General features: G+C 42.2%; 2 protein-coding genes across 5 annotated transcripts; both read right to left on the bottom strand.

Annotated features, from left to right (window-relative positions):
• Positions 1-11,287: 11,287 nt before the first annotated feature.
• Positions 11,288-18,598, bottom strand: LOC140915171 (tripartite motif-containing protein 54-like). The gene is made up of 4 exons (XM_073354748.1): positions 18,425-18,598; positions 17,076-17,234; positions 15,091-15,261; positions 11,288-11,929 (listed from the first exon to the last, which is right to left on the bottom strand). The coding sequence occupies exons 1-4, from the start codon at positions 18,596-18,598 to the stop codon at positions 11,288-11,290; spliced, it is 1,146 nt and encodes a 381-aa protein (XP_073210849.1).
• A 21,444-nt stretch (positions 18,599-40,042) lies between these two features.
• Positions 40,043-90,776, bottom strand: PTPDC1 (protein tyrosine phosphatase domain containing 1). Of its 4 annotated transcripts, XM_073352173.1 has the most exons (11): positions 90,674-90,776; positions 89,625-89,705; positions 62,203-62,295; positions 58,515-58,686; positions 57,622-57,702; positions 57,280-57,398; positions 56,366-56,503; positions 52,244-53,448; positions 49,666-49,851; positions 46,500-46,610; positions 40,043-40,498 (listed from the first exon to the last, which is right to left on the bottom strand). In XM_073352173.1, exons 3-11 carry the CDS (start codon positions 62,285-62,287, stop codon positions 40,382-40,384), a joined length of 2,214 nt encoding a protein of 737 aa, XP_073208274.1. In that variant the 5' UTR covers positions 62,288-62,295; positions 89,625-89,705; positions 90,674-90,776; the 3' UTR covers positions 40,043-40,381. The 4 variants fall into 4 exon arrangements, with proteins under 4 accessions (XP_073208274.1, XP_073208276.1, XP_073208273.1 ...); XM_073352175.1 differs by lacking the exons at positions 89,625-89,705; positions 90,674-90,776 and adding an exon at positions 59,277-59,386 and having other exon boundaries at positions 62,203-62,270; XM_073352172.1 differs by lacking the exons at positions 62,203-62,295; positions 89,625-89,705; positions 90,674-90,776 and adding an exon at positions 59,277-59,675.
• Positions 90,777-118,607: the final 27,831 nt, after the last annotated feature.

The raw sequence follows: 118,607 nt of genomic DNA, 5'->3' as shown, positions 1-118,607 counted from the left end.
TGTCTAGCATGAGTGTCCCGGGATCTACTGTTCTGTAAAAATCTGTGGCCCTGAATTCCTCCACCTTTGTACGTTCAGAACATGTGTTCATAACCAGAACGGCAGGATTTGTCCTTCGGAGGAAAAAGGAACATTAGTCCATTTCATCAGTCTTATGATCAGCCTTGGTCCAACCTACAGAGCTGGCTCCCAATAATCTAAGCCTTTAATCCAAAAATCAGTTTGAGAAACGGGAATGATTGTATTTTAAATTGGCTTGTGCGAAGAGTAAGTTGTATGCTGATGTGCAGCCCTGCCATTAAAGTAGTTCAAAACAGGAAGAGGAGCTGCCATCACAGGTCTCACTGCTATGTGGTGATGCTGTGTTGCATCATTCTGTATAATGGCAAGAAGGGGAAAATGGGGTCAGAGAAAAAATATATTCTGAGAGAAGTTAACGACTCCAGCAGCCTTGCAAACGTACATGTGCATGGGCACGTACACCCGTGGAGTGTACAGCGCTAGGTAGGGCCACACCCCTCATCCACCACAACTCTATTCTATATATGTAGGGCCCTACCAAATTCACAGCCATGAAAAACACATCATGAATCATGAAATCTGTTCTTTTGTGTGCTTTTACACTATACAATACATCAGAGGTCCCCAACCTTTCTGATGCAATAGCATATTCTTGTTCCCAGAAAAGTGTGGTGGGCACTGGACAACATGCTGCCGAAATGCTGCAGAGAAGCAGCCTCATCACGAAGTGTCGCTGCCGAGAAGCGGCAACGCCAAGAAGCTTCTCAGCGGCATTTCGGCGGCTGGTTGTCCGGCGGCCGTGCATCTCGGCAGCGGGTTGTCCGGTGGAAGCGCTCCCTTGTCAGTAGGCGGGCGCACATAAATGCCCTGGTGGGCACCATGGCGCCCGCGGGCACCGCGTTGGGGACCCCTGCTATACATATTTCACAGGGAAACCAGTGTTTCTCAAATTAGGGGCCCTGACCTAAAAGTAAGTTGCAGGGGGGTCACAAGGTTATTTTAGTTAAGATCGTGGTATTGCCACCCTTACTTCTGTGCTGTCTTCAGAGCTGGGTGGCCTGAGCACAGCAGCTGCTGGTCTAGGGCCCAACTCTGAAGGCAGCACCCTGTCAGCAGCAGCACAGAAGTAAGGGTGGAAATACCATACCATGCCACCCTTACTTCTGCGTTGCTGCTGGCGGCAGCTCTGCCTTCATACTTTCCCTCTCGGAAGCACAGAGTCCAAGTGTAGCAAAAACTTTTAATAAAAGGAGGGAAGTAACTAAGCATTAATTTGGGAAAACACCACAACTAGGGTTCATAAACATAAACCATGAGCAACAGACCCACCCCGAAGTAAGTTGGGCAATGTCCATTTCCCCTCAGGTTCTTAAGTCCAGCAACCCAAAAGTCCCTTTAACGTTCCCATCCCTTCTCTGTACCCCACTTGGCCAGTGCAGCCCCAGAGTTCAGAGGTTCATCTGCAAAGTTCACCTACCCCGTGCAGAGGAGGTGGTAAGAAGGCACCTTACACACAGGCAGTCGCTCATCACCCCAACAGCTGATTGTCACGCCTCTCAGCAGGGCTCTGCTCTGGTCCTCTTTGCTAGCCACTCACCAAGATGTCCCCACTTAACACAGCTCTCAGTGATTTCAGCTGTTAGTGGGAAAGCCTCACGGCTAGTGCACACTAGGCAATCTCTTGCAATAAACACACTGTCCCAAAGTAGGTCTAATCCTTAAACCTAGGTATCAGTGATTTCAGCTCCAAAGAGTACAATACTCTCAACTGAATCTAAATTAGCTCATTTATTATACCATGACAAATCAACTAACATCCCTAACTCTTCCCACTCATTAAGCTTTGGAATGTATGTTCCCTGTCTACCAAGTGCCATTCAGCTGAGGAAGAGTCCCTCCATCAGGGTATGCCAGGTACGGCTCTGCTGCCCTCGGTTCACACAACAAGGATAACAATGCTTTATTACTCCTGCCCCAATAACAAGCAGACTGGGGATCTAGCACCAGCCACAAGTGATCATTTGGGCAAGCAATCCCACCATGCTGAGCACCTAGGCAGGGTGGGTGTGTCCATGCAAACAAGATCAGCTCAAGTCTTTTTCCACAGCTCACCACTAGATGTCAAGGGAGAGCTCATTCAGACTCTGCTTACATTTGTATAAGCATGAATTTTGTTGAAGTTCGGATTTTAGGACACAAATGCTCATATAAATAAAATGACTTGGTGAGCATATTTTCCTTTCTCTGTCAAGGTTCATGTCTGACAGCCCTCATATTGGAATGTAGATAGTGATGAGAGGCAAGGGAGGAAGCTTAAAAAGAAGGGGATGCTGCATTTTTCACAAGAGTCTGCGGGGGAGGGGTTGTTTGTTTGTTTGTCATCCCAGCTTGGAGTTTCAAGGTAAAACTTTCAAAAGTGCCTATGTGGCTTAGACTCCTAAGTCCCACTGAAAGTCAACTACATTGAAAATGTTACTGATTGCCAAATAATTTCATGATATGTCATGGCTAATTTCTCAGTTGGAGCAGAAGCTCTGGATCTGGAACAGTTTGCCTCATTTCTTCATGTGACTGCAATATTCTGAATCACAAGCTTTTAAGGTGTGTGAATTGTATTAAACACAATTCACACACCTAACTATAAACCTCTGATATTTTGTTTCTCTCACTAATACAACTGGGCAGAATATTTTTCTCACAGATTTGCCCAGCTGTTTAGACCTGCATTAACCCCCTGAATTCCAGCATATGCCATGTCTTTTTTTGCATGTTTCTGGAACTGGAAGAAAATGAAGAATTATGTCCTGAGACCTGTGGAAAGTGGTATAACTCCCTCTGATGAGATTAAGATGATAGTATCTTGATGAAAGATAGGATTTGATCTTCAATAGAAAAGGCTGGTAATTCAGATACTTTTCTCACTGACATCATGGCTGTGAAGAGGGTAACTTTTAGTTTTGATAAATATAGTTATTAATTGAAATAGTTCAGATGTTGACTTTAACAGAGTTTGCAGAACTGTATTTAAGTTCCATGTTGAAAATCTGTGGCTGATGTGTGGATTCAGGAGAGTCATGCTTTGAGAAATTTGGAAACCCAGTGTTATGATGGCAAGGTATGATCTTGCTTTATGGGCTGTGAAAATATTGTACAATGAAGCTGCATGAACTAACCATGAACTAACTAACAAGGAACTCCTTGCCTGAGGAGGCTATGAAGGCTAGGACTATAACAGGGTTTAAAAGAGAACTGGATAAATTCATGGAGGCTAAGTCCATTAATGGCTATTAGCCAGGATGGGTAAGGAATGGTGTCCCTAGCCTCTGTTTGTCAGAGGGTGAAGATGGATGGCAGGCACTGATCATTACCTGTTAGGTTCACTCCCTCTGGGGCAGCTGGCATTGGCCACTGTTGGTAGACAGGATACTGGGCTGGATGGACCTTTGGTCTGACCCAGTATGGCCATTCTTATGTTCTTAAGCTTTACTTTGCTCTTGGAACTTTAGGGTATTGTGAATTTTGGCAGCATTTGTTTGCACACTGTTCTCTCTACACACACACACACACCCCATACTTGAATTTTATCCAAATTCTAGCATATAGTTTTAAACTAGATTGTTTCCTAGGTAACATGGATGTGTTGCTGACTTGATCAGAGTAGCTTTTCCACTGACTAGATGCCCAAAAAGCTACAATTGAAGACTAAAGCCATATTGGTTAAAAAACTGACCTTGTTTAGAGGAGAAGTGAAGGCAGCTATAAAATTAAAATTATAAAATTAAAAAATAATAAATAGCAAATGGAAGAAATTGGAAGTTGATAGTAATGAATATAAATCAGAAGATAGGAATAGTAGAAAACTAATAAGGGAAACAAAGGAACAGAAGGAGAAATTGATGTCTAGCAGTGTTAAGGACAACAAGAAGGTATTTTTAAAGTATATTTGGAACAAAATGAATCCTGACAACGGTGTTAGTCCATTGCTATAGGGAAATAGTACATTTATCAATAATAATGCAGAAAAGACAGAAGCGTTCAATAAATATTTCTGTTCTGTATTTGGGAAAAAAACAGATGGATGTAATCTCATCATATGATGATGGTAACATGCTTTCCATTTCACTAGTATCTCAGGAGTATGTTAAACAGCAGCTACTAAAGTTAGACATTTTTAAATCCCCAGATCCAGATAAACTTGCATCCAAGAGTTTAAAAGAGCTGGCTGAGGAGCTCACCGGACCATTAATGTTTATTTTTCAACAAGTCTTCTGGAACTTTCCTGGTGTTCTAAGACTGGAAGAAAGCTAAAGTTGTGATAATACTTTAAAAAGAGTAAAATAGGATGACCCAGGTAATTATAAGTCTGTCAGCCAGACATCAAGCCCAGGCCAGTGAATGGAGCAGCTGATATGGGACTTGATTAATAAAGAAGTAAAGAAGAGTAATATAATTAATGCCAATCAACATGAGTTTATGGAAAATGAATGCATTCAAACTAGATTTTTTATGAGATTACAAGTTTGGTTGATAAAGGTAATATTGTTGATGTAATATACTTGGACTTCTGCAAGGCATTTGACTTCATACCACCTAACATTTTTATTGAAAAACTAGAGCAATATAAAATGCATACAGCATACATTAAAGGGATTAAAAGCTTGCTAACTGATAGGTCTCAAAATATAATTGTTATATGGAGAATCATCATCAAGCAGTGTGTTTCTAGTGGGGTCCTCCAAAGATTGTTCTTGGCCCTATGCAATTTAAAATTTTTATCAGTGACCTGGAAGAACATAAAATCATCATTGTTCAAGTTTGCAAATGACATAAAAATTGGGAGAGTGGTAAATAAGGAAGACGAGAGGCCATTAATACAAAGCTATCTAGATTTCTTGGTAAACTAAGTGCAAACAAATAATATGTGTTTTAATACAGCTAAATTTATGCATCTAAGGATAAAAAATGTAGGCCATACTTACAGGATGGTGGACTCTATCCTGGTAAGCAGTGACTCTGAAAAGGATTTGGGAGTTAGGGTGGATAATCAGCGGAACATGAGCCCCCAGTGCAACACTGTGGCTTAAAGGGCTCATATGATCCATGGATGCATAAGAAGGGGAATCTCAACTAGGAGTTGAGAAGTTATTTGACTTCTGTATTTGGCACTGGTGCAACCACTGCTGGAGTACCGTGTCCACTTCTGCCATCCACATTTTAGGAAGGATGTTGAAAAATTGGGGATGGTTCAGAAAAGAATTATTAAAGGATTAGAAAGCATGCCTTATAGTGATAGACTCAAAGAGCTTAATCTATTTAGCTTAACACAGAGAAGGTTAAGGAGTGACTTGATTACAGTCTATAAGTACTTACATGAGGAACAAATATTTAATAATGGGCCGTTTAATCTAACAGAGAAAGGTATAACACGATCCAATGGCTGGAAGTTGAAGCTAGACACATTCAGATTAGAAATAAGGTGTACATTTTTAACTGTGAGAGTAATTCAGCCTTGGAACAATTACCAAGGGCTGTGGTGGATTCTCCATCATTGACAATTTTTAAATCAAGATGGGATGTTTTTCTAAAAGATCTGCTCTAGGAATTATTTTAGGGGAATTCTATGACCTGTATTATATAGGAAGTCAGTCTAGATTATCACATGGGTCCCTTCTGGCCTTGAAATCTATGACGTCCCATGTAGTCATCAGGAAGTTTTGGGAGTATGTTGAGAATAGAGCCCTGTGAAAGCAGATCTTCTCAGACTGGGAGCTTTTCTGGTTTTCTCACTCATAAGTGTATCTGAAAACAAGGGTCTCTCTTGGACCAGTCATGAAGGTAAATGCTATAATTATGTGTAATACATATTTTAAGCAGTGACATGGTATCTATGTTCTGTGCCCCTCAATTTTCTGTAAGATCATTAGGCTCAACAAAGGCAGTCCCTGGGAAAACGTGTAGATGAAGCTGGAGTCTCATGAATCTTTGTAAGTGCTTTTCCAGCTTTTAGAACTTTAGGAAAGAAATCAATGATCAATTTTTGGGAGATCAACTTAATCAGACTTGTTCCTAGGAATATTATAGTATTCCATATTCTGTGTGTTGCATCTCTTCTATTTAGCGAAGAAATCTCACTCTTTTTTGACTATACGCTGATTGAAAGAGGAGTGGAATGCTTACATTCAGTTTAACTGGTAGAGGGCAAATGTTTCCCTTTCTTTCTGGTTTTAGAGTACTTTTCATCGTTTGATCTTGTCCTTTGAGTTTTGTCTGGTCTTTATGACCTTTCTAACTCATTTAATACAATTTCCCTTGGAAACCGTGGCCTGGGTCTCATTATCTAACCTTTCTGATTCATCTTCTTTTCAGAGGAGAATGAGTCAGGAAGCATGGAGGTGGAAGAGCAGTGATAGTGTATCTTGGTTTGTCAGTTTTATCATTCTCTTTTATTAGGCTCTGTGCATGAGAGGAGAGAGGAGCTAGAACTGAGGTACCAGTAGGATTTTTTTGTGTCTGTCTCTTTGTTTGGGTACAAGTAGAGAAACTGACAATATATTTGTCAGCCACAGAAAGGGAAAAGAGGGTCTGTGCCTGGGTTTTAATGAGCAAAGCAATAATTCACCTAGGAAATTATTTGTATGATAAGTGGGAGAGGGCAGAGGCCTGTGGGGTTGCTGTCTTCGCCATGCGGATGGGAGGCATTGCTCTGCATGCAGCTGGAAGGCCGCTCCCAGTTCTGCCTTTCACTGAGCTTCAGCCCCAATGTCAGTGGGAACGGTATCCCCAACTCCACTCCTATCCCCAGGCTCCCAGCCTGATGGATTGCCTTGGGCCAAGTACGATAATGCCAGAGGCAGTGACAGTGGGATCTGGCCCCAGCTGGGGTGAGTGAGTGAGTTGCTCCCTGCAGTGTTGATGGTAGGCACCAAACCTGAGCGGTGCTGCCACTCTGTGTGCCAGGTTGCAATGCCACCCACTTAAATTTGGCCCAGCCACCCCACCATCATTTTGGTGCCCTCGCAAACAGGAGGCCTGGGGGAAACTGCCCCTGTCCCAGGCAGCTCTATGTTCAGTATGAGAAACAATAAGAACGTAAGAATGGCCATACGGGGTCAGACCAATGGTCCATCTAGCTCAGTATTTTGTCCTCCGACAGTGATCAGTGCCAGATGGTTCAGCAGGAATGAACAGAACAGGGCAGTTTGAGAGATCCATCCCCAGTCATCCAGTCCCAGGTTCTGGCAGTCAGAGCTTTAGGTACACCAGGAGCATGGGGTTCCATTTTGGCTAATAGCCAATACCAAGGGGAATCTTTTAAGGTTGCCCCTCCCCCCAGATGAAGGAAGCAGTTGAAAAATGATTAATCCATGAAGCTGAGTGTCTGTCAGGGCTGTCTTGGTGAGCAGTTTCAGGTGATTGTCCATCATCCCTTTGATATCGTTTTCACCAATCCCTGCTGCTTAGGGATGAGATAGCTTTCATTCTGGTGTCTGTCCTGCTGCCTGAGCGAGCCTTTTGGTTTAGCCTTAAATTAGGGATGCGTTCATGGTGTTTCTTAGGCTGACTTGACACCTCCCTGGGTGAGGCTGCCATCTTGGAAGTAGAACAAGTTAAGCTCTGATGCCTCTGTTGAGTGCCCAAAACCAAGCTAAAATTCAATCTCTCTCACACAGCAGGCAAAGCTGTGTCCCAAACAGACTGCCTGTTGCCAAGATACCTTTTGTCTTTACACTTGGTTGTAAATTGATACATTTTGCCCTGCATACAGAGGGAGTGGTTTTGCTGCAGTGCCAGAAACTTCGGTTTGGGTTGGATTAAGGCTCTGCTGTATGACTGACAGATCCTGCAGTTCTGCCTGTGGTCACAAGATGGAGTGTGAATACCCAGTAGAGAGACTTGCCAATAGTGGCATTCAATGGTGAAATACAGTCTCTCAGAACCAGTATCCTCACTTCTTGAGCTATGTGCCTTCCCCCTGGCCTACAATAACTCATTACTGGCTTGGAAACAAGAACTGACTCACCGAAGAAAAATAGTTGTTACATTTTATATTATTTTGCATGAGTCACAGTGAGCAAGAGTTCAGTTAAAAGTGATGTATCTCCCTCGAGGGGTTCCTAACCAAATTTCTGACAGCTAATGTGTCACACAGTCCAATGCCATATATTGGATATTTCTGGAGGGCCCTGTGGGATGTTTAATGTGCCATGCTGATGTCAATGGAACAAAATGCTCCTAAGGAAAAGGGTCTCCTTCTGCTAGATGAATGATGGAGTGGACCTATGATATTCCTCAAAAATGAAGAGTTCCATAGCTGAAGCGTTTCTTTCCAAAGCAGGAAATATTTATTCAGTGACTGTACTCTACTGAGGCTGTCACTTTGACTGATGGCCATGGCTTCATCACTGACAATTGCTCACTATGTCCTAATTAGAAAGTTTCATTTCTATTGTCTTAGGGAATAGAACTGGTCTGCACTTCATTCAGTCATAAACTACCCTGCTACTGAAGTGTTTGTTTTTTCCTCAGAGAGTGAATAATTTTTTTATCAATTTCTGGTTGGCTGAAGTTCTTGTTTGTTTGTTTTTAAAGAAGGGACAGCTGTTCATCAATCCTGTTGGTAGGCCTGAATTTAATTTTGAGTTGAGAAGTTTACTGTTTAGCACCAATATTTTTAAAATGGTATTGATGGAGGGACTAAGAAATTATAGTTTAAGTATAAAATATTAGGGAAGACTCCCTAGCATGGATTCTCAGCTTGGGAGTCACAATCCACAGGGAGGTTGCCAACAATTCTAAGGGTTTTTTTGACCACCCTCCCTTTCTTTATGGCGTGGGTGCCTAAAACTTTTTTCCTTTTCATACATACGGAGGTATGGAAAAGGTCGACTATACTAAAATTAGGCTGGGTACTGAGAAAATCAGCGAATTCATAGGGATGATGAAGAAAACGCAGAGTCTGATCCTCATCTGGTATAAATTGGCACACTGCCATTAACTGCTGTGGAGCTACATCAATTTATACCATCTGAGGATCTGGCTGACGATTTACTTACACAGTAGTATTAAAGAGTATGCAAGATTAGAAATTATTATTAAATCATTATTAAAAATTGACCTAATAACCATTGTTGGGGAGCAGTAGTAAGTGGACACAGATAGTGCTCTCAGTATTCTGAAATTCTCATCACCTATTGAATACAATTTCCAATAGGAATAAAGAGTGCTCAGCACCTTAGCAGCTCACATGTAAGAAAAAAAGTGACTGATGAAAGGACCACAGGAATGGATGTTAGTCCTAATCTTGTTCACTCTATACAACAATGGCCTGTAGGAGGAAGATGTATAACTTGTCGGTGATACAAAACTCAGAGCTTTGGTCAAACTGCCAAAGAGGAGGAAGAATGGTATCTAGGAGACCTCGACAGGGTAGACATGGGAGGCAAAGCATCTCAAACTAATGAATATGGAGAAGATGTAAATTGGTGACTTGGGAAATGGCTCTGCTGTCATTGGTGACACTCAAGATACTGATTGAGGAAAAAAGGTGGTAGTGTGTGTGAACTTGAAAGAATCTATGGCAGCAGTTAGGAAACCAAAAGCAATAACTTTGAGACAACTGTATGCAAAATAGGTTCATGTTCTTAAATCCCTCTCCTTAGAATTAATTCCACCTTTTTTTGGCACTCCCTCCCTTATGCCCATCCACTCATTTCACAAAGAGCTATAAAAGGGTAACAACTTTTAGACCCAGATCTTTCAAGCTGCTCTACATAGGTGACACACGTAGGCCCATATGAAGATCCGTGGGTTGCTTGTGGACACAGGGGTCTAACCATACAGAGCAGCATGCAGGATTGGAGCTTTGGTCATTACCAGTTCTGGGCCTGATTTGAAATGGCATGCTACAGGGGAAGCCTTTATATACTACTATCAATCCCCTGACTCCTCCAGTCCTCTGCCCACACCAAATAGTGTTGTTTGAGCTTATTCTTTACTTGTTACAATTCTGTACTGTCTTTCGTGAATATCAACTGGTATTCATGGGATGGCTCTCTACAACTCTTGAAACCTGTGGTAAAGATAATGAAGTCCCAAAGTGTGGGGAGGAGAGGGATTCTTACAAATTACCCATATGAAGTTCTGAGACTTGTAGCCATATTTCAAAAGCCTTCCTCTGTAGCATGGGGCACAGGTCACTTGCTGGAGGATTCTCTGCTCCTTGAAGTCTTTAAACCACAATTTGAGGACTTCAATAGCTCAGACATAGGTGAGAGGTTTTTCGCAGGAGTGGGTGGGTGAGATTCTGTGGCCTGCGTTGTGCAGGAGGTCAGACTAGACGATCATAATGGTCCCTTCTGACCTTAGTATCTATGAATCTGTAAGTGTCTGGGTATAAAATTCATGAGCCAATGGAAACCCAAGCTCATAAGCTCAATAATGTTTTGCTCACAGAAAACCCACGTAGACAGCAAGCAGGCATTACCTTCTCTATCAGGAATGCATATATTCTGATTTATTAATTAATATAAGGAAAAAAGGGGGGAATGGAAATTGTACTCAGCAAATAAAATGTAAAATCACACATGTTCAGAATAATATACTTGTGGCTCTTGTGTGCTCCAGCAGTGGAAAAGGACGATCAGAGAGAAATACACACTGCGGACTGCCATATATACAGTAGGCTGGTCCCTTTCTTTCTTTCCTGAGACATACATTTTAAATAGTGTTGACACTTCCTTCATGGACCACATTCATTTGCATTAATAGGTAAATTTATGAGCAATTCATTGTACTTGGCCAAATATGGCGAGTCAGAATAAGTTTCCAAGGGCTCCAACATAAGCATTAAACTTCTGATTTTTTTCCAGAGGTGCTGAGCACCTGCAGTTCCCATTGTCTGCAGTTCCCATTGTCTGCAGTTCCCATTGTTTGTGGTTGCTCAGCACTTACAAAAATGAGGCCACAGTGAGAAATGTTATACATACTACAGTTTGCTGCACAGAATCTGTTTCTTCTGCTTAATTTTTCTAAATTAACTTGTAACTTATTCCACCTTCTTTTAGGTTGCTTTCCTACCACAGCCTTCCAAACAATGTTATTCTGTGAAATAATAATGAAGCAATAAGGCACACAAGAGGGTATGTGTCAATTCAACCTGTTTACATTTACAACTATTTTATTTTTTGGTTTGTAGGAAACATAGGCAGCATATATGATTGGCAAATTCCAACAAGTAAACTGCAGGAGATTTTTTTTTTTTAGTATTTTACATTTTTGACTCATCTTTCAAGAGTGAAGAATCAATGCTAGTACCTGGTGTACTGCTACAGTCAGGGCAGGATGCTTTTGTGAAAAGATCTTGCTCCTTGCTACCTGATTTCTCAAATAAGCCTAATACTCTTTTGCAGAAGGACTGATCAGGACTTTCACCTGAAAAAGCAAAAGCAGGGCATTCTGGCCTGCATGCTTCATACAGGTCACTAGTACTTGCAAACATTTCATCTGATGTAGTAGAGATATACTCCTTGATGTTGATTCCTCTGATCAATTCTTCAAAATATCGTCTCACTGAAATTTTATACTTTGATGGATCCTGGTACAATGACCTTCCTTCGATAAGTTTTTCCATCTTGTTCCTGAGTTTTTTATCCTCTTGAAGAAACTGTACTGAATTTGAATGTTGTTCCAAAAGAGTTTTCATTTGCTGATAAAGCTGCCTGGGGGCTTCACTTTCACTCTCTAGTAGGTGCAGTTTTTCTAATTTTGTTGAATAGTCCTTGTGTAATTTTGTCTTCAGTTCTGCAATTCTGCACCTTATCCCTTTCAGTAAACTGATCCCAACTGTGTCAATCATTACCTTGGTGTCTGTAGTGCTGGATAGGAGTTCACTGATCAGCTTTTCTGTTTCCTGTTTAAAAAAAGTTTATGCAAGGTTTCTTAGTAATGTCCACAAGTAGTATTCAAAATAGTTAAAAGTGTGAGAAGTTATTTTAACTTTCAAACATAATTTCGGATCTAGATATACATTTTAGGCCTTAAATTTTAAAGTGGTTTCAACTTTGCCTCTCATTTATGCTCAAAAGCAGTTATAGTTGTAAATAATTGCGATTACATTTTATAGCACTTTGCTTTCAGAGTTTTGCTAAGGTCAGGCAGGCCCTTAGGCCTTTTCAAGGGCAAATAGTTTCCTGATTGTATTGTGTACAACTCACAGTCTTTAAGGCCACAAGGGACCATCATGATCACCTTCTCTAACCTCCTGCACATTGCAGGCCGCAATACCTCACCCATCCACTCCTACAGAAGGCCCTAACCTGGCTGAATTACTGAAGTCTCAAATCTTGATTTAAAGACTGCAAGTTTCAGAGCATCTAGTTCAAACCCGCAAGTGATATTTGCCCCATGCTGCAGAGGAAGGCAAAAGAAAAAATCCCAGAGTCTCTGCCAATCAGACCTGGGGGAAAAATTCTTCCTGACCCTATATGGCAATCCATACACCCTGAACATGTGGGCAAGACCTGCCAGTCAGACACCAGGGATAGAATTCTTTATAGTAACTCAGAGGCCTCCTCATCTAGAGTCCCACCTCTGGTCATCGGAGATATTTGCTAAAAGCAATCACCAATGGTTCATATGCCATCGTAGGTGACCTCATAAACTGCCCCCGCCCCCAAACTTATCAAGCTCAGTCTTGAAACAAGCTAGGTTTTTTGCCCCTAGTACTCCTTTTGGAAGCCAGTTCCAAAACTTTACTCCTCTGAGGGTTAGAAATCTTGGTTGAATTTCAAGCCTAAACTTGTTGATACCCAGTTTATATTCATTTGTTCTTATGCCAGCATTAGCCATTAACTTAAATAACTCATCTTCATCCCTAGTGCTTATCTCTGTGATGTATTTATAGAGAGTAATCATATCATATCTCCCCTCAGCCTTCAGTTTATTAGGCTAAACAAGTCAAGCTCTATACATTTCCTCTATAAGGCAGGTTCTCCATTCCTCTGATCATCCCAGTAGCCCTTCTCTGCACATATTACAGTTTGAATCCATCTTTCTTAAACATGGGAGACCAGAATTGCACACAGTATTCCGAATGAGGGCTCACCAGTGCCTTGTACAATGGTAATAATGCTTCCCTAGCTCTACTGGAATTATCTTGCCTAATGCATCCTAGGATTGCACAAGACTTTTTCACTGCTGCAGTGCACTGGTGGCTCATAGTCATCCTATGATCAATCAATACACCCAGTCTTTCTTTTCCTTTATCACTTCCAATTGGTAAGTTCCCAGCTTCTAGCAAAAACTCTTGTTGTTAGTCCTTAAGTGGATAACCGTGCACTTTGTACTATTTAATTTCATCCCATTTCTGTTACTCCAGCTTTCAAGGTCATCCAAATCTTCTTGTGTGACTCTCTATATCCCAGCCAAGTGGAGGTCAGGCATCCACAGAAGATTGAGAACCTGGGAAGGAATAGGGTTAGCAAGCTCACATGACCCCAAATAGCAAGGGACAAAGTAAAGTCACCAGGGAAGCCTTCCATACCATTAACTCTTGCAAAATTGTCATCAAATTTTGCCAAGCCACATACAATCTACATGCCTACCCTTCTGATGTTGACAATGAAAAATCTAAAGATATTTTAGGCACTCTTTCAGAGGGTCAGTTGGCCCTTCAAGAAGGTTGGGGATCAGCTGCACTGGTGTCAGATTTAGTGTCAGATGAGTGAAGTCACATGACAAATGGTCAGGTGACTAAGGGTAGTCTTTCTAGGAAAATAAGAGCAGCCTGCAGTTGTAAGAGGGAGCCAACTGTGAGGGACTCTAGGGAAAATAGCCTTTGGAGTTTGTGATTTATAAAAGACCAGGAGGGCTCGAGAGTATAGGAAGTGGCCCTGGGAAGAAGCCAGGTGGGTTGAGGCTACTTGGGGGCAGACAGACTAATTGTTTAGAGCTCCCAGGGCCAGGAACCCAAAAGCTTGCCTCCAGTCAAGCAAGCAAGTATAAATATAAAAGGCTGGATTGCTGTCAGTTGAATGTAGTGTTATCTTTGTTAAGCCAAAGGAGGGGCTGGCCAGGCAAACAAGAAGAGTTCCAGACTACTGGATCCTGGAGCCAGTGATTATATGCATCCTGCAAATAACTAGGCTCAGAAAACGAAAGCACACTCTACTGCGTGCACCAGCGAGGGCTGTATATTCTCTTGGATCTGCAAATAAATCCTTTGCTTCAAGGTGTAACAAGATTGCCACAAGGATCAGGTAGGATTCCCATTCCCTCCCCCCCCACCCCCACCCAATGTACAGCATTATACATTTGCCTTATAGCTTTTTTGCCTTTCTCTAAGACATCAGACACTGGTCATTGCTGAAGTCAGGATATTGGGCTCGATACTAGTGGTGTACAAACTGCAGGGTTAACGATGGGCCGCACAAACTGAACCCTGCAGGGTCCATTCAGAGAATTTCCAACCTTTCCCTCAGAGTGTGCTCTACCAACTCTCCAGAGCCACTCACTCCTTCCAGACCTGGGATCTATCCAACCTTGGATGATTTTGGGTAGGGGCCTGGCTCCAATTTGCTCCTCCCAAGGGCCTTCAGGTGTACTGGGTGGCCTCTCCCAAACCTGCCGCACCAGGTAAAGACCATGGCTTCTGCTACCCCACTGAGGTTATTCCGGAGGACACGGTTGCATGTACCTGCTTTGCAAATAGCATCAGCCAAGGTGTGTGACTGTTCATGACTCTGAGTTCTATGATAATACTTAAAACTTCATCATCAAAGTGTTTGATAGGCATTGATTAATTAATCTTCCTCACACTCCTGTGAGGTAAGCTTTATTAACTCCATTTTTCCTATGGGGGAACTAAAGGCAAAGCAGTTATGTGATTTGGCAACATCACAAAAGGAGTCAAGAGTCAGGAATACAACTTAGTCTCACGCTCACACCACTAAACCACATCATTTTATATAACTTAATCCTTTCCTAAGGGCTATCTACCTACACTTGTATTAAACATCAGGTCATGCCATTCTGTTAATAAACCCGAAAGAAAGTGAGTCACTTGTACTATACCTTCCTAGATTGTACTGTGTCTTCAGATTTCTGAAGCAACAAGTCTATATCTTTAATAAAAGTAATTTTTCTTGCTGTGTAAGCTTCAGACATTTTTGCAACACTGTGATGCTCATGGTTTCCAAAGAGCTTGCAGATTGCACAAATTGGTTCATCATCAGTCAGACACATCTGAGAAAAGAACACAGTCATTTTCTAGTACAGCCATGTATGCTTACATGTTGTTAGCTATGTAGCACACTGACCCAGGACATTAGGCTCGGTCTGCTAAGTAAATACTGGTGCAACTGTCGAAAACAAATGTTCAGAATGAAGCTGAGATGGTTGTCTTCAAAAGGGAGAAATTCATGCTACAGCAATCTTCAGTTCCATTGGCATTCTCCTGTGGAACCTTATTAATCCAAACTCCTCCAAGCGACACACATTAGATTTTCTACCCCAAAAGAAATACTCTCTCCCTACTTCTTAAAACGTTCTTAAGAACAGATCCTGTAAGGAGGTTAATTGTTACTCAAGCTATGTTGCACTTTACGTTCAACAGGCATTTTGCAAGTACTACATACATCACAGTAGTGCCCACCCATAATTAGGGATTGTAGTAAGTGTTGCACAAGCACATATGAAATCACAATCACTGCCCTGAAGACCTTATTGTCTTAGAAGACAAGTAATGTATAAAGTTTGGAGGGGGGAGACACAGATTTTATACACTTTAGATTTATAATTGTCAGGAAACAAAATTACGGAAGGAGGTGAAGTTGAACTGTTCTCATTGGTCCATCAAGTCTTTATTAATTGGTTGATTTCTTATATGCATCATGGCAAAAATAGGTCTTTCGGTTGGAAGAGAACAGTGATTTACAGATTTGTTCATGAAGGGTATTCTGTGCCTGGAGGAAGGCACAGAATTGTCTGTGCGAGAAGCGGCTGAACAGGTGGATATGAGTGGCTTCACTGGTGCAGTGACTTGGTAAGGGATAAAAGCAGACGAGCAGGGAGCGGCAAATTTATAAAGGGCTTGGAGTGTGAGGATAAGAAACTTGAACTAGATGCTGTGAAATAGGAAGCCAGTGGAAAGTTTCTAAGTGGTGGTGTGGCTCTCAAATTAAATGGGCAATGTACATCTTCTGAAGAGTTTTTCCTTGTTTTTTGGGTTCATTCAGTTACTAATTCTCAAACTACAGTAATTTTTAGTGGGTCTCCCAATTGTTGGAGTGAGTGAGGTTTTAGTGTCTCTTGAACTAAATAATTTAGTACTGTTTTGATGCCCTTTTCTCTAATGTTGTTGCAGGAGTGACAGTTGTTGCTTGTTGTTGGGCCATTGAGAAGGTGTGAGAGGTCCAGTGGCCTGACCACAGGAATGAGAGCTAGGAAATCCTGAGATATTGACTTCAGTGCGACTACTCATGTGCTTCTAGCTAGGCACATGTTTATGTAACATTCTGAGTTGTGGCCTCTGTGGGTAGCCCCACAGAAATCAATAGGACTGCTTGTGGAATAAAGCACTACTCAATGTGACTACAGGTAGCAAAACTCTGGCCCTAATTAGTAAATCACTTAATCTTTGTGCAGTGCTTTGAAAATGTAAAGCACTAATTAATAATGACCTCTTTTATATAATTATGTTTTGTTTTTGCAGGGTGAATTTCATTTCATGAATTTCATTAGGAGGCTGATAGTTCTTCCAACTGCAAACCACCAACTAGACTCCTCATCTAGATGGAAGTTATCCATTTGGGAAAGAAACAATTCAAATGGTAGGATTTGCCCTTTACTTGTGTTTTTATAGTCTAAAATTCAAATGATGTGGTTTATTCGTCACTGAACATGGTATAAAGGACTAGCTTGTTTAGAATATGACCATTCTGCTACAAGATCCAACCAATAGAATTTATTTTGATTAAGTGAATATTGAACATTTACAGGACAGATTTGGTGTGCAAATAACTAAATAAAGGAAAAATAAGAAATATGTAAATGTATACCAAATTCATATTTTCCCCATGTTCTTCACATATTTGGGACAGCTGGTTTTGCTCCTGGGCACGAATGTTTTCAAGTTCATCCTTAAATTTTTCCAATATACTTTCAACCAGAATATTTCTCGGTAATCCAATTATTCCTCTGCCCCTCAAATATATGACCTAAAAGTGAGGAAAAACTGTTACATACTATTTGAGAGATGCAGGAGACACTTTGCTTTTTTGATAGTTTCATAGCTGTGTAATGTAGAAACAGTGCATCAGCATTCTTCAGTTGTGGTTTATATTAATTTGATCTTGTACTGAAATACAGTACTGCAGCTAAATGATCTAGACAGCAATTTCCTCCTAATGTATACCTTATAAATCTAAGGCTCATGAACATCAGTGGTCCAAATTCTGCCTTTGAATAAGTGTGTGCAAAACCCACATTTGGAACCAAAAGGAACTGAATGTGCGCTCCCACATGCAGAATTAGCCCCTTGTACTTAAGCAGAGACCCTTGCATGGCTTCTGTTAATAGTTAAACAAAAACCCCTCATTCAGAGCTAAATCCTGAAGGCTTGACTGAGGTTCCAGTCCAGGAGCTCTTACTATTTAAATCAATGGGATCATTCATATGAATAAGAGCTGCAGGACAGACTCCTCCATTCTTACTTGGGCAAAACATCATTGAAGTCAATGGGAGTTTTGCTCCAGTAAGAGCTATGTAAAAACCTAGGACCAGATTTTGTCACCATTTTTCACACAGAGTAGCACCACTTGAGAAGTAAAGTATTGCTCCATGTGAATAATGGTAGCAGATTCTGACTCTAAAAGAGGGGCTTCAATTAACTTGCTAAAGTCTATAAAACCACAGGAGTATTATGCTAGCTACAGTCTAAATTAATGCAAGAGAAGGAATTAATTTACATATGATATAAGCACAAGTCCTGTAGATTTTGAAAAAACAATGTCAAGGAAACATGCTGTTTGACTAAAATCCATGGAAATGTTTAGTTTATGACTTACATTTTATAGCAAGTGTTCCAGCATATCCTTGTTCCATATCTTTCCTTTTAAAACATGTTTGCCAACAATTTAAGTAACATTTTCTGAAAGACTTTAAGAATTGTCCTGCCAGGTTCTTGTGATTGGATCAGGATAGAACATTACATGCTTGGACCTATAGTCTCCATGGGAAGTCACAACCATCTGCTCCATCTTATTAAATTAAATTAGGCATGGCCTAGGGCTTCTTGCAAGTTGGCAATGTGCCCCTTCAGTTGGGAACAGTTTGGGCAGACCCTTGTCTTGCAAATAAAGAGAAGAGCTCTGACTACAGAGAAGATTAAACGAGCGTCTCTACTTACTTTCCTGCACATAGGGCAGCAGAACTGTCCATTGACGTGACTGCAGTTCTGGCGGATGAGGATCTTTTCCAGGCATTGCTTGCAGAAGTTGTGAGCACAAGTTAGGACCAGCACTGGTGGAGTGAACAGCTCCAAGCACACTGGGCAGGAAAGCGCCTCTCCCAAAGCCTCCATGGTACTGCTGCACCTCATGAGTAAAGCCTTCTAAGAGACCAGGTGCTGCTACCCTTTTCTTCCAGTAGCTGGTCGCCATCCAGGTTCTAGAACAACTCGGAAACCTCTGTGACAGCAGCTCCATGACGACAAGCACCAACAATCTGTGCAGCCTTTGAAGGATCATGCTCCTCCATGTTTCTGTAACAGATGAGGGGGCAGACAACCAGTCCCAGATGTCTCCTTTGGGACAGTGATGTTTAGCTGAGACTCTCAGATTTTTGATTATCCCAAGCACACATATTGTCACGAAAGCACCCCTCATGTTCTCATTTCTCTTGGAATGCTCGAGTCTGTCTTGATTTAAGTCTATAGGTGGTGAAACAGGGTAGGGGTGGACAGCACACAATACTCCAAATTTAATAGATTTGCATCCAGATGCTTCTATTAAAACAAGTTCCTTTTGATTTTTAATTCAGATTTCTCTCCCCTTTCCTTTCTTTGATCCATCTCTGTTAAATTTTCCTTTAGCTCACATTAGAAGCTGCTTGGTCAGTCTCTTTCTTTTCACCTAGCTTTGTAATTTGTAATTGTGAACTTATTTAAAATGCATTCTTTTAGAAAATTGAGTAACTTATAATACTGAAAGCTAGCAACCTCTTTTTAAGGAACATTCAGATTACAATAGTTTCTGTTTTGTGGTCATATACTGGCAGATCTTGGACTTTAATTGAAGCCTTTATGGGCATAATCGTGTAGGATATAAACTGGTCTTTGGGAAGTTTAGACTTGAAATTAGATGAAGGTTTCTAACCATCAGAGGAGTGAAGTTTTGGAATAGCCTTCCAAAGGAAGCAGTGGGGGCAAAAGACCTATCTGGCTTTAAGATTAAACTCGATTAGTTTATGGAGGAGATGGTATGACGGGATAACTTGATTTTGGTAATTAATTGATCTTTAAATATTCATGGTAAATAGGCCCAATGGCCTGTGATGGGATGTTAGATGGGGTGGGATCTGAGTTACTATAGAAAATTCTTTTCTGGGTATCTGGCTGGTGAATCTTGCCCATATGCTCAGGGTTTAGCTGATCGCCATATTTGGGGTCAGGAAGGAATTTTCTTCCAGGGCAGACTGGAAGAGGCCCTGGAGGTTTTTCACCTTCCTCTGTAGCATGGGGCACGGGTCACTTGCTGGAGGATTCTCTGCTCCTTGAAATCTTTAAACCACGATTTGAGGACTTCAATAGCTCGGACATAGGCGAGAGGTTTTTCGCAGGAGTGGGTGGGTGAGATTCTGTGGCCTGCGTTGTGCAGGAGGTCAGACTAGATAATCATAATGATCCCTTCTGACTAAAACTCTTGCTACAGAAATCTTTCATATACAGTACCGTAGTTAGGAAATTAGAGTGAGATGAAAAATGACCAAAGGAAATTAAGGTAGTTGTACCATCCTCTTATTACGGTTTTATGTATCTGTGTATGTGCTGAGACTGCATGCATACAGCACTTTTGTTTCTAAACATAAAGTCAGTTAACCTGCCATAATATAAAATGTCTTAATATCTTATCAATGTTTTCTAGAAAATAGAGCAGGGGTCTGAAAGTCAGGACTTGGGTTCAATTCCTAACTGGAACTGACGTCCTGTAGGTCCCTAGGTAAATCACTTTCAATCACTCCACCACAGTTAAATTGGGGATAGTAGTAGTTCCTACTTCAGAAAGGTGTAGTGTGGCTTGTTTAATGTTTGGCACTCTGAGATCCTTGGATGAAGGGATCAGAAAGAGTTAACTACAAGTATTGATTTAATGTCTGACGTTTAGCGCTTTTCAGTTTTTGCTATATCAAAGACTTCAGATGTCTATATAGTTGGATAAGAAAGCTGTATAGGGCCAGATTTTTAATGGTATATAGGTTCCTAAAGATGCAGATAGGCAGCTAGGCACTTCTGAAAATCCCACTAGATGCCTAACTGCCTCTTTAGGTCCCTAAATGCTAAAAATCTGACCTATAATGCCTTTCTTCAGAGGGTGTCAAAGTGCTTCACCTACAAAGAACAGAGTATTTGGCTTAAAATATTATCCCCAGTCTATCACTGAGGCAGAGATTTTAAGTAACTTATACACATCGTAATCAATCAATGGCAGAACCACAAAAAGAACCTAATTCTCCTGACTCTCAATCTCCTTCTGTAACTGTCTCCTTAGTAGTACATATTATTCCTTACATGATAAGCCACCTCCATGGCTGAAAGCAGACAGACACAACAGAAACCAGGAGTCACTATGGTCTGAGAAGCAGAACTGAGAATCCTCAGTTTAAAAAAGGCTTCTGCCACTTGAGCTAAAGGAGAATTCCCTTCAGCTCTCTCTAATGTTTGGGCTTTTATTCTCTTTCTGAGCTAGTCCCTAGAGAGGGCAAAATAATCACAAACACTCGGGCAGACAGGGCCAGGCAGGGATGTACACATACATAACAGCCAGTGTATTGCCCCTTATGGGAGTTAACATGGCAAATGTTCCACATCTTTTATTATGACATTTCCTAGACCAAGCCCAGCTATTGGGACGCTGAGCTCAAGTCAGTGCTCAGACTGGCCTCAGAGAGAGCTGCCTGGTGCTATGCTGTATTGCAGGTATTCTGGAAATTCCTGCTTTCTTGGTCTTGAGATTTGGCTTTCAGGCTTTAGGGAGAAGTGCATTTTCTCATGTAGCCAACAACATAGAATTGTATAAGTTCAATATGAATTGTCATAAGGGGATCTCAGTCTAGTTGTTAATGTGTGTTTCAAGTGTTTTTTCCCTGCCTATCTGAAACAAGATTATTCCCACGGGAAATAAGAGGAATAAATAGAAGGTGGCAGGTTAGGAAATTGAGAATGTCCACTGGGACGTTAAGTCCGGTTGTAATATAGTTGGAATTTTCTAGTCACTTATTCCCAAACTTTATTAAATACAAAATCCCCTGTCTTGAATTAAAGCCCTTCTCTTTGGATTTAAGGCATGGCCCATGTGATGGGGCTGTAATACAGCTGGGATCCCAGGGGGAATTCTGGCTAACTCAGGTTTTGGAGGTTAAATTAGGGAGACAGGACTCCTGGGTTCCATTCTCACTTCAACTATTAATTTGCTGTGGTTCTTGGGCAAGCCTCTTATATTAACCATGCCTCAGTTTATTCACCTTTTAAAACACAGGTAATGCTAACCTACCTGACCTGGGTTTGGATGACTGAATTATTGTTTGGCACCTTGAGATACTTGGACACAAGTTGTTATGTTATGGCCTGATACAAATCCTACTGCAATCTATGGAGAGACCCTATGGCAGGGGTGGGCAAACTATGGCCCGTGGGCCCATCTGGCCAACTAACCATTTTAATCCGCTCTTGAGTTCCCGCTGGGGAGCGGGCTCCGGGGCTTGCCCTGCTCTGGTGTTCCAACCAGGAAGCAGGATCTGGAGCTGCTCCGCACAGCTCCTGGAAACAACGGCATGTCCCCACCTCTGTCTACTACGCATAGGGACAGCCAGGGGGCTCTGCTCCACATGCTGCCCGTGTCCCAAGCACCACCCCCGCAGCTCCGATTGGCTGGGAACTGCAGCCAATTGGAGCTGCAGGGGCGGCACCTGCGGACAGGACAGCACACAGTAGAGCCGCCTAGCCATGCCTCTGTGTAGGAGCTGGAGAGAGAACATGCCGCTGCTTCCTGGAGCTGCTTCAGGTAAGCGCCACCCACTGCCTGATCCCTTGAACCACCCCCATGCCCCAGCCCCCTGCCCCAGCCCTGATCCCCCTCCCACCCACCGAACACCTCGATCCCAGCCCAGAACACCCTCCAACACCCTGAACTCCTCATTTCTGGCCCCACCGCAGAGCTCAAACCCTCAGCCAGAGCCCTTACCCCTCCCCGCACCCCAATCCCAATTTTGTGAGTATTCATGGCCCACCATACAATTTCTATACCCAGATGTGGCCCTCAGGCCACAAAGTTTGCCCACCCCTGCCCTATGGACTATGTTGGACTTTCAATGAGACAGATAATAAATGCAAACCATGTTACTCATCTAAATAAGTGATGCAGTCAATGTTTGATAGTTAACAGGATATATATGAATATTAATTCTCACTGTCCCTGAGTTTATCCATCTTTAAAATGGAGATAATACCTACTCCGGGTGGTGTGTTTTGTGGCTTACTTATTGTTTTGCACATATTGATCTTTGGAAGCCAGGTGCTATCTTAGTGCAGACACTAATACTATTATAAATAAATATGATGCTTTAAATTAAAAGTTCAATATGTATAAGGATATTTATCAATATTTTTAAAATGTATCAACATATTGATATTTATATTGGGCTTCGATAGACCTTGTGGGCTACTCTCTAGAGAGGGTAATATGTCACAAACACTTGAGCAAGAGAAGCAGAAATGTGCACATAATTAAGTCAGTGCATTGCACTTTTATGGAGCTATTACCTGGTTGTCATGGCATTTATTCCCCCCTCATTATGACATCACCTGACCCAAGCACAGCAATCTATGCATTGAACTCAAGTCAGTACTCAGTCTGACATTGGGAAGAGCTGGTTGATGCTGTCCTGTATGGCAGCTATTCTGGAAATTCCTACTATACTGGATTCAAGATCTGGCATTCAAGCCTTGGCTAGAAGTGAGTGATTCTTTTCTCGCTTTTCCAGTGTAAGAGAACTAGGGTTCTGTTATTTTTGAATTGAGTTGTGGGACGACATGGCTTTCACCCCAGTTCTTTGTGGATATAAGCCTTGTTTTGGACTTGTCCTAAAAGAACTACCGCATTGCCACCTTACTTTACTGGGTGCTTCTACTGGGAATTCCCTTAATTATAACTATTATATGAGATAGGGAAGCAGTTTTACTGCCATAGCCAGCTACAGAGATCACAGCATTATCTGATAAATTCCCCTCCTTTGTCATTAAAGAGCTCGTGATCAACCAGGAAAATAGTCTTCTATTCCAATGTCAATTTTAATCCTCTGTCTAGCTAGTGATAGTAGGTATTTATATAGAACCAATCACCACAGTATCTATATATCTTGCTTCTTCAAAGGATGGTGATAATGAGACAAGATGATGGTCATGATGAGAAACCTAAACTTTCAGCACTGGGCTCCTGGATGGTTAGGATTTAATGGGATTTAGTAGTTCATTCACTCCAACCCCTTGCATCATTTAGGATTCTTCACTGTATTAATCCCACTATAAATCTGTCTACCCTAGTGCTTCTTTAGGCAGTTTACTCAACCATTGTTAGGTCATCTCTCTTTAACTGCATAGAAGATAGCCCGAATGTGAATGTCTCTGTTTTTGTCCATTTAAGGTATGAGGATCATGAACTATATGGAATAAATGGCGGCTTGTTGTTAAGAAAGGGTTTTGCACTGCAGATGTTGTACTGTGTATGCGATGTTGGGAGAGAATGGTGAGTTTTCGGGACACCACAGTTAACCTAAAGAACCTCAGTTGGTCACATAGGCCACATAAAATGTTCAGAAAGAGCCCTGTAAGCAGTTCTGGTTAAATTGATAGTATATCATATCTCCTCCTTAACCCCTTGACTGTTTTGTAATTGAATGCCTAGGCTCCTCTGAGAAATCCCTGCTTTGTCAACTATTTTTTCTAGGTGCCTCAGAGACTCATTATGACCTTTTTTACATGGAGTTTGCAGCTAACTGCTAGAGTCATCACATGCCCCCGCATTGCATTACTGATTGGTACCATATTATTTTCAGGCCCTCTCAGACCTCTTGTCTGTGATTTTTACACAGTTATACGGAATAATAAACATACTGCACGTTTCCAGCATACACGAATGCACTCTGACTCCTTTCAGCGTCTCACTCTGGGCAGACTGGCTTTCAGGTTTCTGCTAATAAGATGCAATGTTTACACGAAGAGGGAGGGAAGGAGGGTTAATGCTGATGTTTCTGATAGGTGGAGTTAATGGGGAAGGCGGTGTTCGTACATGTAACAGCAAAGGGAAATTGTGCAGCTGCAACTAATATTTGTTTCCATTTCACTTAGGATGGAGACTCCATTTAGGGCTAGTCCATGTATCTGCAGCAAATTTACTGCTTCTTTTCGGCCCCTCATCTACTTCTTCTTTTCAAAGGAAGCATCTTCATCAGTTATAAAGGCAGGTCAGCCCTCATTCCGCAGGTAATTCTGGGATCAGCCCTCTTTCCTGAGGGTACAGTACTTGGAGCATGCAGCTATAGAACAGGGTTCCCACCTGTCTGAAAATGTAGATGCAGTCCGGTTAAAAAAAACAAACACCTCTTCCACAGCCAGAGGTCTGCGTCCTCACTATACCCCAGTAAAGTGCAGGTTTAAGAGACTGAGAATACTCAGGCCTGCAGCCTTGGACCCATTTTTCTAGGTTTTTGAGGCCCCTCTCTAGAGAGAAAGAAGGGAGTTATGAATATAATATGCAGCAATCACATCTCTAGTGTGAATACAGCATCCCTCTCTGTATTTCACTGAAACCATAGGGCAGGCTGGGGTGAGGATCACTTCCAATATGATGAGAATGGATTGATATAGGCATTTCACTGTCCACTATGAGGAAAAGGGCCTGACAGCTCCTCCAAAGATCCCTATAATCACTTGTAAGGAGAACATTGCCTAAAATCTGTTGCCTATGGGTAACATAATGCTCCATCCCTGATCAGATGGAATTTCTTTTCTCTTGTAATGACCAAGGCCAAGAACAATATGTGATGGAACAAAGCACTTGGTAAGGTGGTTGAAAGTCAAACAGGGATTAGGTCGCCATGGAGCTCACTGTTGTTCCTCTCTCTCACCCAGTTAGGTGGTGTGAGAATGTAGGAACATGCTGGAGCCCAGTTTCCCAAATCAGGTTTGAAATTCTGCTGATAAAACAATCCAGATTTTACTGGAAGATAAAAGGGAGGTGAATTAGTAATCTTACTGGGATATGGGGTCATGGGACATTATTAATATAGATTATGGCTAAGGTTAAGCTTTTGTCATCGTTATTTTTAGTAAAAGTCACAGACAGGATGCGGGCAATAAACAAAAATTCACAGAAGCCTGTGACCTGGAGCATTGGCCTCTCCCCAGTATTCCTGGGGACTGTTAGTCTCAGGGTCCTAATTTCCCATCGGCCCTTCCCCTTTCTTTTGGTACTGGGAACTAGCCAACCAAAAAAACCCCCACTGGGTTTTAGTAAGGGGACAATGGCATGCAATCAGGTAGCCTTCTTCCTGAAAACGAAAATTCAGATCAACTAGACTCTACAGGCATTGGGAGGAGGCACCAAACTCTGGCTCACTCAAGGCATTGTCTGACCTATGCCCAGACCCGATCATTCTCATGTAATGGGACTAAATGCTTTGCCTCCCTGCTATTGCCACACTGTTAATATCTCTGCAATGTTTATACATGTTCCTTTACTCCTTGGCTGTGGTATGGGAGACTGCTGCCTTTCTTTTATTATTGACTAGACAACTCCACGGTTAGATGAAATTTATTGTTAAATCAGAGAGCTGGGATTGTGTGCCCAATTCCTCCTCCTTTCCAAACACATCTGGTCTGTGACTGTTGATTCTTTGGGGTTGGGATTAGAGGTTTATGCAGCAGCTTCCTTGGATTGTCCTCTGTGGGCTTCTCTAGAAGGAAGGACATGCATGTCATTAGTCTTCACTCCCTGCAAGAATGCAAGCACTGCAAGATACATTGGCATCTACTGCTGGATACCCATTACTCCTTTACTGGCTTGCTTCTGCCCCACTGTGGGCAGAGAGACTGTGCATTTTTCTCCTGTAATTTATTAGGAGGGAGGATTCATTGAGATCTAGCTGGTATGAGGGGTTCCAGGAATATCTCGGGCACAGAATGAGATTTTTCAGCTTCTACTGAATATCTTATTTCTTTTTCTCTTCTTTTAGGTTTCCCGCTTCTGGCAGTTTATCAGTGCTTAGATTCTTGACTGACCGTGTGACGTCTGAGTACGATCTTTTAATCTGGAAAGAGGCTTAAAGTGAGTATTGCAGTTCTCTTTAGTGTTTCCTTCCTTTAGAAGCTGTTTTTGTGGTGAGAAGGAAATGCTGGGCCAGGACACTATAATTATCTTTTGCTGGGTTTTAAAAAGTGCAGTGGATCATTAATTTCCACTTCACAATCTGGAGAGCTAGTGTGAAAAAGTTGGGTTTCAAGATGATTTTTCTCAATCATAATATCATCAATGTGGTGGGAAGCTGCTTGTCTCTCAAAGGGCCATGTGTCTATTTGTTCTGGCTTCTGCCATTGTCATCCTTAATTAAAGGAAATTATGATGTTCTCCTTGTGGCTGTTATCCTCTAGGACACATTCTGAAAAGGTGAGAGGTATTTAGGTTTTTCCCCAGTGCCTCTGCCTTAGTCTACTCCTAGTCACTTCTGTAAGAGACTGTGGAAAAGTGAGATATTGGGGGGTCTCTATTTATTTCCCACCAGTGATTTCCTAAGCAGTTTTGTTCAGTGTCTGATTTCTCGTGTTCAGATGTATCTTATCCATGCTGAGTCTGGCAGAGGAGAGAGCTGAACTGGCATTTTCTGATGGCAAGACTGGGCAAGTTAGAGCCACGATATGACTGAACTGAGAAAATCAAGTTTGAGGTGGAAGGGTAGGAAAATCTTGTGCCTGAGAATTAGTCTACACTACAAAGTTTTGCTGGGATAGTTATGCCAACTGGGAGTGTAACCCCCACTCCCCTGTCTCTCTTGGAGACTAATCCTGCATTCAGATTGGAAGGATTTTGTGATATAACAGTTATCTGCCTTTCTTCTAGTTCTCTGGATAGTGAGCAGACACCCAAAGATAGACTCAAGAGCCCTCAGCATAGCAACCAGGTAACAGCACAAACACTGCAATAGAAAAATATTTGTTTTACATCTCTAGACTCGGGCATTCTAGTAGCAGGAAACTACTGAGGACAAAAGTTGGGAACCCCAGTTTAAAGCTGCTAATTGGTGAAAATCAGCTAGTGACTAAGTACTGGAAAATACTGCAGTTGAAGTCAAACTTCTGTGGAGTTCTAGGTTCATTAGGGCACAGGATTGAAAAAAGAGAGGGATTAATCCCGTGCTTTATCCTGCATATGGAAACTCTGCAGGTGCTATATTTCACTGGTAAAGTAGTGCAGGCTGGGAGCAAAGAACACCTCTAATATGATAACGATGTATTCATTAAGACTTTTCACTGTCCACTGTGAGGAAGAGGGGACCTGACAGCTCCTCTAAAGATCCAGTAATCATTTGTAAGGGGAATATTGCCTAAAATTCTTTGCCTATGTGTAAGGGAACACCCCAACTCTGATCAGATGCAATTTATTTTCTCCTCTAATAGTGACCAAGATCAACACCAACAACAGATGGAATAAAGCACCTGGTGGGGCGGTTGAAGGCGAAGTAGGAACTGGGCAGCCTTGGGGCTCATTCATGTTCTTCTCTCGCACCCAGTTATATGAAAATGTATGAATATGCATTTCACTTATCAAAATTAATTATTTATATGGGGCCCAGACTAAGGCTTTCCAGACACTTGCTCACCCCTGTTATGACCGAGGCTCATCTTGCTTGTGTGAACACTGAGGCGTAGGTGTGTGTGCATATGTATGTATGACGTATATATACAGACATGGAATAGGTTACCACTTTGCTGAACATGTAAACACAGATTGCACATGGTGTAAGGAGGCACCAAATTGTGTCTCACCAACAGGCACTGTCGATTACGCATCATTCTCATCGAATAGGCGTTCTTTCCTAATTAGTATTATTTATATGGTACCAACATTGCACTAGACATTTAGCGGACAAGTATGTGAGTCAAATACATTTGCCCCAGACAGCTTACACAATCTGTGTACCCAAAGTACAGAAAGATGGGGTGCTCCCTCTCTCCTGTCCACAGCTTTTGGGGGGGTTGGAGGGGTGGGGGGCTTTCCTGCCTCTGCTGCTGCACTCTGGCCAAAGAAACTTCAACATTTCTCCTTCAAAATGGTATCACCGGATTATAATAAAAGTTGGAGGGAAAGTGCAAGGATTCCTACAGATCCAATATCTATGGGGTTTGGGTTGGTAGTGATGATCTTGATAGAAAAGAAGAATTTTCAGCAGCCGCAATATGTCAATTCCACTTCTCTTCTTTTAGGACAAGGACTGTGTCAATGGACAGTTTATTATTCACAGATTATTGGCTATGCACCAGACCGATGTCATAATCCATCAGGGGACTTTCTTGAATCAGAGTGGGGTGACTTTTGTAGGGTGAGAATGGGGATCACATCGGTTATTGCCTCTGTGTAGATAAAGGGTATGTGTATGGGAGAGGAGCTGTGTGTGTCAGCATGGCCCCGGGCTGCCATGTTCATGGGAATGCAGGATGATTCCAAGACTTCAGGCATTACGAAAGGCACCAAGTTCTGCCTCAGCCAAAATTGTCTGGCCACCACACCACCCCAGCCATGACTTCTCATCACGTCACCCTCCTCTAATGTGGCTAGTCTTTCCCTACCCATATCTTTTGAGATTTTTATCACATTCTCCTTTTCCCCTGACATGTGCAGGACTGCCTCACTTCCCTGCTTTTTCATGTATGGGCTCCAATAACGAGTTGGCTCTTATTTTAGATGGAGATTACTGCCAGAGCCTGTTGCCATCTATGTGCAGTGTTTGTTAGATGTCAATCTCCATGCTTTCTGAACATTGTGGAAATTACATAAAGGTTATTTGAAAAGGCCTGGAAATTGATTCTGTTCTTCCCATTCTGGGACTGGCTATTTACGTAAATCTCTCCCTGCCTTTCTCCTACTCAACACACTTTTCTTGTTTCTTTTGCTCCCTCCTGGACCAAAAAGCTTTGCATTTGCTTCTTTAAAACAATGTGGAAGTTTGCAGGAAGGAAGGCAGATTAATACAGGTTTAGCTGGTGGATGCAATATTAGGGGCATACAAATAGAGATTATAATATTCTCCATTTCTGTTCTTTTCGGATGAGGACAATCAACTTTACCATTTCTGTCCTAGGATCTGCCACTTTCAGGATTCAGGCCCACAACATTGGCAGAAATAGCCTCTGTCCTCTATCTTCACATTGTAGGTAAAGGCATCTCTCCACTTCTGGCATGTGGGAATTTAAGAGGCAGGGTTTTGGGGGCATACACAGAAGGATTCTGCTTCCAAGTGGAGTTTGTTTCCTTTGTTATAAGAAAGGAGGTTAGGAGTCAATTTACAGGAGTGGATGGGTGAGGTTCTGTGGCCTACAATGTGCAGGAGGTCAGATTAGATGATTATGATGGTCCCTTCTGACCTTAAAGTCTATGAGTTTAAGACCTTAAAGACAGAAGTTTAAGTCTCTACCATAAAATTCAGGGATTCTCAATCTTTGTCCTTGTGAGTCATCTCCTCCTCCCCCATTCCCCCTCAACATGCAGTAAGAACTCCACAGCCCACTCGTGCCACAATGGTCTTTCAGTAGATTAAAAGCCAGGGCAGGCATTGGGGGGTAGCAAGCACAGCAGTTGCCCAGGGCCCCAGTGAGTCTAATGCAGGCCCAACAAAGCAAAGTTGCTCAGGCTTCAGTTTCATCCTGGGGAGGAGGGACTCTGACTTCAGCCTCAAGGAGCGGGGCTCAGGATTTGGCTTTCTGCCCTGGGCCCCAGTGAGTCTAATGCAAGCCCTACGCTCTGGTTTATTTTGGCAGACCCCTGAAACCTGCTTGTAGCCTCCCCAGGGGGCCCCAGTCCCCTGGTTGAGAACCACTGACTTAATTCATGCAGTTTTCAATGGGTAAAGCCCAGTCCAATAATTATTATTTGTATTCAGTTTTGTTGTTTGGAGAGTCCAGCTCATGGGATTCCTCCATCTAATCTGTTGCATTTCAGCAGGAGGGTGTTGGGGACATTCCTTCCAGTTTCAAAAGACAGAACATTGATGGTAAGAGCTTAATGGAATAAAACAGCTATCTCCTGATTGCATTACAGGCCAGGTTCATGTGTTCATCAGATTATCCTTGAGCCTGGGGATAACATGCAGGCCAGTGCCCATCACATCAGTAAGAAAACAGGCTGGTGCCTGAAGAAGATTCAGGTGTTTAAATACAATAGGCAGCAGTAGCTCTATATAGACTCTTCTTTGTATTATTTTCTCAAATAACTTAAAAATGAGTGAGATGCTGATAGCGCAGGGACTATATGCCAACTATATCTATTCCTCCTGCGGGAGAAGTCCTGCCTGAGACTAGGGGGGAAAAAGACCACTGCTGGGTGGTCTGTGCTTTCAAAGGCTTCCTTTGGGTTACCGGGGTATGTATGCTGAGGGACTTAATGGTGTTACAGTCTAGAGTTTGTCTGCTCAGCGAACAGGCTCTGGCCGTCAAACGGGAGGTCCTGAATTGTTTGCTGAACTTCTGGGGGGAGACCTGAAGACTGGAGCCAGGCATTTCGCCTCATTGCGATACCCAATGCCAGGGTACACGCTGCAGAGTCTGCGGCATCCAAAGAACCCTGGAGGGAAGTCCGGGCTACAATTCTACCCTCCTCAGCGATGGCCCCCAGTTCAGACCTGGACTCGGACGGGAGGAGCTCTTTAAACTTTTGAACCACAGACCATGAGTTATAACTGTACCGGCTCAGGATTGCGAGCTGGTTAGCGATCCAGAGAGAAAGGCCCTCCGATGAATAAACCTTTCTCCCAAACAAATCAAGGTGTTTAGCATCTCTTGATTTGGGTGTGGGCCCCTGCTGACCCTGCCTCTCTTTATCGTTCACTGCATCCGCAACAAGGGAACACGGAGGGGGGTGAGTGAAAAGATATTCGTACCTGTTAGTAGGGACAAAGTACTTCCGTTCAGCCCCTTTGGCTGTAGGGGGAATGGAGGCAGGCACTTGCCAAATAGTTTTGGCATTAGACAGGATAGTCTTTAGCATGGGTAAGGCCACCCTTGAGGGACCCTCTGGGGCCAGGATGTCCACCACAGGGTCCTTGTCCTCTACCATCTCCTCCACCTGGAGGTTCATATTTAGGGCCACCCTTTGAAGGAGCTCCTGCAGGGCCCTGTAGTTCATGGGTGGTGGACGAGGATGTGGAGGAACCCGCCACCACCTCGTCAGGGGAGGACAAGGAAGACGCCACCGCCACATGGAAGCCTCCGGATCCTCCGGGATCGGATTCTCCCAAGCCCCGGGTGTAGCCTCCACGAGAGGTGGGGTTGGATCTGGGTTTTGCAAGGGATCCTGAGGTGGGTGGCTGATGGCTGCCTCGGGGAGGTGAGACCCCGAACGGGATGGTGGGGGAACTTCGGGGGGGGGGGCACCTTGGGCCTGATGGTACGCCCAAGGGGTCCAGAATTGCCACTGACGTTGCCAGTGGGGCACTGAAGCATCCTGTCTAAGACTTCCTGGCCCAGATCTAGGCACTTCCAATGCCCCTGTTGCTATGCCTGACCTGAAGGAAGCTGACCTTCACGGGACGGCCAGGGGGTGGTGGCGGCGCAGGACTGCCCCACGGAGGCCTCCTCCTCCTCAAACGAACGGGATGAGTGCTGTGGGGAATAATGAGGGCCAGACGGTGACCGGTGGTACTGTGGGGAATGGCGGCGAGATGCAGAGCGGTGCCGGGAGGTCGATCAGCGCCGCAAGGTGGAGCTCTGCCTTGGTGGAGAGCGGTGCTGCCATGTAGAGCAGTACTGCAATCGAGGACCTTGCCAAAGGGGGGACCATTGTCCGGAATGGGATCTGGAACATTGCCACGAGCGGGAGTGGTGCTGTGCCGGGGCGTGGTGCCGCGTTGGAGAGCAGTGCCTAGATGGGGTGCGGTGCTGCGACGCAGAGCGGTACTGCTGCATACAGCAGTGCTGGTCCGTCGAGCGATGACTGGGAAGTACAGCCCGAGGTTGATGCGAGCGGTGCTGCCAGGTCACAGATTGGGATCTGGACCTCGAGCGGGACCAGGACCTATCAGCCGATGACCACCTCGAGTGGGAACGGCTCTGAGGGTCGGGGCTGAGAGACCAGTGCTGCGAGTCGGACCGGTGCCGCGAGTCAGACCGACGTGGGGGCATATGTACGGTGACAGGACTCAGAGTGGCGTCGAGACCCCAAGTGATACGGAGATCCTGGTCGGGGGGCAGATGGCCCGAACATAGCCAGTTTGCCTCTTGAAGTTGCCAGGCCTTGGGGTAGTGGAGGCCTTGAGACTGGAGACTTGGGTGCCATCATTTCCATGAGCCCTGTAGCGGCCTCAAAAGTGTCCGGTGTGGAGGGTAGCGTGACCTCTTCCACCTGCAGCTGCGGGGAGCCCAGGAGTGTGGGCTTCCTGAGAAGACGGGGGCCCGTGGAGGTTAAGCCCAACCAGAGGGTCTGTCAGCTGTAGGCCCATACTCCTCAGCATGCCCTGCCGAGGCTGAGGTTTCCGTAACAGGCCATTGTGGAGGCTTGTCATTGGCCTACTTCTTGCAGACAACCAGCAAATCGGAGCAGTGCCGAGGGGATCGCTTCTGGGCCCCGGGAGACCACCAACCCCTGGGAGGGTGTGCGCAGTCCGTTTTCGGTGCCACGGACAGCACCACTGGAGGAGGACTCCACACCGAGGTGCTCGGGGCCGGGTCCTGCTGCGGATGGAGGAAAGACTCCATGAGGAATTGTTTTAGATGAATGTCCCTCTCCTTTCTAGTGCGAGGCTTGAAGGCCTTGCAGATCTTGCATTTATCTGCCTGATGGGCTTCTCCCAGACACCAGAGACAGGAGTCATGGGGATCACCCGTGGGCATAGGCTTGGCACAGGAGCTACAGGGTTTGAAGCCCTGGGACGGCATGCCCCGGAGCCCCACAGGGCACTCGTTGAAGGGGGAAAAAACCCAATCACTAAAGACTACAATTACCAGCTAGAAGAGAATGATTAACTAACAATGGGTAACTATATACAAAGCTAAGCAGAAGAGCTAGGGATTAGTGGAGCACTTGTGAGCAAGAGACCACTGTTTCAACAACCGTCACTGGTGGTAAGAAGGAACTGAAGGGGGGTTGGGCCGGCAGGGTCATATATATAGTGCGCCATACCGGCGCCACTCCAGGGACTCCACAGCCAGCCCAACGGGTAGCTGCTCGGGAAACGTTTCCGACAGCCATGCACGCGGCGTGTGCACACACCTCACTGGAATTGATATGAGCAAGCACTTGAAGAAGAACAATGTTTCATCTTCAAAGTGCTTCAGAAACGTCAGCTAACTAAATCTCACAACGTACCTCAAAATCATACATGAGACCTAAGCAAACTCATTCTTCCCCCTGCCCAAGAGGCACATAGACATACACGTAGCATTTTGACAGGTCCAGGGTGCGAACAAGCAGGCTTCATATCTGAGGCATAGTGCAGGCTCAGCTCTGCGTTCACATGCTATTTTGTAGGTAGGGGGGTGGACAGCCAGAAAAAGACTAGTGTAAAAATTCAACAATATTCCCTAGAGCAGCACTCTGTTCCCGAGAGACACGTGGAGCTGAATAAAGGAAGTAGCAAGGGAAACGTGTTGTCCAAATGAAGATCGCTTTTGCTGCCTTCTTCACAAGTAAAGGCTCATCACTTGTGCTCCTGAATGATCCATTTTGTACTTTTTCTCAAGTGCAGGGGTGTTAGCTCAGGTGTCTTAGCCAAGTTCCAATGTAGGTTTTTACAAGCTGCCTTCCTAAAGGAAATCAGCTCCAACAGCACCGTTCCCCCATACTGAAAATCCATATATAAAATAAATTGGGAAATTGAAATCTAAATATTTTTCTGCCTCTTTCTCCTCCACATCCTAAATTGCTATAGTATGTGATAGTTATTAAGAATCAGTGGTTCTACACCAAACAAGAAAAGCATCTCGCAGGAGGGCAACAGTAACTATTTTTCTCCCCTTCTCCAACCAGGAATATAACCATCAATACAGGCCTCAAACACACACAAAGTTTAAAGATGGATGGTCTGCTTTATGACCATGACATCTGCATGTGTCAGTTCTAGCTTTCTCAGGCATATCAACTCCTGTACAGAATCCCAGCTGTCTTGTCAGAGACTACTTGGTTTGGCTGGATCTCTCTAATCCTCATTCACACCAAGCACACACATCTTTGCTAGAGAACACTATCACATTCCCTATCCCTCCCTAAGTGCTGCAGGGCATGAAGAACTTCCCAGCAGGCACACTGAGATGGAGGAAAAAGCGTGTGTTAAGTATCTCCCAGCACACTAGCATGAGAAAAGGGAGACTGTGAAAAGTCTCCTGGAAGCTCCTCCACCAGACACCCAAACCAATTCAACCTCCCTCCCCAATGACCAAAATCACCTCAGCTCCCCCACACGGTTGCACCCCAGTGGCCAAAATCACCTCAGCTCTGCCCCCCGCCCCGCCCACAATCTTCCCCTCAACCAAAATCATCTCAGCTCCTCCCACAGTGCACCTCAGCGACCAAATCATGTCAGTGCATCCCAGGAACCAAAACCAATTCAACCGCTCTCCTCTCTGCACCCTTTGCGACCAAGAGCAATTCAGCGCCCCCGCATGCACCTCAGTGACTAAATCAATTCATCATCTCTTGTCAATGCATCCCAGCAACCCAAACCCATTCACCTCCCGCCACACCTCTTGCCCCCAATACACACCAGCACTCAAAAATCCCATCAGCTCCCAGGAACCCTGGTGACTGAAAGCAATTCTACTTCTTCCTCCCACAATGCACCCCAGACACCATAAACTAGTCAATACTCCCCTCCCGCCCTCCAGCTCATTCCAGGCAACCAAAACAAATTCAACTGCACCATGCATGCCAGACACTCCCAGAAACCCAAATCTCACACCCTCCCCCCACCCCGCTGCTCTGCACCTCAGTGCCCAAAGCCAACAGATGAGTACAAAAGCTCCCAGCAACCAAAACCAATGCACTTTGGTCTCCCTTGTACCTATTTGTAGTCTCGTATTCATGGCTACATACTGGTTGCTTGATACTTTGGGCCCCTCCTCTTCAACCCCTCACCAGGGATGAGGGAGCCATTAGGGGCTTGCACACACACACACCCCTGGCAGCCAGGAGAGGGGAGGGAGATGCCCAGCTCAACCACCTCTCAGGGTCTTCAAATTTCCCCACCCTCAACCCAGGACTCAAGGGAGAGTGGGTGGTCCTTCACCACCAGGCTTCCCAGGCTGCTGGGAAGGTCCACGCTGGGTAGGGCTTAGGCAACTTCCCTCACTGACTCCGGCCCTGCCGTGCATTTTGGGGCACTCTGAGCTGTGGGCACTTCAAAGCGAAGCAGGGTAGCATGTGCCTGCTTTCCTGCACGTGTCCCCTGGGGAGTGAGACCCCAAAGGGGCCCACACTGCTATATGGTTTAAAAAGCCAGCATCTATCTCCTTTATCACACAGGCAAAAACTAAAAAGATGTCGTTGGCTGGCTGGGGCCAGGAGATTTCCTAGTAGCTAGTTTTAAAATCACAACTTTGCAAGCCCTAACCCTCTCCCACACAGCAGGCACTTCCACTGCATTATGGAGTGTTGCAGCCAGCTAGGGTCTGATCACACCTCATATTTCAAGCTACCTTGTAAATAAGCGCCCCCACTCCCCCAAACACACACACATGCTTTTGTAAGCCTTGTGGCCTGGTGTTGGAATAAGCCAGTCTCTGCACTATCTGCTAGTGAACAGAAGGAAGGATAGCAACAAAGCAAGACCTTCATTTGCATATGGTTTCTACCCAGAATTCCTTTAGTAACATTTTGAGAGTGACCATCACTACAAAGTCAGAATTGTTAGGGTAATGGAACTGAGTTCAGAGGGAAAATAAGAGAAATCTTTTTAAAAAAGAATTATTATTGTTGTTATTATTTAAGTTGGGGGAACAAAGAGCTTAGCCATGCGCAATTCTTCTGTTCAGAGGTCCTATGTGCTCCTGCTTTTTCTTTCTAAAGAATTCTGGTTTTGGAGAGGGATTTTTCCGGTAAGACATGCTATAGACTGAGGATTTCACTACAAGAGCTGTTACAGAAAGCTTTGCAACTAGAGATAATGTAAAGGTGGCTCCTTGACCAAGTACAAGTTAGAGAAGGCTTTTTGAACTCCAGTGAGGTCCCTTCAACCCACCACTAACTAAAACTGAAATAAGTCTATGTGGGTTAGGTGGGGGAACCTCAGAACCAGGCAGCACTTCCCAAGAGACTGAAGACAAGTCCGTTCAGATGCACCTCAAGACTCTGCAACTATGATATCCACTGACACCAAACCATGAGTGGCATTTAACAGATGGTGTAAAAGTTAGTTGGTCATCTTTGCTCACCCAGTGTGAGTGTCCAATAGGCAGAGTTAATGGACTATTGCCACAGTTACCATTGGGAAGTGCTTGATTTGTCATTTAGTTACATGTAGTGTTGCTGTGTTTTCTCAAGTTGATGCTGTGTCCCCTTTCCCACTAATAACATTTTCCTTGTTTCATCTTAGACTCAGTGCTTGTAAATGGGGAAGTACTGTCTGTGAAGAGCACAGAGGGAAGGCAGTTAGTGATTCTAAAAATTGTGGGTAAGGACTCAAGATGGTGGTGTTTGTTCATTTTACGAAGGACTCCTAGCTATTTGAACCTGGCCCTCATTGCTGCCTCATTGCTAGTAGAAGGGTTATACTTCCTATGTTTTCACTGTTGTCTTATTGGCAACTCTGATCAGTTCTGAAAATTAAGGACCTAAAAATTAGCTCATTTTAATATATTTTGCTAACTATCTCATGTTTGTTTCCATCCATCTGACCAACAAAATCTCCTATCACCACAAAGCTTCACCTCAAGGTAGGTACTGAAATTGGGTTCTGCAAAATGGGTTGTAAAATGGTCAATAAATCAACCTTTTAGAAAATGCTGCATGATTCTGCTGCCTCCTTGAAGCCAACAGGGAAAGGGATAGGATTGAGGATGGCCCAGTATTAGAACAGGAGATGCAGTGCTGGCCTTGAGCTGCTCCTGGGCTAATTAGCTGACAACCCCTGCAGCTCAGCTCCAGAAGCCTCTTAACAGTTCTCTTCTAGGGCTGGCTCGCTGCCTAGCTCAGAACCAGAGCTTTGGTCAGTGAACTAGCTGTGCTCCTATTAACTCATGACCCCTGGCTCTCCTCAAATCCCACCACTGTCCCAAGCCTTCCCCCCACATTCTGCTACTTCATAATCTCCAATGCACAACCAGATAACCTCAACTCTTCTACAGCCTACACCCCCTCACCTCAATCTCTGCCACTGTACATCTGCAGATGCCCTTTTCCCCATTATTCCTACTGTATCACGTTCCCACCCCTAATTTCTGCCTGCCTCCCTTCTCCCCAACAGCAGAGTCCACATAAAGTTCAGGGCAAGTACACATTTTCATACAGGTAAACATTTAGAAATGTAACCCGCTTGTCTTTGCTCAGCCTGAGATTTGCATGGGCTTGTGCTGGTGCACAGTATGCCCTCTCTCTCTCCAGAACTATGCTCCCCTCAACCCAAATGTTCACCTACCAGAGCCCTGCTCGCTGCGCATCCTACCCTGACACAGTGTCACTCTTACTGTGTTCATGGTATGGGCCCTAATGCTCCCTCATCAGCTACCCCGTGATGCCACATTGCTAACGCACCTTTCCTTTCTTCCCCTGTGCCAACTGACTGAGCCCTGCTTCCCAACACCTGTCCTCCCTCTTGTTCCATCAGATTTCTGCTCCTGTATGATTCCCTCTCCCCCATGTCCCCAAATAGAACCCTACTACCCCCCAAATTTGTCCTCTCTTCCATCTCATCTCTTCCATTTCTGCCATGGGCTTTCAGCTAATAACCATAGTTACACTTCCTCCACCCAGTGCTCCCACAATTCACTCCTGGGGTCTTCGGTAGGGGGCACAGTGGTAATTAGCCACACTCCTCCAACCATCCTCTGGGTGTGGCCAGCAAGCCTGCATCCACCATACAACCAATCACAGTGCAGACATCTGGTTCCTCAAACATGGGCCTAAACTTAACATCAATCTCAGAAAGGTTAATATAGCTAATGAATGTAAAAACAACAAGGAGTCCGGTGGTATCTTAAAGGTGCCACCGGACTCCTCGTTATTTTTGTGGATACAGACTAACACGGCTACCCCTCTGATACTAATGAACGTAAGTTTAATACCAATGAACATAAGTTTAATAGACTTATTTAAACTTAAAATGAATAGACATTTAAGTTTAAATAACTAATTTGTTACTACAACCTAAACCATTGTTTGGAATGAAGGCTAGGCATGTGATACTGAGGAATTGGATCTGAACTTTATAAGTTTTTGAATTCTGGAAGTTGAAAAGAATTTCTTGTGGAACTGTGAAACCTGTGAATGCACTTGGGTATTATATATGGATGATAAAGGCATGTGAATTGAGGTTAATCTGGATGTTAAGTATTGCCTTGACTGGTGATTTTCTAGAGTTTTAGTTTACAAAGTTTTTGGGTGCGATTCATATACAGTATTTTACTTCCACGTCATGTACACATTTTAAGATCATTCTGTAAAGGCAGGAACTGATTTGCTTGGCTCTGAATTTGGTTTATGGAGTTATGCAGTTAGCATTTATAAATTATTAACATAGCAAACAGTCCTATTTTTAACTGAATATATGCAGTCACTGATGGTGTTGTACAGCTCAATATTTTAGAACAAGAAAGAGTTTTTTTAAGGTTATCTTACATTATGAGCTGTAACCCTGAAAATTGGGGAACCAACCTGAATCCTAATCCATAAACAGAAATTGTTCTTTGAGTATACACAGATGTCTTTAATTAAATAAATAGAAAATGACATCTCATTCAAAGATACAAAAAAGCAACACAGTACTTTAGCATCTGCAACACACTTTTTACATTTAAGATTTTCATTGGTTTAATTTTTATAGGTTACTCATGTAAGTTATGACTCAGCGTGAGTAAAAAATGAGGCCTTTGGATAAGGTTTCAAATTTAAATAACTTTTCAAATGAGGTAAATATCTGTAGGTTTCTTTAGCCAGTTGGAAAAGATTACTCTGTCCTTTCAAGCATGTTAACATACAATCAACTTTCCTTTAAAAATAAAATTTCAGAAACCTTTTCTATTAAAATACCTAAAAATATATAAAAGTGGTAAATAAGCAACATACACTGAAAAGTTAAATGCTTGTTAGCATTTTTTTTTTAGACACATAAGAAAGCAACATTAAGACATGTGGTGATTTACTATAGCCTATATATAAAGGATTTTTTTTCTACAAGTTTGTTTACTACTACAACTAATCTTATTTTAAGATTTCCAAAGAACCCAATAAATACATCAGAATGTTGTCAGTATTTATTCACTGTAAAGTAAAATGAAATATCATTAATGTAAACATTAATACATAAATATTAATACATTAAATCATTGTATAACATGGCACTGACATTGTGGCAATTGTTTAACATAAAAAAATATAGCTTATTGATGAGACTTCTAAATCAATAAATATAGTTTTAAAACAGAGTTCACAATATAAAAGCATATTGCTTCAAACCAAATGCTACAGTACAATCACACAGTAGCAGCTCATTAAAATATCAACTTTTACATCTGTAAATGGAATAAGGCTCACTACAGCTCCCTTTTTTAAAAAAAAAAAGTTCTTTAACTAAAACTAAAATTTGGTCAATACATGCCAATTAGCACAAAATACTGTAGCTGGTAAATGAAAGTTAATTTGACAGGATCATTGAAGTCCCCAGCATAACTGTGTAAACATCAAGAGGGGTTATCTGTTTCATTTTTGGCCTCCTTTCTTTTTGCTTCCAGTGTTTGTTTAAATACTTTTCTCAGAGTATTGTAAACCTGTGGTCCATTTTCAGAATCCAAACTCGTCTGGGAAAAGGGAAAAATTAATTTGAATGTTTTACAGTACTGTATGACATGGCACAATAAGACAGAAAATACTAAATAATACATATTTTAAAATTCCAAGTACCAGATGCATTTTCATATAAAGAAAAGGAGTACTTGTGGCACCTTAGAGACTAACCAATTTATTTGAGCATGAGCTTTCGTGAGCTACAGCTCACTTCATCCGATGAAGTGAGCTGTAGAGCTGTAGCTCACGAAAGCTCATGCTCAAATAAATTGGTTAGTCTCTAAGGTGCCAGAAGTACTCCTCTTCTTTTTGCGAATACAGACTAACACGGCTGTTACTCTGAAACCTGTCATTTTCATATACTTATTTTAAGCCAGGAAATAGGTATTTTTCATAAATCACTACAGGTCTGAACAACTACAGCAGGGTTCTATCTACTGACAGGTTAAAACAAAATGGCAGTTAGAAATAAAAGAGTTAGGAGGAGAGAGGTCATGCTCATGTCTACAGTCTGAATGGCTACTAGCTGAAGAGTGGCTGTGCGTTAGATATGATCCTTCTTTTCAAATTATTTCAGATACTTTATCAGAGGAAGGATGCTGAGTTCACCATCACGAGAACCCACCATATGACTAAATTTAACCCTTCCAAACCTTTACGTCTGCTTTTATAATCACTTGTTTATATGTATATATCCCATTCTCCCCACCACCTGTGTATGTGGATGGAGACCATGCATCCATGGAACACAGGAGGGGACTTCACTTCTGCTACATGTTCCCGTTTGTGTCCCTACCCAACAGAATTCTAGTTCCATGGACAAGGAAGATTGGGAGAAATTGTTAGGCTCTGGATTCTTTCACTCCACCCAAACCTGCAAGAGAACATTGCACAAACAAATACAATTTGAGGTTCTATTAATTGGCACTACTTTCTCCTTCATGAGAGGGGAATTCAGAAGGCAGTTGCAGCACATGGAGTGCTTGAGAGCATGGGTTATGAAACCACACTATCCAGGGACTAGTTGAAAATGGTGAATCTGGGAGGCAGATTGGAGACAAGATAAATCCACGTGCACAGTACTTGTATGATCTACAGGTAATGGTGTGGAAGCCTTAGTTCCTGGCCAGGGGGACAAAACAGTAATAGTTATAGATTTCACATGTAGCACATGTTTCCTCTGCCCTCCATGGTAACTTGCATAGGAAGGATGGGCCCTACAAAAAATAACCAGTATTTGACAATGGAGCTACATCAAGTTACCCCAGCTGAGGATCTGACCCAGTAAATGCAGAGTTCTCTGCACACTACTAGCTTTACTGTTCATGGTGTGTGGGCATAACAAATGTACATTGTTACTCCTTTTCTAATCTTATTTCACCTAAACCATATTTTGATCTGACCAGAACAAGTTTCTGTTCTATACATTATACACACTGAGGCTCTGTGTTTCTATAGTTAGTGCAAATGAGCTGGGGCTATAGTTTCTATAGTTAGTGCAAATGACCTTCATTTGTAAAACTACAATATTACCAAATATTCCTTCAGAGATAATTAGAAAATTTGCAGGCACGGCCTTATTTGATGACAGGAACAACATAGACAACTCTTCCATAATCACTAGGTCATGGGCCGGATAAAAGCATCTTAGTTAGTTTAGATAAAGTTGAGGACAATGTTAATCCTAATTACTGAGTAGGGAAGACTTAACTGGGGGGGGGGGGGAGAGGGGGAAGAATCCAAACCAAATCAGACAGTGATGCCAGCCTAATAAGTGAAGTTTAACTTCCCCTAAGGGAGGCTGAAATATGCCCAAGGAAAAAGTATGAGCAGAAAATGAATATTCTGCCTGGTTTTTGCTTGAGACCTACCAAAACACGAGAGGTGACTTACATTACAGTAAATGAAATTTACAATGCTTTTGTCTGTACAGATCCCAGTGTAGGTTTGCATGCCCCATGCATGCAAGTCAAGAATCTTTCAGCCAGCAGTTTCACTTGTGCCCCTCTAAGAGTATAAAGAGCAAAGCAGCGCCAACCACCACTCAGTTCCTTCACTAATATAGACTATCCAGTAAAGAACTCTGTAGCTAGGGGAAAGTGGGTGGGTTGTGGGATCCATGGGGGGGAAAAGCACTTTAAACTCCAGTTACTGTCAGTTAAGTAACCTCTTTCTTCAAGCATTTGTCCACATAGTTCCCACTGTAGATGATTGGCTAACAGCTACCTCTCAAGGAGCTGAGTGATAGGAGTCCTAATTAAAATAGCTGTAGCATAGCCTTGTTAAATTGAGTATCTGATCTAGAGGCTACCACAACGAAGTATTGATTGGTAAATGTAGGAAAAGAACTCTAAGTAGCTGCCCTACAAATCTCAGAAATAGGGATTCCCCCTGAAACAAGTTACAGCTCTAATAAAGTATGCCCTAACTCTAGGAGGAAGGGGTAGTTTATTCAATGCATAGGATATCTTCATATAGTCTGAAACCCACTTCAAGAGCCTCAGAGGAAACAGCATGACCTTTAGATTTGCTACCAAAAGCCATAAAAAGTCAATGAGATAGGGATACATGTGAATGCCTTGCCTCCTCTGCACAGCTGCTCCAACTGAAAGGCATTTGGCAAACATACTCAGAGCTGTTGAGAGACTGAAAGGGAGGACTCTGAACTGGCAATAATGTCCACTGACCATGAAATGAAGAAGCTTCCTGAGAGCTGGATGGATTGCCACATGGAAGTAAGCATCTTGCAAGTCAGGAGTTGCAAACCAGTTCATGGGATCTAGAAAAAGGAATTACTGAAGAAAAAGGTGGTCCTCTGAGATTTGAAGCTCTAGATGAGTTTGTTGGGTCCTCTGAGATCTAATATAGAATACCACCCTCCTTTCTTTGTTGTAATGAGGAAGCAGTGGGAATAGAAGCCCTTGCCACACAACTCTAAAGGCATCATCTCAATCACACCCTGAAGAGTATCTCCTCCTGCACCTGACCATTTTGTTAAGTGTCCCTGAAATGAGACATGGAAGAGGGTGCAGAGTTGGCATAGATTGGTGCTGAATTGAATACTCTTGCTCTATAACTTCTAAGACCCATTGGTTTGTAGAAATTGCAGCCCATGCATCTGCAAACAAGGCAATTGCCAAAGAGCGGGGAGAAAGGGCATAGATCCTCAAAAACTAGCCCACAACTCTTGACCCTGGCATCAAATCTGCAGCCTTTGGTCCTATGATCAATAATTGCACATTAACAGTAGATGGATAGTTCATCTCTTCTTAAAAGAGTTTTTTTTCTTGTACAATTCAGAAGTTCTTTGTCAGTATGAATATGAAGATGGAAGTCTCTGTTTTGAGAAGGTCAGAGGTTTCGTTTGCTTTTTCCTCTGGTATGCAATACAGAGGCCAAAAGACCAAAAGGTTGCTCTCAAGTTCTTCAGTGCATGAAGCACCTAATCGGATTTCAAGATGGAAAGATCATGGCCCTCAAAAGGAAGGTCCTCAATCACCCAATTCTCTGAGTGTCCCTAAACTTCCAACTCCCAGAAGCTGGGATTGAACAACATGGGACCAATCACTCAAAACTGCTCTGTTGTGTTCCTTCCCTCTGAAGCATCTGGTACTGAGCCAGATGGACCATTGGTCTGACCCAGTATGGCTGTTCTTATGGTGCGAACCTCTTTTGGAATTCCTTACTATTGCAGCCAGGATGTTCTGCATATAGTTATTGCAGTAGCCACTGTCCTAGCTGCAGTGTCAGAAGCATCCAAAGACACCTGTAATGCAGTTTTTGTCAGCTGCCATCTTTCCAAAGCTACTGCTTTCAATTTGTCCCTGATGTCCTGAAGAAGTTTTTCATTCAACTGTGAGAGCTTATGCTCTCCTTAACCCTAGATGTAGATTTAGGAGGACCAGGCTGCTTGGAGTTTTCATGAGCACTACTACTACTAAAGACCCAGGGGTCAAGAAATATTCAAACCCCTGGGGGAACTGATATTTGAGATCTGCTCTTTTAGATGTGACTGAAATAGATGCAGAAATAGAAATAGAGCCTGCCACATATCTTTAACTGACTCAAGAACAGCCTCATCATTTTCCCATACCAATCAACCCTGGGAAACCAGATGCACAGTGCTGGATAACTTGTGAAACCTTTCCTGGACAACTTAGAGGAATATCTAAGATCTCTGATACCCTTTAAGAAGGTTGGAAAGACCTTGAAATTGAGTGTGGAAAGACAGATTGTGTTACAGCTTCATCTGATGAGGAAGATGAATAGCCAAAGGAATCGGTTGATACCCATGTTCCTCCGTAAGATCTTACTCCTCAGTATGAGGTTTTTGTTCAAATTGCTAGACAAGCTCCTGGTTCCATGGTTGGGCTATCTTAGATGGTTCCTCAGGAGATGGTGATCTAATTCTAGACCTAGATCTGGATGAACAAAAAGCAGGAAAATGGTGATGCTTCCACCCTGACTACTATGGCCAAGACTGCATCCCATATAAGAAAAGCATACAATGCCACAATATGGGATGAAATACCAGAATTATAGGATCTATAATGAGAAGGATTCCTTCTTGAGTCTCATTCAGGAGCCAGCATAGGAAAAAGAGAAGAGAATCTAGAAGAAGGGCTTCTACTGTCATGAGACAAAGATGCAGAGAAGTAGAACTCCTCCAAGAGTGGTATGGATCTCTGAGTAGTTTTAACATGCTGCAGAGATACAGATCCCAATCTCCGAGAAATAGATATTGGTACCGCAGATGATGGTCACAGGGAGGTTTTCATAATCAGTACCTTTGGTTCCAGTAGCAGAAGGGATGTAGATTCTGTAGACACTCGAGAAATATCCAAGTGAGGAGACTGTGGTTCTGCAGCGATCACTATGAGTTGGAGAATTTGTGAAAGCCGCCAGCATTAAGAGAGGAATTGGTACCAACGTGGGCAGAACCAATCTAAACAGTATCAATATGGAAGTCTCAATATATGGGACATTCTTATTAATATGAAATATTAAAAAATCTGTGGCATATGGTACCAATGACGCTGATACTAAGAAAGAGGTATTGGTTGCCAGAGACAGACAACATGGTACTGAAGGAGCAAAGTAATATTCCGCAGCCCTTGAAGACTCGTGGCACCAATTAGTTTTGAAAGGAGGCAGTTTGAAGACATCAGTGTGATGAATCTTAGGTCTCCTCTTGGCCAATACTGAAGAGTTGAATACCATCTGAAGATCTCTGCTCTTTCCTACCTTGGGCAACAGCAGTTGCTGAATGACACAGAAAGAACTGAAGATATGGCTCAGCATGTTTCTGAGAAGCATGCTCTTAGAGCCAGAAGTCCTGTTAGGTCCCAAAATAGCGTTTCTGATAACAGAAATACTAAAAACTGGTTTTAAAGCAGCAGCTTGCTTTCAAGAAGAGCCTTCAGAGTCCAAAAAGCTTTTCATTGATTTGACTTTTGCATCAAACATGACATAAGCTCTCTACATGTGCTCAGAAAAGGATTTGCAAATTGACCATTTGTCTGTAATATGTGACTCTCCTAAACAAAAAAGATATTTAGCCTGTCCCTCATTCACAGATATAGCTGCCTCAAAAGCAGGGCAGATCTTAAAGCCCGGAGATAGTCTTAGCCATGTAAACCTCCACCTTGGTACTGGGGGAGACTCAAACAAAAGAAGGCTAATTATCCTCACAGTTAAAAGTGTGTGTTTTATTTCTAGTTTGAAATAGTCTAACTTCAACTTCTACCCAGTGGAAGCAGCCTAGCAAGACATAAAAATGAAGCCAGAGAATAGTTCGAAGGCACTATTTTTACTCCATACAATACTCAACACCCACAGTTGACCTGTGTGGAGTATTTTTCTGTGCTTTGGTGAGGACTGCTATGACAAAAATTTAGTACTTTGAAGCAGAGAAGTGTCAGTATAATAACTATTAATGAATTACTAAAATTTTTGGCTAAGACTATTATTTCATCTACGACACAATCACAATTTCATGGGCGAGTTGCTACTTGCCTTAGTGAAAGCTTTAATGGCCCGGGTAAGTAAGGCTTCCTCCACATCAGCTGGTATTGTCTGCAGATTCACTACACAATGGAAAATACAAAGAATAGTCTGATATTGTTCCTAGTGGGTAAAAGAAATATAAAGTTATTAAAAAGGAAAGATTTTCAAGGAAAACATTTAAATAATTGTTAAAAGTACTCCAAGAACTGTAGATCACATTACCCCCTCTTGCAATAAAATCCAGGGGAATAAATTCCCCAAGGATTCTCCTGCAAAGTTCTTACATAATTGTTCAATCATAATGGGAAGAGAGGTTATGTTGTGTTAATTTTGATTAAAAATATGGACCAAAGGTGTCAACATACCCTGAAACAGTACAATATTAAACAGTTTCAAGCAAGGTTTGGTATACAGAGACCTAAATCTGCTTAGTACCATGGCAAATACACCATTAAAGATACAAAAAGGAAAAACTGTTACAGCATTTGAAATGTAAAGTATTAAGGCTTTCATTTTAATGACCTCTCTTGTTCCCTTTAACTGTAGATAATCTTTAGAAAGAAAAACCCATTTTAAAGTCTTTAAGATGATGATAAAAATGGTAACTGTCCTTTTGGAGAAAACTGAAGAAGTCAGTTGAGAGGGGCTAGGACTGTTGTTATTGCTGTTAAAGTCTGATTTCATTTTCTAAAAAAACAAAACAAGACAAACACACACAAGAGGGAAGAGAGAAGAACAGCAAAGATAGAAAATGCAGCTTCTGTCTCTGGTGTCAACTTTTGCTTGTAATCTCACTGCTGGAAAAAATGGCCTTTCCAGCCCTCTGAGACCTGGTAAACTTGTACTAGCATTGGGATGTTCAGGAAATTGCTTTTAGCTGCCTCTTTCTGGCCAGAGGCTTACAGGAGTGTTGTGAAATACAGTCTTGACCAGCTAACCCAGCTCTTATTAAACAGAAAGAAAAAGGAGAGAGATGAAATAAGGAGGGGAACGAAAAGGACACACAATGGGAGTGAGGGAGGTTGACAGTTTCACATCCCAGGTAACATTCGGGGTTTAGCCAAAGTTAGTGGAGGTGGCAATGTCATCTGTCTCCCTTTCTCTGGGCCAGTATGATCAGAATATCTCTCAGGATTAGGATGAAGGAGGCACAATGGTGTCACACTGGATCCTGGAGTTTCAGGAGAGGGTGGGAATGGCAGCCATCATCATGATGAAACTCACTCTTCCCTTTCCTTTCTCTTTCAGTCATCCAGCATTTGTGTCCATCCCAACTTTCCCTCAAAATTTTTTAAGGACTCCAAAAGGGAGTGATGAGTAGAATAATCCATCCTCCTATTTTTTTGTCCACCAAATTAGGCCTAATTTCCAGCAATTTTGGTTCACTAATATCTGGTTCCATACTTCTCTTGTTTATGAGGTATGATCTTAACACAATTCTTGAGTTGTTTCGGTAGGCCCTTTTGTTTGGACTAATTCAGTCTGTCTCCCTTTTGTACCTTTTCCCCATCAATATTTATTGTTATAGGTTATTGTGACATTTTATGAACTTTCACTCACTTCTTACAACTGAGCTCACAATTGGGGTAAAACTTGCAGGTGCAACTATTACAACAATTCTCCTGCAGAATGTGGGTAGCCTCATGACACAAACCCCATGGATCTTCTGAAACTTCTAGGAGGTCAGGGCTACCCATGCACGGGCTTCCCCCCCACCCCTGCAGTAGATCCAATAGTACTATGGACTCTCCTGCTCACGGCTGTCCACTTAGACTCCACTCCCTGACTGGGGGAAGCCCTATTGTGAAAGGGCACAAAAAAATTATACAGCTCCAGATTGTATTATCTTTTCCTAGGAAAGACTATAGGGCTCAGGGAAGTATATACTCCTAAGCCTTTCTCCTCAATTAACATCCCACTCCCACCCCTGGCCTGCCCAGCTCCCTTTCCAGTGTGGATCACAACCCCACAGAAAGGTCTCTGTGGGGTACCAAAAAGAGTGTCTGGGTGGATGAGGGAAATAGTGTTCTGAAGGCAGCTTATCTCCTCTTCCACATTAGGCTCACCACCAAATCTTGAAGGAGACAATCTCCACTTGGGCAGGCAGCTTTTAAGGGCAAACATACATTACAACAACAAATGTAGGCAGATAAACAACAAATGGGCAAGATAAAATAATTAATTTTGATGATTAGTTTACCTTCAAGTATCAAGCAGTTACTTTATCTTTTATTCAGCCAAAATAATAAAACCCTGATGAACTGAGTTCAGGAAGAAGCATGACATTTCAAAACCCTGAACTGAGAGAAGCTGAATGTCATGGAAGTGGACTGCAGAGAAGGCAATCGCTACCTGCTGCTCAAGGAAATGTGGAACTGTGAGCAAAGGGGGGTATTAGAATGTGCCCTACTTTCTACACAAATAATCCAGAAACAAAAAGAACATCCAAAGAACTGGAAAATTTGTCATGTGACTGAGAATTCTAGAACACAAAAACTCTCTTTATAAGGAAATGTTCTGAAAAGATAGAATAGCTAAAAGGATTTATTGCTTTATAGAAAACATAATACGAATGTTTCAGAGCAGAATGACTTATTCCCCATCATGATCTGAGAATATGGAAGTCCAGAGTTTTGATTTAGGTAATGGAACTTGGCCAGGCTACTGAAGCATTTACTACTTGGATTTGTCAGTTACTCATACCCTCTGCACCAACCCTCTCAGTGCTACAGGATTAGATGTTTGCAGAGTACTTTGAAGATCCACAGGACTATAATGTGGTCAATATTAAGCATTGTTGCCAGATTTGGTGTTAGGGAAAGCTAAAGGGAAAGTGTTTCTTGCCTTTTGTCTCTTTGAATTTCAAGGTGCAGCAGGCTGTGGTACCTCCAGCCAGTGCACATGGAAATCAAGTTTCTATTGACTAGAGTTCTAAGATTTTATCTATCTTGGATTTTTCTAAAGGACCCATCACCAGAGCATCTAAGCATTGATTAAAACTTACTGTGAACTATCAAGATACATTTTCATTTGATTTTTATGAAGCTTGAAATTTGTTTCATTGCAATTTACCTTTAAAAATGTAAATTCCTTGTTTAAGGGCCACTGATGCAAAGCTTGAGTTAATAAACTGTACTTTTCAGTAAAATAATGAATTGACATATACAGTGTTTACCTTTTCTAGTAAGTTAAGAGTTTCTGGTGTTTCTGTGCATTTTTTTGACATCATGTCAATATCCTCTTTGGTTATAACAGGTTCTTTTAGTTGCTCTATCCAGGACCACATCAAGCTGCAAAGGACAAAAGGATCTCTCTCGGCACAAATTCTGTCCCAAGCTCCATCTCGAGAATTCAGCTCTTTCTAACAAAAATAAAAATGCACCATCTATTTACTTCTGCTAAGATTGTCTTTGCTTTTAGCAGCACTTGTTAGACTTATGCACAAAGGAGACATTTATCAGCCCCATGAATATATTTCCTCCTGTAATGGGGTTCCCACTCTTTGCTAGTGTACCTTCTCCTGCCTAGAACTATGAGATCTACTTTCCCAGCATTGGGTCACCCCTTCTGTTCGCTCTGCAATAGTCTTTATTCTGGTAAGTTGGCCCTCCAGCGAGGTCACCATTTAGTCCACCCCTTTCCAGAATTAAAGAAGTCCAACAGGACCACTTCTTAAGACGGTGTCCAACCCCAGCTTGGGGCTCAAGAGCCACTATACCAGCAGCTGGCAGGGTCCATGCATTACACCAGATTCCAGCCCAGAGAAACCCTAAAACCAGCAATCTAGGTCTAATCAGTCCCTGACCCAGTTGCTGGCTCCCTCTTACCCAGCCTTTTGCCTTCCCTTCTGGTTTTACCATGGGAGCCGACTCTGCTCCTGGTGCTACTCCACCCCCTTCTAGCCTCTTGCTAGACTTCTTATGCCAGGGCAGAATCTCAGGGCTTACACTCCTCCTTGTCCCTGACAACTTCCCTCATCCTAGGGAGTGACTGCAGCTCCCTTCTGCTATCCCTCCTGGGTTTACAAAGTGCTATCCCAGCCCTTCCCCAGCTTGGCTTCACTCAATTAATCCTGGTCCTCCCTCTTGCAGGTGAGGCTGTGTAACCCAACTGGCCTCTCAGACCCTTATTAACCCTATCAGGGCTGTCATGGGATGCACACCCCATCATATCTCCCTTTTACAAAACTATCAACGTTAATCGGCTGCAATGAAAGTGGCTTTTTAGATCAGAAGGGCAACATGAATTGTACAGTCCAGTGCCCTCCAATTATATGTGGAACACATGAAACTCTCAGCAAATTTGCGGATGATACTAAACTGGGAGGAGTGGTAGATACGCTGGAGGGGAAGGATAGGATACAGAAGGACCTAGACAAATTGGAGGATTGGGCCAAAAGAAATCTGATGAGGTTCAATAAGGATAAGTGCAGGGTCCTGCACTTGGGACGGAAGAACCCAATGCACAGCTACAGACTAGGGACCGAATGGCTAGGCAGCAGTTCTGCGGAAAAGGACCTGGGGGTGACAGTGGACGAGAAGCTGGATATGAGTCAGCAGTGTGCCCTTGTTGCCAAGAAGGCCAATGGCATTTTGGGATGTATAAGTAGGGGCATAGCGAGCAGATCGAGGGACGTGATCGTTCCCCTCTATTCGACATTGGTGAGGCCTCATCTGGAGTACTGTGTCCAGTTTTGGGCCCCACACTTCAAGAAGGATGTGGATAAATTGGAGAGAGTCCAGCGAAGGGCAACAAAAATGATTAGGGGACTGGAACACATGAGTTATGAGGAGAGGCTGAGGGAGCTGGGATTGTTTAGCCTGCAGAAGAGAAGAATGAGGGGGGATTTGATAGCTGCTTTCAACTACCTGAAAGGGGGTTCCAAAGAGGATGGCTCTAGACTGTTTTCAATGGTAGCAGATGACAGAACGAGGAGTAATGGTCTCAAGTTGCAGTGGGGGAGGTTTAGATTGGATATTAGGAAAAACTTTTTCACTAAGAGGGTGGTAAAACACTGGAATGCGTTACCTAGGGAGGTGGTAGAATCTCCTTCCTTAGAGGTTTTTAAGGTCAGGCTTGACAAAGCCCTGGCTGGGATGATTTAACTGGGAATTGGTCCTGCTTTGAGCAGGGGGTTGGACTAGATGACCTTCTGGGGTCCCTTCCAACCCTGATATTCTATGATTCTATGAAACAGCTTTTGATTCCTATTTCAAGTCAAACGTGTTCAGGAGGATATGGTTTTAACGATTTTAAGCAGTTAAATTTCTACTAAATTATCTTATTCATTTACACACAAAATCCTGTGACTAGCTGTGAGAAAGCTCTGATAGAAAACTTGCAGACCTGTCTCTAATCTAAAATCTTGAGGCACTTTTATGTTACCAACAATGTTATGACTATAGCTATCAACTGATTTTAAATTGACTGAATAAACACAAACAGAAAAAATTGTCTACCTTTCTGTTAGATGCTAACAGTAAAGTGAAATTTTGCTTAGGTTTTTTTTTTTTTTTTTTAATTGTTTTGTCAAACCTCAGGCCTCTGATTATATAATATTTCCGTTGCAACAAGACGTTTTTATTTAGGTGACTGGCAATTTCAATATCAGAGCATGTCTAATATGTATAATTTATAATTGGTGCCAGAGACTTCTCTCACAAGCTAGCAGTAGGATTTTTGCTGCTGTTTATACTTTAAATATACATGTAATACATACACAATATTGAATAATGTTTTAGAAAAAGTAATACCTGCCACATTTCTACCTTCTGTTTCACTTCCTCCTCTTCCATAAATTCATTAAGATTTGCAAGGGCTTTAGCTGCCAAAATTCTTCGTGCGTCCAGACTTAATTCTGATTGCAAAACAATGTACGGAACTGCTTCCAATAGATCTTTACTATCTTGACTTTCATATCCAATAGATGATTCTTCTTCTAAAGCAGAATTATCAGAGTCCTCCGATGCACAAATTCTTCTGCCATACACATTAGTCTCTTGCTCCTTTCTGTGGCCAATTTCCTTTGCAAAACTACGTTTTGGTGTTCTTGCTTCCCTGTCATTGTGTACGCGTTCAAAACCTGAGGAAAATGTTTTACTACGCTGCACTTCTTTTGGAGATTTTCTTGTATAGAAACTGTTTTGTCCATTTAAACTGAATTTACCTTGACTCCAGAAAATAAATGTACTACGAACTAAGGCCTCTTTGTTTAAATCCAGCTGAGGAGTTTGAACGCCTGCAGAGAGAAAATGCTCCCTAGTGTTCCGCTGCTTAAGTTTGTCAAAGAGTGCTACTTGTGCAGGCACTGTCCATGGAGTTTCTCCTTGTTCCACGAGAAATGCAGTTCTCCTTAAATCTGAGTCACTATAGCTTAGACGTCTTTTTGAATGAGTCAAAGGCTGAAGGCATTCAACATTCCGCCTCTTCCAAAGAGGATCATATTTGTGTTCATGGGAGAAAACAGAATCCTGGGTCTCAAAAGTGACATTTTCCACTACTGAGTGGGCGAATGGCTCTGATGAGTCACTGTTCTGTCTTGTTAACTCTTTATCTAGCTGTGTAGAGTCCAACTGAGAAACAGCCTCTTCAATTTCAGAAGAGAGATCTGGCATATCTAACAATTCCTCCTCTATCACTTGCCTGTTTTCAGCCAAGTCCAATAGCAGCTTGCAAACTAGATGAATAAGTTTTGGCACATACTTGAGATGTCTACTCTCATAACCGTGGAGCAGATGCCTCTGACGGATCAGATACTGGGACAGAGTAACCGCATGTGCTTTGGGCTCGCAGCAAGCAAACACATTTCTTAGAGGGATCAAAAATTGAGTGAATTCTCTTACACACACTAACTGTCCTCTGGTTTGAATAGAATTAGGCCTTTTTGCCCTAACAAAAAGAATTGCTTGATCTGCAGTCATTCTTGTTGCAAAAACTAAGTAACAAGCTATTAAAACACCTAGAAAATTTAAAGACAAATGGTTAACATGTTAATAAATACATTATAAAATAAAAGTTAACACACACACATAAGGATGTAATTTTATGTCCAATTCATAGTATGCTATTGTGTAACTAAGTGTACATGCAATTTTTGCATGATAATACAAACATCGGAGTGCAACAACAACTAGATAAGCACTTGTCTCGATAAGACAGATGAACTGCTTTAGTACTAGGTTACTGGTAATATCCCAGATGGCCAACACTGACGATTCTTGTGCCATCTCCTTTTCCTTTTGCTGCTTTTTCCTCCCTGAATCTCAACGACTTTCCAGTCTCTTATGTTTCCCCTGTTGCTGCTGGCTGCCCAAGTTGATCCTGTACCTCTCTCATAACCATACAGCTAAGGGCAGCCTAGAATTCCTCCTTATCTGTAAGGCGTTAAGAAGCTCAAATAACCTGGTTGGCACCTGACCAAAAGGACCAATGGGGAAAGAAGATACTTTCAAATCTTTGGGGGGGGGGGGAGGCTTTTTTGTGTGCGTTCTCTTGGGAAGCAGAGAAGCATCAGGTCAGAAAACTCCTTCTCCTATAAACCATCCTAAAAGTCTCTCATATTACAAAAATTGTAAGTAAAAGAGAGGCAAGGCGTGTTAGATTATCTTTTGTTCTGCTTGTGAATTTTTCCTTTGCTGGAGGGAGGTTTAGTCCTGCTTTTTGTAACTTTGAAACTAAGCCTAGAGGACGTTCTGCTGTGTTTTTGAATCTTTTGTTACCCTGTAAAGTTATTTTCCATCCTGATTTTACAGAAGTGATTTTTACCTTTTTTTTAAATAAAATCCTTCTTTTAAGAACCTATCTGATTTCTCTATTGCCCTAAGACCCAGGGGCTTGGGTCTGAGATCACTTTGTAACCAATTGGTTAGGATATTATTCTCAAGCCTCTCCAGGAAAGGTGGTGTAAGGGCTTGGAGAGATATTTTGGGGAAATAGGAACTCCAAGTGGTCCTTTCCTTGATTCTTTGTTATATCACTTGGTGGTGGCAGCGTACCCTCCAAGGGCAAAGAATTTGTAATTTGGAGAAGTTTTAACCTAAGCTGGTAGAAATAAGCTTAGGGGGGTCTTTCATGCAGGTCCCCACATCTGTACCGTAGAGTTCAGAGTGGGGCGGGAACCCTGACAACCTGGTAGGTACAGTGGGAAATAATTAAACTTGAATTCCACTGTTAGTTTATCCGCTGGTAAAAGGATGCTGATGTAAATTGTTTGGGAACTCAGTACATAAAACTGCCTGTCTTTCCATGTGATGTGATATGGACACAAAGATAAGAAGAGGCATGTTACATGGTCTAATTGCAAAGGGGCTAGAGGCATTTTCAGTGAAGGCTTCTCTGGAACTCACTTCCACTCTTGGCCCACCAGAACCAGAATATTAGCCTTCAAATCATACTCTAAAACTAGTCTTCTGTTCCAAGCTTTTGTGGGACAGAAGGATCAGTAGGTAGCACTAGGTGGTAGGAGGGAGGCACTAATGTGTGGATTTGGGATGATGTCATGTTTCTGGCCTTTTATGTTCTATTTTATAAGTTACTTCAATTTTGTACATGCACCCAAAAGTATGTGTGGAAATCTTCCCAAATGAATTAAGAAATCAACATAAGCAATAGCCTTGACAGAGTATGTGCTTGTCAGACAACATGGAGCCTCATTCACCTCCCAATGAAGTAAAGACTCCCATTGATTTCAAGAGTAGTCCTTATAGGGGAGGTTCTATATGCATAAATCAAGGGTATACCTTGTGCTTAAGCATACCTGAGAAAAGCCCTTTTTCTCTAATAGCTGCACACTCGTGCTAATTAATTACTTCTAAAATATATTCAAAATGTAGAAGCATCATTATTACAAAAGGAGATTGGTGAGCCTGGCTTTTTGCTCTCCCTGTTCCCTGAGAGTCTCCTGCAACCTCAGTGGATTTTTTTTCTTTCTAAGCCCACCTATTTTATTATTTCTTGCATATACAGCTGTTTGTATCTCAGATCTCCAAAATAAGATCTTTTCTTCCGGCTGCAAGGATTTGAGGCCTGCAGCTGTTTCACTGATCTATATCAAAGTAATAGGAAAATGGCTAGGAAGGAGATCAGCCATTGCGGTCATTCTGTGGATATAAAAGGATTTGAAATTGAAGTGGCTACTCAGTGGAAGACAGAGGGAATCTAAGGTTTAGGGCTTTTTTCCCCCCTTTAAATAAGAAATTAAATCTCCCCTTAGCTCATATTAACTTGGTTAAATGCCATCTCTGAGCGGTTAAAGGTTTTTTCCCAGCCTCCCTCCACATTTTAAAAAATGCCAGTTTCTCTCTCAACTGTGTTTGCAGCACAGTTGCATCATTTTCGAACTCCTCACAACCCACAGAGAGCAATGGTGGCAGTTGCAGAGATGGGGCCAGGCAAAGAGACATATTTGGGAAGGGGTCAGAAGTTAAATGCAACCTTTAACATCCTCACACCCAAAAGACAAAGGCTTCAAAGACCAAAGGTCTGAGTTGGGACGGTAACCACAGATAACTGTCGTCAAGACCAGAAAAGCACAAGGTGAATTATTTTCTTAACTGGAGACTATGTGGAGTAGCAGCTGCCTAGACGAGGAGGCTGTACAGTTTCAATACTGCTGGGAGATTGTTACATGGATTCAAAGTTTCTCTAACCCTTTGGTTCACAGCTCATATCTGTTAACTTTGTCCCCTTGCTGCCTGTGACAGAATGACTTATTTTTTACAAATAAATGTTGTTTGCAAGTTTAATCACTTTACAGGTATACCTCCTCTAAGAGTGATAAATATACAATTTAAACAAACCTACAATGATTTATATCTGCCATTATTTTGTACCTACAGAAAATAAGTTCACATTAATTTTTGAAGTTGCACACATACCTGTTCGGCCAAGTCCTGCATGACAATGAACAGCCACCCTCCCTTCCTGCAAGGCAAAAGCCATCACTTTTACCATATCCAGTATAGTCGTGAGAGATGCCACGCCATAATCCTTCCATCCAAAATTATAAAAATAAACTAAAAAGAGAGAGAATTGTTTTCTTTAGTATACAATGTTAAATCTTTTGTTCTCTATGCAGAAGAGAAATGAGTAACCATAAACGAAAATACTGAAAGAATAAAAGTAAGAGGACTAACTATATATATTTGTTTGAAACAGATTATTTTCACATTTCAGAGAGAGCTTGCTGTGAGAATTTCATGGACGCGCTGAGGTAGTTAAGATGTTTCAGACTAAAGCTCAGCTGGAATGGAAAAGTTATAACAAAGCTGAGTGATTCATACTAAAATTACTGAGCTATATATAGGAAAAGTGTAACATTCTGTTTGGGCATAAAAGCACATCTTAATTCAATGGCTCTTAACTTTCGTAAGCAGATACACTCAGTGCAGTGTGAAAAAATAAAGATACTGCTGATACAAACCTTTTCAAATCAAAGAAACAGACATTTTGAAAAGTGCAACGTTACCCGCAAACATGTCTGAAACCCAGTTAACAATGCTCTACATTATTTTGCTCAGTTCCCATTTATCTTTTTACCAGGCATAGTCTTCTATCTACTCTAGCTGCTCACTCTACTGAAATTTAAAACACCAACCACATACCTCACCCAACAGTAGCATGAGAGAGGGATCAATGTATTATCGAAGGTTGGACATTGCTAAATTTGTTTTTTTATATTTTTTGTATAGTATTCCTTATATAACTGCTCTTAATCCAAAAGCTGTGTGTCAGAAAATCTGCATTACTGTACTCGATAATTAATGAGGAAAAGCAGCAGGAGTGAACTTACTTCCATCCTCCATGAAAGCTTCAGGAAGGTAGGTAAAGCCACTTTCTTGTTCAAGTGGATTCCCACAGCTAGCATGCTCCCCAGGACGCTGAAGGTTAATTATTGTTTTTATGTCACACCTTAAGCAAGGAACAGAATAGTCACATTATACACAGCCATAATTTCATTAACCCCTATTTTCTGAAGCATACATTTCTCCTAAGTGCAAAATGGAGGCTTACCTGCATATTGCTAAAATGAAAGGACCTTTACCAACAATCCAAATCTAAGTAGGAGGGAAAAAATGGATCAGGGATTATATCAGTAAGATTAGAGCAATTCATTACCAATAAAATTCATTACCTTTGAAACTGTTCAATAATGTTATACTTCTCAATAATTTCTGTTGAGGGTCGAGCCATGGCCACTATGTTATCTGTTATCCTGAGAAAATAAATTAATAATTTGGATGGATATTTCATTGTGAGTATTTCGTGGGTAATCTATGAAAATATATACCTTTTTTTTCATGTTCAGGGAGCTATCTATAATTAGCAATGTGCATTTATACCTTTTTTCTAAATTCTTTCACCAGATAACATGCTTTATAAATCCTACTGAAACAATTACTGGGTAAGTTATATAATAAAATACCATTATTAGAGGTGCTCAGATACCGTGGTGATGAGCATGATATAAAAACTTAGGTAGATAATGGCTATCCAGATCACAATTTCTGTATTCCTATTCAGAGACATATTACATGTTTCTTCTTAACTCATTTTTACAAAATGTCAATATTAATTTAAAAATACATTCCAGTGACCATATAGGATGGAAAAAATGCTTTCATTGGCTCAATACCTAATATTATTTTATCTTCAATAACATGTTTTCATTCATTTTAATCTAAACCAATGAAAATATTTTAATTTAGCTGTATTTAAATTTCAAGGAAAAACTTATGTAGTTTAGAACATTCATGTAATCTGTAAACAGGCATTTATTATTTTGGATCTGAACCAAAGCCCACTGAAGACAATGCGTGTCTTTCATTGACTTCAATGGGCTTTGTATGAAGGCCTTTATGGCTTACTGCTAAGTATTAATTTTTAACTGACCTTTTATTCCAGTACATACTGTACTTAACTTGGCAGTCTATATTTGGTAGAAAAATGCAATATAAATCTATTACCCTAAATTCTCTAACGTAGCTAATACAATTAAGCTTAGTGAAATTGAGTGCTGCATATTACCAGGAAGAGTAAAGTCCTTTAATGGCTTGCTCTTGGTCACTCCATCGAGCTGGGTTTTCATACTTGCAAGCACGTCCACCACATGCCATCGAACACTGCATATGTCCAGGAATGACATGGCGAAGGCACTCCCCTACCTTAGTATATTTTGCAGTTGGACGCCTTGAATTTCCTACAACACATGGAAAAACAGAATAAATAAGGTTAGCAAACTATCATCACTACCCTAAAACATAATATAGCAAACTTTTAAATGATTCAATTACAAAAATATAGTATACTAAAGATTTTTCAAGAGATTTAAGCAGCAAGGACTCTCAATAAAAATACCATTATTTGCTTATATTAGCGCTGTTATTCATGACATCAACTTGGTTTCCTTCTTCATGAAATTATAGGTACGTGATATCCTCCATGATGAAGGAAATGTCATGGTAACCTTTTATCTAGAAATGTACAGCATGCCTGCACAAATACATATTAAGCTATCTTTTGCTTTAATTATTTTCTGAAACCAAGGTGTTAAACTGAAATGCTCTGTAAGTTAAAAATAAAGTACAAATTAAGCCCTGAGTAAGAGATCAGTAAATACAATTATATATAATAAAACAATAACCACTATCAAATGATTTTGAAATATTTCATACGTATTTATGTACATCTAAACATCTGAACAAGATTATACATCTTTAGTACATGTTATATAATACATTGCTATAAAACCCAAGTATGATTTTTGGCAATAATCTAAAAATACTTCACTTTTTTTCTCAGGAAAAGTTGCATTCAGCTCTGCAGGGCTTACAGATGATATGGCCACCATAACGCGGTGTGTGGATGATGAGAGGATCTCTACAACTGAGCTCCGGCGCCTTTGGAGTATGCGGAGAAGGGGATCAGAGGAAGAATGCCTCCGACCCTGAAAAAAGTTGCTAAAAATATTCACAGCTGAGCGCCTCCTGGGTGAACCCTCCATGATCGATCACCCCCTTGCAACACTTTACAAATGCCGTAGAAAACAAACTGGATCTGAAATCCAACTTGCTCAATGCTGAAGTTACACAGAGATGTGTATCTTTCTGTATGATCTAACGGTTATTCAGGATAGGCTGAGCGGTCTCCATAGTAACAAACAATGAACCCACTGATGCCAGCTACCCTTGTGGCAGCTAAATTCTATATGAATTGATTCTGCTTGGGATAAACTGTTCCACTGCTGATGAGAATAGTTGCATTTCAAGTAGATAACTCTGCAACTGGACTGGGACTATTTTCCATAAACAAAATGAGTATTTTAGTAAATTACAATTATTGTACATTCAAAACATACTACACAGTATATTATATACTGAAATACAATCAAAATGTAGTTTGGGGCACTGCTTTCCTATAAATCTGTAAGTAAATACACTGTACTCCCCCACTAATTAGTTTGAAGTCCATTACTTACCTTTTCCCCTCCACTTAGCTGCTCCAGAATGCATGGTTAGTTCTGTAATGATTGGGATTAGTGTAAAAAGAAAAGGAGTACTTGTGGCACCTTAAAGACTAACAAATTTATTTGAGCATAAGCTTTCGTGAGCTACAGCTCACTTCATCGGGCTATGTATATAAATCTCCACACTGTATTTTCCACTGAATGCATCCGATGAAGTGAGCTGTAGCTCACGAAAGCTTATGATCAAATAAATTTGTTAGTCTCTAAGGTGCCACAAGTACCCCTTTTATTTTTGTGAATACACACTAACACGGCTGCTACTCTGAAACCTGGGATTAGTGTGTTGCTATTGAAATTGTTAGGTACATGATGAATTGCAGACTGCTCACTCATGGACCATTCATATCCACTAACAAAACACAATTTGTTATTGAAAACAAAAGGTTTATTTTTTCAGAGCAGAGCTTTTTATTAATCAAAGCTCTTGGCTCTACTGGGTTGAGGTAAAGCAGACTATTGGGAGAAGTAGCCATATAATTTGATTGCTCTAAGTTTCAAGAGGTAGGTATCAGGCTATGAGCTGCCTCCCTCTTTGCTTCCATGCTAAAGAGGGAGATTGAGCTGGCCAGAAAGATTACAGCACTCTCAAAATCACAGGGCCAAACCATCACTTGCATGGGGTAAGGACAGTAAAAAACCATTAAAAATAATAGTCATCTTGTCAGTTCTCTATTAGAGTGCAATTTATAGATCTTGACGAGCAGGGTAGAGAAAAGAAAAGATAGAAGAAAAATCAGTATAACCTGACCCAATAAGCATGTTACGCCTGTTGCCCTCTCTTAAGGCCATGTTCTACCGTCAATCTGGGCATGCGATTTCCATCTGATGTCATTAGGACTTGTGTACGTATACCACGGGAAATCGATACTTCTTGAAGTGGAACTTGCATGACAAAACCGGGTAAGTTAAAAGTGGCTTTTTCCAGTTTAAAAACCTCAGGCAATGATCTCTTTCTTCTAGGTGCAGACAGGAAGGACGTTACTAGATTTTGAACAGATGTGCCACTTGGCTAGTAAGGGCACACGGAGAAGTTTGGTGCTGCTCCCAGCCCTACCACTTGCCAGTGATGGCAGGAGGGAAAAAAAGGAACACCTAAAATCTCCATTGGGTGCTGCTGTTGCCCAACAGCTTTTGCTACCCTGTTCCAACCCTAATGTTGATGTCAGGAGGGAGAGGAAGTATTAAAGCCTGCTTCATGGCTGTTGCCCATGAGTGTCTGCTACCAAGCCATGCTCTCCTCAACCAATCACATGCTAATCGAGGATTATAAAATAGCACTCCCCTCACCCCCACTGGGCTGCTGCTACCTACGAACCCTTTTTTTAAACCTGACATGTCACTATCAGTTTCAAAAAGAAAAAACTAGCACTTTGAATTAAGTGGATTTCTAGACCTGAAGGGCTGCTAAGGCAAGTTTTTGGGGTGTCTGTTATGGGGTGATTATAGGCTTTTTTTAGTTTAACTTCTGACTCTGTTGCCAAGGCTTTACAATTGTCTTGATGTTTGGAATTTTAGGAGTTATTTTTATTTGGATAATTCTTGGGTGCTGAGGTTTAAGTATCATTTGTGATTAAGGTTTTGGTTTTTTTTTTTTAGAGATGGTTCAAATGCTGGCTACATCCAGTGAATATATATCGAACTTTTGCTCATTAGATATTTTGCCTCCTTAGATGTAATTCCGTATGGATCTTCATAAGTCAGTAACATTTTTCTTCTAGATATGTCAAATTTAAGGAAGTTATAGTGGAGCCAGCAGTTGGTGAGACTGAGGGAGGCAAAATGCTGAATGCCATTATTCTCTCATTGACTTCAGTGCCGTTTGAAGGTAGTCAGCCGAAGTGGTGAATCATAATTATTGCCTGTAAAAACTGTTATTCTTTATTATTTGTTTTCTGTGGCACCCCACAATGTCTAAGCACTTCCCAAACACAAAAGACGGCACACTTCTTGTCCATAAGAATTTATAACCTAACAGAAACAGAAAGCTAAAGGCAAGGGAAACATGTCAAGGTGATTACTAGTCATAGCGATGTTTGAGTAACACAATGAATTATTTGTACTGCATATACACACACAGTATCCCCACAGCCTAGCTATAACAGTGTATATGGCTTTTATTTTTGAGAGATGATTCCTTTTCAAAACTCATCTAAACTTTCTTTTAAAGGGCATATTAAAGAAAATGATTACCTGAACTCATAGTTGCAAGATATGCACTGCTCTTTACCAATGAACAATAAGGCAATTCATTTTGCAGCAAGACCCCTGCAGCCATGGCAGTACCTGTTGAAACAGAAACATGTTTATTGTACATATATCAGGAGAGACTTAAAAAAATCACTGGAGGATAGCTACGCTTTATAAAGATATAGCTGAGCAAGTTACATGCAGTATAGAGTGAGACAGAAGCCTTGGGCAGTTAGATATTGGCCATAGTACTCATTGTTACACAATGGATTTAAACTGCAGGAAGTGACAGACTGTCCCAGAAAATTCAAGCTCATACATCCTGCAGTTTTAGTTTTGAGTTCTGCTGAATATGGACTTCAGGGCTGGATCCTTTATACAAATATGAGTCATTCAACAAAGGTCCTAGAATATTCAATGCACTGCCATCTTGATTTCAAACTCTCTAGAGTAAACAAGGGATTGTAGAACAGGAAATCTTGCAAGAATGCTTTTTTTTCCAGGAGAAGCTAATGAAATCATTGTGGCAGCACTGTTTCTGGACTGGAAACTTCATATTTACAATTTCAGATTACTTTGTATTTTTTCAAGAGACACCTATGAATGTGTGCAGTTATCTACAATAGCATGTGTAATCACCATAATTAAGCATACAAATCAGGTGATGGGCCTCAAAATCTCAGGTTATTTTTGACATGTTGGCAATTATGGAAACCATATTTTGTGGGACACTGCTCCACTTAGAAGTCTGGAATCTGAGATCTTGCCAACGTGGAGAAGGGCCTTTTGGTATAACCTAAACTGTGAATTTAAACCGATACAGTTATATCGGTATAAACTCCCATAGGAACTCTCTTATCCCAGTTTCGGAGTATCTTTTTCCCATTTAGCTTATGTGTCCTAGGAAGTGGTTTAAACAAATAAAAAAGCACTTTTAATCAAGAATAAGAGCATCCACAGAGGAGGTTATATCAGTAGAACAGGTAAAACTTTCCCATGCAGACAAGGCTGAGTACCAAATTCTGCAACAATATTTTTAGGATTCAACAGCACTAAGCAACCTGCCTCAAGGTACAGGAAATTTACTAAGAGGATGTTATGGGGGTGAGGTGCTGCAGCAGTCCAAGGCTGTGTGTTTGTAAGGCATTAATTGCTTGATTTTCCTTACCCACTGTTTAATTTATGCATATTTTTGAATGTTTTTTAAAAATTCAAATGACTTTTAAAACATCCTCACTGCGCATTTATCAGTTCAAATGTAGCACTGTCTGATTTCATGATGAAGTAAATCAGAAGTATCCCCAATGAAGATAATAGGCCCGGTTCTCATTTACACTAAAGCCACTTTACACTGCTCGGGCATTGTTAAGGGTCTTTAGAGTGGGCATAAGTTACATTTACACCCATTTTAAGGTCCCTTTAATGACAGAGCAGTGTAAAATGGCTTTAGTGCAAATGCAACCCCTGCAATCTCAAGGTGGCTGTGCTTTGTCTGGACATATGGGAAAAAATGGTAGTAGATCCTTTAAGGGGGGAATGGGGAGGATTGGTAATTACCCACGAAAATATATTGGTTACGTCTGTTATTCAGTGACAATGGGGTAGACCTATCCAGATGAGGAGAGGATGTATTTCTGGCCAACATGAGAGAGGAAATTACCATTCATCTGGGAACCAGGTTGGCAGGGGGGAGGCAGTCACACTAATTGCTGGTGCCTGTGTAAGCAGGAGTCCAGTGCAGGTACTCATTCCATAGTGGGTCTGGTTCCCTGATAAACCAGAACTGGAAGTGGACCTAATGGGGAAGCACCCCATAAGGAAGCTAGGGAACACAGATGGGGCTCCTAATGTCTACTCCAGCAAGGAGACAACCTCTTTCCCCAGCCCCTTAACTCTTGTACAAGGGGAGGGCAGTGGGATGCCAGCAACAACCAGCTGTGGAGGGCTGATGGCAGCCCTCTACCAGGTGGAAGTGATTAAGGAAGGAAGTATTGCTTGGATTACTGCCAGTTACTTCCCAGATGAGTCAATACAGTTGCAGCCTACTTAAGCCACATCTTCTCTTTTTTTCTGTGTGTCCAGGACAATGAGAATCAGGCACAGCGTAACTCCATGTAAGTAAAAGCACCTTAACAAACAAAGAGCCTTTAGAATCTTCAAGGATGCCAAGAAGTGCATTGCATTATAAGGAAGAAAAAAATTAGGGTTACCTGTATCTGAAATGTTTTCAACGCTGACCCTTGACTTTGTTATTTTAGCAGCAAATTCCTTCATTATATGGGTAGCTGACAGCAGCACCTATATTTAGGTAGCCCATCACTTTCCATTTTAAGAGATGCTTGTGCCCTTTTTTCAGTCGCTCTAACATTTTCACTGTTTGCAATGGGTCTCTGGAATTCAGCAAGGGGAAAGCCCGCAGGCTAAAGAAATGCCTTTTATTTGTCTCATGAAATTCCATTCAGGTTCAGTTGAGTTATAAACTATTTTAAAAAAATCACCCTCTCCCTTCTCACTTGCATTCCTCAGGAAAATTCTGGCAGTCTGCCAAAATTATAATTGACCACACAAACATCCTAAAGATTTAGATTTATGCTATCCATCGTTTAAAGCAACAGCATCACCACCGCCACATGCTGCAGTCGGAATGCCTGAGAGCTGCCAGAGCAGCTGTAGTGGCAAGGCGGAGGGAAGGGGGAGGCAGCCGAGTCAAGCCAGGCTGGGCTCCACTGATTCAGCACAGGGCCAAGACATCCCATTCCCCATCCCCAGGGCATGACTTGGGGGCAAGAGTTCCCCAAACTCCCCATAGGGGAAGAGGGACAGCCAGATTGGACTCCCCATGTTATCCCCTCTGGCCATCCCATTCTCCACGCTGGAGGTACCACTGTGGTGGGAGGAAGGAATGATTGCTGGGCTGGGTCAGACTCTCCTGCATCACCCCTGGACCCAGCATATGGAGCCAGCCGACCACCTCCCCCCTCCTGCTGCTGCCACCTACTACAATCTGTCCTGTAACTCAAGTGGCCAAAGTCTGCACTGCAATGCTGATAGGCAGGGTTCACACCAGATGATGGTGCATGATGGTTGAGTTGTACATAATATAATTTTTTTTTACCTTTTTCCTCTAACAAAAACAATACCATAGGAAATTACATCCAAAAAACTGTTAAAAGAACATAATTTAGGTTGCTAAGTCAAGCACTTGAAAATTAGGAAATACCAGACTTATGGCTGCTCATACAGTCTTGACTATGCCCCTTCTGAGTATGCATTGTCCGGCTATGCCAGAAGAAAGACAGGAGGCAATGGACATGGTTTAATTAGGCTGTAACTTTATTCACTTAAAATATTCGGAGTATCCAACAAGAAGTTGTACATTGCAGCTGGTCATCATTTCCTTAATAATTTCCACCTAATTTTGAGGGCTGCTGTCAGCCCTGTCCCTTCCCAACCTGATTCCAGGCATCCCATTGCTGGGCCCCCACTGCCCTCCCCTCACATGAGGGTTAAGAGGGCTAGAAAAGGAGGGGAGTTGGCTTCTGATTGGACCAGATGTAGGAACCCCAAACCCTCTTCCTCAGCTCCCTTAAGGGCTGCATTCCTCTAAATCCCCTTCCAATCCATTTGATCCGATAACCATGGCCTTTCCATAACGAGTACCTGCACTGGATATTTGCCCCAAATTTTATATAGCAAGTTGTGATATTGTAACCTAAACCCATGCCCCACCCTACCGGGTCCCAAACCTGCTGTAGGAAGGTGGAAAAAACCACCCTATCTTGGTCAATCTGGCAGCGAGGGAACAATTCCTTCCCCGCCCCCAAGGAAAAGGGCAACTAGCATAATGGCCACAATGGATCAAGAAGAAACCCGGTCCTTTTTCAGATTCCATGGGTGGCAGGATGGATGCTGCCAGACCAATCAAGGTGAAAGAAGGCTTCTCCAGACTGTCCAGGGTATAAATACCCACCCTACTTTTCCAGTCAGCTGAAAGGGTAGTTACTCTACACACCTGGTCCAGCCACCTCCTGCTCCATCAGATAAACTTTCCCTTTTCCTCCTTCTCTGATACCAGTTGCAGAGGGAGCCCAAAAAGGCTTCCACTCCTGCCAGCTAGACAAGGACCCACTGTATACAGCTACGGTGAGCCCATTATGATCCAGTTTTAACGATATGATCACATATTTTTTCCCACAGGACCTTTGCCTTACTCAGTGCACAGAACGGAAAAACAAGGGGTCAGAATTAAGGCTGCAAGGGCAACCATAAATCTGGCATTTCTACCTTTCAAGTGCTTGACTTCCCAACCTACAACATTCTCTTTTAACACAGTGTTTTGATACTTAATTGCCAGGGACAAAATAAACGTGTGTGTCAAATGCTGACGACACTCTGATCACTTTATTCTTATACCTTTTACTCAATACATTAAATTTATTTTTTTAATATTATTTCTGTTACGATTGGATTCATTTGACACTTACTGCGTCTTAGTTCTTCAACACATTTTGATTCATTAGAACTCTTGTTCATGGTCCATACTGGGGATATCTAGCTGCCATGCAGGCACTGAAACTGCTCATTACAACAGGAGATCTTCCTATTAGAGCTATTTAACCACAAGCTAGAAGGCTCCTTAGCTACTCAAGCTACTGATTGACGCAATTATTTCTGCTGCAGCTGTTTGGAGAATATGTTCAACAATTAAAACAATTCTCTTGAGATGCTGGATAAACGGCACAAATTTGCCTACAAAATAGTTGCTAAACTCGCCCATACACAAAAGGACAATAGAAAACGAACCGTGTATTTTCCAGATGCATGCCACAGGGACACTGTCAAGTTAATCGTACTTGTGAAAGTTTTCTGTCTGAAAATTTGTACTTGCTTTTGTTACAATTAACATATGAGAGTACAGTAACTGAATGAGGTTAAAGGAAAATATGTATTTTTTTTTTGTCTGAGGGGAGTGCATATAACATTACTTTGTGCATGCACATTTTCCATACATTCAATTTTGTGTGGATCATTTATACAATACGGTAAAATAAATTAATTAAAAACAAAGATGTGGTGGTAAAACTGCAAAAATTGGCAGAAGTACTCAGGAGGTGTGTTTTCCAAAACTATTTCATATTTTTTTAAGAATTAACTTCAGTTAAGTTTTATGGGATCTCTTTTACTTTTAGAAAAGATCAGTATTGCAAAAAATTGTGTAGCTACAAAACTGCAGAAGGCTAATGAGCTCTTTCTAAATAATATAGCAATGAGAGTTGGTTCATTTGCCCAGGAATTTTTTTTACCTAGGAATTGGGCATCCCTGAAATTCTTTTCCAGAACCCAGACCAATCCTACTGCTTTTTCCCATATAAACAGTGCCATGGACTTCAATATTTTCTTTGTTTTAGGAGTGCTGTAGTATTTCATTTCAAACGTGAGTATGCTGAATTTACTACATGACAGCTATTCTGAATTCAGCAATGTGAGCAATATTCAGTCTCTGCATTTATTTTTTAGAACAAGTTAAGTGGGATTGTGATTTACTTTAAATACGAAAATAGCTCTTTTTGGAACAAGGGCAAAATGTGGCTCACAGTGAGGAAATGTGTTGTGATTTGGAACAGGAAGTACTATTTAACATTACAGTATTGTAAGTATATACAGTAAAGTGATTCAAGTTATAGATTTTGTTTTGCATTGCTACACAAATAAGGACAGTGCTAAAGTAAAACTAGTGCTTGAGTAACAACTGCTCACTTGGTTCTTATAAATGGCACTGGAGTAGAAAGAGAATAAGGGATTTGTGATTCTCTCTTTAGCTGCTGCAGTTTTCTTTAAGCAGCTAGGATCAAAGTTGAAGGGGTTTTCTGGGAAGAGATTAGCACTTTCTGTTTCTTTCATTTAAAATATAGTTTTATTCCTTAAAGGCCTTATTAACCAGTTTGTTCATTATATTTTACACTCAAACCTGGCACATGCTAGAGAAAAACAAATAAACAGCCAGCATGTTATTTTAGGCCATGTTCCTAATTCTCTTGAAGAGCTAATAAAGTCAGGTCTTGAGGCAATCATGCTATGACAGTAATCAGATTATCTACATTATCCATGTGACATACACCTCTATTGCCATGACAGCAAAGCAGAAGGTCTTTAATCTCAGATTTATGGTTTTATATCTCTCTTTCTCTATCTCTATACACACACACACACACACACACACACGGAACAGCATCTTAGGTGATCTACCATCTGTTTATAGTTAACCACATATCAACCACAAAAAGAAAAGAAGTACTTGTGGCACCTTAGAGACTAACCAATTTATTTGAGCATAAGCTTTCGTGAGCTACAGCTCACTTCATCGCATGCATACTGTGGAAAGTATAGAAGATCTTTTTATACACACAAAGCATGAAAAAATGGGTGTTTACCACTACAAAAGGTTTTCTCTCCCCCCACCCCACTCTCCTGCTGGTAATAGTTTATCTAAAGTGATCACTCTCCTTACAATGTGTATGATAATCAAGGTGGGCCATTTCCAGCACAAATCCAGGGTTTAACAAGAACGTCGGGGGGGGGGGGGGTAGGAATAAACAAGGGGAAATAGGTTACCTTGCATAATGACTTAGCCACTCCCAGTCTCTATTCAAGCCTAAGTTAATTGTATCCAATTTGCAAATGAATTCCAATTCAACAGTCTCTCGCTGGAGTCTGGTTTTGAAGTTTTTTTGTTGTAATATCACAACTTTCATGTCTGTAATCGCGTGACCAGAGAGACTGAAGTGTTCTCCGACTGGTTTATGAATGTTATAATTCTTGACATCTGATTTGTGTCCATTTATTCTTTTACGTAGAGACTGTCCGGTTTGGCCAATGTACATGGCAGAGGGACATTGCTGGCACATGATGGCATATATCACATTGGTGGATGTGCAGGTGAACGAGCCTCTGATAGTGTGGCTGATGTTATTAGGCCCTGTGATGGTGTCCCCTGAATAGATATGTGGGCACAGTTGGCAACGGGCTTTGTTGCAAGGATAGGTTCCTGGGTTAGTGGTTCTGTTGTGTGGTATGTGGTTGCTGGTGAGTATTTGCTTCAGGTTGGGGGGCTGTCTGTAGGCAAGGACTGGCCTGTCTCCCAAGATTTATGAGAGTGTTGGGTTATCCTTCAGGATAGGTTGTAGATCCTTAATAATGCATTGGAGGGCTTTTAGTTGGGGGCTGAAGGTGACGGCTAGTGGCGTTCTGTTATTTTCTTTGTTAGGCCTGTCCTGTAGTAGGTGACTTCTGGGAACTCTTCTGGCTCTATCAATCTGTTTCTTCACTTCCGCAGGTGGGTATTGTAGTTGTAAGAATGCTTGATAGAGATCTTGTCGGTGTTTGTCTCTGTCTGAGGGGTTGGAGCAAATGCGGTTGTATCGCAGAGCTTGGCTGTAGACAATGGATTGTGTGGTGCGGTCAGGGTGAAAGCTGGAGGCATGCAGGTAGGAATAGCGGTCAGTAGGTTTCCGGTATAGGGTGGTGTTTATGTGACCATCGTTTATTAGCACTGTAGTGTCTAGGAAGTGGATCTCTTGTGTGGACTGGACCAGGCTGAGGTTGATGGTGGGATGGAAATTGTTGAAATCATGGTGGAATTCCTCCAGGGCTTCTTTTCCATGGGTCCAGATGATGAAGATGTCATCAATATAGCGCAAGTAGAGTAGGCGTGTTAGGGGACGAGAGCTGAGGAAGCGTTGTTCTGAGTCAGCCATAAAAATGTTGGCATACTGTGAGGCCATGCGGGCACCTGAAAGTTGCGATATTACAACAAAAAAACTTCAAAACCAGACTCCAGCAAGAGACTGTTGAATTGGAATTCATTTGCAAATTGGATATAATTAACTTAGGCTTGAATAGAGAATGGGAGTGGCTAAGTCATTATGCAAGGTAACCTATTTCCCCTTGCTTTTTCCTACCCCACCCCCCCAGACGTTCTTGTTTAAACCCTGGATTTGTGCTGGAAATGGCCCACCTTGATTATCATACACATTGTAAGGAGAGTGATCACTTTAGATAAGCTATTACCAGCAGGAGAGTGGGGTGGGGGGAGAGAAAACCTTTTGTAGTAGTAAACACCCATTTTTTCATGCTTTGTGTGTATAAAAAGATCTTCTATACTTTCCACAGTATGCATGCGATGAAGTGAGCTGTAGCTCACGAAAGCTTATGCTCAAATAAATTGGTTAGTCTCTAAGGTGCCACAAGTACTCCTTTTCTTTTTGCGAATACAGACTAACACGGCTGTTACTCTGAAACATATCAACCACAGAATACAGTGCCATTAAGTCTGCATAAATAACGTAGTGAATGGAACTATAGTACAGTAATAGCATACACCTATTGACTAACTGAACGAATCAGCAATATAGTATTGCCCAAGGATGCAAATGGCTCCTGAATTGTGGTATACTGTCTGATACCAAAGACTGAGAGTAATATTGCACCAAAGACAATTATTTTATTGCTCGTACCATGTTGCCAGTCAGCATAGATTTTGAAGATATTTTCTCACCTTCCTGAAGAAAACGGATCCCCAAACAAAAAGGAAATGCAAGTTTTTGCTGGCTGCCCACTGGTCACTATGTTGATCTACACCAGGGGTCAGCAAACCTTTCAGAAGTGGTGTGCCGAGTCTTCATTTATTCACTCTAATTTAAGGTTTCGCATGCAGTAATACATTTTAATGTTTTTAGAAGATCTCTCTCTATAAGTCCATATTATGTAACTAAACTATTGTTGCAGGTAAAGTAAACAAGATTTTTAAAATGTTTAAGAAGCTTCATTTAAAATTAAATTAAAATGCAGATCTTATCAGTTTAGAGCAGTGGTTCTTTACCTGGGGTGCGAGATGCCCTTTCTGGGCGTGCGAGACATACGAGATTTTTTGAGAAGGTAAATCAATGAAACACAAATTAAGCACAGGCACATAAGTACAACTACTTTGTTTCATCAAACCTATGCATTTATTAACATTATACATTTTTAACGATTACTGTAATATACAAAGTTTTTAAGTTTTCAAGTTTTTAAGTTAATTGTAGTGTATTTTTTGATAAGGGGACAGGTGGAGCGTATTAAATTGCTCCCCATAGGAATGTGCTACTTACGGTGTACTACTTACAGCTGCCAGTCCTGATGCTCTGAGCGGCATGGTAAGGGGACGGGGAACAGGGGTGGTTGGATAGGCGTGGGAGTCCCGGGGGGCCTGTCAGGGGTCGGGGGTATGGATAGGGTTCGGGGCAGTCAAGGGACAGGGAGCAGGGGGGTTGGATGGGTGGAGGGTTCTGAGGGGGGCAGTCAGGGGACAGGGGGTCCCGGGAGGGGGTGGTAAGGGGACAAGGAATGGGGAAGGGGTTGGATGGGTCAGGTGTTATGAGGGGGACAGTCAGGGGGCGGGAAGTGGGCCGGCTGCTTGGGGAGGCACAGCCTTCCCTACCCAGGTGTAGTGCATTAAATTTCTCCCCTTAGGAATGTGCTACTTACGGGGTACTACTTACGGCTGCCAATCCTGGTGCTCTGCATGTAGCACATTCCTACGGGGAGAAATTTAATCCACTGCACCGGCAGACAGAACCCCAGACCGGCGGTGGGTTCTGTCTCAGGTTCCGTCCACTGGCTCCTGCCAGCCGGGGTCCCGGCCGCCGGCCCCGCTCAGCCCGCTGCCAGCCTGGCGTTGCGTTCACCCAGGCCGGCAGCGGGCTGAGTGAGGGCGGCAGCCAGGACCCCAGCTGGCAGCAGCATGCCAGTAAAAATTGGCTTGCGTGCTGCAGGTTGCCGATCCCTGATCTACACTTTTCTTGACTGAACTGAACCAAAACCCCATTATGCTCTATAGGGCTAGACCAAAGGTGAAGTGGAAAAGTACTCCTTGAGAAATTGGCGGTATGTCTGCACTGCATCAAGGAATGAACTTCCCAGCCCAGGTCCAGACCAGACTTGTATTTGCAGGGCTCACACTAGCATACTAAAAATAGCTGCGTAGACATTGCAACTCAAGCTGGAGCCTGGGCTCTCATGCCCGCCCGCTCACCCACACAAGCTTGGGCGCCCAAGCTGTATCATCTACCCAGCTATTTTTAGTGCACTAGCATGAGCTCCCACAAACACAAGTCTGTGGATCCAGATTGGGAGGCTTGCTCCTATATGCAGTGTAGACGTATCCTATAGAGCTGAGACTGCAGGTGGTACTTTCACTACATAAGGAATAGAATTTTACTTTAGACTGTGAAATCAACTCTCACAAACAAATGTATTAATTAAAATATGTAAACTGCTTTATTTCAGCAACTGCAAGGGTAACTGGATAAGGTGTGCAATGCAACTAAACTAAGTAGCTAATACTAAACAAGTAAAATGTATCATTATTGGAATGCTTTGTGTTTATACAAAGTTGTAGAACTATGAACCCTACTCATTAAGCTTCCTGTGGAAAACTACTAGTAGTTAAACTGTTAAAATCTCTGTTCTTTGTACATGTAGAATCTGTCAGAAAAGAAAATATACGGCTCGCAAAATATACACCATCTGCCAGGTATGGATGATTATCTGTACATGGTTTGGTTGGTATAGATGTCTCTATGTCTTGCAAAACATGGATGGGGCTAAATAAAAGAAGATGTGTAAGGTCTGGTAATAGAGTGAAATTTGTGGAATCTTTTATTTTTTATAAACAAGGGTGTGTGTTTATATGTATAAAGTAGAATTGCGTTCAGACTTTGGAACAGACACAGACTGGAGATGAAAGCTGTGATTGTACAAAGCTGTTCCCCAGACTGGGTAATGTATATTCCTTTCTGTATTGTGCTGATTTATCTTTGATTAATAAACTTACAGAGCATGGGTTATATGATTTTTGGCAATATGTATTTGATAACAGATGAGTAGCAGTCATCTGGAATTGAACTAGAATGGTCAAGAGTGAAATAACCATCAAGTTCATTTAAATTTACATTGAGCATTTTGCAGGGCTAATTCCACCACTTACTAATGTCTTATTGAACCAGTTATCAAATATCTGCCCTGATGACGTTCAGCCACCTTCTTGGCAAGTCTGTTTCACTGCCCAGTTTCTCTTGCTGATAAGACTTTTCTTACTACTTTGCCAAAATGAATAATTTTTTAGCTTCATGTCACTGCAGAGACTATCTTGTGAGACTATGAATAACTCCCTCTTTTCATTTATACCGTTACTCTGAAATTATTTATTCAATGTGTTTATGCCTACAGAGTCTTTTTTAAAAACTACAAAATATAGCTCTTTATTCTCCAGTTATTTTTGTTATAGAATTGGATTATTAACAAATTAATTGTTGAAGAAACTAAAAACTTGAGTAGAACTTCAGGTATTCTTTTAGACACTATTTTTTGTAAGCAGCATTTTTTTTTCATTTTATAGCACCACAGCTTTCAGTAGGTGTTGAGAAAGCATCTCTTGAAGCTTCTCAATGCTATTTCTCAGTAACAGCCACAAAATGTTGCATGTTCCAAATATATGAATCTAAATACTCTAATGCATGGATCCATTTAGGATAATGATCCAATGAGACGCTGCCTGTCACTCTCCCACTCCATACTCTTCAGTACATCCAAGTTACTGAAGTTAGCAACAGCAAAACCATGTAGCACGAAAAGTCCGTCTTACACGTCATAGGACAAATCCTGTCTAGTACTCCACTAGTGCAGAGAGACCATTCTCTTGCAGAGGAAGTGGTGTGATTACTTTGTGCCACCGGGGGGAGGGGGGGAAATGGGGGAAGAGTAGGGGGAACCAAGATTGAGAGAGACGGTACAGGGGCATAGGGGCCGACTTCCCCTCTGCCCAGTGGGTGCTCGACACCCACCCTGCCCCGCCTGACCTTTTCCCACCCTAGCCCCCCCATTGCACCCCCTTCCCCCAGGTCCCCGCCCCTGCCCTGCCTCTTCTCCACCTCCTCCCCTGAGCACACCGTGTCCCTGCTCCTCCTCCTCCCTCTCCCTCCCAGAAAGTCCTAAGCGCCACTAAACAGCTGTTGGGCAGGGGAAGCACTGGGAGGGGAAGGAGCAGGGATGTGGTATGCTCGGGAAGGGGGGGAGAAGGCAGCAAGGAGGGGGGAGCTTGGCTGCCCGTGGGTGCAGAACACCCGCTAATTTTCCCCACGGAGTTGTCACCTATGCACAGGGGGGCAAGAGGACTCCCTACTTACAACTATCAGTCTGCAGCAGGAACAGTGCATGTGACTAAGGAAAGAGGTTGGTGATTCCACCTCTATGTCTGTTGTGGGGAAAGAAGGACCATACAGGCAATGGAAGCTACTCCTCTAAGTCCCATGACTGGCTTTGCTGTCACTCTGCCTTCAGTGGAAGAAGATTCCTTCCCCTCTCATCTCTGCTACCTGGGAAGTCTCCCTGGCACCCGGATGTTGTTCAAACTGGGTGTTGTGCAGAGTATTTGCCTGAGAATGAGGGAGAGAAAAACGGATAAAGTTTAACATTCTGACTGCCAGAAAAGAATTGCACTGAGTAAAGGAAATGAGAGAATAAGATGTCTAAAGAGTATCCCCCAAGTAATTACCAGTAATATGGCTATTTAACATAAAAATACAAGTAATTATTGCCTTTTCTTACAGAACCTATTTCCAAAACTTGCAGACAAGTTTTTGTTTTCTAGAATAGAAGCGTTCCAGTTCTGCCAACTCAGCTACCGCCATGAATAGTAACCCAATGGTAAGGTTCATTAGCATATTTTTGTTGAACTAAATTAATACATAAAGGCCTCTGCCCTGCAAACTCTTATGCCTGTGAGTAACTTTGTACATGTGAGTAAATCCATGGAGTTCAATGAGACTACTCACATACTTACAATATCAGGGCCAGAGTTAGTAGCCAATTTTAAAATCTCTGTTTCAGAAACTCAGTATTTTCAACCTTAATATAAAAAGGACATCATAAACTTGAAGTCTAATCAACTTAATGAGTAAACAGTAGCATCAGACACTACACATCTCCCACAGTCCCTTTGCTGTTTTTTGTGGATATGTTCATATCTCCCTGCTTTTGTTTTTTTAAGGTAGTTGTTTTCTCCCCTGTTGTCTTTCACACATAAACAATAGGCAAAAACAATCTAAGGGCCAGATTTAAAAAGTACTTAGGTGCCTAAAGATGTAGATAAGTGCCTAGTCCCTTTTGAAAATACCATTAGGCATCTTTCTAAGTCTTTAGGCACTAAATACTTTCAAAAATCTGGCCCGTTCCTGCCAACACATATCTTAGATGAGTAATTGCTCTGGTCCTACTGAAGTCAATGGGACTACTCCCCTGAATAGTTAGTCATGTGGATAAGTCTTTTCAGGATCAGGTCCTTACCTGCCAAAACACAGGAAGGAATGAAAGTAACACCACAATGTTCTGTAAACTGCACAAAGTTTTCTTCTCAAATCTCTAAATGTCGTTTTCTCTAATCTCTTTCAGTTATAGCAGCTTTCAGAGTAACAGCCGTGTTAGTCTGTATTCGCAAAAAGAAAAGGAGTACTTGTGGCACCTTAGAGACTAACCAATTTATTTGAGCATAAGCTTTCGTGAGCTACAGCTCACTTCATTGGATGCATACTGTGGAACGTGTAGAAGATCTTTTTATATACACACAAAGCATGAAAAAAGTTATAGCAGCGGTTCCCAACCAGGGGTCTGAGGCCCAAGCAGGTTTCAGGGGGTCCGCCAAGAAGGGCCAACATTAGACTCACTGGGGCCCAAGGCAGAAAGCCGAAGCCCCTGCCACCCGGGGCTGAAACAGAAGCCTGAGCAGCATAGCTTCGCAGGGCCCACTGTGGCATAGGTCTCCGGGCAATTGCTCTGCTTGCTATTCCTAATGCTGGTCCTGCCTTTTATATGCAGAAAAACAGCTGTTGCGGCACAGGTGGGCCATGGAGTTTTTAAAGCATGTTGAGGGGGCCTCAGAAAGAAAAAGGTTGAGAAAGCCTGAGTTATAGTAACCTTAGATGATACTTTTTACCAGTGTAGGTTAAAGAAAGTCAGAGTAACGTGATCATAAAAAAAAAAAATCCCTTTAGCCTATTTCTCCAACATATGAGAAACAATTAAACTTGTCAAAATTCAGTTTTTTAAATCAGGTACTTTAAGATATGCAATCAAGAGTTTTTGACATTAAAACATTTTAAAATATGCTAACAAGTAGCCAGTTAGAAGACTTTCAGCTAGAAGTACAGGTCACTAAAAAAAAAGCAAATTTTATAATAGAATTGCTAACTCAACTGTAACATCATTGTCAGAAATAATACAAATTTGTAAAGATGCTCAGAGAAGTAATGTTTTTATTTCCACGTTGCATTATTACTAGTGATGACAATTTAAAAAGGGAAAAATATTATTCCCTAAGGAGTTTTCAATCTAGGTTAGCAACAAGACACAAGAGGTGGATGAAAAACAGATGGGGAGACGGGGAGAGAAATGGAGGTCAAGGTAACAATAAAACACATATGTTTTCATATAGACTAGCCATATGACATTTACACAGTGGGGTGATCCTACACCCGTGGCAAAACATCCAGTGATTTACGTGGGAACAGGATTAGGATCAGTATGTTATGTCTGTACCTGCCTCCGTGCACTTTTTTTTTTTTTTAAGGAAAAACAATATTCACCATCTGTTCCAGTAAGAACTGAATGTGACTTAATCATTAAGCAGAGTGTTTACACAGGACTGTGGTTGTTTATGGTATATCATAGACATACAAAAGGAACAAAAGCATACAATTAGGCTTGGAAGGTTTAGATTTCTATAGGTAAATGTTGGTAAACACTAATTTCACTGCACAAACATGGACAAATAATATTTCCATTGATGACAACTGAAATTTCCGAATAAGCAAAGTAAAAACCAATACTGTTTGAGAACTTAGAGTTAAAATCCAGTGATTTAGTCTTTTGAATTAGGATTATTACAAATAGACAAGTAAATGAATAGTAAAAACACGTATGATTTGTTAATTTAATTACAGGATATTTACTTCATATATTTTGACATGTGATATTGACCATGTGTCTTCATTAACTTTTTGAATCTCAGGGTCTGTCATTAAATTATATATATATATATATATATAATGCTTAAAAATCAATAATATCCAACAAAATTATATAAAATAAAAATCAAATTCTGCCAAGCCTACATACAATTCAGCAGAACACTGTGTAGGTGTCGCAGCCCTGGGTATTAATTGAAGGTGGGCATAAATTAAATAGCAAGAAATTTCGTGCTAAACTGATGGACAGGTCTAACAATTGATTTAATTAGTATTCTTTAATTCACTATCAGAGTTATTCAGTAAATGCTAGCACGATAGTTTACAGACCTTATTTTAAACTATCTTGAACAGGCTGGCAGCCAATAATTACTATTGGGAATTATAAAGGAACAGGGTAAAAGTGAATACATTAACTGTTCTACAAACAAAACTGGTGACTCAGATATTATTAATCTTGCACCACATGTTTAGTAAGACTCTCTTTTTCTGATTTGCATTGTGAACTACATACAGAAGAGTGAATTGGATTGTCATTATAGTTTGGAATGCTATACACAACTGAATTTTAATATAACTATGCTCACAAGTGCACATGCTTTAAAATGGGACTTTAGCAATGTCAAATTAATACAAATATCTGTCCTTTGTAAATTTCAACCTCAGAACTGGAGAGAGTTAGCTTCTCATTTTAAATTAGTTTTAACAGGCAATTTCAATAGTTTCAGTTTAATGCCTTACCTGTTACCCAGAAAAAAGATTGGGTGACTGCTGATCCCTTCATTGCTGCAGATTTGACCAAGCACAAGTAGCGTGTTGTATGAAAATACCAGTTTATAGAAATGAATCCTAAATGTTGTTGCAGTTTTTACTATGGTTAATTGGATTTGTAAGGGTAATCTGGGAGGAGCCAATAACAATCGATTTTTTTCCCCTAAGACTACATGTGCAATACCTAAGGGACTATGCAGATAATCACCCCATAAACTGCTTTCTGTGTCTGGTTTAGATTTTAAAGGGATTGAGGCAAACAGGCTACATTAAACGTGATATTTTAACAACAGAATCCTTTCCCTCTTCCTTCACTCCCATTACGGTCCAACAAAACCTGTTTGTCATTTCTGGTAGGTATTTATAAGATGTGCTTCTTAACCACTGAAGCAATGGCAATGTAGAGATAATTTCGGATGAAGTTACATTAAACAAGGACTCACTAATAAATCAATTTTGAAAAATGAATCACAATGAATAATGTCATACTCAAATCTCTGGTATCTCATCTGTTCTTTTAATATTTTCTTTCTTATTTTCACATAGAAGCCTGGCATATAACTAATGTAGTTATAGCTAGTGTAAGTTAACAGGATCAAATATTATATGTCTACAACAACATGAAAAAACAAGTGCTTCTGAAGACAGCATACTTAATCAAAGAAGGAAGAGCCTAACTATATGGATTTCTTTGGGTGAGTGAATCAGCAAACAACTAGCGAATATACAGTATGGGAAATATTTTGCTCTATTTTACAAAGTTCATTTCAACCACTGAACATTAGTTGACAATACAAAAGGTTTCCACTGATTCTTGCAGCACTTATTAAAAAGCTGGCAATGTTAGTAACAGTTATTGAAAGTTCACCATAACATGACACCCCTTTCTACCCCCCTTCCCTTTACTTAAAAACACAGTAGCCTATATTCACACAAGCTTCTTGGAGATAGGGAGATCTGCTTTATTTACGCAAGCAAATTGACCTGGATACAACTGTTCTAAGGGTTAAGCCCAATTAAGCTTGGAAAATATTGTGTCAGCTAAGGACCTGTCTTAATTTGGCCACGGAAGACACTGAGTTGGTAACTGAGCTAAATTGTTAGGTCTGTTTTTAGAAACATTCTTCTGATGAGATTTAACTGTTTATGATGGCTAATATCCGTGGAATTAGTAAAATTCAGAGATGAAAAAATTCAGCTGCTCCAATAGGCAAAGGAGAGCGATAGGGCCAAACTTTAAAAACTGCCATTTAAAATTGCAAAAATATTGTCCATAGCATCTGCAAACACAAAAACTGATTATACACAAACTGAATTTGCAATCAAGTTGTGTTTTTTCATGGCTAATTACAATATCCAGTTTGTACAAATCCAAGCACAATTGTGCAAAAAGCCCAGCCATGGAAATAAAAATTTGGTCATGGAAAGTTGCATCCACAATTTAGAGGCCCTATTGAGGTCCCTTAAAAAATATGGCCCATTGTTATTCTCAAGTTTGCTTTTTCTTCTTTAGATTTTCCAGTTAAATATTATTTTCTTAGAAAATGGCATGGTAAAAATATTATTGTTTACAAAAATGATGATTGGTTTGATAGTATAGTCCTTGGAGAAAGTGAAGTAAGGGAAACGTTACATGACCATTAAAACCACCCTCTGTGAAAAATAAGTTTGGTGCACTCCATTATATTATTAGACCAAACAACTTTGACTCACAAATGTTTCATTTGTTAATTACAGAGGGAGAAAAGAAATCAATTAAATCCACTGTTTCCGCCCCTCAGGCATTTTGTGTCTCATGAAGAAACTACAGTATAAGCTTGTGTGTCCAGTCAATTTTTTTATTTTAGAAATATCAGTGGCAAATATTCACTGTCCAAGTAAGCAACAGATATTTACCAGGGAAAAAGTTATTTTAATTGTATTTTTTAAACCTCTTTGCTATGTCATTGCAATTCCTTTCCCTTTTGTAGCTAAAAAATATTAAATGAAATGATCCATAACTCAAAAATAAATAGGCATGCATCCGATTAAGTGAGCTGTAGCTCACAAAAGTTTATGCTCAAATAAATGTGTTAGTCTCTAAGGTGCCACAAGTACTCCTTTTCTTTTTGCGGATACAGACTAATACGGCTGCTACTCTGAAACCTAAAAATAAATGTAAATGTTTTTAACTGTATGGCAAATTGTTGCTATCACTTTGGATATTATACCTAAAATTTCTGCAGACAAAAGAAGACTGAAGTATATTAATAGACTGTGAGGGATGCCCTAATAATTGCCCTAGTCATACTTGTAATTTATTTATAACAGATTCTGGAGGACATATAATTTCATTCTGTTCCATGTAATTAATATGCATATTAAAATACATTTTAGGACTGAAGGTGCTGTATACAGTAGTGACAAATCGGATAGCAGAATAAATTGCTGAGAGGCAAAATCATAAGGCCTTTAACTAAGGAAGTTACTGGTGCTCATTTTCATATTTTCTACATTCTATAATACAGTTAAAGAGTAAACCCTAATTCCATTAAAAAACTATTTGAAGAGGCAAATTATTTCGAACTTTAAGGTCAGAAACTTGGTAAGTTAACTGAGATGCCATATATATCAATAACAAAAATAGTATTAAGTATTTAAGTTGCAAAATTTGAGTTGCAAAATTCTAGCTACAAAACAGTTTAATTTCTAAAAATTAAAAGTTGTAGATAGTTAATATATAAGAACCAAATTCTTTTGTTGTTTAGAAACCTGACCAGATCAGATATTCACACTTCAAAAATAATCGCTTAAGAAAGTATTAATAACATGTCCCCTTGCTTTTTTAGCATGTCACTTTAGGATTCATTTTCTAGAAATACTGAGCACCTTCAGTTTCCATTGACTTCAGGTGGAACTGTGGGAGCTCAGCACATCTGAAAAATCAGTCTCTATAGGTCCTATCCTGCAAACACTTAACCATGTAAGAAACTTCATTTACTTGAGCGGTCCCTTTGAAGTCAGTGAAGCTATTTAGGTCAGTAAAATTATTCATGTACTTAAGTGTTTACAAGACAGGGCCCCTAACTGTAACTAACAAGACTGTCACTACTTTATGGATCCGAATTTGCCAGGTGCTGAGCACCCTCAGTCACCCCTTTGACTTCACTGGGAATTGAAGGTGCTCGGCAGGATCAGGCTTGAAAACACTAAAAACTGAAGACCCATTCACAAGTAAAATTTTCCAGAGTAACACTACCTACCACTTCTTATTTTAATTATATATGGTTCACCATTGTTATAGAAGTGGTTCCACACATCACCATTTGAGAACTGCTAGTATAGTGTGTATGTCACATACTTCAAATCTCAGCATCCAGAAACTTGGTAAATAAATGATGTATTTTTATGGAATGGTGGGTTTTTTTGTTTTTGGTTTTTTGGGGGGGGAAGCGGGGGGGAAGAACGATGGAAGTTAAGCTGTTTTTTTTAGTTGAATACGGATGAAACAGACTAAGTAGTCAGATTTTTTTTTAATTGAATTTAAGGCAAAGAAAGGTAATTTCTAAATATGTAGATGAGCTTCTTAGTGAGAACTGATGCATTTTGGAAACTTTGAAATTTTAATATTTGAATGACAGCTAGTGAGCATTTCAATAATTACTTTTCCTCATGATAATATAACTTAGTACTGGCTACCTGTTCATTTCCAGGTACAGTTCAAGACTTGGTGGTCTGGAGCCCAGTTGAGAGCTTGCCTTTTTGCTCTATCTACTTGCAGAAGTTATGAATTGCTGATTGCTCTAGCACTTCCTAGATTTGTATTCTTCAGTACTAAAGGTAGCTCATTCTCAGTTGAAGAACTGAGTGCCCTAGTAACCTGCCAGAGTTTAGCTAGCTCCCTGGTTCAATGGCAGGCCTGTTTGTTCAAAACAATTATTACTTCATTTCTATTTTCATTAGGGCTAGGAGGTTTTGAGCCAGCTGAGGAGTTATTTTTTGGTTTAATCATATTGTTTGCTGTTTTCAAAGAATTAAGGCATAGCAACAGGTGGGACATAAGGCAAATGAATTCATACTCTTGAAGCCTTTAGAACTCAGCAGTTACTATTTAAACAAAAAACAAACAAACAAACAAAATAGAATCCTAAGCACTTTGGAAAATTCTACCAAACTATCTCAACCCCGCAGCCACATGAACAGGCTTTTTAGGTAAGTAGAACAGGACCTGGTCACTCGATGTTTGGCAACTAGTGTGACTAGAACTGTCTACGCTGTCTTAGGGCTGCATTACAGAAGGCTTAATATTCACCTGTCCATGACCCCAGACAACTAATTTATCTGCTTAGACCAATGGAAAACTGCAAGTTTAAAAATTCTGACTACAGTTAACACCACAGTTAACGATCTTCCATAATGCAGTTAAACAGGCAGAATCAAAGCTTCAAACTGCCCTGAAAATGACAATATATACTAAGGCAAGGAGAACTGAACAAATGTGAATGTCTGATGTATTTTTTAAATGTCCTGTTGTCTCCATTATATCTTCAGCATGTATAAGATATGTATCCCCACAGTTTTTAGGTGTCACTCTGATCTAATAATATAACTAATTGAAAATAAATCTATTTTTAGTGCCATACTGTGGTACTTACAGGATCTTCCAAGTTATCTTGCGTTAAAGCATAAAACATGACACACCACACTGGAACTACACTGCATTTAATATTATGTTCTCACATTGTACCTTTATTTAAGAATGTCAAAATGCTTTATAAAAGGGGGAAAGTCAAACAGAGAGGATAAAGGGACACTGGGAACTTAAAAATCATGCATTATAAACACAAACGTTATCTATTACTATCAACATTAAAGATCCAATCTACTTATCACTTTAGATTTGAGATTTTCAAAGCTGCTATTAATTTTAATGGGACTTGTGTGTCTAAATCTCCGAGTCAGCTTTCGAAATTTAATCCATGCTTTTCATTTATGTTTTGCTTCTCTCTGTTTGGACAATGAAAAGCAATGAAGCCCGCTTTGCTTTCAGGTTCCTATTGTTGAGATGTTTAGACTCAAGTACTACAGGGTGGTGTTTGTTTATAAACAAGTGGTTTTATTATAACTTCAAACATTGCGGAAACATTTTTATTTGTTTTAGGATTTATAAAAGCTTGTTTACAACTTTTAATTGTGGATCCAGTTTATGTTGGCACAGCAAGTCGGGGCAGAGTCAGGATTTAGGAAAGAGAACCCAGCTTGGACTCTCAGTCCTGTACTCTAACAAACACACCCTCCCCCCCACCACAATAAAATGCAGTTGTGAGCTAAAAACATGCTTTAGGTGCCTAGTGTGGCCCAAGACCAAAGGCCATGCCAACCACACCATCTGAAATGTATTATTCCACTCAGAAATTGCACGTATTCTTAGTGGTAAAGGATAAATGTATAATCTGAAACAGTACAAATACAGTTTCAAGTTTTCTATCAAGTGCAATCTTTTTTTAAAGATTCTCCCTGTCCCTCTACAGACAGTCCTATCTTCCCATATTCCCTCCTCTGGGTTTCTCCTTTCCTTCACTATTAATTAAAGTGGTCACCAAAGGGGAAGTTGTAAATATAATGGGATGGTGTAGCACAATAGCGAGAGGATTTAAATTCGAAGGATATTTCTAAAGATGGAGAGTTGTACTGAGTGACTACATAATGAGTATACAATGATGTTAAACTTGTGATTGGTAAGGGTGACTAAACTAGGCTCTAATAAATTTGTTAGTCTCTAAGGTGCCACAAGTACTCCTGTTCTTTTTGCAGATACAGACTAACACGGCTGCTACTCTGAAACCTAAATTACTCTTGTAAGAGGAAAACATTCTAGGAAATCTGTTCTTAGCTATGAGGACTGAACACAAGGAAAGTCGCAACTAAAACCTCACCATTTAATCAAAAATTCAGTCTATGGAATAACAGCTAGGTACTAGGTCCTTGGGTGGGGGACGAGAGGAAGAGATACCTCCCTCCTCCAGCTGCTCCCACTGCAGTTCAACACTCTTCCCTCAACCCTGCATCACAGTCATCTTGCCCTAGAACTGAGTACAGTGCAAGATGAGCCCCATTTTGCATGACTACACTATGCTTTTTTCAGCAGAGTATAGTATACATATCTGAGTAGCCCCTCTAGCACAGGTATAAACAGCTGTGTTGAACTTGAAGCACAGCTTAGGTGAGTAAAGACACTCTTAAAGGGTATGGGTATATACACAAGCATATGCCTTACACAGCTCTTTACTCTCCCAAGCTGCGCCTCCCTGTCTACACTGCTATTTTATCACTGAAGTGTCCGACTGCTGGAGCCTTTCCCCACTGGACTGAAAGACTCCAGCAGCAGGGAAAGGGTGTGGCAGTTGGGAAGCAGGCTCTGAAAGGCTCAGCCTTTCCCCTCTGCATCCCCCTGCCAGAGTCTTTCACATACATGTAGCTACACAATGCAGTGTGGATGCAGCTTCCTTTTCACTGCAGCATGTAGCTACAAGTACACTACACACTGTTGCTAATGATGTGTAGTGTAGACATAGCCTTTGAAAGCCAGGAACTTCCACGTTCTAATCCTTGCACTGACATTAACTGACGCCATGGACCTGGGCAAATCAGTTGACCTCTCTGCCTCAATTTCTCCCATCCATAAAAGGGGGTAATACCATTTAAGAATACTTTAAGATTAATTGCAGCACTGACTTCCTAGGTCTGTTTGGCAACTTGAAATTTCTAAAACATTTAGCATTTAACTGTCCCTCACTTAGATCACAATTCTGCCATCTGACACTTACGTAATCAACTCAGAGAGCAAGTAGAAATTTGAGTACAATAGCTACTGTCTTAGCAGCAGCGACAACAGACATTCATTGCAATAGTACAAATATAATCGTTCAAGTATTCTTGAAATAAAATTCAGAGATTTTTCCAATAAAAAGTTCCAAAATTTTCATTTGATGTTGTTTAGAAGAGATATGTTTTATATGTGGTTCAAGATACAATATGAAAAAATGGAAGAAATCAAATTCAATGAAAATGTCTCAACTGTGAAAAATGCATCGCTTTTATTCTATTTTCAATTATACTTATTTCAACACTGTAATAAATGGGCTCTAATCTTCTAAAACAATCCATAATCTTGTCCTGAATGTCAAAGTTCTCAGACTCATAGCAAGTTAACTTATTAGGCAGAAAAGCTGGTCAGCCTGCAAAAGCCTTTTATTTTTATTTTTCCAATAATAAGCCTGAGTTGTGTGTGCTGCCTCTCAGTATCTTTGTATCTGATTTATGTGAGGCTAATCCCTCGAATGTACTTTCAGCCTGAGGTATCTCAACAGCATAGTGGTGGATGAGGACTGTGACTAGGGACTCAAGTTAATAACAAATTATTACGAAATGAAGAATTCTCAAGTTTATGGATAGCCAAAAAAGGATTCATGATAGGCAAAAGATTAGGAAACCCTACACTACAGAACCTCAACTGGACTGAAAGTACCATCACAAAAACATGGGTTGGAGATTTGCTGATGAGTGAGGTCTGGAAGGGGGTGAGACTCAAACATCTGTAAGTAATGGAGAACTGAAAGGGTTTCTTTTTTCTGGATCTAGAATTTTAGTTTTAAGATTGTATCTGCTAAACCATTTTGGATATATCCCTACAGACCTAAATTAAAGCTGTCTTATTGAGCTGCCCTATTAGCCAAAGCACTTTGCGCTGTGGGCTCTGACACACTGCTCTTGACCCCATCTCACCCTCATGCCATGACTTGCAAGAGAAGCCTCAGAAGACAGCCTTACAGCTGTCTTCCACAATGCCTGCACCAAGGGAATCCTCCCCCCGTCCTCCACCCACATACAAGGCTTTTAGGGCCCCGTTTTGCCACTCTGGCCTTTTGTACCTGGCCAGAAAGAGTTTAATGATCTGATCCTTTGTTTGAATGTATAAGAATGATACTTGCAAGGTATTAAGAGGACACACTGTGATTTGATCTCTCTTCAACACATACTTCACTAATGAAGCACAGGAGAAATATTAGAGGAATTTCTGTCCTTGAAGAGGGTGGTGGGTTTTTCTTCCTTAAGACAAAGTACTGGAAGAGATATAAAAACCAGGAAAGAAAATCCTCCAAACGTTCATTAGTATACTTAGAGATATTAAACAATTAAAAAGATACAAATGCAGTGCAGCTTATCTTCAACTTTTAATTGATGTGCTTCTTCCTTAGATCATGCATTATCTAATTTGTTTTTTCTTAGTGAGTCACAATTCCTTGTATAGGAGTTCCTATCGTCTGCAGTTTCACCTACCATGAAAGCAAACCTAAACATAATACATAAATAAATATACACACACTTTACATTGTATAAGTGCAAGGACTGTCTTCCTCTGTTTGGAAAGTGACTAGTACATGGTGGGTGCATGGACTCACAGACTTATATAAATTTATACAATAGGGGACAAACCTTTTCTGTGGTACACATTGCATACTTCCATCTGTTCTTCTTCAGATCTCCTATATGGAATGAGGGCAGAATATACAATAGAGATCTACAATTTGGCTCCACAATCAGGATTTTTGTCGATGACAAAGTAATTGATCTCAAACACAGAGTGGTGGTTGGCCATACTTCTAGAAGCGAGGGACTAGAAATCACTAAATTTTTGGTAAAGTAAGAGATAAACAGCTTGGTATCTTTGTAATTCTGTGGCCACTCTAAACAAAGAAACATCATTACTTTTACTGAATGGAGAACCCATATATTATGCTATAAATCAAGAAAGCTCCAAAGTGTATGTTTCGGGTCACATTCTCATTCAGTTTGCAATAATACTTCACTTTTATGACCTGGTTATGGCATGAGATGTTTTAAGGAATATCTCTGGAGTCCTGTCCACCAAAGTTAATTTGCACAGGGTTTAGTTGCCCAATTAACTTTCTGTTGATTTTATATGTTAATTGTCTAGTAGAATTCCCTTCCTTCCATTTTTAAAAAAATATATAAATGTGTATCATATGTTGCCTCCCACGTATACTTGGTCTCAATCCAGCTTGAGAAGTGACATCCTGGGAATACAATTTATTTTACGAGTTTAAACTCTCATGAGTTTACAAATCTCAATTTTATTAGCAAATCTATTCTGCAATTGCATGAATTTTAATATTCTGATTTACAAACTGCCATAAACGTCACGATTTTTTCCAATGTTATGTGGATGGCTTAAAGAAGTATGATTACAGTCCTAGGCAGTTAAATCAACTGAGCACTCCGCACTTCTCATCCCACTTTCTGGACCTACTTACTGATGTCTATCACCAACTGAGTCATCACTCTCTTAGTTAGCAGTTCAGCTTACTATATATAGCTTAGAAGACAAACAAGCTTGTGAACCAATAAACTTGATGGATTAACATCCAGTTTTTAGCTGGATATCAAAGTAAACAAGTTCAACTACATTTTCTTGCCTCATGGTATTACTATAGCTTAAAATGTTTTATACAGAAATATTTTTAGATCTGTAAAGAATCAAACTGCTGATTTTAGAATTTTGTGCGAATATTCAAAACTTGAAAATTTAGTCACTATCAAAAAAGTTAAATAGTTTCATGGAATTACACATGCCCTAAATTCCTTTGCCAATTTTTGTGGTTTTACAATTACAGTTTCCAATCTTTACGGTATTTCTCACTTCTTTTTCTGTAGGAAAAAATGCAGAAAATTGACCAGAAGCATAATTGTGCAGTTGAATGAACACACTTGAAAAAAATCTCTTATCTTTTAGTTGCAATAGCATGAGGTGTTACTTGCAACAATTGTTGGTAAAACATTTTCAGACAGGAGTGACATTTGAATTGAAAGCGTCTTTTTAAAAGAAAATCATTTTGCTTTTTCCACTGTTCATGGAATTACACTAATCTTCAGCAATGTTCCCCATCTGTAAAACCCCAGAATATATTCCCATCTGAAAAATGATCCTGCACACTATTCACAACATGCAAAAGTCTTTAATTTCTACATAACATCCCACTAAACTCCACCTTCCCAACATCCAAAGAATGTATTCTACTGTCAAACTTTACAGCTTCCCGTCATGATCAATCCTTCATTATTTGTAGCCTTCACCATATTTTGCGAATGTATAAAGTCACCAATACAGTATAATAAACGAGTTTCACAATTGTTAGACATTGCACTAAAACAGATGGAAGAAATATTATCCAAGTGGTGTTATGCTGCCAACCAAGAAATCCAATTATAGGAAAGGATCAACTAGTTAATTACTGTATATCTTAAATTGACAATGCCTGACCCTGAAATCTCAAGTACTATCTCTCTCGTTTACTTTTCCTATGCTGTCTAACTCATGGAGCCTCCATATATGTTTTACAGAAACTCTTGATGCAAGAACTAGATGGAGAAAATTGCTTCAAAATAAAGAGCAACTGCAGACATTTGGCTTACTTCACACGTATTACTTTGGGATTAATTACTCCACAGACTTGGTGCCCAATTTCACTGACTGAGGTGCAGGCCTCCTGAAAACAGATGGTTCCTTCTAAGAAATAAGACTCAAGGGAGCTGTTCAAAAGAAAAACAATTAACTCTACATCATAAACATGCAAGCTAATCACTCTGTTATTTATTTGTTCATCCAATAAACAAAGCGTTAAGATCAGCCTATTGGCAAAAACAGAAACAGAGTCTAACAACAAGGTATAAAAAATTACTATCAGGACTGAGGTAAAATGAAAAGAAAAACGTGTTGGCATATTCTTCACCTCAAATTCAACTGAGGAAGGGACTAAAGGTTGTTTCTCTAAAAGAGCTGGGTAAAATAATTATTGGTTAACTCTAGGAACTAACTGCCAAGAGAAGGAATGAAAATGTTAGAGTATGAAGAGGATAGCCTGTTTCAATTTAAAGTACAGATATAGATTGAAAAGTAATCATATAAAAGAGGTGCCTTCTTATCCAAGGGATCTGCTCAGTGTGTGTCTAATTCACTACAGCATTGTGTGTGCTAACTTCAATGACAAACAAACGTTTGTGTTCCTGTTAAACCCCACAGAGGCAGCCAGTACCCTATGGGACTTGGGAGAATAAGCTAGATCCTACTACGATTCTTCCTTCATCAACAAAGTTGTCAGCCACCTTCAGAAAGTTCACCTGAAAAATGGTTATTCCTGGTAATGAGTTGCCAGCCACAAAGTACTGTTTGTTTTTAGACACCCAGGTGGAATTAACAGTGCCAAAAGACAAGAATAGAAATTGAGTATGTTTGCTCTTGATGTCACTGAGATAAGCGTGGAGCTGCACAACGCCACATCTAATGTCACTTTCCTGGGCGTAACTGCCACTGTTCCCTCTAAGCTGTGCACATGCACACAGATCCTAAACCCTGCACACACAGCGAAACACCGCACGCACAAAAATTTGCACAGAAGTACAATTTGCACAGAAGACATTTTTTGCACACATGGCCTGTCAAAAATTAGCAGGAACATTGGTAACTGCTCTGTAATGCTTTTTGTTGGTGCTGAATACCTTTCACCAACCAAAATGCTCTTGAACCCATCTCCTTACCTCAACTATGAAGAGCAAAGCCCAGCAGCTTCCCTAGGAAGTGGAATATCAAGCACATTCTTCTTGCTGATCTCTGCCTTCCTGGGCACAAAACAATAACAAAATGTCTAATTACACTTATACACACACTGAACACACACAGGCACACATTTAGGATGTTTAAAACTAGACTGTTCAAAGCAGTCAGAGTTTAATTAGATAGATGAAAACAATCTGTTAGGGCCTGTCACTTCTGTGAATCCCTAAATCTAGAACTAGAAAAAATATCTATTATATTGCCTTCTAATGCCAGACTTTCCCCAGCTCCGCTCAATAAAGCAACTGGCCCATGACTGGCTAATTGATCAGACTCAATCTGCGTGAGTGTGTCTCTGCATGAGTGTGCACACAAGTCCATGTGCTCACACACGGTGCCTAAGCAGGCAAGCATGTCTGTGCCTGCACCTGGGCGCTCGTTCGATGCCGGCCCCCGCACACTCCGTCACGGCAGGCTGGGTGGGGGGCCGGGTGAATCCTTCCCACGGCCTGTCTGAAGAGCGACAACCCCCCCCCCCCCCAGGAGGAGGGGGACGTCCAGGGAATGATCTGACAAGTGACAGGTCGGGTTGGGGTAAGGACCCGCCTGCCAGGCTGGGCTCCTAGCGCCAGGGGAAGGGAGATGGCTTGGCCCTGGCTTGTTATCACCAAACCCTTTGGATGCCCGTGCCCACCCACGGCACCCCTGTGTTCACGCCTCCCGGCCCACACGGGCTGGGGCTTCCCTGGGCATAAGGGCCCCCTGCCCCTGCGCAGCCTGGGGCAGAGGGTGGGTGGCTCTGCCGGCTGAGCGCTGCCCGCGGGGGCGGGGAGCCGCCGCAAGATGCTGCCCCGGGACCAGGGGAGCTGGACCCACAGGCCGGGCGCGGGCGGGGCCAGGAGGCTCGGCTGGGGGAGGGGCTGGGATGAGGGGAGCCGCGGGGGGCGGGTTTAGAGAGGGGAGGGGCTGGTGCAGGGGGGGAGCTGGGGCGATGGCGGCCGGCGGGAGGGGGCGGCGAGGCCGACAGACCCACCTTCCTGCCGCTCCCGCTGCTCCGCTCCGAGGCGGGCCCGGGGCGCCCGGCTTGGGGCTGGGGAGCGGGCGCGGCCCCGCCTTCGGGTGGTAGCGGGGGTGGGGCACTCGCCGGCCTGAGGCGAGGAATGCGCATGCGCAGACCAGGGACGTCTGCGTATGGGATTAGTGGGGTACCGCAGGTGCGGGGGGCGGAAGCGGGGCAGGACTCGGGGGAGCGGGGGTGGAGGATGGGGGGCAGGCGGGACTGGGGGGAAGGGGGAAGCGGGGGTGGAGGATGGGGGGCAGGCGGGACTGGGGGGAAGGGGGAAGCGGGGGTGGAGGATGGGGGGCAGGCGGGACTGGGGGGAAGGGGGAAGCGGGGGTGGAGGATGGGGGGCAGGCGGGACTGGGGGGAAGGGGGAAGCGGGGGTGGAGGATGGGGGGCAGGCGGGACTGGGGGGAAGGGGGAAGCGGGGGTGGAGGATGGGGGGCAGGCGGGACTGTGGGGAAGGGGGAAGCGGGGGTGGAGGATGGGGGGCAGGCGGGACTGGGGGGAAGGGGGAAGCGGGGGTGGAGGATGGGGGGCAGGCGGGACTGGGGGGAAGGGGGAAGCGGGGGTGGAGGATGGGGGGCAGGCGGGACTGGAGGGAAGGGGGAAGCGGGGGTGGAGGATGGGGGGCAGGCGGGACTGGGGGGAAGGGGGAAGCGGGGGTGGAGGATGGGGGGCAGGCGGGACTGGAGGGAAGGGGGAAGCGGGGGTGGAGGATGGGGGGTAGGCGGGACTGGAGGGAAGGGGGAAGCGGGGGTGGAGGATGGGGGGCAGGCGGGACTGGAGGGAAGGGGGAAGCGGGGGTGGAGGATGGGGGGTAGGCGGGACTGGAGGGAAGGGGGAAGCGGGGGTGGAGGATGGGGGGCAGGCGGGACTGGGGGGAAGGGGGAAGCGGGGGTGGAGGATGGGGGGCAGGCGGGACTGGGGGGAAGCGGGGGTGGAGGATGGGGCAAGAGGTGGGGGAAATAGTGGTGGGAAGCGAGTGGGACCTGGCAGTGGAGGTGGCTGGATGGCACCATGGGTTTTTCTACATCCAGAGGGAAGAGAACCAGAGTTTTCCCTGCCACACTGTATCACTTGCTCTTCTGAACTTCCCATTTAATCGAAAAGGAACATTATTAACATAAAGGTTATTCCTAAATCCTGCACTTTACTGCTGGGGCCAGTTTGCAAAAGATTTATGTTTGCAGTCCATTCACTTTTTCCCATACTGTCTATTACAAAAGAAGATGTGGTAGCCACAATTTTCTGATGTATTCACATACTGTCCACAAACATGCCGTCTTTGCATAAAACATTGCCCCAAAGACAGGTAGTTCTAATAATTACTCTGAAAATGCACTGACTTACCTAACAGTTTCTTTCTTTTGCTTTAACTAATTTTTGCCCTACAGCCTTTATACTTTCAATCACAATTATTTTGAAAGTGGTTATAATCATACCTAGCTCTCATAGAGTATTTTTTTATGAGTAGATCTCAAAAGTGTTTCATAATCTTTAATAGATTTATCCTTACAACACCCCTGTGAGGTAGGGAAGTAATATTGTCCCCATTTTAACAGATGGACAACTGGGGTACAGAGAGGCTAAGTGACTTGCTCAAGGTCATTCAGGAAGTCTGTGGTGAAGTAGGGAATTGAACTTGGCTAGTGCCTTAACCATAGACTATCTTTCTTCTCTTATACATGTTATGTGTCACAGCATGAAGAATCTCAATTAACTATAGAGATAAAAATACAATCAAATGATTAACTTCATCTCTATGGAGCTATTTCAGTCTGTAGCATCTTGAGCCAGTAGCCAGTCACATTTGAGTCTTGCAGTCATTTATTTCATGAGAATTTTCTGATTGGCTCCAGTAAGGGCAGGATAAGGATCTGAGGGCCTCAGGTGTATTATTAAATATTCACAAGCAAGCACAACTTGATGGCTTAACCATACAGACTGAGAAAGTCCCTGTGAGTTTTTCTCAATTCACTAATATGATTGATGCAGGTTTTCAAGTTGGACACCAGTGGGAGGGTGTGTTTTTTAGTGGCGGCCCTTGAGGTTTTGCACAAGAGAGTTATGGTAGCTGGGGAAGAGAGCAAAGGGTGTTCTTCTCAGCCAAGCTGTTCCCTGACCCTTACCTTGCCTACCATTTTGTGTTCATGGGACGATTGGTTTGAGGATTTATTCAGAGTGGGAGCTTCCTGGGAGTTCTTGCGGTGCAGAAGAGGGCAGTGTAGCAATATATCGACTGGGGATGAAGGGGTGATCCCAGGTACGTATAGGTCAACACTGGCTAGTGCAGTGGTGGGCAACCTGTGGCCCATCAGGGTAAGCTGACTGCCGTCTGTGAGACATTTTGCAGATGCTGACCATTCCGCGGGCACGATGCCCTGCAGCTCCTAGTGGCCGCAGTTCACTGTTCCTGTCCAATGGGAGCTGCAGGAAGTGGCAGGCTGCAGGGATGTGCTGGCTGCTACTTCCCTCAGCTCCTATTGGCCAGGAAAGGTGAACCGTGGCCACTGGGAGCTGCAGGGGGCTGTGCCCACGGATGGTCAATGTCCACAAAATGTCTCGCGGCCTGCAATCAGCTTACCCTGATGGGCCGCAGGTTGCCCACCATTGGGCTAGTGGCTGCTTCAGGTGAGCAGATTGCAGGCTTACAAAATTGTGACAAAACTTTGTGACACCAGGACAAGGCCTGAAAACAGGGACACTTTAGATTTATTTCTAGGGATGCATGGTTACCCTATTAATGCCTTCTGTCAACCAGGAGAAACGTATAAGGGAAAACAAAGAGCCTCATGAATTCTGTTGTGTCTCACAATCATATCAATATAGTTTTTTTCTACATTAATTTATCTCTCATCTGGAGAGGACTTATCTAGTATCCAAACTACAACTAATACTCCTGGGGGAATTCTACGCTACTGCGTGTGTGCAAAATTAATGAGTTGTGCATATTTTTAATTTTGTGGGCAGATAAAAGCTTCTGTTGAAATGTTGTTGCAATTCTGCCTTTTACCCAGCAGAGGGCGCTGTGACGATATCACACAACAGATCCCAGCCAGCTAGGGAAGAAAGAGGACCTGCAGAGGGGCTCATAAGGGCTAATGGGGGAAGGACAGACTGGGGTAGGGGCTGAATGGGAGTGGAGGCACAGGGCCCAGGGGAGAAGGAGGTGCAGGGCCAAATAGTGATGGGGGGGTGCACAGCTGCTTAGGGACTGGAGTGGCTGGGTGGGGGCACAGAGACACATGGGGACAGAGGGAGCGGGGACACGTACACATAGGGACAAGGGTGTGGCTGGGTGCGGGCACAGAGACACATGGGGAGGGGTACAGGGCCATATGGGGGAGGGGGAGTGAGTGTCTGAGTAGGGGTGGAGGGACACATGGACAGGGGGTGCAAGGACACATGGGGGTGCAGGAACATATGGGGACAGGGGCAGATGTGCTTGACAATGGGAGAGGCCGGGTGTCAGAAAATTAACATTTTCTAGAGGCTTTCTCTGATTCAGAAAGTGTTTTGTAATAGGATATTGTCACAGGATCACGTTTCACGTTCTGAAAATAAACATCTGGATTTTGCCTCTAAGGCAAGAGATCATTATTCTATGCCAATCTTCTAGTCAACTGATAGTATCTCTTCGTCATAAAATGGGCACGCTAGAAAGAGAAATCTGCATGGCTGACATAGACGGTCAGAACTGCTCCCAGGTCTGCCTCAGCTTTACATGTTCATGAGGATAAAGTAACAGGAAAGAATCTCTAGGATTTCTGCCTTCCTCTCACCCTCAGCCTGCTATTTAAATTATTGTAATTTATTTTTTAAATCACTACTATCCTTAGAATCTTGAAACATCTAGTATCTGCTTGAACTGCCCCCTCTTAGCTTTCCATTGAGCTCTTGTATCTACTCTCTGATGACTTGCAAATTGGTGTGGACTGGCCCGAAGGTGCACTCGGCCTAAACATCGGTATTTAAAACAAATGACAGCAAAAATATTCTCTATATTCGCAAAAAGAAAAGGAGTACTTGTGGCACCTTAGAGACTAACCAGTTTATTTGCGCATAAGCTTTCGCGAGCTACAGCTCCCTTCATCGGATGCAATGAAGGGAGCTGTAGCTCACGAAAGCTTATGCTCAGATAAACTGGTTAGTCTCTAAGGTGCCACAAGTACTCCTTTTCTTTTTGGGAATACAAACTAACACGGCTGCTACTCTGGAACCATTCTCTATATTGTATTCACAAGTGATCTTAAATCAAAAGTCCCCTGATAAATGAAATTGCAGTGGGTTCCAGATCCTTGTTGGGAGGGGCAGTTTTGACTTGTTTATGGAGCAACAGATGGGATGTTGAGAACATAAGGTTCTTTCTTTTATGATAGTTGGAAATGATGTTGTATCATGAGTAGGGCTGTCGATTAATAGCAGTTAACTCACATGATTAACTCAAAAAAAGTCATCGTGATTAAAAAAAATTCATCATGATTCATCGCAGTTTTAATCGTGCTGTTAAACAATAGAATACCAATTTAAATTTATTAAATATTTTGGATGATTTTCTACATTTTCATATATATTGTATTCTGTGTTGTAATTGAAATCAGTGTATATTATTTTTATTACAAATATTTGGACTAAAAATGATAAAAGAAATAGTATTTTTCAATTCACCTCATACAAGTATTATAGTGTAATCTCTTTATCGTGAAAGTGCAATTTACAAATGTAGAAATTTTTTTGCACTCAAAAACAAAACATTGTAAAACTTCAGAGCCTACAATTCGACTCAGTCCTACTTCTTGTTCAACCAATTGCTAAGACAAACAAGTGTGTTTACATTCCTGTAAATGATGCCTCCCTCTTCTTATTTACAATGTCACCAGAAAGTGAGAACAGGCATTTGCATGGTACTTTTGTAGCTGGCAGTGCAAGATATTTACATGCCAGATATGCGAAACATTCATATGTCTCTTCGTGCTTCGGTCACCATTCCAGAGGACATGCTTCCATGCTGATGACGCTCATTAAAAAAATGAGTTAATAAAATTTGTGAAAGAACTCCTTAGGGGAGAATTGTATGTCTCCTGCTCTGTGGTTTTACCTGCACTCTGCCGTAGATATTTAATGTTATAGCAGCCTTGGATGATGAACCAGCACATGTTGTTCATTTTAAGAACACTTTCACTGCAGATTTCGCAAAAAGCAAAGAAGGTAGCAATGTGAGATTTCTAAAGATAACCACAGCACTCAACCCAAAGGTTTAAGAATCTGAAGTGTCTTCCAAAATCTGACAGGGACGAGGTGTGGAGCATGCTTTCAGAAGTCTTAGAAGAGCAACACTCCAATGCGGAAACTACAGAATCCAAACCACCAAAAAAGAAAATCAACCTTCTGGTGGTGGCATCTGACTCAGTTCATGAAAATGAACATGTGTCGGTCCCCACTGCTTTGGATTGTTATACAGCATAACCTGTCATCAGCATGGACGCATGTCCCCTGGAATGGTGATTGAAGCATGAAGGGACATAGGAATCTTTAGCACATCTGGCACGTAAATACCTTGTGACGTCGGCTTCAACAGTGCCATGTGAATGCCTGTTCTCACTTTCAGGTGACATAAACAAGAAGTGGGCAGCATTATCTCCTGCAACTGTAAACAAATTTGTTTGTCTGAGCAATTGTCTGAACAAGAAGTAGGACTAAGTGGACTTGCAGGCTCTAAACTTTTATATTGTTTTATTTTTGAATGCAGTTTTTTGTACATAATTCTATATTTGTAAGTTCAAATTTCATGATAAAGAGATTGAACTAAAGTACTTGTATTCGGTGAATTGAAAAATACAATTTCTTTTGTTTTTTTACCGTGCAAATACTTGTAATCAAAAATATAAAGTGAGCACTGTATACATTGTATTCTGTGTTGTAATTGAAATTAATATATTTGAAAATGTAGAAAACTTCAAAAAAATTTTAAATAAATGGTATTCTATTATTTTTTAACAATGCAATTAATCGCAATTAATTTTTTTAAGTGCTTGACAGCCCTAATCATGAGGTAGGCTTAACCCTGCTAACCTCAAGATCTATCTAGAGTTGAAATTAGTTTATGTTCTCTGTTCAGTTCCCAGGGCACATGTGCAAAAATAATGAAAAGCACCATTGCAGTTAGCACTAATTGACCTTAAAAAGGCCAAAGACTACACGGGAGATGATGATCACATTCCAGAAGAGAGTCTTCCAAATCAGGACTTCCCCATTGGCAGAGACAAGTGAAGTTTCTTGACAAATGGGGTGAAGAAGTGTTCTACATAGAAGGAGAGGAGAAAGTATTTGTGGAGATGCCTCTGAGTAGAGCTGAGAACAGAGTCCTGAGGGCAGCAGCACAGGAGCTAGCAAACAGAGCTGTAAACAGGGGAGTTTGAGTGGGAGTTCTGTTGGAGGAGAAGGTATTTGTGTTTGTTTGGCTTTGTATTGGTAGTATTTGTATGTGTAGAGGCTTGTAGGGGCTTTGTGCTGGGAGAGAAGCTGAGCCCTGATTAGGGGGCGGGGCTTCACTGACTAGGGGTCCTATAAAGGTAGCAGCCAGTCAGGCAGCAGCACAGACAGCTGCAGCAGCACAGGAGCTAGCAAACAGAGCTGTAAACAGGGGAGTTTGAGTGGGAGTTCTGTTGGAGGAGAAGGTATTTGTGTTTGTTTGGCTTTGTATTGGTAGTATTTGTATGTGTAGAGGCTTGTAGGGGCTTTGTGCTGGGAGAGAAGCTGAGCCCTGATTAGGGGGCGGGGCTTCACTGACTAGGGGTCCTATAAAGGTAGCAGCCAGTCAGGCAGCAGCACAGACAGCTGCAGCAGCACAGGAGCTAGCAAACAGAGCTGTAAACAGGGGAGTTTGAGTGGGAGTTCTGTTGGAGGAGAAGGTATTTGTGTTTGTTTGGCTTTGTATTGGTAGTATTTGTATGTGTAGAGGCTTGTAGGGGCTTTGTGCTGGGAGAGAAGCTGAGCCCTGATTAGGGGGCGGGGCTTCACTGACTAGGGGTCCTATAAAGGTAGCAGCCAGTCAGGCAGCAGCACAGACAGCTGCAGCAGCACAGGAGCTAGCAAACAGAGCTGTAAACAGGGGAGTTTGAGTGGGAGTTCTGTTGGAGGAGAAGGTATTTGTGTTTGTTTGGCTTTGTATTGGTAGTATTTGTATGTGTAGAGGCTTGTAGGGGCTTTGTGCTGGGAGAGAAGCTGAGCCCTGATTAGGGGGCGGGGCTTCACTGACTAGGGGTCCTATAAAGGTAGCAGCCAGTCAGGCAGCAGCACAGACAGCTGCAGCAGCACAGGAGCTAGCAAACAGAGCTGTAAACAGGGGAGTTTGAGTGGGAGTTCTGTTGGAGGAGAAGGTATTTGTGTTTGTTTGGCTTTGTATTGGTAGTATTTGTATGTGTAGAGGCTTGTAGGGGCTTTGTGCTGGGAGAGAAGCTGAGCCCTGATTAGGGGGCGGGGCTTCACTGACTAGGGGTCCTATAAAGGTAGCAGCCAGTCAGGCAGCAGCACAGACAGCTGCAGCAGCACAGGAGCTAGCAAACAGAGCTGTAAACAGGGGAGTTTGAGTGGGAGTTCTGTTGGAGGAGAAGGTATTTGTGTTTGTTTGGCTTTGTATTGGTAGTATTTGTATGTGTAGAGGCTTGTAGGGGCTTTGTGCTGGGAGAGAAGCTGAGCCCTGATTAGGGGGCGGGGCTTCACTGACTAGGGGTCCTATAAAGGTAGCAGCCAGTCAGGCAGCAGCACAGACAGCTGCAGCAGCACAGGAGCTAGCAAACAGAGCTGTAAACAGGGGAGTTTGAGTGGGAGTTCTGTTGGAGGAGAAGGTATTTGTGTTTGTTTGGCTTTGTATTGGTAGTATTTGTATGTGTAGAGGCTTGTAGGGGCTTTGTGCTGGGAGAGAAGCTGAGCCCTGATTAGGGGGCGGGGCTTCACTGACTAGGGGTCCTATAAAGGTAGCAGCCAGTCAGGCAGCAGCACAGACAGCTGCAGCAGCACAGGAGCTAGCAAACAGAGCTGTAAACAGGGGAGTTTGAGTGGGAGTTCTGTTGGAGGAGAAGGTATTTGTGTTTGTTTGGCTTTGTATTGGTAGTATTTGTATGTGTAGAGGCTTGTAGGGGCTTTGTGCTGGGAGAGAAGCTGAGCCCTGATTAGGGGGCGGGGCTTCACTGACTAGGGGTCCTATAAAGGTAGCAGCCAGTCAGGCAGCAGCACAGACAGCTGCAGCAGCACAGGAGCTAGCAAACAGAGCTGTAAACAGGGGAGTTTGAGTGGGAGTTTGAAAGCGGAGTTTGTCTTGTGGTGCTTGTGTGGGGTTTGGTTTTGCTGTGGGTGGTGGTGTTTTGGTGTGGTTTGTGTTTCCCAGATTAACAGGATTTAGGTGGGAAGGCTATGACAGATTCAGAGGTGGCAGTGGGAGTGACCCATGTAGCAGATGACACAATGAAGATGACTGGATGTGGAAGCTGTGGTATGTACATGATCCTGGAGGGGGCACCTGGTAAGAGTTTTGTCTGCATGAAATGCCGTCTGATAGAGCTGATGGAGGAAAAGATCAGAGGTTTGGAGATGCAGGTGGAAAGTCTGGTAGAGTTTAGGAAGGGGTTTGAGCAGATTATGGAGCAAAGACATGAGGTATCTGAAGGGAAAAGCTCAGACTTGCAGATGGAAGCAGGACTAGGGAATTTTGAGGGGAGACTGGGTGAGGAAAGTGGTCAGTGGAAGCATGTGACTAAAAGAACTAGGCAGAGGAAAAGACGGGCTAGTGAAGGAGAAATAGAGCTTCAGAATAGGTTTGCAGAGTTGGAAAATGAAGAAGGGGCTCAGCAGGTAGTCACTGAAGGTGACAGGGCAAGGAAGAAGAGAAGAGCGGTTAGTCCTATAGGAAAAGGGGAAGAGTTAATGGAGATTACACCAAATATGAGCCCCAGGAGGATACAGGATGGGTTAAAAAGGATTACAAGGGAGAATGGGAATGGAAAAAACTTGCAGCCAGAGGGAACAGGGGATAGACTGGAGAATAGCACCGTCACTAGGAAAAGGCAGGTCTATGTGATTGGGGACTCTTTATTGAGAAGAATAGATAGGCCTGTAACCAGAGCTGATCCAGAAAATAGGAGGGTGTGCTGTCTTCCAGGTGCTAAGATACGGGATGTAGATACGGGAGGTTAAAAAGGATTCTAAAGGGAGCGGGAAAGAATCCCCTAATTATCCTTCATGTGGGAACAAATGATACGGCTAGATTCTCACTGGAAAGTATTAAGGGAGACTATGTTAGGCTGGGGAGGACGCTTAAGGAAATTGAGGCTCAGGTGATCTTTAGTGGGATTTTGCCTGTTCCTAGAGAAGGGCAACAAAGGTGTGACAAGATTATGACTATCAATAGATGGCTTAGGCAGTGGTGCTATAAGGAGGGCTTTGGGATGTATGGCCATTGGGAGGCATTCATGGATAGAGGACAGTTCTCTCGGGATGGACTTCATCTGAGTAGGGAAGGAAATAGACTTCTAGGATGGAGGCTGGCACAACTGATTAAGAGAGCTTTAAACTAGGAATTTGGGGGAGATGGTTGGGAGATGTCCAGGTAATCTCCACGCCAGAATTTAGCATAGAGTGGAAAGAAAATGAAGTAAGAGTGGATACAGCTGTAGGTAGGAGGAAGGGCAGTGTAGATACAAGTCTAATAGGTTATACTGGTAGTAAAATAACCGTGCCTAATAGGGTACAGAATGTGAGTGAGGCCAAACAGCAAAAATTAAGATGTTTGTACACTAATGCAAGGAGCCTAGGTAACAAAATGGAGGAACTAGAGTTACTGGTGCAGGAAGTGAAACCAGATATTATAGGTATAACAGAGACCTGGTGGAATAGTAGTCATGACTGGGCTACAGGTATTGAAGGGTATGTGCTGTTTAGGAAAGACCGAAGTAAAGGTGGTGGAGTAGCACTGTATATCAATGATGAGATAGAATGTAAAGAAATAAGAAGCGATGAAATGGATATGACTGAGTCTGTCTGGGCAATAATTAAATTGGGGAAGAAAACTATTAGAGCCTCCCCTGGGATAGTGCTTGGGGTGTGCTATAGACCGCCGGGATCTAATTTGGATATGGATAGAGCCCTTTTTAATAAAGTAAATACTAATGGAAACTGTGTGATCATGGGAGACTTTAACTTCCCAGATATAGACTGGAGGATGAGTGCTAGTAATAATAATAGGGCTCAGATTTTCCTAGATGCGATAGCTGATGGATTCCTTCAACAAGTAGTTGCTGAACCGACTAGAGGGGATGCCATTTTAGATCTGGTCTTGGCGAGTAATGAGGATCTCATAGAGGAAATGGTTGTAGGGGATAATCTTGGCTCAAGTGATCATGAGCTAATTCAGTTCAAACTGAATGGAAGGATTAACAAAAATAAATCTGCAACTAGGGTTTTTGATTTCAAAAGGGCTGACTTTCAAAAATTAAGGAAATTAGTTAGGGAAGTGGATTGGACTGAAGAATTTATGGGTTTAAAGGTAGAGGAGGCCTGGGATTATTTTAAATTAAAGCTGCAGAAGCTATCGGAAGCCTGCATCCCAAGAAAGGGGAAAAAATTCATAGGCAGGAGTTGTAGACCAAGCTGGATGAGCAAGCATCTTAGAGAGGTAATTAAGAAAAAGCAGAAAGCATATAGGGAGTGGAAGAAGGGAGGGATCAGTAAGGAAAGCTACCTTATTGAGGTCAGAATATGTAGGGATAAAGTGAGACAGGCTAAAAGTCAAGTAGAGTTGGACCTTGCAAAGGGAATTAAAACCAATAGTAAAAGGTTCTATAGTCATATAAATAGGAAAAAAACAAAGAAAGAAGAAGTGGGACCGCTAAAAACTGAGGATGGAGTGGAGGTCAAGGATAATCTAGGCATGGCCCAATATCTAAACAAATACTTTGCCTCAGTCTTTAATAAGACTAAAGAGGATCTTAGGGATAATGGTAGCATGATAAATGGGAATGAGGATATGGAGGTAGACATCACCATATCTGAGGTAGAAGCGAAACTCAAACAGCTTAATGGGGCTAAATCGGGGGGCCCAGATAATCTTCATCCAAGAATATTAAAAGAATTGGCACAAGAAATTGCAAGCCCATTAGCAAGAATTTTTAATGAATCTGTAAATTCAGGGGTTGTGCCATATGATTGGAGAATTGCTAACATAGTTCCTATTTTTAAGAAAGGGAAAAAAAGTGATCCAAGTAATTATAGGCCTGTTAGTTTGACATCTGTAGTATGCAAGGTCTTGGAAAAAATTTTGAAGGAGAAGGTAGTTAAGGACATTGAAGTCAATGGTAAATGGGACAAAATACAACATGGTTTTACAAAAGGTAGATCGTGCCAAACCAACCTGATTTCCTTCTTTGAGAGAGTAACAGATTTTTTAGATAAAGGAAACGCAGTGGATCTAATTTATTTAGATTTTAGTAAGGCGTTTGATACTGTGCCACATGGGGAATTATTAGTTAAATTGGATAAGATGGGCATCAATAGGAAAATTGAAAGGTGGATAGGGAATTGGTTAAAGGGGAGACTACAACGGGTCCTACTGAAAGGTGAACTGTCAAGTTGGAGGGAGGTTACCAGTGGAGTTCCTCAAGGATCAGTTTTGGGACCAATCTTATTTAATCTTTTTATTACTGACCTGGGCACAAAAAGTGGGAGTGTGCTAATAAAGTTTGCAGATGATACAAAGCTGGGAGGTATTGCTAATTTAGAGAAGGACAGGGATACCCTACAGGAGGATCTGGATGACCTTGTAAACTGGAGTAATAGGAATAGGATGAAATTTAATAGTGAGAAGTGTAAGGTCATGCATTTAGGGATTAATAACAAGAATTTTAGTTATAAGCTAGGGACGCATCAACTAGAAGTAACGGAGGAGGAAAAGGACCTTGGAGTATTGGTTGATCATAGGTTGACTATGAGCTGCCAATGTGATATGGCTGTGAAAAAAGCTAATGTCGTCTTGGGATGCATCAGGAGAGGTATTTCCAGTAGGGATAAGGAGGTTTTAGTACCGTTATATAAGGCACTGGTGAGACCTCACCTGGAATACTGTGTGCAGTTCTGGTCTCCCATGTTTAAGAAGGATGAATTCAAACTGGAACAGGTACAGAGAAGGGCTACTAGGATGATCCGAGGAATGGAAAACTTGTCTTATGAAAGGAGACTCAGGGAGCTTGGCTTGTTTAGCCTAACTAAAAGAAGGTTGAGGGGAGATATGATTGCTCTCTATAAATATATCAGAGGGATAAATACCAGAGAGGGAGAGGAATTATTTAAACTCAATACCAATGTGGACACAAGAACAAATGGATATAAACTGGCCACTAGGAAATTTAGATTAGAAATTAGACGAAGGTTTCTAACCATCAGAGGAGTGAAGTTTTGGAATAGCCTTCCGAGGGAAGTAGTGGGGGCAAAAGATCTATCTTGCTTTAAGATTAAACTCGATAAGTTTATGGAGGAGATGGTATGATGGGATAACATGGTTTTGGTAATTAAATATTCATGGTAAATAGGCCCAATGGCCTGTGATGGGTTTTTAGATGGGGTAAGATCCAAGTTACCCGGGAAAGAATTTTCTGTAGTATCTGGCTGATGAATCTTGCCCATATGCTCAGGGTTTAGCTGATCGCCATATTTGGGGTCGGGAAGGAATTTTCCTCCAGGGCAGATTGGAAGGCCCTGGAGGTTTTTCGCCTTCCTCTGTAGCATGGGGCACGGGTCACTTGCTGGAGGATTCTCTGCTCCTTGAGGTCTTCAAACTACAATTTGAGGACTTCAATAGCACAGATATAGGTGTGAGGTCTTTTTTAGGAGTGGTGGGTGAAATTCTGTGGCCTGCATTGTGCAGGAGGTCAGACTAGATGATCATAATGGTCCCTTCTGACCTAAATATCTATGAATCTATGACTGTAACAGAAGGAGGAATGGCACAGAAGAAGAGCCACCAGAAGAAATGCTGACAGAATCTTAGAAATGTAAGAGGAGAACAGGAGAAAAAGGGGTCACAGAAGGCAAGGGAAGACAGGATATCAAGGAGAAGAGAATCATCCATAATATCAAAGTCAGAAAAAACTCAAGGAGGATGAGACTGGAGTGTTGGCCTTGAAATATAGGCAGGAAAAAGTCATCTGATATTTTGGTGAGAGCAGTTTCATTGGAATATAGAGGGTAGAAGCAGAAGGGATCCAGGAGTGAGTCTGAGTTCAGAATAGGTTTCAGAGTAACAGCCGTGTTAGTCTGTATTCGCAAAAAGAAAAGGAGTTCTTGTGGCACCTTAGAGACTAACCAATTTATTTGAGCATAAGCTTTCGTGAGCTACAGCTCACTTCATCGGATGCATACCGTGGAAACTGCAGCAGACTTTATATATACACAGAGAATATGAAACAATACCTCCTCCCACCCCACTGTCCTGCTGGTAATAGCTTATCTAAAGTGATCATCAGGTGGGCCATTTCCAGCACAAATCCAGGTTTTCTCACCCTCCACCCCCCCCACACAAATTCACTCCTGCTGGTGATAGCCCATCCAAAGTGACAACTCTTTACACAATGTGCATGACAATCAAGTTGGGCTATTTCCTGCACAAATCCAGGTTTTCTCACATCCCCCCCACCCCCATACACACACAAACTCACTCTCCTGCTGGTAATAGCTCATCCAAACTGACCACTCACCAAGTTTAAATCCAAGTTAAACGAGAACATCTGGGGGGGGGTAGGAAAAAACAAGAGGACACAGGCTACCTTGCATAATGACTTAGCCACTCCCAGTCTCTATTTAAGCCTAAATTAATAGTATCCAATTTGCAAATGAATTCCAATTCAGCAGTTTCTCGCTGGAGTCTGGATTTGAAGTTTTTTTGTTTTAAGATAGCGACCTTCATGTCTGTGATTGCGTGACCAGAGAGATTGAAGTGTTCTCCGACTGGTTTATGAATGTTATAATTCTTGACATCTGATTTGTGTCCATTTATTCTTTTGCGTAGAGACTGTCCAGTTTGACCAATGTACATGGCAGAGGGGCATTGCTGGCACATGATGGCATATATCACATTGGTGGATGTGCAGGTGAACGAGCCTCTGATAGTGTGGCTGATGTTATTAGGCCCTGTGATGGTGTCCCCTGAATAGATATGTGGACACAGTTGGCAACGGGCTTTGTTGCAAGGATAAGTTCCTGGGTTAGTGGTTCTGTTGTGTGGTATGTGGTTGTTGGTGAGTATTTGCTTCAGGTTGCGGGGCTGTCTGTAGGCAAGGACTGGCCTGTCTCCCAAGATTTGTGAGAGTGCTGGGTCATCCTTTAGGATAGGTTGTAGATCCTTAATAATGCGTTGGAGGGGTTTTAGTTGGGGGCTGAAGGTGACGGCTAGTGGCGTTCTGTTATTTTCTTTGTTAGGCCTGTCCTGTAGTAGGTAACTTCTGGGAACTCTTCTGGCTCTATCAATCTGTTTCTTTACTTCTGCAGGTGGGTATTGTAGTTGTAAGAAAGCTTGACAGAGATCTTGTAGGTGTTTGTCTCTGTCTGAGGGGTTGGAGCAAATGCGGTTGTATCGCAGAGCTTGGCTGTAGACGATGGATCGTGTGGTGTGGTCAGGGTGAAAGCTGGAGGCATGCAGGTAGGAATAGCGGTCAGTAGGTTTCCGGTATAGGGTGGTGTTTATGTGACCATTGTTTATTAGCACTGTAGTGTCTAGGAAGTGGATCTCTTGTGTGGACTGGACCAGGCTGAGGTTGGTGGTGGGATGGAAATTGTTGAAATCATGGTGGAATTCCTCAAGGGCTTCTTTTCCATGGGTCCAGATGATGAAGATGTCATCAATATAGCGCAAGTAGAGTAGGGGCTTTAGGGGATGAGAGCTGAGGAAGCGTTGTTCTAAATCAGCCATAAAAATGTTGGCATACTGTGGGGCCATGCGGGTACCCATAGCAGTGCCGCTGATCTGAAGGTATACATTGTCCCCAAATGTGAAATAGTTATGGGTAAGGACAAAGTCACAAAGTTCAGCCACCACGTTAGCCGTGACATTATCGGGGATAGTGTTCTTGACGGCTTGTAGTCCATCTTTGTGTGGAATGTGAATAGGTGAAGTTCTGAGAGATAGAATGACAGATCCTTTAATATTGTGGGGCCAAACTCAAACCTGATATTGGTGGATGCAACTCCATTGAAATTGCATGAGCTTACATCAAGTCTGAATTTGGCCCTTAGTGATTTGGATTTTGACATATACTTGATTGGAAATAGTCTTAGATCAACATATGCCATCTTGTGGTAAATGAATATGGTGCACATTTTCTTTCAAATATATTTTTAAAACACTGTTATTCTAGATTATGTAAATTGTATTCCGGGTCTTGCTGGGGGATGCAGAATGGGCACATGGGTCCCTTCTATAGCTCCTGCATCATTTGGAGCCCCAACTGTTCAAATTCCTCAGTGAGCTCTGGCACCTCGATCACACATTCTTGCAATACCCAATGCATTGCCCTGCAAACCTCCATCACTTACACAAGGGTTGCATTTGGTCCAAAGTGCCTTGTGTAGGGCATTCTGGAAGCCAAAAATTTCTGCAGAACAGATTTTTTTTGTTTTGAGATTTGGGTGCACTAGCAATTTAATAAAGTGTTCTGTTGCGGTTTTAACAAAGAACAGCCCAATGTTCATCAGAGAATGGCTCTGACATTTTGACCCAAGATTTTTTTTTAAATGTTGGGGGCATTTTGGAATATGACTTGGATTCCACTCTCAGATCTGCAGTTGGCATCAGAGTGTGGCTAAAACCACCTTTTTTAAAAAAATCTGCTTCTAAGGATATCAGTGTGAGTTTTTTGATACACAGCAGTGCATGCTGCTGCTGTTAGATTGCAATCTATTTATAAATTATTTATAATTGCGGTGTAGTGGTTAGGGCACCATGCTGGGCCTTGAGATTTCGGTTGTGTGCCCTCTGGCACATACTTGCTGTGTGACCTCAGGCAAGTCACTTAAATTCTCTGTGCCTGATTCTTGTTTACACCTAGGCTCCTTAACACCATTCTGGCATGTAATGGGGCCTTAAATTAGAATAAGGTCCTCTGCCACAGTTTCCCCATCTACAAAGTAATACCTGTGTCTCTTTGTAAGTGTCTGTGAGATCTTCAGAAGAAAGGCACTATAGACGTGCAAAGTAAGAAACTGACTCACTGAACCATATGGATTTATGAGTTTTTGATTTTACCTTTTTCAGATTGAAAAGAATGGAAGTTTTTGACAATCTAAAATATTTAGAAAATGGTGAAACATGATATAACTGATGTAATACATGATTGAAAACCTGCATATCATTTCCATGACATTGCCTATAACTAAACACTACAGTAGAAAGCATGAAGGATTGTTCAGTCACCAAATGTTTCCCGCTGCCTCCCACCCCAAGCACTGGGTTTGTAGTTCTTTATTCTGTGCTCTTTTTCTTAAATTCTGTTTCTCACTGGGGATAGCTGTATCTGTGTTCTTTCCCTGAGTGAATACAGTCCTTGCAGAGATGTTCTTGCTTCTCACTAGAGGTCTTTCATTTACACTGTTTACCCAGACCCATCACACATTCTACAATATATGTCCTGTTTGTAACAAACCTCAGCATTACAGGAAGGGAATAAAAGAAGGAGGATAGTGGGCAGATGTAGCAAAACTGTGCCAAGAGCAAGACAAAAATAACTGGGAGAGGCTGCTATTAAGATGATAGATATATTCATGGCAATTATTAGAGTCTAGAGGCCAGATCCTAAGCTGATTTTGTTTGTATTTAGATCAATTCAGTCAATGGTGTTACTGTTTATACAAGCTGAGTTTCTAGCCCTAGAACACTTCCCTCAAGCCAGGTTCCCATCTTACCTTTTATCTCCCTCCAAAGGAGACAAATGGCACCTACTGTATGCTATTGAATGACTTAGCATGATAAGAGAGAGGGTTATCACGCTTTCTCTCTTATTGACTTTTTTCGGCCAAACTTACTGCTTTAAGTTATTGATTTGATTTATTTTCAGTTCTGTGTATTGAATTTCCCTCCTACACACATTTTATGTTGCTTGTTGTAGAGTTATCGGCCATTTTTCATTTCAGGACCCCCAAAACAGTGATTTGGCCTTTACAATCAAACAACAATAAGCATGACACAATGTTTGCTCCTGATCAGGTGAAGAGTTGTTCAAAACCAGATGGTCATCACAGAAATATGGATGTTCCTTGTGCTCTAACTTAAAGAAAAACACTTCTAGGAGCATCTTTCATGAAAGGACCAAAAGCACGTTTAAAACTTTAATTATGTCTCAACCCATCAGATAGGTAGGTACATAGGTAGGTATCATCCCTGTTTTACAGATGGAGAAATGAAGGGGCAGAGGCCCAGATTTTCAAAAGCAATTAGAGATTGGGGTGCCTTTGTTTTTTGAGTGTCTGCATCTTAAAGGGGCCCGATTTTCAGAAAGCTGAGAGCATCAAAATCACCTTTGAAAATAATGGCCAGAGAATTCAAGTGTCATACAACAAGTCAGCGGAAGAGCAGAGAATTGAACATGTTGGTCTTGAGAACTTGGTTCAGAGCCTCACTGGCACTTAAGCACCTGACTCCCATTGATTTCAATGGAAGTCAGGAGCCTAAATACCTTTAAGGATCTGGGCCTTTGTCTGCTGTTTTTCCACAATACACATTCTTCACTTGGAAACGCATATTACTCTAAAGTGATACCACCCAACTTTGTACACCCTAAATGTTTCAAATATCTGTTTGAAAAGCCCACACTGTATGTAAATGAGTTTAACTGTTTAAAACAAATGCTTCAGTGCTTTTTTTTTTTTTTTTGAAAGAAAGAAAGAAAAGCCTGCAGCACAAGTGTTTGAGAACAGCCCTACAGTAGCAAACACCATGGAGGAAAACAAATTTTCATGATATTTCAGTTTTTAGCTTCCAATGAGTAATCTAAACCACAGCCTCTAGCCAGTTTACCCTAAACCCTGGCCAGAAAGAAATATATCCCAATGTGAGAAAATATTGTAGTTCATTCCCCTGCTCATGTAATCCTTAGCCTTCCTTGAGATTGCTAATAAGAATGTAATTAGAGCCAATTCCCAGGGTGATTTTTGTGATGTGCAAATTTGTTCACAGAGAACTGGATTGACACCAACAACTCAATTCACAAAGACATGCCTTCAGATGGTGATGATTTTCAATCACTACAGACCGATGCTGGATTTATATCTCTGGCCTAGAAGTAGAAGGGACTATATCCCCATGACAGTTTGGGGAATTTGTCTGTGTGAAACTTATGAATTCTGGTTGACGTTATGAAATTGCTGTTTCATTGAAGGTCTCAATATATCAGCCATTTGCTATTGGGGCAGATGTCACCTCCCAGACTAGGAGCAATGGAGAGTCAGTCATCTAATTGGGAGCACTTTAGAACAATGCTGCAGCCTAGGGGAAAATCAATTCTATTTGGCTGTCTGCAGGAGGAGGGGTTGGAGCAGTGGAAAAATCCACAGTAGAAAAGAAGGATTGCAAAAAACAAGGTGTTGGAACTGGCTTTTAAAAAACTCCACAGACTCTGGGTGTTTCAGAGAATTCAAAGGGACATGCTCTCTGAGCAAGGGGAACCTTTTGGCTTTCAGACCTGAACAAGCTAGAGGGAGCTTGCTGCAGGAATCAGAAGCGCCTCCATGACCAGGAAGACAAGATTGAGTTCGGAGAAGGGACCTGGAACTCCTGAAGGCACCAACCAAAACCCAAAGGAGGCTCCAGAGGGTGAGGTCTCTAGGGAAGGGAAGTGTGTTTTCTATTTTGCCTAGATCTAGCTCCTGTGCTTTGTCTGAGAGTAAGGAGCAATTGGTTTAGAAATTCCTCTGCAAAGTTGGTGTCTTATGTGCTTCAGCTGTCACATGTGTCTCATTAGTTAAATTATAAAACAGAGTACACAGGAGGTGGTGCTCTGGGGAGGCTGTACTCAAGTAACTGGAGTGTCTCGGGGTTGGAGGGGTGCGGGGAGAAAGGATCAGCAGCACTGGTCCTGGGGACCAGGACCACTGAGTCCCTAGAAGTAATACTACAGTCTGCACTCAGGAAATACGCGTGGAAGACTATGACTGTTGCCTGCCCAAATGCAGCGTTGCTTAGAAGCACACAAATTCAGTGCTTGGGTCCAAACACAGCTGCCTGGTGAGCATCCATAAGCGGGAGCTCAGCCAGGACTATGGCAATCCCATTACAAGCCCTTTGGCTCAACCTGTCTCACTAGAAGAGAACTAAGTGTTTCTTGAAGAAAGCAGTGGGGCATATTCTCCATCTCTCCTGCGCTATGTTCAGTGCAGGAACAGGGGAAAGGTCAAAGGTAGCATTAAGCCACCTTTTTGCCTGCAGTATTCTTAGCCCTGCCCAGGGCCTACTGAACAACCAATGTATGTTAGTGCGTCCCCAAATTTGCTCTAAGCCCTGTTCTACACTGTGGCATTAGGTCGAATTTAGCTGTATTAGGTCGATTTAAAAATGACTGCGTCCACACAACCACCCCATTCCGTCAACCTAAAGGGCCCTTAAAATTGACTTCTGTATTCCTCCCCGATGAAGGGAATAGTGCTAAAATCAACCTTGCTGGGTCGAATTTGGGGTAGTGCAGACGCAAATCGATGGTATTGGCCTCTGGGAGCTATCCCAGAGTGCTCCATTAGACCGCTCTGGACAGCACTTTGAATGCCGATGCACTAGCCAGGTACACAGGAAAAGCCCCGGGAACTTTTCAATTTCATTTCCTGTTTGGTCAGCGTGGTGAACTCAGCAACACAGGTGACCATGCAGTGCCCCCAGAATCATAGAACATTTCTATGCTCCCTCTATCATCTCCGTCCCTGAGGTTATCGCAGATTAGAAGACGAAAAAAACCACACTGTCAATGACATGTTTTCCAAGCTCATGCAGTCCTCCCACGCTGATTGCCTCCATGCATTAAGCTGTGCCTTTTCAGTGACAGAGGCCAGGAAAGAATTGAGTGAGCACGAAGAGTGGAGGCAGGATGCTGAGGCTAATGGGGGAGCAAACAGACATGATCTGCTGGAGGTGCAGGAAAGCCAATAAGACCACAGACCCCCGCTGCATCCACTGTATAACTGCCTACCCTCCTCCCCATGTTCCATAGCCTCCTCACCCAGACACCCCACTCCAGAGGATGGCCCAAACAATAGAAGGCTATCATTCAAACAGTTTTAGTGTGGCTACAATAAGCAATGTAGCCTTGTCCTTCCCCACCCCACCCAGGCTATCTTGTCTGTTTTTTTTTTTAATTAATAAAGAAAGAATGCATGGTTTCAAAACAATAATTACTTTATTTCAAAGGGGGGGGGGCGGGTGGTTAGCTTACAGAGAATTAAAATCAACAAAGGGGGAGGGGTTTTGCATCAAGGAGAAACAGATAACTGCCACACTGTAGCCTGGCCAGTCATGAAACTGGTTTCCAAAGCCTCTCTGGTGCGCAGCACGCCTTGCTGTGCTCTTCTAATCGCCCTGGTGTCTGGCTGCTCAAAATCGGATGCCAGGTGATTTGCCTCAACCTCCCACCCCACCATAAACGTCTCCCCCTTACTCTCACAGATACTGTGGAGCACACAATGAGCAGCAATAACAATGGGAATGTTGGTTTTGCTGAGGTCTGACCAACAGCACCAGCGAGCTTTTAAATGTCCAAAGGCACATTCTACCACCATTCTGAACTTGCTCAGGAGTTGAACTGCTCCTTACTATTGTCCAGGCTTCATGAACCATGGGAGCAAGGGGTAGGTGCGACCGTGTGGTGCTGCCAGCTGGGAGAGCAATCTGAGGCAGAAGCCTCCAGCTCGCAGAAGAGCAGAGTTGCAGCAGAAGCTGAGGAGCCATACACCATGGATGAGGACAGCTAGCAGTCCTACTGGACCATCTGCTGCGAAGGCACCCAGGAGCTGCTGCTGTGTAGCAATGTCAGCTGCTTCTGTGTCAAATGCTTGGAGGTCCTGATAGGGCAAGGTACCTCAGCCAAGGCAAAAGAGCAAGAGCCCTGGAGTTGTTACATGTGTCAACCACAGAAGTGCTATGGGGTGTTACAGCGCCGACCAGACTGGAATGTATGGCTGCAAGACTTCACCAGCAACAAAGGACAGGAATATGATGCACCTAAAATCTAAAAAGGCCCGCACATTTCCCAGAGTCGCTACCCTTGATAACAGAACGTCAATGATTGCATTGGCTACTTGGATCACAGCAGCACCCACAGTAGACTTGCCCACAACCTCAGCAGTGACGGTGAGCTGAGCGGGCTCCATGCCTACCATGGTATGGCGTCTGCATAGGTAACCCAGAAAAAAAAAAAAAAAAGGCACAAAATGATCGTGAAAGCAATGGCAGACGGAGGGAGGGGCGACTGACGACATGTACCCAAAACCACCCGCAACAATGTTTTTGCCCTATCAGGCATTGGGAGCTTAACCCAGAATTCCAATGGGCAGCAGAGACTGCAGGAACTGTGGGATAGCTACCCATAGTGCACCGCTCTGTGAGTCAATGCTAGCCACGGTAGTGAGGATGCACTCCATCGACTTAATGCGCTTAGTGTGGACATAAACAATTGACTGTATAAAATCAAATTCTAAAAATTGACTTTTATAAAATTGACCTAATTTTGTAGCGTAGACATACCCTAACTTAAGCTCAGCTGCAGTAGCTCCATAGGGATTGTTCCACAGCAGAAAGTAGACAGAGTATGCTGTATCTTCGCCCTCCCCCAGAATATCCCCAGCATTACCCTAATGGAGAGCATCACAGAAAGCCCCTTTAAATCAGTGATGTTTCCCTCAGGTCATTTTTTAGGCCTAACAGTGTCTTTGTGCTGCTGGAACAGTGTTGAAGGGCTACAGTCAAACACAGAACTGGGCCAGGCTTTGCAAAGTGGCCTTGTAATAGAATTTGAAAAAATGCAGGCGATACAGAAAAGTACATTCAAAATATACTTTGGTCATTAGAAAAAAAGCAACTGAACTTCAGTGCCTTTATCAGAGCTCAGCAAATATTGAGAATGTGGGATATTTATGTTTTAAAATGAGTTTGCCTTGCCTGTTCTCTTGCCTCTTTCACATCTCCTTTCCATGAACGTTTGTGCCAGTATAAACAAATTTTGAAGCTGCATGTGTATGTATTTGCAGGAGTTTAATTTTAAATTCACAAGCATATGTATTCATGCTGGAAGAGCTCAAGCACTCATCCAGTCAGGGTGTAGAACCAAGACTGTGTGACTTAGCCATACAATTACAACTAACCAACATTTACAGACTTCTTATGAATCCACAGAGTTTTAACAAAAACTGAATGCTTTTGAACAACAAATAAAGGTAAGGAAATCACAAATTGCTCACAAATGTTCAAGCAGCAAGAGAAACTTTTTTTAAAGTCTGATAAATTTGTTGCAGATCATTTTACTCAGCACTAGTATTTATTAATAATTGTTGATTTGTTTGCCAGATTGTGATCAAAAACATTTGGCAGGAAAGATCTCCTCAGGAAAGCGAGCCAGTGGAGTTAAGCTGTCATCAAAGTACATACTGAAAAACTGTTCGCTTAGCTTAGAAAACAGAACATTTGCAGAAATAATAAACATGCCCTCTAAAATTATGTTCCTTTTCCCTAAAATCCCTGCGGGTCACAAGACTTTGACCCTACAGCAGGAGCATAGCACTTCATGAGACTTCTGTCAAAAGTACATAATACAAAATAAATATACTCTAATAAAAAAGTGTCAGTCTGATTGCTCAGATGTGCCTTCCTTACACATTCTGGCTCCCTCTTGAAGATGTGGTACACACGCTGCCATGAAAAGGAGACCCATATGGAGAAGCTATCAAACCAATCCATCTTCCTGAAGTTTCAGTTGTTGTAATTAACTTTTGTTTCATCTCACAAGGAAACACTGTAAACAATAAAGTATGTTATCGTTTGACATGTTCTAATTGAAAAAGTGTAACTTACTAAAGTCATTGTTTCTGTGGGACTCATCTGAATATACCTCTGTTAAATGGGATCTAAAATGCTTTCTTAAAAGAAAATTGTAAAAACGTGTTTTAAGTTTATACAGCGCCTAGCACAATGGGGTCCTGGTCCATGACTGGGGCTTCTAGGCAGTACTGAAATATAAATCATAGGTTCTCAAATCACTATGATATAGGCAAAGCCTTGAAATGTAAAGCAATTATTTTGAAAATTAAACGGAAAGGTATTTTACATGCCAAGTCCTGGATTTCTCTTACAGAAGTCAATAGCATCACAAGTGACTTATGCAGAGCAAGGAGCTGTCTTCCTTACAGTTCTCTTCATGGATTTATTTATTGATTTGTTTTAATCATCTGCTCTTGCAGGAGAAAGATAGAACTCTGAACTTAGGTCACTGCAGTTAAGTAAAGAGGAAAAACCATGTCAAATATTTAGGTTCACATTGTTCCTTGTGGCCTCAACCAAATCAACTCTGAGATAAGAGACATGATTAATTAGTGGGTGAAATTCAACCCTGTGCAGAGGGTCAGTACAAGCCTTATGTGTCACCAAACTCTGAGGTCCTCCATTTTGAGGGCCTCCAACAGAAGGCTCTGCAGAAGTGCCAGTAGTGTTGTTTTAAAAAGTATTTGTGATTGTTTTTTGTTTACAAGATGTTGCACATGGGGAAAGTTAAGTCCAAATTCTTTTCCTTGCACATCGCCTGAATATCTGGCTGTGCACTAGCTGGCATCATCTTGGGGTGCAGGCAGGAGCACAGAAAAGCATGTGTAGCTGCAATAGAGGTAAATGCTTCTTTATTAATAACCTGGAAGTGACAGATATAGTAAGACCTGCAATATTAACTCCAAGTCCCTTCCAGCATTTAGCTTCATGTGATGGAATGGAATCCTCCTCAACCCAGACTGTGGACCCATTTTAGGGTCACTATGCATCCATAAGGCCCTAAAGCTGCAATAGCTACCAGGAGAACAAAATGTCTCCTCTGTGGAAGGTGACTGGAATTGTGTAGATCCACTAGCTCCCTATCCCACCTGCATGACAGAGCTGAATTCTGTGCTACTGAGGGTATCTTCCCTTCCCCTTGACCAGCACAGCTGAGCTGGTTCCACAGCTAGGGGTCTCACCACACCAGGGAGGAGGTGGTGGGACTTGACCATTAGGGCTGTCCTGTGTACCCTTTACTCCCATAGGTGTGTATGGGGTCTCAATTTGAGACATCTTGAAGAGGCTTGATTTTCAGAGAGTGCTGAGCACCTGCCCTCTGAAAATTAGGTCCTATTAAGGTGTCTCAAGTTACTTCTCCACCAAAGTCAGTTGAACTACTTGAAGAGTAACTACTCACCAGTACAGGTAAGGGGCTCACAATCTGGCCTACAGTGATTTAAGATCTTAAAATTGAGATTATTTATTTATTTGCAAGTCATTTTAGTTCCCCCTTACATAAACACATGTATACAGTGTGTTACTATGCATGTTTTCAGTCTGTTACAAAGCAGCTAGAAATTCTCTAGCTTGAATTCAAATGGTGGGATCACTAGCCAGTCAAGGACTTTCTGGCTGAAGTGGAATGGAAATGTAAAGCCCACCAGTGAGATGGTGTATAGCATAGTCTGCGAGCAAGTGCTGTATCATTATTATTAATTCATTATCATAGCACCTAGCAGCCCTAGTCATGGACCAGGACCCCATTGTGCCAGGCACTGAATGAACTTGGAACAAAAAGACCTCAATCCTTTATCTATCACAGCAGAACAGTCACCTATGGATGGATCATGCAGGTTGTATTCTTGAACTGCAGTGGCAGTAACTTAAGGTAGTTCAGGTTGATGATTACCGTCACCCTCTGAAGGAGTTTAGCAATGCGAATACTCACCGGTGTGGCACCTCCTGCTGGTCATCTTGGGAATTAGCTTTTTCCAGCCCAGAGCACCCTCTGCAGGCCAGTGTCTCACCTGCCACTGGCCCCCTGTGTCCCTCCCAGACCCTGGTGCCCCTTACCCTGGGGGTCTGCCCCAGCAGTACCCCCTCACTCTGGGTCTCCCCTCCCTGGGGAACCCCCAGCCCTCTAAACCCACCTTGCCTCAGAGGCTACTTCCAGTCATCATGTAACCCTCACTCACTGGGGCAGACTGTAGCGTAATGGCCACTAACCATTGGCAAGGGGTTAGGACCTTCTGCCTTTACCTATCCTCGGTCTCCAGTCTCTTTTGGCATTCAACAGTCTCTTTTGGCGTTCAACAAGGCCTGCAGCCTGGGGGTTTACCAGGCTGGAGCTCCCTTTACCCTTCCCCAGCACTGCTCCACCTGAGGTACCTTGCTCCCAGGCAACTAGCCCTTCCCACTCCAGGACTAGAGTAAGACTTCTCCAGCTTCTGGCCCACAGCCCTTATAAGGGCCAGCTGTGGCCTGCTTGGGGCATGGCCCCAGCTGTGGCTGCTTCCCCCAATCAGCCTAGCTGTTCCCAGCTACAGCCCTCTCCAGGGCTGCTTTTACTATTGGCTCCCCAGGGAAGCCTTCTCCCAGGGCTGCTTAAACCCCTTTAGGGCCGGAGTGGGGTGACCACCCCGCTACAAGGAGTAACAGCAACAACCCAGCGGCAGGCTATGTTCTGTGTGTACACATAAAGAAACAAAGACGAGACAGTGCAGCATGCAGGCTTTTTTCCTTCTTGCACATACACTGTTCTCTCATCAAGCACTGCTTGAACGGCATAGTCTCTACATTCCTAATGTTCTATAGTGCCCCCTATTGGAACGCTATTTATTGCAACAAGCTGTGAACTCTTACTGTCTTCGTTTCCATGTACGCTATTTGCCACCTGTGTAAGCTAAAGCTGCCCTTGGTAGTTTTAACTCATGCTGTCACTACGAATGGCCTTCTCATACATAGTTGGGAGGAGCGTATAACAGTGGTTCTGCTTCTGGCTATGACCTTTTTTCTTGTGGCCATGGCAACTTTACCAAACCTGGGCTCAGTGCTACACAACCAGGAGTGATCTCTGGGACAGATCTGGAGTGCTGGGCAAATGGTATTTTTGATCAGAATTGCAAGCTTGAAGACATAATTAATCAGTTAGAACCTTTGTAAAAAATCACACCCACTCTAATAAATGCACTGATTCCAACAGGCGTTTGTAGAACTTAAATTCATTAAGAAGTTTGAACTGTGAGATTGCCTAGGGCAGGTATATCATAAAATATAGACAAATTCTTCGCCTTATTCTTATTTCACTCTAGTTTTATATAATCCAGAGAGAGAGAGAAAACTTCATTTGTGAAGATTAGGTTGTGTTCAGTCATAACTCCCCACACACACACACACCCCAAACACAGGAAATAACATGTTTAACAATTCATGATTTATATAACATGGATCACATACTGTTATACTTGCACTACATCATATCAATTAAAACATTAGTACCAATTACTGAATAAAATACAAAGTCCCAACATGCAGTCTTTACCCCAAATTAGGCTTCTGTACACAGTTCCTGTACTTCTATAACTGCTATCGGATATGATTTTTTTAATTGATATAGTTATGTGGGTACAATCCCTAATGTGGAGGCAGTTATACTAAGATAAATGTGCTTATAAGCTTCATTCCCCTTCCCATACAGGAACAAAGTATATTGGTAAAAGCACATTTATATTGTTATAACTGTGTTCCATGGTGGTGGGAGGATTGTACTACTCTATGTTAGTATAATTAAAGTGCTATAACTTTTGTGTGTCGATAAGGCCATCATCCCTATTAATTTTTAATGTAATTTGCTTTCTCATTTTAAATGTATTAATAAAGTGGTTTTTATAGGACTGGAGCGATGCTTATGGTATGAATTGAGGTGTTTTTATATCTTGTAATTTCTGAGGCCTTAGAAGGGATTTCCGCAAGCCACAAACTGAATGAGGGGCTTGGTATTTACAAAAATGTCAACTTTGAAGCCCCTTCCATAAATTGACAGAGAACTGTTATCATTTAAACTCCGGTGCCCAATCATTGAAGAACTAGCTCCTCCAGAGACAATAGGTTAATCCTGAGTGGCTGCTGTTGAGTTACTGCTCTGAGTAGTCAGTCGAACATCAACATCAAAACCATGTGGGAAGAAGACTGGAGGCTTTTAATTTGTAGTCTGCTGTTCAGACAGTCTCAAGAAGCTGGCACTCCAGCAGAGAAGTTTGTTTCCATAGGAATTAGAGCTCAATTGACTCATATACAAATATTCATTTAGTTGTTTGGCTGTTTTGTTTTTTAATTGCAGAAACTTAGCACGATTTGGAAGGAAAAACCATTCAGAGTGCCGTATACTTGGTGTCATAGAGTTGTCTATTGTGGAGTTGAATGTTAAGGAGCTAATTTCACTGTTGCAGATTAGCCGTGGCTCTACTGTTTCTCACCATTGAAGGTATGTTGTTACATGTTTGCTGTGTGACGTATGAGAAGCCATTAAAGGGACTCCGGATTTTGATACACCTTTAGGATTCAGTTGGAATGATGCCCTGATTCTGTGTTAGGAGATGATGGTTGTCACAAGGTGGAATGGCCCCTTTAAAGATGTGGGGTGTAGCCCCATTTGTGACTAACTAACTGCCTCCCAAGTCATGAGATAAATGGTGAACAAGCAGCAGAGTTGGGGTAGGGGTGGTAGGGAGGGATCAGTGGTGGCAGGAGACCTTGGGTCAGGGGAAGGGAGCTTGCCGTGTCACTTAGGCGAAGCACCTAACTGGAGATATCTGCTGTGTAGTCAACAGCAAGAACCCTCTGAGGCAGAGGCCTCAGGAGGGGGCCTGGTTT

The sequence above is a fragment of the Lepidochelys kempii genome, chromosome 7 (genome assembly GCF_965140265.1).
Source record: "Lepidochelys kempii isolate rLepKem1 chromosome 7, rLepKem1.hap2, whole genome shotgun sequence".
NCBI classification, from domain to species: domain Eukaryota; kingdom Metazoa; phylum Chordata; order Testudines; family Cheloniidae; genus Lepidochelys; species Lepidochelys kempii.
This window is presented reverse-complemented; position numbering and strand designations above follow the sequence as displayed.

Bases quoted from the DNA above. Each gene is read 5' to 3' on its own strand.
- LOC140915171 (XM_073354748.1), bottom strand. From the start codon at position 18,598: ATGGAGGCTTTGGGAGAGGCGCTTTCCTGCCCAGTGTGCTTGGAGCTG. The intron at 17,235-18,424 runs GTAAGTAGAGAC...CCTCACTTTTAG, and splicing joins GCTGCCCTATGTGCAGGAAA to GTCATATATTTGAGGGGCAG. The intron at 15,262-17,075 runs GTATACATTTAC...TTCTTTTCTCAG, and splicing joins ATGGGGAAAATATGAATTTG to ATGTGTCTGACTGATGATGA.
- PTPDC1 (XM_073352172.1), bottom strand. From the start codon at position 59,490: ATGGAGGGTTCACCCAGGAGGCGCTCAGCTGTGAATATTTTTAGCAAC. The intron at 58,687-59,276 runs GTGAAGTATTTT...CATGTGTTGTAG, and splicing joins AACTTTTCCTGAGAAAAAAA to GAAATTCAAGGCGTCCAACT. The intron at 57,399-57,621 runs GTAATGAATTTT...TCCTTGCTTAAG, and splicing joins ATTATTGAACAGTTTCAAAG to GTGTGACATAAAAACAATAA.